This window comes from Polypterus senegalus, chromosome 1 (genome assembly GCF_016835505.1).
Source record: "Polypterus senegalus isolate Bchr_013 chromosome 1, ASM1683550v1, whole genome shotgun sequence".
In the NCBI taxonomy this organism is placed as follows: Eukaryota; Metazoa; Chordata; class Cladistia; order Polypteriformes; family Polypteridae; genus Polypterus; species Polypterus senegalus.
In genome coordinates, this window is record NC_053154.1 from 340233523 (window position 1) to 340356670 (window position 123148).

The following is a 123148-nucleotide window of genomic DNA, read 5'->3' on the forward strand; positions in this document are numbered from 1 at the left end:
ACCTAGGAGCCTATGGACAAAGGAAAACTCTGTAAATACACTTGTGCGTTTAAACGGAGATTTATAAGAATGCACAGGAGGCCGTAGTGAGGTGTGCTGGTTTAACTATAGTCAGAGGATGTAAGTAGCACTTTTTGCCCCTCCGAAGTTCATAGAACTAAAATCATGTTTTTAAATCATCAGCTTTAGCTCATGCTAGTGACCTCATAAATGGGAGCCAACCGCTCAGCACGCTTGTATAGCTCACAAAATAGCAGAGCTAATTACTATTTCTTCTTAAACTGATGATCAGATATTCGGGTAATTCTTAATGAAACACTAAAGCGCTAGTGAACAAAAATACATGTTCAGTAGCCAAGTAAAACGGCCGGTTGCTTTAACATGAAAATAAAGCATCTTTAGAAAATAAAGCGTCTAAAAGCATCTTTGTAAAGGTCCGATTTTAAAACATTATAAGAAAAATCCTTGTTTCCAAAAGAGTTCTGCCCATTTTTCCAACAGTTTTCCTGATTGATCTTTGGAAGCATCAGTGCCTTTCTGATCACATCCACCCCAAACAAAGCATAGAACTTAATTTCTGTACTCATTTTAAATGAGAATAGCCAGTATAAAGTCCCTAAAGGAACTGGAGACATCTGATATCTTCTGTCATATATGTTTACTTGCCAGCCCAAGTCATTCAGATTCTGCTTACAACACAAATGTACAATTATTTTTTCTCAAATGGCCAGTTCTTTGGCCTGCTAATCATGAAACAATCAGATTTTATTCTCATGACACTTTATTTGCATATTTTATTATACCTACTTGTATCGACATTTATCTATCTCTATATTTATTTTTCTGTATCAGAAGGTAGTTTAAGTCAATTTGTTTTGGGTTCAATAGATGTATTTTTCATATTTTCGACTCTTGTTTTCTTTTTTTCACATCTTCGAGTCCCATTTTTGTTACTTCGCACCCCCTAGCGGGGTCCGCCCCAGTTTGAGAGCCACTGTGTAGGGTTTTATTTTGTAAAACACTCTGCGGCATTTCAAGCTAAGTTAGATTCCCTTGTTTATTCAGCCATCCACCGGTGTTTCATTTTTGTTATAAATTGTATTTAGTCTCTCTTTATTTACTAAGCATTTTATATGATGATTAGAAAACAGTTATCTTGTTCAGGCTTTAATTTAAAACAGCATTTTCATCAACAGGTTATAAACACTTTGGTAGTCAGGGGGCTTTGTATAATACAAAGTTTTAGAAATTCTGTGAATGCTTGGTAATAGCCTTCCATTTTACATCACATAATGTTAGGTAGATTGCCCAGAGGGGACTGGTCAGGTGGTCTCATGGTCTGGAACCCCTACAGATTTTACTTTTTTTCTCCAGCCTTTGGAGTTTTTTTTTTGTTTTTTCTGTCCACCCTGGCCATCAGACCTTACTCTTATTCTATGTTAATTAATGTTGACTTATTTTTATTTTTTATTGTGTCTTCTATTTCTCTATTCATTTTGTAAAGCACTTTGAGCTACATTTTTTTGTATGAATATGTGCTATATAAATAAATGTTGATTGATTGATTGATCAGTTATGAGCCCTGAAAATAAGAACGGTTATAGTAGGTTATAGGAACCTGTACACTACAGGGCTGAGGATTAGGTTTTCGGCACGTTAAGCCAATCAGGATGGAAAACGTTTTTAGTGAATAGTTAACATCATATCTATTATATGTATTAGCACAAGGATTAAAATTTTACTAAAACTGTGAGGTTTATTCTTTCTTTTAGGTAGTCCAGGTAACATAGGACGGCTGTCATTGAAAACTGCTTTTCCCCTCTGTTTGTGAAAAAGCGCCCTTGGTTTTAGTAGCATTCAGGGTGAAGGGGATGTAAGTTTAAACTGGGATTCCAAGAGTCAACAAGTGTCTGCAAACGAGTCAAAGGACCAGGGTTTGTGCAGGGATCATAGTCAGGGGCAGAGTTACACTAGACATTATTATTCCAAAATGAAACATTGACTCGCTCATATCACAAAGATAAGACAGTAAAACTAAAATGTACAAATACTAAGTGACAGAGGAGATTAAAAAACATCTTAAGACCGGATCAACAAGGGATCACCCCAAGCTCACCGCACACTACAACAGAACCTACGTGTTCTGCGGTATTTTATCAACTAAATGGTCATCTATGTAGGCAGTTCCACCGGATGGCAAAGAGTTGGAGAAAACATTATTGAACATCGGCTAGTGTGAGGCTGATTAACGTGAGTCGGTTATTGTTAGAATCTTATCTGGCACTAAAAGTCAGGCTTGTGTTCCTCCTGATTCAGGAAGAACGTTAAATATTGGAGTTTAGAATATGAACTAGACTGATAAGGACATTTGTGCCAAAATTAATAAATAAAGTAAATAACCACATGAAAAAGTGGAGTGATTACAATTTGAAAACTGCCATGATACATTTGAAATAAATAATAAGCTTTTTATTTTTGACATGCGCAGTCTGGAATAGTCTGAATGTGTCCTAAAGAGTTCATTTTTAAAATAAAGCTTAAAAAGGCAAATTAAAAATATTAAATCTGAATAAAACACAGAAATATCATTTAATGATATCAATTAGGATTAAGTATTATCAAGCACCGGGATATATTTATCAGGTTTATTTAATTTAGTTATAAACAAAATGATTGTTGGCATTTTGCTTTGAAATGAACAATAGTCTGATAGAGCTTTAAGAATTAGAATGCAAGGGCTGACAAAGAGTATCTTGGATGTCTGTTTTATTTTAACCTTTGACAGGAAGACCCTGGTCAGGAAATATACCACCTATATTGAAAATGAACAGCGCCGACATGCTAACTAAATAGATATAATCTAAGATATTTTAGAATATGACCCTAGGCGCTAACCCTTATTGATTCTAACCAACTAAAGGGTCTTCACTTCATCGTCCAACTTCCTGCGGGTGTTATGGATCTTGTAATGGAGACTGCAAAAGATTCTCTAATCTTTACTCTGTAATGGTCCATATGACGGAGATCCAGCGCCTGGGTCCGCAGTGTTAACCGGTCATAGGACATGATGTTCAAAATTCAATTCGGGTTTTTCAAATGAGATAGGACGAGTGTGGTGTGTGTTCTGTATTCACTATTCATAGCGACCATAACCCCGAGACCTTAGGTTTTTTATGCCGAAGTACCTTTCACTGACCCGAATAAGAGACATCCATCAAAAGGCCCTTGACAGTTTCCTTTACCAATCAGGCCGGTGGGGCAGGAGTCGCTTTTCAAAGAGTATAAAAAACATTTTCAACGACCCACTATCCTCAACGGTGAAAGAAATTAGGGTTTAAAATCAACTGGTCCTTTATTGGTCATTTTCAAAAACAATCTAAAAATTCAGAGAGGTTTTACCAACCACTTCAAAACATTACAACTAAACAGCGTGATTAAAAGCCGACAAAAAACATGTGATCTCACCGGAACATTCAGTTCAGACTCTTCATCTGATTTTCCAGTTCGTATACCTGGTAAAATCTTAAAGTTCCACCAAACCTATCAGGTCCAGAAAATGGCATTTAGAGAATTCCTTGGCTATTTCACGTATTTTTGAAAAAGAGTCGACGTACGTGTGATAAAAGGCTTGGACGATCAACTCCTGAATAGAATGTTAATTTTTTCGATCGTCGACAGCATTTTGTACAAAGGCGATGAAAAGGCAGAAAGATGGGGAAGCAGCCCAGTGTCTTGATAACCGGGCTCCTGAGCCACGGTTTATGGAAAACAGACAGTCACTGCTGCTGCTGAGCCGATCAGTCTCAAACAGACTAGTAGGCTGTGTCTGGCTGGGTCGGTCCGTACAACATCCCTGCCGGTACTTTATAGGTGCTGATCCGTTATTCTATCCAACACTTGCCCAGCTTCAGATCCTTTCGAAATGTTTCCCCCAGGGTCCGTCCGTTTGTTCAAGGGCCACGCCCGCATAATCCCATCCTTGGGTGATACAGTGGGAGCCACGTCAAACAGCCGCCTGGAGCATGACAGGTCCATGACAGGACCATGACAGGACCATGCACGCATCCGCACGGAATGTGATCCTCGCGATGACGCAGTTAACGATGCCCCGCCCCATAAACGCCCCCATGCGCTTTCTAAAAAGATGGTTGCAATGCTGTATAATCCCGCCAGATGGAGCATTGAATGCTTCAGTTAACTGCAGTGTCCAGGAAGCCCTATACCGTATCTTTAATATACTGTATAGGCAGTTCTTGTATTGTCAACATAGTTTCATAAATAGATGACGTGGTAAAAAAAACAACAACAAACCGATTAATAAAACAGATTTGTTAAATCACTCAATACACAACCCATGATGATTATGCTATTTATTATTAAATAATGAATTAATAAAACTAGTTAGTAAAATATTTTTATTCTAGACTATAAGTGAAGAAAAATAAAGCAAGTTACAGTAGGCGGTTGATACGACAGCTTGCGTGGTGCAATGCTAAGAACTGCTGATTTCGATCCGTGCTATATAAAATCATCACATTCAAATATTAACAATTCCCACACACCCTTCCTACATTCACCACATGTGTACTTGTTGCAGTGTACACATCTCTCTGTGCTATGGTTGCTATTACACTGAATGAGCACCTGACATTGTACTTTCTTCCCTATATAAATAACATTCGAGTATAGCGTCTCCAAATAAATCACATTCGAGCTATAGCGTCTCCAAATAAATCACATTTGAGTTATAGCGCTTTTATGTGAAAACAGCATTGTCAGATTTGGGGGGGTGGGTCGTGAACGCGACTGAGAGAATGGAACTGAATTTAAAAAAAAAAGCTAACCTTTACAATTATCATGCATTTACATATTCGTTTTCAAACAATATTGCATTATTATATAGGAGCTTCCCTGTCTGCCTATCATATAGTGCCTTTCCTTCCTACCTATCTATATATCTATCCCCTTAGCTGTTTTTTATATATCTATTATACAGTGCCTTCCCTGTTTATTTATATATCTAGTGCCTTCTCTGCCTGTCTGTCTTTCTGCCTGATTGCATATAGCGCTAAACTCACTGCTCTGTACTATTCTGTCCCCTGCATGTCCTGGAGTATAAAAGAAACAGCACCATACAGCAACATGTGCGAACTGGCAAGATCGGGGAAAAACACGCGTCACTGATTACAAACCGCAAGATGAATGAAAGAGACAATATATGTAAAAACATCATCGCACTAATGCAATATTATTTGAAAACGAATAGCGCCAGATCGGGTTTGAATATGCCCGATCTGACGCTGTTCGCTTTCAAATAATATTGCATGTACTGCGTTGAAAGTGCTGCACTGAATAAGCTGACTCCTTCTGTAACAGCGTGTATTCAAACCCGATCTGACGCTAATATTGCATGTACTGAACTATTTTAGAATAAAAACATACATTTGATTTCAGTCAGTCTGTAAGAGCCAGTGTACATTACGGAAGCGTATTAGGGCCACGGTGAAAAAAAAAATACGGACACAGTGAAGAAAAAAAAAATCTAAATGTCGAGATTAAAGTCGACATGTTGACTTTATTCTCGACATTTCCACTTTATTGTCGCCAATTATGTCGAGATTAAAGTCGACATTTTCCACTTTATTCTAATAGTTTATTTTGTCAGTAGAATGTCGCAAACTAAACTAAATCTTAAAATGAATGTTTAATTTACTAGATTTTCTCAAACCCGTCATTAATTAATGTAGCACATTAAATGCTTTATATTAAGTGTTCCCGACCCAGTTAAGTTGTGTTTACACGGATTACTGTAGAAACGGAACACACGTGAAATGCGTGTATTCCAAATAATGATCTATTCTTTCCACTCTAAAACTCCACTTCACTCCCAGATAATCAATCAAGGCATGAGCTGGGAGAAGTTTGTGCACGTTTTAAGTCGTTGGGGGGATGGAATAGCCGACTCGGAACCAGTGGTGCGCTGTCAGATCCGGAAATCTCTGCATGACAGTCTCGTGCACATTCTCTTTTAAATTCTTGGACAATTTGGCTTTGCCGTTTGTCCCACTCCAGTTCAATGTAACCCATGGGTCTCAATCACAAAATCAGCCAACACTGTAAACAGATGACACAACAAATTATATACTCTGAAACGTTCATTTGAACATTTAAAAATACAGTATATACAAAAACATAAATATAAAACAATCAACTATTATTGTTAAAGTCAGTCTGCTGTTCAGGATCAAGTTTACGGGCTTCGTTTAACGTTGAAGCACTAACTGCCAAAGTGCCACCGTGTGTGTGTGTGTGCGCTCCGCATTCGTCAGGTTTGTCTGAGCTGGCTTTAACACAAACACATTTGCGCGCCAGCAGGACGAAAAAAAACATTTTAGCACCATCTAACAGTCAGTAATAAGGAGAAGTCAGTACATTCTCCGTTGAGATTTCTCACATTCCACTCCTCCTAAGTTTGTCTTTTAATGAAGTTCTAAGAAAACTAAGAAAAATATTTTGGGTCACTTAAGCACGAAATAGCACGGACGCAAATGATCAAGATTTTAATTGTTGTTGTCATTTTCTCAAACATGATTTTCCAACTTGGCGTTTATAAAGATTTAGACAGACTGAATTTAAGAATGCACCCCTAGTAACCTAAAAAACACACACACACGAAGAGCAAAGCGGAGCTGCGATTCACACCTCAGACCGTCTTTTGTCTTGTAAATGAGGTATCCTAATTCACCTTCCAATCCCCACCAGCACACACACTCTTTGTCTGTACTGTACACTGTTGCTGTTTGTTAGGGCACTTGGTTATACAGAGTACTTTAATGTATAAAACACTTACTTCCTGGTTTGTTTTATTTTAAATATAGCTTATTACCTTATTCAGCAAAATAAACAATGTTATCTTTGTGTTAATTATTAACGTATTGATGTCTTTTAATTAAGGACAAAAATAGACCATGCGCTTGTGTTTAGGACTGCTGAACAGCTGTGTTCATAGGTTTAATCAACGATAACAGTTAAAGCATTTGTGGATGAGTGGTGTGTGTGTGTGTGTGTGTGTGTGCTCCTGCATTTCTCCGTTGGCTTTAACACAAACACATTTGCCAGACAGGTCTAAAGAACCCCCCCCGCCAAAAAAACACACACAGAGCAATTAGCGCCACGTCATAGTCAGGATTCTCCACTGAGGTTTCTCACCTAAGTTTGTGTTTGCTCTTTTGATGGAGTTCTTAAAACCCAAAAAATTATTTATACTGAGAAAAAATTATTATGGGTCACATAATCACAAACACAAACTAGCACAGATACATATGATCAAGTGTTTAACTATTGTTTTCATTTGTTTCTATGACCAGTAATAATATTAATAATAATTATTATTGTTAGCCCAACTCTTTGACTATTTAAAACAAAAGCGTCTCCCATTTTTGCCCATTTACTGTAAGTAGTTGGTTCAAGTAAATGTTTTTTTTAAATACCCAAACAATCCCCCAACAATTAAAACACGCACACACGACTTTAGAAATAAAATGTATTCTTCCAAAACTAGTCAATCGCTTCTTAAAACCGTTCTCACCTCTCCGCCAGTGTCTTTTGTTAATCTAAATGTGCTGATAAAAGAAAAGCTGCAAGTAGCCGGCTATTCCATCCCCGCACGACTTAGAACGTGCACAAACTTCTCCCAGCTCATGCCTTGTTGGATTATCTGGGAGTGAAGTGGAGTTTTAGAGAAATAATAGATCATTATTTGGAATACACGCTTTTCACGTGTGTTCCGTTTCTACAGTAATCCGTGTAAACACATTTTAAAACAGAAACGTTTTCATATTGTAGTAGTAAATGACAAAATGTAAGCATAAACTATATAATGTATGAAGCCTGAAGTCCAAATATCAAACACTTTCACAAAAGGAACAAATATAACAGAACAAGTATGCTTTTATTCAAAAAAATATAACTGCAGAAAAAACCGCCTTAACATGCGACATTGACACTTGTTTATCGCGACTGCCTCCGTAGCGCAATTGAATCAGCTCCCGACTGCGAGTCAGAAGACCGTGAGTTCGATCCTGCACCACTTTGTTTTGAGAAGTAAACTGCTCTTATTCTTACTATTTTAGAATAAAAACATGCATTTGATTTCAGTGTGTAACAGTGTAATTTATGATACTTGTAAAGGTTAGTTTTTTTTATTCACTTTTCATTTCTCTCAGCCGTGTTCAGGATCCTTCCCTACCCCCCCATCTGAGAATGCTGTTTTCACATAAAGATGCGCTGTAGCTCTGCAGTGTACTTGTGACTGCATTCTCGTACCAATGCTTGAACTGAAGTGCCTGCATGCAGTTTTCGTGGCATTACACGTCTATTTTTGAGCATGCCCGTGTCGCTCAAACACAGGAACATATGTTGGTGTACAAGAATAAAAAACAAGTGCACTTTTATTCTAGACTATAAGTGAAGAAAAAAATAAAGCAAGTTACAGTAGGCGGTTGATACGACAGCTTGCGTGGTGCAATGCTAAGAACTGCTGATTTCCGATCCGTGCTATATAAAATCATCACATTCAAATATTAACAATTCCACACACCCTTCCTACATTCACGACATGTGTACTTGTTGCAGTGTACACATCTCTCTGTGCTATGGTTCCTATTACACTGAATGAGCACCTGACATTGTACTTTCTTCCCTGTTTAAATAACATTCGAGTATAGCGCTCCAAATAAATCACATTTGAGTTATAGCGCGCTCTTTATGTGAAAACAGCATTGTCAGATTGGGGGAATCGTGAACGCGACTGAGAGAATGGAACTGAATTTAAAAAAAGCTAACCGTTACAATTATCATGCATTTACACTGGCTTTTACAGACTGACTGAAATCAAATGTATGTTTTTATTCTAAAATAGTTAAGTACATGCAATATTAGCGCCAGATCGGGTTTGAATACACGCTGTTACAGAAGGAGTCAGCTTATTCAGTGCAGCACTTTCAACGCAGTACATGTAATATTATTTGAACGCAACAGCGCCAGATCGGGCGATATTCAAACCCGATCTGACGCTGTTCGCTTTCAAATAATATTGCATTAGTGCGATGATGTTTTTACATATATTGTCGCTTTCATTCATCTTGGCGGTTTGTAATCAGTGACCGCTGTTTTTCCTCGATCTTGCCAGTTCACACATGTTGCTATATGGTGCTGTTTCTTTTATACTCCAGGACATGCAGGGGACAGAATAGTACAGAGCAGTACGTTCAGCGCTATATGCAATCAGACAGACAGAGAAGGCACTAGATATATAAATAAACAGGGAAGGCACTGTATAATAGATATATAAAAACAGCTAAGGGATAGATATATAGATAGGTAGGTAGGAAGGAAAGGCACTATATGATAGGCAGACAGGAAAGCTCCTATATAATAATATAATATAATATTATAATTATAATAATAAAATATAATGTTAAAATCACGTGATTGCAACTCAGCGCAGCTAAATTGCTGGCGTGTGTTAACGTGTTCTTGAGAACAAAGTGCCATCTAGTGGTGGAACCAGGTAAATGAATAAATAGGGCATGAATGGGCGTGTTTACTGTGAAATCTTGACACGCCTTCTATCAGTAGAGGGAGGGGGGATCACGGCGCGTATAGGCAGCCAGACGCCATTCGCACGCCATTCACACGGCCGCGGCTATTTGACGTGGCTCCATCTGTAGGTTCCAATTGGCTTGAGCCTCTGCCTGGTCGTCCACGGCCTCTTCTTGTTGCACGGCCTGAATGGCTCCTCAGACCCTGCTAGGAACCCCGGAACATCATGAGCAGGTACAAAAATGTCAGGTACTGCGCGGTTCTCCAGGAAACTATCCAACCAATATAGATCACCAGGGGCAGATACCTGAGGCTCAGGACCCTAGATCTGGGCAGCTGAAGGCATAAGATGGTCCGGCCGAGAAGGCTGGTCTGCAGGCTAGCTGTTAGGCGCAGAGTACTCGAAGTCGAGCATGATAGCCTCATGTCAAAACAGGCCGTCGTAGGGGGCCGTCTGGTCCATAGACCGTCGTGGCTGATCAGGAACATAGCTGGAAAGATGCTGATTGTTAACCGTTCAAAACACGTCGTTGAAAAGTTTTTTATACTCTTTGAAAAGCGACTCCTGCCCCACCGGCCTGATTGGTAAAGGAAACTGTCAAGGGCCTTTTGATGGATGTCTCTTATTCGGGTCAGTGAAAGGTACTTCGGCATAAAAAACCTAAGGTCTCGGGGTTATGGTCGCTATGAATAGTGAATACAGAACACACACCACACTCGTCCTATCTCATTTGAAAAACCCGAATTGAATTTTGAACATCATGTCCTATGACCGGTTAACACTGCGGACCCAGGCGCTGGATCTCCGTCATATGGACCATTACAGAGTAAAGATTAGAGAATCTTTTGCAGTCTCCATTACAAGATCCATAACACCCGCAGGAAGTTGGACGATGAAGTGAAGACCCTTTAGTTGGTTAGAATCAATAAGGGTTAGCGCCTAGGGTCATATTCTAAAATATCTTAGATTATATCTATTTAGTTAGCATGTCGGCGCTGTTCATTTTCAATATAGGTGGTATATTTCCCTGACCAGGGGCTTCCTGTCAAAAGGTTAAAATAAAACAGACATCCAAGATACTCTTTGTCAGCCCTTGCATTCTAATTCTTAAAGCTCTATCAGACTATTGTTCATTTCAAAGCAAAATGCCAACAATCATTTTGTTTATAACTAAATTAAATAAACCTGATAAATATATCCCGGTGCTTGATAATACTTAATCCTAATTGATATCATTAAATGATATTTCTGTGTTTTATTCAGATTTAATATTTTTAATTTGCCTTTTTAAGCTTTATTTTAAAAATGAACTCTTTAGGACACATTCAGACTATTCCAGACTGCGCATGTCAAAAATAAAAAGCTTATTATTTATTTCAAATGTATCATGGCAGTTTTTCAAATTGTAATCACTCCACTTTTTCATGTGGTTATTTACTTTATTTATTAATTTTGGCACAAATGTCCTTATCAGTCTAGTTCATATTCTAAACTCCAATATTTAACGTTCTTCCTGAATCAGGAGGAACACAAGCCTGACTTTTAGTGCCAGATAAGATTCTAACAATAACCGACTCACGTTAATCAGCCTCACACTAGCCGATGTTCAATAATGTTTTCTCCAACTCTTTGCCATCCGGTGGAACTGCCTACATAGATGACCATTTAGTTGATAAAATACCGCAGAACACGTAGGTTCTGTTGTAGTGTGCGGTGAGCTTGGGTGATCCCTTGTTGATCCGGTCTTAAGATGTTTTTTAATCTCCTCTGTCACTTAGTATTTGTACATTTTAGTTTTTACTGTCTTATCTTTGTGATATGAGCGAGTCAATGTTTCATTTTGGAATAATAATGTCTAGCGTAACTCTGCCCCTGACTATGATCCCTGCACAAACCCTGGTCCTTTGACTCGTTTGCAGACACTTGTTGACTCTTGGAATCCCAGTTTAAACTTACATCCCCTTCACCCTGAATGCTACTAAAACCAAGGGCGCTTTTTCACAAACAGAGGGGAAAAGCAGTTTTCAATGACAGCCGTCCTATGTTACCTGGACTACCTAAAAGAAAGAATAAACCTCACAGTTTTAGTAAAATTTTAATCCTTGTGCTAATACATATAATAGATATGATGTTAACTATTCACTAAAAACGTTTTCCATCCTGATTGGCTTAACGTGCCGAAAACCTAATCCTCAGCCCTGTAGTGTACAGGTTCCTATAACCTACTATAACCGTTCTTATTTTCAGGGGCTCATAACTGATCAATCAATCAATCAACATTTATTTATATAGCACATATTCATACAAAAAAAATGTAGCTCAAAGTGCTTTACAAAATGAATAGAGAAATAGAAGACACAATAAAAATAAAAATAAGTCAACATTAATTAACATAGAATAAGAGTAAGGTCTGATGGCCAGGGTGGACAGAAAAAACAAAAAAAAAACTCCAAAGGCTGGAGAAAAAAAGTAAAATCTGTAGGGGTTCCAGACCATGAGACCACCTGACCAGTCCCCTCTGGGCACCTACCTAACATTATGTGATGTAAAATGGAAGGCTATTACCAAGCATTCACAGAATTTCTAAAACTTTGTATTATACAAAGCCCCCTGACTACCAAAGTGTTTATAACCTGTTGATGAAAATGCTGTTTTAAATTAAAGCCTGAACAAGATAACTGTTTTCTAATCATCATATAAAATGCTTAGTAAATAAAGAGAGACTAAATACAATTTATAACAAAAATGAAACACCGGTGGATGGCTGAATAAACAAGGGAATCTAACTTAGCTTGAAATGCCGCAGAGTGTTTTACAAAATAAAACCCTACACAGTGGCTCTCAAACTGGGGGCTGACCACGCTAGGGGGCGCGAAGTAACAAAAAGGGGACTCGAAGATGTGAAAAAAAGAAAACAAGAGTCGAAAATATGAAAAATACATCTATTGAACCCAAAACAAATTGACTTAAACTACCTTCTGATACAGAAAAATAAATATAGAGATAGATAAATGTCGATACAAGTAGGTATAATAAAATATGCAAATAAAGTGTCATGAGAATAAAATCTGATTGTTTCATGATTAGCAGGCCAAAGAACTGGCCATTTGAGAAAAAATAATTGTACATTTGTGTTGTAAGCAGAATCTGAATGACTTGGGCTGGCAAGTAAACATATATGACAGAAGATATCAGATGTCTCCAGTTCCTTTAGGGACTTTATACTGGCTATTCTCATTTAAAATGAGTACAGAAATTAAGTTCTATGCTTTGTTTGGGGTGGATGTGATCAGAAAGGCACTGATGCTTCCAAAGATCAATCAGGAAAACTGTTGGAAAAATGGGCAGAACTCTTTTGGAAACAAGGATTTTTCTTATAATGTTTTAAAATCGGACCTTTACAAAGATGCTTTTAGACGCTTTATTTTCTAAAGATGCTTTATTTTCATGTTAAAGCAACCGGCCGTTTTACTTGGCTACTGAACATGTATTTTTGTTCACTAGCGCTTTAGTGTTTCATTAAGAATTACCCGAATATCTGATCATCAGTTTAAGAAGAAATAGTAATTAGCTCTGCTATTTTGTGAGCTATACAAGCGTGCTGAGCGGTTGGCTCCCATTTATGAGGTCACTAGCATGAGCTAAAGCTGCTGATTTAAAAAAAACATGATTTTAGTTCTATGAACTTCGGAGGGGCAAAAAGTGCTACTTACATCCCCTGACTATAGTTAAACCAGCACACCTCACTACGGCCTCCTGTGCATTCTTATAAATCTCCGTTTAAACGCACAAGTGTATTTACAGAGTTTTCCTTTGTCCATAGGCTCCTAGGTGATAGAAATGAGCTAACCCTAACCCTAACCCTAATCACTGATCGCAGCAAATCCTAAAGCACACGTGGAATCTGTCTCTTGTGCGGTGTGGGGTTACTTTTAAAAATAACTTCATTATATTATACATACAAAATGAATAACCAAACATGTTATATAGTGTAAGGGATGGCAGGCATGGGCCGGCATCTCGACATGTACAGGACCTTGTTCATTAGCCTGGGTACAAGCCCCTATTAAACCTGAGGCCACGGAAGGAATAGAGAGCTTTTACAGGCAGAAATGTTAAAAAGAGACACAAGGCGTTGGTAGCACGAGACTGCTCCATGTCTTTAAAGGTGATAAATCAAAGTTTAGGTTTGTACATGACCTAATCCTAACAAATTCCTGAGACTACCAGCCGGTGAGTTTCTGAGGGTCACCCAGCGGGGTGGGTGCTCAAACGGGCGGGGCTCAGTTGTTTGCAAGCGAACTCGCAGAGTCCTCCCCCCGATTGGGGTGCTTGCAGAGCCTGACTTTACTTTCTGTGTGTAGAGAGAGAGAGAGCAGGGGGGTCGGCTAAAAGCTGACAGGGTCTGCCGCTTGGTCTTTCTCTCTGGGAAATCAGCTTCATTGTTAAAACTGTTTTTTACCGCAGAGTCCGTCACTGGGAAACCTGATTTAGCTGAAGTGTGAATTCGGCCCCTGCTGGAACCATCAGCCCCTCCCTGAGCCATGCGGGCCGCTTGCTTCCACAAGATGTTTCCTTTGGTCAGCTGAAGATACCTGTATTTAAAATGTGGGGTGAGTTTGAGTAGAAAAAGGGCTTGTTTTAGATCGATTTTTATACAAATTATATTAATTAATAAAATTACAAATTATACAGCCCAGGCTAGATTTTTTAGACGTCTCAAACGTGATTTAAAAGGGAACTACTGCATATTATTTAACTATGTGTGATTTTTAAAGGCCTGAACTAGCAGTTATCTAAAACTTTACAAGCTAATCTTTTAAAATCCCTTAACTTTAAAAGATCCAACCACAGAGGGTCTGCACAGTCTCGATCCCGCTGAAATTATGGGGGGGTAGGGGAGTTTACAGACAGCTGCTGACAAGCGGGCGATCTCGCAGGGGCTCACCCCGTGGGAATGGGTGCTTGAAGCACTCAACTATGCGAAGGCCATCGCGCTCCACGCTGCAGCAGGGTCTGTCTCAATCCGTGTCTGCGCTCTGAGAGAGAGAGAGAGAGAGTGACAGAGCACACAGGCCTGCTTGCAAGGGGGGTCTGCTAAAAGCGGGGCTGCTTCATTGCTAAGAATGTTTTACTGCAGAGTCTGTCACTGGGAACCTGATTCAATGTTGGTTGAGGAATTTCTGTGAGATGGAAAAGGATGGACCTGTAAGTTATAAAGCAAAGATGAGATAGATATTTTAATGGCGTGTTCATATTAAAATCATAGATAGAACCGAAGAAAATGCTTTGCTTTTTTATACAGCACTTTCAGAAGTGGCTGGGAAGTGGTGGGGAGCCCCGGGGGGCCCAGAAATAGGGTGCGATCACGCTGACTGACTCAGACCGTGTCTTTGATCTCACAGTTTGTTATCTGTGTGTGAGATGGAAAAAAAAAGCAGCTTGACTTAGTTTGAAGCAAAGATGAGATGTTTTTAATATCTTAAAATCGTAGATAGAACAAAATGCTTAGCTTTTTAGGCTTTCGGCAGGGAAGTGTGGGGGACTGGGAGGTGTGGGGGACAGGGAAGTGTGGGGAGGACGACCGTCAGGTGCTCCGGCCTGACTTAGACTGTGTCTTTGATCTGACAGTTTGTTATCTGTGTGTGTGTGTGAACTGGAAAAATGCAGGTTTTTGAAGCCAAGATGAGAATGTGGACGAAACTCAGACCTGACAGCAGGTGCGGTTATAAAGAAGCTTTATTTTCAGAGTCACGGTGAGAAGAGTTTCAGAAAGCAGACAATCAAATATACATGACAGCGTCAGGGCTCTTCTGAACCCCGCCTGTTGGGTGGGGTCCAGTTTTATACCCCTAGAATGCGTGATTTAATATCATTATAAAATGTAACAGTCAACACATTTATTATACACAAACCTTTAGCCCTTTTAACGCCCCTTGTACAATTTGATTTCTTGGCCCCTTTTGTTATGTCGTTCAAATGTAAGCTAAGGGAAAACGTGATAAGGCAGACTCATGTGTGGAATGCTCAGACCTTGAGTCCTTTGCACAAACATTTTTCTGTTTGCTAAAACAAAGCAGGCTTCTACAAGCTGACTGCTTAGACATGAATTAGTACAAGGGAACGAAGAGAACATTCGTCTTCCACATTCCCCCCTTTTTTAGCAAACAAAAATATTTAATCAGGGGAGAGTTGAGTAGGAAAGGGTAGGAGAGGAGGATGGAGTGGAGTGGGCGGAGGAGTGTGGGGTGGCTGTGCTGATCTGAAGCATTTTTTCTTTGTGTAAAAAGTAAGTCTTTGCCATAGAGGCAGTAAAATACTTGGATAAAATGTATCTTATCAAAGGAACAATATAGCAAGCTACAAGCAGGAGAACGATTAAAGCAACTGTAAGAGAGATGAAAACTGATTTAAGCCATTGGCCCCAGGACCCAAAAGTGGACATAAACCATTTGTCCCAAGGATTAGAAATGCCAGAATTAGTAGCTAGTTCATGTCAAATCAGCTAAAGCACGGGTGATTGATCCATCAGGAGCTGTATTATTAGGGATATAAGTACAGCATGCATCACCAAACAGCACAAACGCCTCCTTTCTCAGCCAAGAGCATATCTAAAGCCAATCGATTTTGCCAGGTCATGAGGGATGTTTGCTCAAGTTGCTCATGGATACCTTCAACAGCTTCTTAGTAAAATTTAAGAATCTTTGTTGATTGTAATAGAGATAATTAATCCAATCTACATTTTTGTTTATAGTAACCTGAGGAAAAATAGACTCAAATTCGGCAACAACTTGATCCCTTGCCTTGAACTTATCAGGGACTCCACGAGGGACTCGAATGGAATCAAAATACACCCCAGGGCCATGTAGGGAAAAACTGGGAAGGGTCCACAGAATGGTTGACGATGTCGGCCAAACATGGTCGACACATGGAAGGCAGTTAAAGGGAAAAGTCGGAAAGGCATAACAAATTGTATTAAAGCAGAAGTGCCAGTCCAGTCAGGTGGAAGGACAAATATTAGTATTCTGAGTAATCAGAAAAATTGATAATTTGGAAGCTAAAGAGGAAGAATTAATCGGATAAGTTTGGAAACAAAAAGAGGATGGGATATTACCAACATTTGTGCCACGAGAGGAAGTGAGGTTTCTAAAAAAACAGGTATAAATACCTTCATCAGGCTGGAACATCGGGGGAGTCATGGGAAGAGTAGGGGGAAAAAGAAGGGAAAGTGTAATGTAATTAGAGTCGATTGGAATAGAGGAAGAGATAAAAAGGGCAAGTAGGCAAGGAAGGCCAGTAGGATCAGATATGTTAGAAAGAGGAAAAGGGACAGTGGCCAAATGTGGCCTAGCTATAGCACATGCATAGCAATCAGATTGATTCACTTGTCTCAATATAATACCCATTGCAGCCACCCACGGTTCTGATCCCCATACCCAATTTCAATAGAAAAAGTGGAAGAAGAGGTGGAAATATTCATGACCTTGACAGGGGGCGGGTTTGGACCAGGGGTAGGAGAGAGAGGTGTGTGTGTGGGGAAATGGGAGGTGTTAGTAACAGGGTTCTCAACCTTAATTTGAAATCTCCCTAGAGGATCTATTCCAGATACACATGCCCCTAAAATATAGGTTCCTGAATCATGTAAAGAAGGGTTCTTCAGAGTAATGATCAAAGTGTTACAATGGTATTCGGCACATTCATGAGGGGCATGTCCTTTTATAATAGAAAAACGATATTTCAGACCATACTTCTGGGCCTTATAGGTTGATAAACCCCAGTCATCAGTTCCAGTATTAGCCAAAACCCAGTCCCACATGTCACAGTTACTTCCGAATCCAGAGTTTGTAACAGTTACACACACATATTTGTCAGACCAGTTCCACTGGATTTGTCGATCAGTCCCACAGTCAATAATAGAACAGAAATCCACCTGAACTGATGTGGTGATTCCGAAAGGAAAAGTCAAGGTGACCAGAGCAGTCGACAAGGGGATGGAAAGACATAGTAGGACCACAATCAAGGGTGCCATCTTTTGCAATGTGAGATGTGAATCCAAGCAGGCAGTCCCTCAACTTTAACAGCTGTGTGATGTCTACAGCAGAACTTGAACGGTCCTTCCACCGAGGGTGATGCCAATGTTTCCTTCGAGTATCTCTAGCCAGAATCCAGGTTCCTAATGGAATCGGGGAGTCCTTTGATGGAGGACTAGTTCTCCAGGCCTGATTCACCTGCTCGTGGACTTCCTTCAGAGAAGCTCGGAGACCTGTAAGACTGGAAAGAAGATCATTGTCCACAGTATGCAGTGTAACATTACCTATGACCATGCCGACTGGCATGGGTCGTCCGTCAGAATTTCGAATGGCGACAGCCCTAACTGCCAATGTGTTCTTCCCTTAAATCATCAAGGCCAGAGGCAGAGCATCAGGCCAAGTTAAATTTGTTTGCTCACAGATTTTAGCCAATTTAGATTGCAGGTACCATTGCATCATTCCACAATACCTCCACTCTGGGGGTGGTATTTGCAATAATGATGCACATTTATCTGGAGCCAGGTGGTTAATTCATTTATAATGGAATTTAGTGGGTGCCATTATCAGTTTGTAATTTCTGTGGTATTCCCCATCTAGGAATGATTTCCTTTATCAAAGCTTTTGCCACAGGTTTGGCATCTGCATGTTTGGAAGGGAAAGCTTCCACCCATCGGGAGAACACATCAACAATTACTAAACAGTATCGGTACCCCTTTGATGGTGTTAATTCAATGAAGTCCATTTGAAGGTGTTCTAATGGACCCATTAGGTTAGGTGTAACGGCGGGACTTACCTGGGTGCCCTTTCCTACATTAAACTTTTGACATAATACACAGCACCTGCAGAACTGCTCTGCATATGTAGAGAAACCTACAGCTTCCCAATGTTTTTCAACATCTTGAACCATGGCGTCTTTTCCAGCATGGTCTAGGCCATGGGTGATTTTTTCCATACCTGGGAAAGAAGCTTTAGGAAGGAAAGGTTTGTTAGTTTGCTTATGGGTCCAGACTCCATCAGAGAGGGACCCTTCTTTGGACCATTTTCTCTTCTCTGTGTCCGTGGCTGCACTCTGTAAAGAAATAATTTGATTATCAGTGTCCTGGTCATTTCTCTGTTGGAATAAAGAGATTGGTGTGTTATTATACGCAGCCCATTTAGCAAGATGATCAGCTAATTCGTTTCCTTTGCTGACAGAATCCTGTTTTCCTGTGAGAGCTTGACATTTTAACGATCGCTAGCTTTGATGGTTTCATTATGGCCTCTAAGAGGGATTCTTTTAGTTTTTTGATGCTGAATGGGCTTGCCAGTACTGGTCTTGAATCCCTGAGTTTCCATAATGCCCCATGATCATGGCAGACTCCAAAAGCATATCTAGAATCAGTATAGATAGTTACAATTTTTCCCTCTGACAACTGACAAGCTCAGGTGAGAGCTATCAACTCAGCTGCCTGCGCGCTTAAACTTGAAGAAATTCGGTTTGCTTCCAGCAGGTGGTCACCTTTCGATGGTAACGTTTGACAATGTACAGAGTACATTTTGATAGTGTATTGCCCTAGCAGTAATGAGATGTGATGTTTTAGCCTGTACTAAAATGGAGTGTACGGCGTGAGGCACTTTTACCACTAGGGGGCTCATGAGCACTATATCTGTACTGGCTAGCACGGCCTCTGTTGTGGCTGCTACAGCTCTGAGACAGGTTGGAAGTCCCCCAGCCACTGGATCCAATTTTTTCAAAAATAGGCTAAGCCTTTGTTTTTTCTCCATGGAGTTGTGTAAAAATGCATTCATATATCCCCCCTTTTCGTCCACAAACAGAGTGAATGGACGAGATAGTCAACAGTCCCAACGCATGCAAACAGTAGGGCACTTTTTTTTTTTAAGTCACATAGAGCCTTCCCAGCTTGATCATTTCATGCCACCTGACCAGAAAGGGGGAGATCAGGGTGACCGCTAAAGTTTGCAAAAGCTGTGCTCTTTCATTGAAGTTTAAAATCCATTGCCGGCAGTATCCTATAATGCCTAATACAGACACAACCTGTTGCTTTGTAACAGGTCTTGGTCTAGGAAGATTTTGAATGGTGTTTATACGGTCGCTAGAGAGAGAGAGAGCTCTCGTTCCACAAAAAATGTCATGACCTGAATATTTCACAGTTGTTTGAATTAACTGCAGTTTTGTTTTAGAAACTTTGTGGCCATTTTCTGCTAAATAATAACAATTGCTGAGTATCCCGTGCACAATCTGCTTCTGTAGTACTACACAACATTCCACATACTGTATCAATACACTGTCTTTTTCCGGCCAAAAGCCTTTTAAATTTTGAGCAAGAGCTTATCCAATACACAAGGGCTACAATATATCCCTGAGGCATAACGGTCCATGTCCAACGGCGGTTTTGGAAAGTAAAGGCAAACCAGAATTGAGAGTCGGGTGCAAAGGAATACAACAATAAGCATTAGCAAGTCAATAACAGAGAAATAACAGGCGGAGGGTATCGTAGAAAGAATAGTGGAAGGATTAGTAACAATAGGTGCCCTAGGAAAACTGCAGAATTAACGTGTCGAAGATCTTGAACAAAAACGCCATGAACCGTCAGCCTTTTAAACAGGTAAAACGGGGAGTTGACTGGAGAGTATTTAACTTGAATGACTGCTCCACGCTTCACGAGATAGGAATGTACGGAGATGCCAGCCTCTGCTGCTGGAGACAGAGGATACTGGGGCGCGGCGGAAGGAGGATTTTGGGTAAATCACCAGTGGCTCACAGTGTGCTATCCTTCCATAATCATTTTTCCCCTGGGACCAAAGTGCATCGGGAAGTGAGGAAAGCCAAGAGGGAGAGGTGGTTTGCAATGAAAAAGGGAAAGACGGCACAATGCACGATGTACTAAAAAATCATTTTGAAGCACAAACTTTAGTTATCAAATGATCTGAGGTATCAAAGATACCGAAGCAACATGCAGCCAGTCCGTCCTATTGAAACATTGTTCCACCCAATCCCCAATTTCAACTCAGTGAACGGTGCTAGAATTGGCTAAAGAAAACATGGGGAACCGAACCTCCTAAATAGAAAACGCTTTGGGAATATGTGAAGTGCACTGACAGCAGCAGCTGTGTTTGCATGAGAAAAAAATGCAAGGGATATGAAGGGTCTCTGGGCTAATACCTGAAAAGAGAAAAGATTCTAACCAAGGTGTGTCCACTTCAGCAGGGAAGTACTGGGCAGTGCAGTGGAGGGTGTTGGGGACTTGCAAGTGGGGAAAAGACATGAAGGAAAAGAGTGTAGGGCTTTAAGGAGAATGGTGTGTGAGGAGATGTTCAGGGTCCAGGCTGCAAAAGAGGGCTTAGTGTGGGGGGAGGTTTGGCACAGGAATTTAGGAATAGAATAGTGAAACCCTCGTTTGGTTAGAGAAATAGAGAGGGAGAGCTTAGTCATCAGATCCCTTCCTAACAGATTAACAGGGCAGAGCTGATTTAACAAAAAACGGTGCATCAAAGTGGAACCACTGAAATGAAGCTGAACCCGAAGAGGTTTAGACACCAGCAAAACATGTGGTTGTCCAGAAGCAGTAAGTACAGTCAGTGTATCGTTCGAGGCAGACTAGAAAAGCAGTTTCAGTGCCATTCAGCAAAGTCAATAAAGGATCTGTGTCCGCATGGCGAGTGAGCAAAGGCAACTGAAGAGAGTGGCTGGGGGTCCCTGTGAAAGGAATATCCTCAGGTTCAGGTAAGGAAGGCGGGGGAGGAAGCTGATGTGGGCAATTGCGGCAGAAGTGTCCCATCGTAACAGGCAAGATGTGTAGGTGCTTGATCTGAGGGGAGAGGCGGCTGAGCAGACGAAGAATTCGGATTAGGAAGTAAAAATCCACGACCTCTCCCCCGGCCTCGCCCCTGTTCTCGGAAAATCCACGCCTTCACGTCCTCCCCTGCCTGAGGCAGCTCCACCTGCATAATAATTCATTTGTGCCGCGATTAACTTGGTCTGAGTGTCTGACTCTTTTTGTTTAGTCTGTCGTTCAGCATGCTCCGCGTGTCTTTAAACTTCATCAAAAGTGGCACTTTCCCATCCAAATACAGGACATGCGTACTTTATTTTGAATATCACTTCTGAGTCCTGACACAAAAGGAGGAACTGCTGCCTTGTTACGGTCATCTGGGCTGTCTAAGCCAGAATGGTTTGTCAACAAGTCCTGAATGCGGTGTGCCCATTCATCTACCGTCTCATCTTTCTTTTGTTTGGCAGCTGAAATAAGGGATCAGTCGGTGCCCTTTTTATATTTTGCAGCTATTGCAGTTTTCACGGGTTCCCATTGGGCAAGGAAAGGACCCTCATTATTTTGTCCACGAGGCAATGCCTCATTCCACTGCCACTGTACTCCATTATGCTGCCCATGATTGACAGTAGCCCAAGTAGTGCCCATCTTTCTGCGTAGCACTTGGGTCCACTCGGCTGCACTGGGTTTGTACATGTTGTCTAGTTGCTGCACCTGTTCCACAAACTTCAACCCCCCGATTACCTTACGATCAGGCAATTCGGACACTACGTCTTTCAGCTTTTGAATATCCCAGTTACGGTGCATCATTACAGTAGTGGGGTTAGCATTTCCTGGGGGTTGTGTGGGATCGTGTCGGGGTTAGGAACCTCAATTAAAGGGCATGAAAATGTGGGTGCTAAAGGTTTGGGGACTTAAACGGGGCAAGGTTTTCAGGGGACTTATCTCTAAGGGTTTGCTTCTAGTACGTTGTGAAATGGAGGGCTTTTTATGTAAGTTAGAAGAGCCTCCCATAGCCCCTAACAAGTGGCCGTCAGTCTCATCATCAGGATCTGTAAGTGAGAAGGGGTCGCATTGATATTGTTCATCAAAGAAATCATCAGTAACTGGGGCATCGGTAACCACAGGAGCCGTTGGGGCAATGAGTGAATGTGACCGTGGCACGGGTTGTGAGTAAAGTGTTGTGGATATAAAAGTTTTTTTTTTTATCACTCCTCTTCCTCCTTCCTTCAGACTGGGGTCCCGTATCAGCCTACACTTTCTGTAAAGCTATAAGCAGCTCTTCTTTTCCTTTCTATTCTTAAGTTCAGCAACTTAAAGCTCATTCCGTTTCTGTGCCGCTTCCAACGTACGGTCTTTTCCCATCTGTCATACATATCCATCCGATAAGGACCTCCATTACAACAACCCTGTGTATTTCTGCACAGTATTTTTCTAATTTCTTGTATCTCATTCATATCTCCAGTTCCTTCCACTGGCCATCTACCTCCACTGTCCTTATTCCACTCCTACATGCCTTTTTTAATCTAATCCTGTCTTCTTTTCAATGAGCTTTCTAGGGACCCGCCTTCGATCCCGACAGCGCACTAGGAGCCTGGCGATCCCCCGAAAATAATCCTTCTAACATTAGGTTTTTTAGGACTCTTGGGGGACTGTTTGACTGGCTACTGATTGTTTTTCCCATAGTGAGTGGCAGGATCTCAGCAGAAAGTGACTCAGCCCTCGATAAACCCCGCTCCACCCGCCGTCCGCTCCTATTCCCGGATTACAGCTTCAGGTGACTTCGTGTCCGTTTATTCGCATCAGCAGAATCCTACATCAATACGCCCCGTGGAGTCCAGGATATGGAGGTTTTTACCCCGATCCCTTCATCAGACGGTTTGTATGCGTCAATCTGCCAGGGTATTGTCTCCGTCACCTTAGCAACCCGTTGAAACAAGAGTATGACCAGACAGCGGATGAAAACTCGACCTCCCGTTTATTTAGACACACATTCTCTAAATACGCCCTTTCACCCCCGTTCCTCAAATTATTATAGGAGCGCCACTCCCTTTTCTAATCCTTTCCACAGGGTGACTAGCTAACATTCACACTGTGCCGTTTTCCGTAGGGTCCCAAAGTCACTTTCCGTGAGCCCTAGAACCTCCTATGTATTTTCCATACAGTATGCTTTCTTATTCTTTATTTTGCATATGCTTTTTATTCCTTTTCCTTCTATATTCATATTACTTCCAGCACACCAGTCAAACTAACAGGAATCCCCCGATCTACTCACCGTGACTCCATCCACCTGCATGGAAATGCCCCAAGTCGTGCCTCGATCGGCTAGGAGGAGGTCAGGGACTCCCCACGCAGGAAACGCCCAAGGCAGGCCAATCCTACATTTACGAAGCTGGACCCGATCCGGCCGGAATCGGCTCCACCACGGTCCTCTGGACGATCCTGCACGAGGAGCCGCCTGCGCCTCCTGCCCCACGCTTGGGCCAAAACTGTGGACGAAATCTCAGACCCGACAGCAGGTGCGGTTATAAAGCAGCTTTATTTTCAGAGTCACGGTGAGAAGAGTTTCAGAAAAGCAGACAATCAAATATACATGACAGCGTCAGGGCTCTTCTGAACCCGTCTGTTGGGTGGGGTCCAGTTTTATACCCCTAGAATGCGTGATTTAATATCATTATAAAATGTAACAGTCAACACATTTATTATACACAACCTTGAGCCCCTTCAATGTCCCTTATGCAACTTGATTTCTTGGCCCTTTTGTTATATGCTCAGATGTAAGCTAAGGGAAAACGTGATAAGGCAGACTCATGTGTGGAATGCTCAGACCTTGAGTCCTTTGCACAAACATTTTTCTGTTTGCTAAAACAAAGCAGGCTTCTACAAGCTGACTGCTTAGACATGAATTAGTACAAGGGAACGAAGAGAACATTCGTCTTCCACAAGAACAAAATGCTTGGCTTTTTATATGGCCTTTCAGAACTGGCAGGAAAGTATGGGGGACTGGGAAGGCTGGGGACCGGGCAGTGTGGGGAGGCCGTCCGCCTGGTGCCTGCTCGGACCCAGAGGCCGAGGCAGTCCCTTTAGGCCGAAGCGGCAAGGAATATCTCGGATCGGTGCTGGGGCGACTTTGGGCTGGTCTGAGCCGGTCAGGACAGGCCCCGGTCCTGTCTGGGCTTGTGCCAGAGAAAGGGCGGGGGCCAAGGCAGCCCCTGGGCATGTCTGAGCTGTTCACAACATGCCCTGGGCATGTCCGAGCTTGTCGAGGTAAAGGCTGTAACACGCCCGGGCTTGTCTTTCAGGAGAGGGGGGCTAAGCGGGTTCAAACAGCGGGCAGACATCCATCACACGGCCCTTGACAGTTTATAGAACCAATCAGGGGCCAGGGGAGGGTTCAAAGAGGAGTCGGGGTGGGGATGGGAAGCCCTGGATCAATCCAACGCTGGGGGGCGGCACCAACGGGGCGGAGAGAGGTCACGTGGAAGGGCGGGAATTCCGACGTGACTTCATCAGGAGGCAACGGGGCGGGACTTCCGGTCTTGCGTCAACGGGGCGGCACTTCAGGTGTGACGTCAGAGGGGGCTGGGCTTAAAAGTCATTAATCATTATGATTGACAGCTCTAATTGCGATTTTGACGGAAGCCGCATGCCTATAACTACTCAGGCTGTCTCCAGACTTGAGAACATTAGAGGAGAACATAACTGAAGAATGAGCGTGGGGTCAGAAGAGGAATTCTATGAGGAGGCAACAAAAGGATACGATCAAAGTGGAGCTTATGATATTATTTATCTGGACTTTCAGAAAGCATTTGATAAGGTGCCACATGAGAGGTTGGGCATCAAGTTAAAAGAAGTGGCAGTTCAGGGTGATGTTTTTAGATGGGTGCAGAATTGGCTCAGACACAGGAAGCAGAGGGTGATGGTGCGAGGAACCTCATCAGAACTGGCCGATGTTAAGAGTGGTGACCAGCAGGGGGCAGTGCTAGGGGCCGTTGCTATTTTTAATAAATATAAATGATTTAGATAGGAATATAAGTAACAAGCTGGTTAAGTTTGCAGATGATACCAAGATAGGTGGACTAGCAGATAATTTGGAATCCGTTACATCATCACAGAAGGACTTGGATAGCATACAGACTTGGGCAGATTTGTGACAGATGAAATTTAATGTCAGTAAATGTAAAGTATTACACATAGGAAGATTAAAAAAGGACAAAAGTGCTGGGAAAAGTCCAGAGAAGAGCAACCAGGCAGATTCAGGGCTTCAGGGGACGAGTGATGAGGAAAAATTAAAAGAGCTGAGCCTTTACAGTTTAAGAAACAGAAGATTAAGATGTGACATGATTGAAGTGTTTAAAATGATGAAGGGAATTAGTCCAGTGGATCAAGACTTGAATTTTAAAATGAGATCATCAAGAACACGGGGACACAGTTGGAAACATGTTAAGGGGAAATTTCACACAAACACAAAGAACAATAGACACTTAGAATAAGAGACTAAGTAGTGTGGTGGACAGTAAGACGTTCAGGACTTTCAAAACTCAACTTGATGTTCTTGTATAAGAATTAAGTGGATAGGACTGGCGAGCTTTGTTGGGCTGAATGGCCTTTTGTCGTCCAGATTGTTTAAATATTCTAACATGATAACATGACCGTTACTGTAACAACTCTGTCTTTGACATCTGAGAATTAAACCAGTGAGGAAACCCAGAGAGACACGATGGACACTTACCACCGCTTTACACTTCATGACGATTTTCAAATACTCAGACATTAACTAAGGACGTCTACAGATTGAAAATGACCACAGATAATACTAAGAAAATGAAACAATGACATTTCTTTCTGTAGCTCATATCCTTACAAACGACGTAAGTCAAGGGGCTTTATAAAATGTCAAAGAAATGAACAGGCCTGACTGTAATAAAACCTTAAAACAGGCCATTGTGCACTTCTTGAAAGCTGCAACTCTCACGCTGATTTTAATTTGAAAATCACTTCTTCATCTTTTAAATCATTTCCAGGTAACATTTCTTTGTTATTATAGTCAGAGGTTGCTTTTAAATAAGACAATGGTGACGTCCACTTTCAAGTCTGACTTCTTAGTCCTGATTCTGAGTAAAAGCAAACAAGTCCTAAAATCACAAATCCAGAAGGCAAAGTCAAAAACAGAATGTAAATGTCAAAAATGGTAAAATCACAAAAGTGCAGTAATAATCACAAGAGAACTCACCAACACCACCAAGCACATTTAATGAACTGCCAAGGAGTGCGTATTCCCGTAGACTTAATAAGGGTGAGGGCGGTGCCCTGAAGGTGACAGACAGGTGGCACTGCCTCTTAGGGACCCACTCACAAAACACAAGGACCATAACAGAACAAGGACAGACAAATACAAATGAAATGATATGACTGAGCCAACCCAACAGCAGAGGAGCTGTGGCCTCATGGGAGTCTTAAATTGACCTCTCAGGTAACTGCTGATTCAATCAGGACAACACCTGAGTGTCTAAATGACCAAAATTGGGGAAAGGGACAAGGGACAAAGAGACAGGACATGAAAAAATGTCAACCAAGAGCAGACAAGACAGCTGGGAGAAATGACAAAAACAACGAGGAATGAAAATATAAAACGGTGAAACGCAATCGGCACAGCCACCTTGTAATTTACAGCCAAACACAGAAGATGAGATTGACCGTATGACTCGTAGTCCTAAATATGGCTGATTTTTATAGACAGGTGAGTGTTGTTTAACGTCTCTATACTTTATATCTGTTATATTTCACATTTTATTTGATTCTTACAGAGAAAGCTAACATGAAAACACTCCAGTAAGGTCGTCACAAATGCTGAACAAAATGCCAACGTGCATCTCCTCGCTCGGCCTTTTCGTCACCCAGTTATGGTGTCACGTTGATCGATGTCAGCATGTCCCGTTTTAAAGTTTGCTTCTTCTTCTTGACTGGTCTAAAGCTTCATATCGGACATTCTCTCGTGCCTGAAACAGGATATTAAAACACAAAGCTTATCTTTCTGCTGCAGTTTTCGTCATTTTTATAAATCATTTATTATTTTTTTATGTTTCAGAGCTCTTAGAGTTGTGAGTTCAATCCCAGCCCAGTCACCACGTGTACTGGTTTTGCGTGTTCTCCCACATGTGTGTAGGCGTGTGCCCTGTCTAAGGCTGGTCCTTTCTGGTGCCCACTGACCCTGGCATATATGTGAGCTTACCAAATGGATGGCCATATGGATAACATTTGAACAGAAATCAAGATGAAAGGCATGTTGAGTAGTAGAAACAAGCAAACCACTTTAAAACAAAGCGCCTTTAGAGGAGATTATTTCAGCTGCTCAGGTCGCCATGTCACGTTCAGGGTCACTTGGACAGGAGACACTCAGCTCAGTCCCCTCATTCAGTCAGCATCGTTACATGAAAGCTGAGGCCACATCTTAAAAGTTTACTTTTGACTGACGCCATCTTACATCAAACTGGGGGAGACAAGTCACAGATAAAGTAGAAGGGAGACAATTTAAAGTTCATTTACCTTCTGGTCTGTTAGGTGAGGGGAGAAGATGAAATCTGCAAAGAAATAATCAAAAATAAAGTTAAAGGCAATTAGTTTTTACTTCTGCTTTGTTTGAACACAAATCACACCATCTGGCTATTCACAGTGACGTCCTTATGGAGTCTCAGTAACTGACAAACTCTTCATTATTACTGAAGGTGAGACCACTTGAAATGAAGTGCAAATAGCAGAAGACCTTCTCATGGTGAGTGACGGCAAAATCATACTGACTGAGATGTTGGGAGCCATGAAAATGTCATCGAATAATTCATCAGATTGGTGTGCATTGCTGAGGTTTTCACTAAAATTCTTATTCTTTTACTTCAATCTTCTCCCAACTGCTTCAGGTCGGCGTCCCTCTTCTGTAGACTCCTCTGCCCACAGACCTCAAATCTCTTGTCATCCAGCTTCTCCTCCTAAGCCACGGTATGCCATCTCTGCGGTCGTCTCTTTTTATCTGGCTGGGTTGTCCACTATGCTGTGTCCAATGGGCCCAAACACTTCATTCTGCTTTGTATGACTTTCTCTACGGACAGCAGGCCCCTGCTGTTTTCTAGACTCCCTCATTTCCTTTTCTTTCTCTTATGAGACCCCCAGCAGCGATCTCAGCATAAGAATCTCTGCTCTAATCCACAACTCCTCTTTCTGAATTCTGATAGCCCAAAGTTCACAACCAAACTGGTGGAATTTAGGGGTTAATGGTCAACAAATCGGCACACAGTGACACCTCATGTTAAGGAGTCTGGGGGTCACACCTCAGGGGCTCCCTCTGTGAAGTTTACACTTGGGTTTGCTCCTCTCACAGTCCTAAACATGCAGGGTGGCTGAATTGGTGATACGTGTATGAGTGTGTGTGTTGACCCTGTGAAGGAATGCTGCCCTGTCTGTGGCCTGAACCCGCTGCTCACCAGGAGAGCTTCCTGCTGCCTTGTGACTCACCCAGCTAAACAAACAGATGGATCAACAGGAGAGTAAGTCACCTGTGCTTAAAGCAGGCAGTCGTTACTCGTGTCAAGACCCTCAATCTTCATACTCTGCCAATGCAGCACCAGACTGACCACGTCCACCCAAGGATCACTTGTATGGTGAAATGGCTGCTGCCACCTGGGCACAATGTCACCCCACATCTTACTTAAAGGGTATCTGGAAACATGACATTGATGTCAACAGCTGGGAGGAATGTGTCAGTCACCACTTTGACAGGAGATTCAGAGAGACCACCATACATGAAGCTGCAGCAGAGAGGAGAGCAGAGTTCAATGTAATCCAGGGATTGAACTTGGGCAGCAGCAGCCATTGCCAGAGAGATGGCCACTCGCAAATCAGACTCTACAGCCACACTAAGCGCTCACAGTCATTTACTTATTTATGATGCTTATTATAACACATTACCAGAGTCACATGGAGACTCAAATGTTAAATGTGAGCAACAGGCAGAAAAACATTTTCACTTTTCACTTCATTGAATAATCACAAAATAAGGGCTGTTGAATTTCATGTGAATGAATGTATAGATAAGGGAACCGAACCTCTTAAAAATAATCCAGTTACCATTAAACATGCTGAAAATACACAGATGACATCAATTAAAGCTGGCATTGACTGGCACCCACTTCATGTGTTGGTCTCTGAGCCAACGTCACCTCACATTAGAAAGGTCTGAGAATGCTGTGATATGTGAAATGACTCTAATGTGTAAATTAAAACAGACATTGGGTCAGTAATTGAGGAAAGTCACAGAAATATGTGTGAATTTCCCCTTGGGATTAATAAAGTATCTATCTATCTATCTATCTATCTATCTATCTATCTATCTATCTATCTATCTATCTATCTATCTATCTATCTATCTATCTATCTATCTATCTATCTATCTAAATAAGGGCTGTGGTCACATAATTAACATGCGGCCTTGTGAGGACAGACTGGAGTCATGAAACACGACAACTGGGCACAATGGAGAAGGTGAATGGTGTCATGGCGGGAAGAAACACTCAGTAAAAGACTCTTATTCGTATAGGACTGGAGCTGATGAATGACGCAGTCTCATTAATGTCACGGTTTGTAGTCCTTGTGTGTGTGTGTGTGTGTGTGTGTGTTGGGGGCTTGCACACATGGCTCTAGCCAGTCCTTCCTTTTCCTAGTCTTACGGCACTTGCTCTTATTGTTCAGACACATTTCATAAGATATTTATATTTATATTTACAACACCAACAGAAACATAATGTGTACGTTCAGTTAAGATACGATAGCTAGCTTATTAACTCATAGAATAAACTCTAATGGCGGCAACATCATTTTCTGGAAAGGCTTCTGTCTGAAAACCTGTTCCCAAAATATTCAAGTCCATGTTCTGTAAATGCTTGGCGTGAATCAACATCTTGTTGAATTTGTGAAGGCCACGTTGATGGTGATGTTTTAAAAGTGATGTCTTAAGAATGAGATTTGATTCAGATTTAATCGTGCTCTTCCTACATGATCTGGTATGGTGTATTTAGTCCTTTTGTTATTCATGAAGACGTGTAGTCTGAAGGTGGGCCGCCTCGTCTGAGGTCTTTGGTTCTGCTGGTTGGTACATTTACTGTTTTGTGTGTCTTACTGTTGAGCACTGGTGCAGCACTTTGATCAGCACAGATCTTGAAGACACGTCCTGGAATGCCATCTGGACCTGCTGCCTTCCTGGTGTTCAGTTTCTTAAAGGCTCTCCTTGTGTTGTGTTCTGACATCATGAGCGTCTGTTTCCTCACTGAGCTGTTCTCCTTCCACAGATGTTTAGGATCTCTGGCTGCCAAGAGCATCATTTCCATTGAAGCACACATAGAAGTTCTGAAGATCATCTGCAAGGGAGGTGTCAACACTCACTGTTCTGGCAGAAATTGCTTCATAGTCAGATTTTGTCTTCAGACTTCACCACATGTGCCTGCTGTTCAAATGGCTCTTTAACTTTGTCCCAATATCGTCCTTTAGTGGTTTCCACAGCTCCTTTGATCATATGAGGTGGCTTTTTAATTGTCACATTCCCAGACACAAACACTCAGTTGTGCGCAGCAGTGTGAGCATTTTGGGCATCACCACTGGTTTTATCCACCCAAGGTTTCTGGCTTTGGTGAGTCCTGATGATGACTTTTCTTACAGTTTCATTTACGAGGAATCCAATCAAAGAGCTTCTTTGAACACTTTGATGTCTTCATCAGAGAGGCGTGTGAACGTATCCCAGTCAGCAACGCTCAGCGCATCCTGGAGAATGACGTCTGATTGGTGACTACAATGCATGACTGGAGCTTCCGGCTTTAACTTTTGCTTATGTCTGGGCATAGAAAAGATAGAATATAAATGGAGAATAGCAGCGGTCAAGTGTCACATCCCCTGTGGTAGAACACGTAATGTGTTGACAAAAAGTTCAGCATTAGGTTTTGAGAAATCGCAAGCATGAAGGGGGCAGCATGCAGGTTGTCATTCTGCTGAGGACTGAGTTCTGTCGGCGCAGTGTTGGTGTCTGCTTGAGGTGGAAGGAGAGAACTGCCAGTGACAGGCCTGCTCTCAGAGACACAGCCGGTCTTCTCTTAGCCAAGAAGGCTGATTATTTTGTTACCATTTTTGTGCCCCTCAGCCCTGAATTTTGATTTGCTTATTAAATAATTAAAGGGGCGACCCTGTTGACACTCCAATAGTTTTTGAACTCTACCTGAAATTATTCACTTTCATTTTGAAGTAGTAGTTGTGACGTGCATTTTAAGGAGGACATGTTACATTTGGACTCTTTAACTCATCCAGCAGGAACTCAGTTAGTTTCTGTTCACATTAAAGGATTGTGTCCTGCTGTTTTAAATCACTCAGGCCTACAGATCAGCTCTGTTAACATGGAGCTGGTAATTTGGTATATAAATTGATTGACATTTGTGACATCAAGTCTCCTGCCTGACGATGTTTCTCTTTCACAGTTTGAGAAAGTCCATCCAGCCTCAGCTCTTTTGTTGTTTTCTGACGGCTCCACTTACCTTTGATTTTCAAATACAAAGCAACCAGCACCACGAGGCCCAAAGTCCCAGCTAGTGCAATGGTGGAGTATTTATACAACGTCACATCTGAAAAAGAAGAGACACAGAGTTTAAAACGTTATGTCAAGAGAGGCTGACGCTGACAATTTAAATGAACTTCACCTAACAGCTCTAAACTGATGACGTCTTCAGGGTGATGTTAAAAATCTACAGTATTTTGTTTCATTTGACAATTCAAGTTCAGGCAGGTCAAGTGTCACCTGCTCACAGATTCCTCTAACAAACGCCTCTTTATCTGCCCTCAGAGCCATCACAGCCCTCACAGCCGTTCTTCTCATTTCCCAGTACAGACCAGAGTTGCCACTGAACCGTGCGCTGCGACTCCTCCTCGATGATAACCAGGGTGCCCTATGAGATGAAACACCTCCTTCTAGGAACACCGGTGACACCAACACAACCCTCAGCAACCTTCAGGGTCTCATCACAGAGGGTCTCCCACATCACATTAGGATCGGCAGTCGTACCCAAATTTGAAAGCTCCTCACACAACTGCATGCAAACTCGTTAGAAACAGCCTGGTCTTGGGGTCTGGTAAAGTCCAGCTTCATTTTCCTAGTATTTAGTAGTCCAATGGATCTACACTGGATTTTCAGAGTAGCAACAACAAGTCTGTGGTTTGAATTCACAAACTGGACACTTCTTCACTGCACCACCAGTATTGGAGTACCAAGTCCAACAATGTGGCTCAGGGCGCTGAAACCAGGATTGAGCGATCCACAGCCCCTGACCTATAAAGTTAAGGAACATGGAGCCACTTTCACCACAGTCACCAGACCCATAGGGACTGAGACAATCCGCATAGCGAGCCCTGTCAGTGGTGTCACTGAAGTCACCCATGACCAGAGGAGTGTCACCTCACAGGCACCTACAGTATCACCCACCAAGTGAAGTTGTGTATTTACTGTAATTTCTCCCACACCAGACATCACTCACCACGGTCATAGCCAACACTGAGACAACAGACAAGGCACCCAGAGAGTGCTGTGACCTGACCCTCATAATACGCTCGTTGACAGGAGTGACATCGGACACCATTGGAAGAAGCCAATCTGCTACAGCAACAGCTACTTGCTAAGTATGACAGCCATCAGAGCGACCAGACCAGTAAAAGGAGCACCCACCTTAAATTGTGCCTTTGAAAGAAATGTCAGTAATTATACATCAGAGGTGCTAAGTCACTTTGTGATGAAGATGTCAGCCATGTAATAATCCTGCTGAGTGTGTCTTCATGTGTCTGGTATACAAATACACTTTGCTGCATCTTTCTCTCTTAAATATTTTAGCGACCCCATTTTGTTCTTTCAAAATGTAGTGAGAGCACCAGGTAACCCTGCGAGTTTGTCTACCTGTGTCTCCTTTTCAGTCCTCACACGTGTCTAATTTTACTCACATTGAGACAAACTGAATGAAGAAACTGGCTAACAAAAATAAAACTGTAAGGTTAAATTAAAATGGAGGCATTCATAGAAATACTGGACAGTAAGGAATAATTGTGTGTCTGCACGTGACAAGGTGACAAGTTTACGTGGCTCCAGTGACTTACCTTCGTGCCAGCTGGCACAGGCGACATTCTCAGAGGAAGAGGAATTTGATGTTTGATTTTCTGTTGAAGAAAGCAGAGAATTTCATTTAGAAAGACAGAGGAAGACAAAGAAAAGTCTTACAAGAAATTGTTTTCAAAGGAATTAAATATGGCAGAGTAATTAATCGACTTCAGGCTTTTTTGCGTGTTTGCTGTAAGAACTAAACTGGTCAAACTGGCGCTTGGAATGCTTTTATCTGACAATATTTTACCAGCTGTTTTCAAAGACATACCGTATATGTATATATATATATATATATATGTTCTGAGGTCTGGGTCACAATCTGATTCTGATCAGAACTCTTTCACTAGGATAGATTTATCTGATTTACAAAAAATAACATCTCAATTAAAACCCTCCACCTGCGTCCTTGACCCAATACCAACAAATTATTTCAAAGAAGTATCAGGCGTGCTAATTGATAATGTTCTTGACATAGTAAATTCTTCATTATATACTGGGGTCTTCCCAGACTGTCCTAAGACTGATGTAGTTAAACCCCTACTTAAGAAACATAATCTTGACCCCTCGGCTCTTGAAAATTTCAGACCCATCTCTAACCTGCCTTTCTTAAGTAAAGTTCTGGAGAAGGCAGTCATTATGCAGTTAAATGTCCACCTCAATAAAAATGCTATTCTTGATAAATTTCAGTCGGGTTTTATGCAGACAGAGGCCATTGATCTGTTCTCATCCTCCTCGATCTGAGTGCTGCATTTAACACGATTTATCATAATATTCTTAGAAATCGCCTTAGTCAATGGGTGGGCCTCTCTGGCACGGTCCTAAATTGGTTTGAATCCTACCTGGCAGGGAGAAAATTCTTTGTTAGTTGTGGGAATTACAACTCGAAGACACATGATATCCGATATGGTGTTCCACAAGGCTCTATCCTGGGTCCGCTGCTCTTCTTAATCTACATGCTTCCGTTAGGTTAGATTATCTCAGGACACAACGTGAGCTACCACAGCTATGCTGATGACACACAGCTGTACTTATCAATAGCACCTGATGACCCCGATTCTCTTGATTCACTAACACAATGTCTGACTTGTATCTCAGAATGGATGAATAGTAACTTTCTCAAGTTTAATAAAGAGAAAAGTGAAATCTTAGTGATTAGCAATAATGGATACAATGAGGCTATTAGAAATAAACTGGATACATTAGGATTAAAAGTCAAGACGGAGGTAAAAAGCTTAGGAGTGATTGTTGACTGTAATCTGAATTTTAAATCACATATTAATCAGATCACTAGGACAGCATTTTTTCACTTAAGAAACATAAGTAAAGTTAAACCTCTTATATCACTGAAAGATGCTGAGAAATTAGTTCACGCGTTTGTTTTCAGTCGACTAGATTACTGTAACGCACTCCTCTCAGGACTACCCAAAAAAGACATAAATCGTTTGCAACGAGTGCAGAATGGAGCTGCTAAAATACTAACTAGGAAAAGAAAATCCGAACACATCACACCAGTCTGAGCGTCACTACACTGGTTACCTGTGTCATTCAGGATTGACTTTAAAATTCTGCTTATGGTTTATAAAGCCTTAAATAATCTGCTCCATCTTATATATCGGAGTGTCTGACACCTTATATTCCAAATCGTAACCTTAGATCTTCAAATGAGTGTCTCCTTATAATTCCAAAAGCTAAACTTAAAGAAGTGGTGAGGCGGGCAGGCGGCCTTCTGCTGTTATGCACCTAAAATCTGGAATAGCCTGCCAATAGGAATTCACCAGACTGATACAGTAGAGCACTTTAAAACACTGCTGAGAACACATTACTTTAACATGGCCTTCTTATAACTTCACTTTAACTTAATCCTGATACTCTGTATGTTCAATTCATCCTAATAACTATTCACAGTGGCTCCAAAATCTGTACTGACCCCTACTCTCTCTTCTGTTCTGCGCCACCTCCACCTACTCAAAGCTTCATGATGCTCCAACAATGATGGATGGATTAAAACGCAGAAGTCTACATGATCATCATCATCAAGTCCTTCTGTGAGAACCCTAAATCCAAAGAGGACTGTTTCATTTATCTTAGGTAGAATGCCCAGAGGGGACTGGTCAGGTGGTCTCATGGTCTGGAATCCCTACAGATTTTATTTTTTTTCTCCAGCCGTCTGGAGCTTTTTTTGTTTTTTCTGTCCACCCTGGCCATTGAACCTTACTCTTATTCGATGTTAATTCATGTTAACTTATTTTAATTTCTTACTGTGTCTTTTATTTTTCTATTCTTCATTATGTAAAGCACTTTGAGCTACTTTTTGTATGAAAATGTGTTATATAAATAAATGTTGTTGTTGTTGTTGTTGATCAGTTGTGTGAAGCACACCATAGATATGTTATACAGTATCTGTCAAATCATACAAAGACTACACGACACGTGTTTTGTCCTTATTACTGACTGGCCGACCGACCACAAGCGTTACCTGGTAGGTAACCACGCAGATAATCAGATTGTGATTCAGACCTATGGATATAAAACTCCATTCTATACTTTGTCAAGTTAGCAAACCAGCCATTGCAGAGCAGCGTCAGGGGATTCACCTCAGATGCTGAAGTCCAAAGTTCGATCCTCGCCAGGGAAACCAAAGATGTGCACATCTGATGAGCCCCAATAAGAGCAAAACACGTGTCGTGTACTCTTTGTATTATTTCACAGATACTGTATAACATATTACGCCCCGTGTTGGCTGGGATTGGCTCCAGCAGACCCCCGTGACCCTGTAGTTAGGATATAGCCGGTTGGATAATGGATGGCTAGATGTGTAACATATATATGTATCCAAATACATCAGTATCTCTGTCCCTGATCTGTCTGTCCTTTCCATTTGACTGTTATGGGAAGCTCATGTCTGCACTGGCAGCACTGGGTGCAAAGTCAACCCCGTCGGGCCCAGCCCTTTAGAAATTTCACTTTTCTAAGACAATGGAAAAGAAAACAAAATCTTCCCAAACATTGAAAATGGACATCGTTTGTGTCTCACGAGTACGGAGGCAGTTTGAGTGCACACTTTATACAAGTTGTAAAACTTTAATAAACCTTCTGTAATTTTAAACACGTGCCAAGTGTACGAGCTGCGTCTGTCCTGTGAAGAGCTGAGACACGAGACCCCCTCATTACTAGGACAGGACATTTTACTGTACGCCATTGTCTCTGACTTGAATACCATTACTTTAAACACATGTCTATAGTACAAAGAACATATTCCACAAATAAAAATAAAATAATACTCAGAGACATGGTGAGTGCCTACGTTAAAGACTAAGAACCACAAGACGTCATTCTACTGTTAAAATGCTGGACGGCGCTGTGTGTGAAATGGAAGGCCTGCAGCTCTGTGGCTCTTCGGCCGTCGCTCCTTCCTCTTCTTCCTTTCAGCACTCAGCGAATGCTCTTATGTGTGTTTAGCTGATCTTACTGATGGATTAAAAACTCTTAACAGACTTAACAAAAGGCTAAATGTCTCCCCTCTTTATAAACTTTTTATTTTTTTATTTTTAACTTATCGCCTGGACTGTGTAAATGATAAAGCACTTTGCTAATTCTGAGTAGATGAAGATAACACCGAGTGAACGTCCTCATTAGACGCAAGTGTTAGAATTCAGAAATAAAAAGAATTGTGGCAGACAAGAAGCAACTTTTACTTTTATCACAATGATTTCATTCATTAAACGTAACTTAACAAATTCATTGAGCTCCTTTATTTCTGTTGCACTCTCACACTTTTCACACTTTCTCTAATATTTTATTCAAACAGTTTCCATATTTGACAGTGGAGTAAAGCTGCTGCCTTACTGTATAAGAATGTCATTTTAATGTCATTTTAAATGACGATGTGCTGTTGTATCTGTCATAACACATTTCAGCACATCAATAACTCTATAAATATAACCCTATCAATGGCGCCTGTTCATTTAATGGAGTTACCCAGAGGACTAATCCTAATTGACGTCTTTGTGTTTCGATGCCCCCCTGCCATCATTCAAGACCCCGGCTCTCGTAATCCCACCTCATGTTAACAAGTATCAGAGACGGCGTGTCATGAAGCAGCACTTACTGTACGTCTCCTCATAAGTCAGAGTGACTCCATTCCCAAACACGGACCTCTGACTCTCCATCTTCACACAATAATAAGTTGCAGCGTCACTTTTGGTGACATTTTTAAATGTTAAAGTCGCAGTCTCTTTGGAATAAGAAAAGACTCCATTAAAATAGTCAATGAACATCGTTGGTGGAAGAGGTGACTTGTTGTCATAGAACCCTAAAGCCACCGGGGGCTGCCCAGGGTACTGCCGGTACCAGATGACCACACTGGCATTTCTCAGGTCACATTCAATCACTTCTGGGGACCCTGGAGAGATGAGCCTGGGGACAACACCTGTGAAAAAAGAACAAATGTGCCAGTTTAAGGGACAAGTTACTTGTGGTGAGCTGATAAAAAAGAAAGAGACTCCTAAATTAAATGTAGGATCTCCATAAATAAATACTTACATGTTATAAAGATGGAGAGAATCACAACAAGTCTGACGTCCATTGTGACTGAGAGATGAGCCTTTGTGAGTTAGAAATGGCTGACATGCTGGAGATGTGATGACTGAGCAGGAAGTGGACGGCATTGGCCACCAAGTGTCAACGTGAAAACATCTAGAAATGTCTACAGAGCAGAAGAGCAGAGCGGAGCGAGCAGGTGGGCTTGAGAGACGTCAGAATACAAGACCTCCTGGAGTGAAGCTTTACACCAAAAGCCGATTGATGTCTTCTCACTTAACACAAAAACATCTTAGATTTAAATTAATGAAGAAACAACATGAGCCGATTCAGTCTTGATGTAAAACAGAAGATGTGACCTTCCTGTTGACTGTCATTGGAGTGAATGCCTTCTGAGAGGTGGATGAGACTGCAGATCAAGAACTGATTTTGTCACTTGTCACCAGTAAGATCATGTGGCTCTGACGAGCTGCCCTTCTGTGTCCTGATGTTTGAAGCTAATATCATCACTGAACTGTTAAATTCCGTTGTTATTGTGACTTTGGTGACAAATATAACAGCAGAAACACAGACACATTCTTATTCTGTCCTTATTCTCGTTCTCAAGTATTCAGCACTTGTCCTTTACCCAAATCACCTGACCAGAATAAGACATTCTACATGAAATTCCTCAGTTATTACAACATTTCAAAGTCTAGTCAGTGATCATCTAAAAGACATTTTAAGCACCAGCTATGTTCTTATTCATTTTCAGGCTGGTGTTGACAAAGAACCACAGTGTGATGTCTGCTCTGAAGGTCACCAATGATAAAACTGAAACTCTGGAACTCCGAGCAGCACATGAAGGACTAAAGTCCATGGACATGTCAGAGGTGTTTGATGATGGGCCTCACTTCATGATATTCCAGAATTCGCTGCTCACAGGCTCCTCAAGTGCAGCTCCACAGTCACAAACAAAAGGCAGAGAGACCACAGACTATTTTTGGGCCTCAACTCTTCAAATATCTGCATGAAAATATTTTAACACAACAGCACACATGTGTGTATGTGGGTGACACCTGCGACATCGACAGCACATCTAAAGTCACTTCATGTGGCACATCTGAAGCTATAAGAGGCCATCCTAGAGTCCGGCACCGAACCTTTCTGTTATTTGGCTTTAGTTACAAACTGAGTTGGTTTCTTTCTTGTACAAGTCACTTTATTTCAGTCTGAGTTCTTTCCTCGTCCCTATTTGTGATATTCATCAGCAGATCATCTGACTCTGACAGGATGTTCTAACAGAGGCCACCACAGGTCAAGTGTAAATTGCCACAAACACTTCGCTCAGCTAACGCACTCAACAGTTTATGATTAAAGATCTTTACAATTCCAACTTTGTCAGTTTAGCTCTTACGTGTGAAACTCAAAATGGAAGACTCTTGTTGTCCCATCATCACAGGACTCCTTACCAAATCTCCTTTTAAAATGTTTCCTTTTCTTTTTCATTACTTCTTTAACACTCTACTTCTCCACTGCAAAGAGTGGTTATTTTGCCAAAAAAAAAAAAAAATATATATATATATACGCATATATAGTTTTACTATAAAATAATGCAAAGAGTACGCGACACGTGTTTTGCCAGCGGAGAAGTAGTGTGTTAAAGAAGTTATGAAAAAGAAAAGGAAACATTTCAAAAATAATGTAACCTGATTGTCAATGTAATTGTTTTGTCACTGTTATGAGTGTTGCTGTCATATATATATATATATTGTCACGCACTCGCGAATAGGAGACTGCGGACGGACCTTAAAACGCTTTGGAAGACGTTCCCCGGCAGGGAGTGGCGGGGTACTAAACTTTCTCCTTTGCTTTCTTCCAGGAAAAAGCGCCCGCCACCATAAGCCTTCCTGCAGTACGCGTTACTTCCGCCCTTCCTCCGCCATCTTTCCTGACGCCAGCAGTCCCATCCTCCCTCATGGTTCCTTCCCAGCATTCCTCCACTTCCGGCTCCTCCCTTATAAAATGGCCTCCGACGCCTAGTATGGCGTCGCGCATATGAACCTATTTGCGTTTGTATTTTGACCTGAGTTTTTCTTTAATTGTGGATTGTCTACAATATACGGGGCCGGATAACCCCATATATATATATATATATATATACTGTCGTGGATGCCAGGGGCAATGACCCGGCCGGGATGCCTTGGAAGACCGGAAGTGGGAGTGCGCCCATCTGGGACCACGGGGGGCTGCCTTCCTGGTTGCTTTGGGGGCCACGGGTACAGTGCATGGAAGCTCCACCCTGTAGGGGCCTGTGGTCACTGCCAGGAGGCGCCCCAATGCCTTGGGGACCTGTTGGAAGACTTTGAGGACAGCCGGCACTTCCGCCACGCTGGGGCGTGGCCAAGGGAGGAATGCCGGGAACACCTGGTGCTCATCCGGGAACCATATAAAAGGGGCCGTCTCCATTCATTCAGGGCTCGAGTCGGGACGAGGAAGGACGAAGCACAGAGGAGGTGTGGAGGCGTGGAGGCGGCCCGAAGAAAGGCATTTGTGGCCAGGACTTTGTATTGGGGTGAAGGTGTGCACTACTGGGTCTTAGTGACCATTATTTGGGTCTTAGTGACCATTATTTGGGTCTGTGTGACCAGATAAATTATTGTAAATATTGTAAATAAAAACGTGTGGTGGTATTGAACAACATGCCCGCCTGTCTGTGTCTGGGTTGGCTCCACAATACACATACATCCACATATATATACATATATATGCTCTTTGGAGCTCTTTCTTGTTCTCTACATACTACATTCACAGTCAGTACATGCATCGAAGGTTCTCAGCTGTGCTTGTGCTATCTCGTGCGATGTCCACAGCTTTATTTAATGTTAGCTAAGACTCGGCACTTAAAAGTTTCTCTTGCAGTTTCGCTGAGTTTGTGCCAAACACCACCCTGACCATTTCATCTTCGTTTACATAGTCACAGTCCTTCACACGCGAATATTTATCACCAGAGTGTTTCTATTGGATTGCCGCTGACGGACGGCCTTATATGGGTAAGCAGTCAATTACGTGGGCAACCAAGCTGCAGGCTATGGCTGGTATATAAGTACATAAGTAGGTTCCAGTTATGACCATTACATGTAGAATTTCGAAATGAAACCTGCCCATCTTTTGTAAGTAAGCTGTAAGGAATGAGCCTGCCAAATTTCAGCCTTCTACCTACACGGGAAGTTGGAGAATTAGTGATGAGTCAGTGAGTCAGTCAGTGAGTGAGGGCTTTACCTTTTATTAGTATAGATAGCAGGTTTATTGAGGTGGTCATTTAACTGCATAATGACTGCCTTCTCTAGAATTTTACTTAAGAAGGGCAGGTTAGAGATGGGACTAAAATGTTCAAAAGCAGAGGGGTCAAGATTATGTTTCTTAAGAAGGGGTTTAACTACAGCAGTCTTCAGACAGTCTAGGAAGACCCCCGTATCTAAGGATGAGTTTACTATGTCAAGCATACTGTCAATTAGCACACTTGATACTTCTTTTTCTTGCTAAGTGTAAGATGCTGTTCGTGGTGGTCCTCACACCTCTTGGTCTCACCAGAGCTCCTTACCTGACTGCTTTACCTTGATTGTCTGTTTGTTTCTTTCTTCCCGTATTTGATGACATCTTAATGAGGATTGTGTTCTTTGTTCATCTTAGTGACTTTTCTTGTTTACTGCATTTCAATGCAGAGGTTGTGGGAGTCGCCAACACTGAGTCTGTGGTGACCACCCTTGGTCTGAGGGTCCTCAGCTCATTGCTGACATGTCAGTGATTTTTCCTTTCTGTTCTTTGGCTACTTTTGGACTCATGAGTTTCTGTCGGTGCTCATTTTTGGATTTCTCTTGTTTTTGAGATTTGGATTGTGGACTTGATTTGTTAGCTTTTGGATTGTCCTCTTGTAGGTGAGACGTTTTGATCCTCTTGCTCTTGTTTTGATGTTTTTATTGTTTTTTTATTGTTTTGTAGACTTGGCCAGGTTGAAGGCAGACTGTAAGCTTGACTCTTAAATTTGGAGTCAGGCTGCCAGAGGTTTCTACGCTGAGTACTTAACATCTCACTTAAGTCCCCAATGTGCTGTCTTAGTGATGGTGAGAAGATAAAGATATCATCGATGTGGACGATACGATTCTTCACAATGAACTCCTCCAGCACCTGTCCTGTCAAGTGTTCAGGAGATGCTCCGGTGTTCTTCACTCTGTATGACTTGACTCAGAACTAAAACAAGTCACCAGGTCGTTGTCTTCTCCCATGCAAACCTGCCAGTATCCAGACAGTAAATGCTGAGCTCCTTTTAAGGACTCTAAAATTTCATGCAGTGGACATAAGGAGAGGCATCACCAGGGTATTTGGCCCTTAGTCCGTGACTGTCCACATAAAACCAAGAAGTTCTATTTGACTTACACACCAACACCACTGGGGATGTCCGGGTAGAGGTAATGGGCTCCAGATCACTGTCCAGTAACATGCAGACATCACACTCCTTGATGGGCTAACTCTTCATTGATAAAACCTTGTACGCTGTCATCAATGGAGTGTATTTGATGGTAAATAACAGCCACATGGCCACGTTTGTCCAGACGTACCTTAAGCCATCTCCTCAGAACAGGTTGTATCTCACTGGGCTGAGAATGAGTACTCTTCTCCACTGGACCAACATCTTCTACAGGTACTGCTAAACAGTACAACCTGAACACCCCAACCCTGGGCATCACAGACATGAGTCCTGGGGTGCAACGTGATGTCAGGTGCCATGATGAAATCCAGTGCTAGGAGCAGAGAAATACACCCTCCAAGATGAAGGCCTCAACTTCACAAGGGGTATCCTTGCCACAATCACCAAACACTCACTTATCTGCCAAAACAAACTCTACAGTTCCACCTCTCATCAGCAGCTCACCAGGTAATTTTATTTTAGCCCTCAACTTGTGATTAATTCAGGAAAAGGGACTTCCAGTGACAACAACATCATCCCCAGTGATGCCCAGAACACTCACTGACACAACCAGCTGTGGCAGACGGCCGGAGCCTGTACCCAGCTGGGATGCCTTCATAAAGGAAAGACCACGGGAGAGAGCATGAACAGGGCATCATCTCCCCCAAATCTCCTTCAGGTGAGGGGATGACTGCCGAGATCCTGCCACTAATATGGTTGAGTCAGGGCTAGTGAACCACCACCCTGATCTCGTGACACCCAAATGAGAGTGCGCAGGAGAGCTGCATGTTCAATGGCTCACAGTAGATGGACGTCGTTTAATTGTATGGGAGCTGAATCCTGACCTAATGAAGAAGGCAATCGAGGGTTTGGAGAGGACGACCGAGGCGGCCCTGAACACGGTGCAGGACTATCTGATGAAGCTCTGCTCAGGACTCTTCACCCATGATGATGCGGTGGTACAGGCGAGTGACACCAGTACTGTACAGAACAAGGGGACCCTGAATGAATTGCCCCAGATGGTTTTGAAGGGCGATGAGTAGCTGGGATTCTGAAATGGAGAGACAAGCTGACCTTGGCTGACCATGAGTAGGGGCAAGATTTCCCATCTTGCTTCAAGTTTCACAGGTCACAAGCACCATGAGGGGGGTGGGGGTGACAATGTTATGAGTGTCGTTGGCCTGAACATGGCTGGAGACACTGACCATATATGGCAGAGGTAGACACTGTGAGACGCATTGACGCAGTCTGACGGTCACAGGATTGTTTCTATATTTCAGTGTGGAGCCATGGACTGACCAATATCGACAACCCCTCCTGGAGGAAGACAGCCCTCACAGGATTGGCCACCTTGTCCCACATGGCTCAGCTGAGGGAGGGGACATGTGCTGAATGGCCAAAGCCTTTACCCGGCCAGGATGCCTTCAAAAAGGAAGAATCACTTAATGGCAGTGCCTATGGATTACAGTGGTGCTCCAGATTCACACAAGGCATCATGGGACTTGGAGTTTGCTGATTCAGCCCTGTTAAGGTCCGTTGGTACCACCAGGGGGTGCTGCAGGGACTGCTGAGCCCTATTTTGTTGGGCTCCCATCACACCCAGAAGTGCTTCTGGACTACGCCAACAAGCCACCAGAATTACTCCTGGGAGTAACATAAAAGGAGCCAGCTGCCACTGCTCCAGGAGCCAGAGATGGGAGGGAGAGACAAAGCTTACTGGAGGAAGGAGGTGGAGAGAGAGAAAGAAGAGGAAAAGAAAAAAAGACAAGGGGCCGTGTGCTTTATTCCTGGTGCTTTGTACTGTGTGCTGGTGGGAAAAGATTTGGGAAACATTTCCCACAGAATAAAAACTGGTGGGCTGTGTCCTGGGTGTTGGGGAGCTGGAGTGCCCCCTTCAGGCCAAACAGCACACATGGTGAGCTCATCTCCCACTGAGTGATTGTCTTTCTGAGGCTTAGCCCTGGTGCTTCTTTCCCAGGAGCCCCGTTGTTTGTTTTTTTCCCTCATAACTGTCCAGTCCTTCTCTATCAATGTCCCTTACCAGTGATGGCACAGAATCACCAGGCCCTAAAGGACTACCCTTCACCATGAGTTACATGCACTTAGGATTCGACTAACAACGTGTTCTTCTGACGTGTCTGAGTTAGTTATTCATGAACAAAGTCTCTGATTGGTTGCAAGCGATCCTGCCAGCAGCTGTTCTTCAACATCAGTCTGGTAATCGGTGGGTAGAAAAGCTTCCAGGAGAGACACATGAAATAAGGTCCAGTCTTTCATATTATTCTTCTCCACCTGCCTGCTCAATAAAGTGAAGAACCACTGCAGAAGTTCAAGAGGCTTGCTGCTTTGGAAACTCCACCGTGCTGCAGCTGCAGTGAAGTGGGAGACGGCCACATTTTAGCCAATGTCAGGCAATGTAGTGCTCACCACCATGCAGCAATACTCCTCCTTGTGGCATCCACTAATTTCATCTTCCACTGCTGATTGCACATCTGCAAACAACTTCTGTTCCAAACGTCTTAGACAGACGCATACCCACTCACTCGCTCACATCGGCCATGTTTGAGTATAATGATACCACACCGCCTGCCATTTTCTGCTGGTCGGACTTGATGTTTATCCGAGTGCACCTGAACATCTGCCCACGCTGGTGGCACAGTGATTGGAGTATCAATAGGTCTCTGTTTCTGGCTGATTTGCATGGGCAGCTAAGGACCCTGTGATCAGTTTTGAAACAAACTTTTTACAAAATTATGAGAAAGAAGCAAGAGGACACTGAAAAACAGGATGAAAGAAGAGAATGTATGTCGCACCAGAGGGTGTTAGTCAGAACCTACAGGGGAAGGTGGGTGCAAATTGGGTAACATGTAGAATTAGAACAAAAATGAGGTAATGACACATACTTGGTACTTGTAAATGGAAAGCTGATGAGGAAGAGAAAACATTATTATTTAACTCACAGATATCAAGGACTGTGTTTTGAGTTGATCATGCTACAGAGAGCTATATGATTTGTTCCTGATTTATGCAGAAATGGAGTTGGGCTGTGTGCACAGCATTAAGGGACTAACTTTTATCATTTATAGGAAAGGCTGACCTCTGATACTATCAGAAGACCCTGTGAAGAATGTAAGATCTTTATGGACTATAAGAATATTTAAATTGATTCTAAGTGTGTATAATTAGAAGGGTGTATTCCTTAGGAATGCAAATGGCTGTTTGTTTCATGTTTTAGGACATTCCAGTATGTCATAAATTAAGATTTAACCTTAAGCTATGTATAACCTCAGAATGAACTGCTAGGGGGTTTTTTCCTTTTCTAGGATATAAAAGAGAGAACAGGTTTACTTTAGATATTCTGCCAAAATCCAAATCAGTTGACTGAGTTGGAAAGAGGCAGTCTCACATTCTCTACTCACCAAGAATTAAGAATAAAGAAATTATTTTTACTTTAATTGGGTTTAAGTTCTTCCGTTGTTTCCGACTTCAGCGCTCACAGTTTTGGCGCCCAACGTGGGGCAGAGACGGCCAAGTGACTCCTTGAGCAGGATCGTCCAGAGGACCGGTAAAAGGACCGACACCGGCCGGGTCGGGAGGACCAGATCCGGAAAAAGTTAGGACTGGCCTGCCTCGGCGACTCCTGCATGGGGAATCCTTGACCTCCTCTGATTCTTCCTGAAAGTCGAGTAAACTGGGAACTTCCAGGCGGGAGGAAAAAATTCTTGGTGAGTAGACCGAGGGAGTCCGACCGGGGAAAGAAACCAGGCAGTGAGTGGACCGGAATGTATAGATAAGCTCGGAAATAAAACAGTGTAAAGATTATGAATGTTAAGGACATGAGTTAGTACACTCCCTAGGAAATGAAGAAGAAGTCTCTTAGAGGCTTAAAAGTAAAATAAAGGAAGGGAGTGGGAAGAATAGATAAATAACTGAACATTTCGTGATCGGGAAAAAGCACTGTTGCGGGAGGGCGAGACTCTTTGCTCTAACGGTCTGGTTATATTCTGAACTCAACGGGTCACTCAGGGAAATGATCACCTAAACAGCGGTAACCAGCGGCCTTCGGGTGAGACTGTCAGTCCGCTAATCAGGTTGATCGTCCCGGTGGACCGGGGTACAGGAGGGACCAGGAGTGAAGTGACAATTGAGGCTGGTTTAGCAAAAAGAGTGCGGAAAACTCACTGACCATGGGGAAAACTAATAGCAAACCGGTTATAACTCCTTTGGGAAACAGAAAGCATGAATCAACGTACTCATCTGTGACTGAATAAAGACTAATTGATTGAACTATTCCTGTCTTCCTCGGGTGTTACTTCCACTGTTTATTTGGCACCTGAACAGTTTCCTCCTGTCGGAGAACCCGAGTGAAGGTGCAAATTGCAGACAGGAATAAGATCGGTGACCGCTGAGTACAATTGCTTTACCGTCCGGGAGAGGTACTGGGACGTAACGATTAGAGCACCTCTTGGAATGAGACGGAGTCTTAAGTAGACTTATAATTAGAAGGGAGAGGTGGAAATTTAATAAAAAGGGAAAGTACCTCCTGGTCGGGAATTCGCTAAAGAAAGAGATTGAAAAAACAGGGTGTGAATGAGGAGCCTCTGTTCGGATTATTGTTTTCGGAAAACATACCAAGGAAAAAAAAAGCGGCTCTCCAAGACTACATAGAACAGAAAACAGGGTTAGATTTAAAAAAAAATGTAAACGGTGGAATAAACAGAGCAGGGGCAGGTGACTAGTAGAAGGCTCTGGTGATATGAGTGAACTACAGGAAGTTAGGTAGATTGTATATAGAAAAGCACGAGGGTGCTCTAGTCGAGAAAATGGAAATGTTTTAATAGATGGGAATTGATAATTAAAGATAGAGCCCTGAAAGCGATGCAGAAGTGCAATGAGGGACTGCAAAGCCAAATTAAACTTATTGCAGAAAAGAAAAAGTTGTCTTGATAATGCAAGAACTGTCCCAAAAGTCCGGATGAAAGAAGGAAGAATAAGTAAATATAATATAAATAAAAAGAAGAAGAGATTATACCTTGATTTAGCGTCAGCATGCGTGTCCACTCCCTTTGAGGACAATAGTCCATCACCACCCCTTGGGCAGCTTGAGGAATTAATGAGGGAGAGGAAGAAGATGGTCCCGATGATTTTTAAAAAATGAACAGTTTCAGCCAGAGAGGATGAAGACGCGGGGAAAGGGATGCCTCATAAGCCCGATTCTGACCCTCAGGGTCAAAAACATGAATATGAAAGGATGGAATTTCAAGCACCATTAATACAAGTGCCCTTTCGCAATATAATGTACAACAGCCTGACTCAGATTAAAACTGTCCCACCTTCATGGTGCAAAGAAACTGGGACCTGCAAGAATTAAAAGAGGTGGTGCAGGAATTGCTGAACCAGTTCATGACAATGAAGAAACAATTAGATGACATATATAAGCCAAATACTGCAGAATGGATTCAGGTCCTTAGAAGGAAAGCTCATTTCAGGCTGAAATGATGTGAGAGTGCAATGGACAGAGACTCTGGGACGACAGCGGGTTGATAGTGGCCAGTTCAGTGTTCAGTGGACAGTTACGAGCACAAATAAAAGCAAAATATATCAGCCCTCTAATGCCCAGTGAACTTTGACAAGACTTGATGGTCCGCCTGTGCCTTTGCATTTCAGTTACAAATAAGAGAGTGAAGGTTGCATCAGAACAGCACACCGCCCTTGCACTGACCACCACCATTACATGCTTGTATGCTGCCTTGATTGTTCATGTTTGACTCAAAACAGCAAAAATCTCTGCTGTCCTGGGTTCCTCTTGGATTACAGTATTCAAAATCATTTTACTGTATTGCATGATTTTTGGACTGTATTATGATGAAGTTTGACTTGGACTTTTCAGCTGCTGTTTTCAGAAAAAAAAGACTATTTGCCTAACGAACTGTTATATCTCAGCAAAACTGGCTGGAGCAGTATTTCTCTTTTTACAACAATTGCTTTTCTTCTGGAGTGGTTTTACCACATATCCTCATTGCTAAATCCTCTCGTTTTCAGTGGCATAATGTGAGACAATTGGTAATAGCATGTCCAGAAGGGGAGGATTGGGAGTATGTGGGACCTAACATTTAGTTCACCCAGATAGATCTGTTAAGAAAATAGCAGTAGAACTAGTTGTACCTGTAACCCGATCCGTTCTGTCATTTATCTTTCACTTCTCCACCTAAACCCATGCTGTTTACCCTTAAAATTTTTTAGTTAGATTTGCTCCACTCATCTCTCTGGGTACAAGGGAAATAATATTTTGTCTGAATAGCTCATGCTGAACCCTTGGTCATTTTCCCAAAGTCATCCTTCCGTTTACATTTTGCACAATTTCTTATTTCGTTTGAGGCTGAGACCGTATTACAATTGTTTATGCTGATTTAGTTAAGCGGGTGCATTATTCTGATCCAATACTTTCCTATTCTTCCAGTTAGAAAGCATATGATTCATGACGATTCATTCAGGACCTCCGTGGAGTCAATGCTGCTATACACCCTAGGACTCCTATAGTCTCAAACCTTCCACTATTCTCTGTACTGTCCCGCCACTGCTATGTGGTTTTCTGTTACTGATCTTGTGAATGCTTTCTTTTCAATTACTGTACACCCTGAGTCTCAGTTCTGGTTCATTCACTTTTAAAGGGAAGCATTGGACCTGAACTGTGATGCCGAGGGATATACAGAGGCTCTGTGTGCTGCATGTGAGTGTGTGTGCTGTGGTGTGTGTATGGACAAGAACTAGAAAAGATAAAAAGTTGAAAGGTTATTGGCCAAAGGGGGTGGTGTCCTGGTGTAATATGTAGATGAGTTGCTTTTATGTTCTGAGGCTCAGGAATAATGCTAAGAAGACACAAAGGCTTTGTTGGTCTTCTAGCGGAAATCGGGCACAAAGTGTTCGGAAAAAGTTGCAACGGGTTGAAAGAAAATGAAATACCTGAGTCATGATTTGACTCCAGGGGAATGTGCACAGTCTGCAAGACGGCAAGTTATGTCTGTTCTTGGAATGTTATGATATTGATATTGCCGGCAATGGGTTAAAAAGATTTTTTTTGCTGAAAAGCACAGCCACTCCAAGAATTAGCGACCTCTTCTAATTTGGTTTTGACTGATAAAATTTCATGGACGGAGCAGGCTGAGAAGGCTTTAACTGATATAAACTAAATTTTTATGTCTGCGCCTGCGTTAAGAGTTCCGGACTACGGTAGTCTCGTCTTTCACTCTGTTTGTGGACGAGAAAGGGGGGTGTACGACTGCAGTATTAACTCAACAACAAGGAAATAGACAATGACCGGTCACATACTATTCTAAAAAAAAATAAAAAATTAACAAATAAAACTGGATCCAGTGGCCGCTACAATCCCGCCTGTTTGAAAGCAGCTGCTGCAATAACAGAGGCCATATTAGCATGCTCAGATGTTGTTCTCATGAGTTTATTAACTGTTAAGGTACCACATGCTGTACATTCCATCTTAGTACAGACAAAAACATCTCATTTGACAGGTGCGCTATGTAGTGAAGTGTCAAGCTCACACAGGGAAGACGAATCCAGTAAGTGAGGGAAATGCAAGCAGACGTGGGCAAAGAAAGCCACCCAGGATCCTACTTCACCACTAACTTCTTTATTTCTATTACAGAAGGAGGAACAAGAGTCACACAAGGATGCAGTATTATCTCTACGAACTGTAGCAACGGAAAAGGAGATAAAGACGTTGCAGAAAGAGGGATCAGATAAAGCTCTGAAAGGAATTTAGATCCATCCATTAACTAAACATCCTTTTTCCCAAAAGCTTTCTTTCTAGGAATTGCAAAGGCTGCGCATGGTTTGGCCCACCCTTCCAGAAGATGCAATGATGGCACAGGTGCAACAATACTGTCACGCCCGGGGTTTTTCTAACTTTGCTGATCAGTTCTGTAAGAGGTCTACATTATGGCGAAGATTTAATGTAGGAAAAGGCTTGCAGGTTTGCGTAGTGCCTTACAGAGAGTGCATGAACAAGTGAGGGAAACATGGTGAACTACCTCACTACTGTAAGGGCAATACACTATTAAAATGTGCTCTGTACCCTGTCAAATGTCACTATTGCAAGATGCTCAACTCTAAATCCAGCTACCTTACTTCCCACTGAGGGAGAGGGGGAACCAAATAACTGCCAGGATGAGATAACAAAGGTCCTAAACCTAGTCCGGACCTCCAGGAAACTCTACTAGAAACAGGAGAAATTCTTTATGAGGATGGCTGTTCCTTGGGATTGGACGACAGAACACTCTCCACCAGTTATGCAGTGGTCAAGGAAGACCACTTACTTGAAGCAAACTGAATTTCTTCTAGTTTAAGTGCACAAGCAGCTGAGCTAATAGCTCTCACTCGAGCTTGCCAGTTGTCTGAAAGAAAAGTCATAACCATTTACACAGATTCCAGATCTGCCTTTGGAGTCTTCCATGATCATGGGGCATTATGGAAATTAAGGGGATTCAAAACCAGTACTGGTAAGCCCATACAACACCAGAAATTAGTGGAATCCCTTCTCAAAGCTATAACAGAACCATCAAAACTGGCAATACTTAAATGCAAGCCCATTACTGGGAAACAAAACCCAGTCAGCCAAGGAAATGAACTGGCTGACCATTTGCTAAACAGGCCGCCTGTAATAACACACCAGTCTTTATTCCAACAGAAGGATGACAAAGACCTGATAATCAAATTATTTCTTTACAGAGCGCTACCACTGACCGAGAAAGGATAAAGTGGTCCCAAGAAGGATCCCTCTCTGCTGGGGTCTGGACCCATAAGCAAACTAACAAACCTTTCCTCCCAAAGGCTTCTTTTCCAGGAATGGCAAATTCTCACACGGCCTGGATCATGCAGGAAAAGACACTATGACTCAGGATGTCGAGCAGCATTGGGAAACCACAGGGTTCTCTACATATGCTGAAAAATTCTGCTGACGATGCGCACTATGCCAAAGGTTTAATGTAGGTAAAGGTACTCAGGTAAGCCCCGCCGTCACTCCTAACCCAATGGGTCCCTTTGAACACCTCCAAATGGATTTCATTGAGTTAACACCGTCTAAAGGCTACCGTTATTGCTTGGTAATTGTCGATGTGTTCTCCCGATGGGTGGAAGTTTTCTCTAAACATGCAGATGCAAAAACTGTGGCTAAAGCTTTAATAAAAGAAATCATTCCAAGATGGGGAATATCACAGAAACTGCATACCGATAATGGAACCCACTTTGTGAATTCTGTAATAAATGAGCTGACTACTTGGCTCTAGATAAATGTCCATCATTACTGCAAATACCATCCTCAAACTGGAGGTATTGTAGAAAGGTGCAATGGTACCCTAAAAAAAAAAAAAAAAAATCTGTGAGCAGACAAACTTAACCTGGCCAGATGCTCTATCCCTGGCCTTGATGGGGTTGAGAGGAAGGACACATCGGCAGTTGGGACTGTCACCATTTAAAATTGTAACTGGATGCCCCATGCCTGTTGGCATGGTTATCGGAAATGTTACTCTGCATACTGTGGACAATGATCTTCTCTCTAGTCTTGCAGGTCTCCGAGCTTCCCTGAAGGAAGTCCACAAACAAGTTAACAAGGCTTGGCAGACCAGTCCCCTACTGATGAAGTTCCAGATTCCCCTTGGAACCTAGATACTGGTCAGAGACACCGAAGGAAACATTGGCATCAACCTAGCTGGAGGGGAACCATTCCAGGTGCTGCTATCTGCACCCCACATGCCGTGATGGACGAAGGACTCTTTTCTTGAATGCACATCTCTCACTGTAAAAAGTGGACTGAATCATTAAGCTGTTGCTATTTTTGGACTTTCTATGTTGAGACTCTGTCAAGGGATTATTCCCTTTGTCTTAGGGGATAATCTGTGATATAAGTGGTTGAAGGTTACTGTTACACAATTAAGAACAGATTCTTGTTATGCATGTGCCACTGCTAAACCCAATCTCCTAGTTGTATCCCTTCCCAATAATCTACCCGTGCTTTAGCTGGCCTTACCTCCCTATCTATCTAATTAGCAGAACACTCAGGAACACCTGACTCTTTTTTTAACTCTTCCAAAGATTGGTTCAGTTCTTTAAAATTATTCTCATAACTATCCTTATTTCTCTGGCAGTTTTCATGTTCTTGGGTTGCTGTCTAATCCTGTGCATCTGAGCCCTTCTACAAAGGTTTATTAACGCTTCCATTACTAAGGTTTATCTCCTCAGTGCTGACCCTGACTCCCAGTACAAACCTTTTCTTCCATTTGCCAACCCTTTCCTGAACTCTGATGATGCAGAAGTCTTATTATTAATGTGCACATTTTATGTGCAAAGGGGAACTGAGGAAGAGAAAACATTATTATTTAACTCACAGATATCAAGGACTATGTTTTGAGTTGATCATGCTGCAGAGAGCTATATGATTTGTTCCTCATTTATGCAGAAAAGGAGTTGGGCTGTGTGCACAGCATTAAGGGACTAACTTTTATCATTTATAGGAAAGGCTGACCTCTGATACTATCAGAAGACCCTGTGAAGAATGTAAGATCTTTATGGACTATAAGAATATTTAAATTGATTCTAAGTGTGTATAATTAGAAGGGTGTATTCCTTAGGAATGCAAATGGCTGTTTGTTTCATGTTTTAGGACATTCCAGTATGTCATAAATTAAGATTTAACCTTAAGCTATGTATAACCTCAGAATGAACTGCTAGGGGGTTTTTTCCTTTTCTAGGATATAAAAGAGAGAACAGGTTTACTTTAGATATTCTGCCAAAATCCAAATCAGTTGACTGAGTTGGAAAGAGGCAGTCTCACATTTCTCTACTCACCAAGAATTAAGAATAAAGAAATTATTTTTACTTTAATTGGGTTTAAGTTCTTCCGTTGTTTCCGACTTCAGCGCTCACACTGACCAGTTATTAGCAACTGGTATGGGAGGAGAACTGGAGATGGAAACTTAAACTGGGCAAGCCGAGTGGTAAAACTGGGCAAGCCGAGTGGTAAACGTCCACACAAGCTTCTGCAAAAGTTCTAGAAACAGAAGGTAATGCTAGGAAGGCAAGAAATCCCCGCAAACTTACCTCAAAGTAAAGCCACTCAGTTTGGACCTCACTTGCTGGCCTGCAGCTTATCTTCTAAGTGCTGCACTGTGCAGATTTCTCTTTGTTACTTTGTGTGTTTCAACCTGAAACTGTGAGTGGAGGTCTCAAACACAGTAAAAAGGTATTGAGGCCTCCAGAATGACCATAAAGCTGACCAGTACCTTCACTGGCCAGCCCAGAAGAGGCTCACGTCATGCCCGACTGGCCCTGACAACAATCTGCCAACTTCTTGGCTAGCATGCCTCAAAAAGGGAAGCTGGCTTTGACAGTTCAAAAAGACTATAAAGTTTCAGAATATACAAATATAAGTTATAAGTGATATAAACCTGTTAAGACTCAGCTTTGAAAGACAGCCTCAAACTGTAATCTTTATACATTGAGCGATTTATTATCAAAAATAGAAAAATAGGAAAAACTGCTCAGCAGAGCAAAACAAAAGTCAAAAGGTGTGGCTGAAAAAGGGAGTTGACAGCAAACAAGTCCGAATGCACAATCTGTAGGCAAAAACCAAGAAAACAAAGCAGAAAAACACAAGAAAACACGAAGAAGAAGAACACGACTGTCAACTCCAGCAGCACAATCTCAATGGTCCACCGCTGGGTTTCACTTTCATGAATATTACGCCAGAAGGAGGAGCCAACAGTAGTGATGTCAGGGAGGCCCCGCCTCATGTGGCTCCTCCCACAAAGTACAGAACATGGTGGCACATTTGAAGTTACAGGACACAGTTACAGTACTCTCATAGGCAAACATAACAGAAATGACATTAAAACATGACAGATAACCTTTAAAAATGACAATAAAGCATCAAATCAACACAATCCTCGAAGAAAACCCCAGATTGATGTCCGTCTCACTTTACAGGACTTCTCTTTGACTGTGTGGAGCTCCTCAGAGTTTTTCTCGGTTTCCTCACCCACTGTAAGGATGCTTGTGTTTGTATGCATGAAGGTGACTGACTGACTGAATGGCACCTCATCCAGTGACAAATGCTGTGGACTCTGTGGCCCTGAACTGATTTGAGAGGTTTGAGTCATTATCATTAACGTAGAGCTGCATACGTATGAGACACAGCTTGGCAGAACCATGACGAGTGTGTGTTTGTGTACATACAGCACTGGCACATACAGCATACACACATCATTAATGGAGATAAACGTGAGAGCAGTCCTCAAATAGAAAATATAGAAGAGACAACTTTAACGAGCACGGCGACATCTTTAAAAACAAGGCTGGCATTGGTGTGCCCATGAAGTCCTGGACTGGACAGCCCAGCACTCGTTTAAGGCTTTGCAATGGCTCATTAAACATGAAGCAGAGGTTTGTGTGGCTTATCGAGTTATTCTGAGCAGATGAAGCCAACTTCCTGTAGGACCCCAATGGCTTCAGACCTCAGGAGGAAACAAGAAACAGCTGCAGCGTCAGGTCTACTTCAGTAAATTCTGACATTTAAACTTTATTAAAGACTTGCATTGTACAGGGACAGCATGCTCTCTGACTTATACGATTTACATTCTCCATTTCTTGGAGGGACCATCACTGATGAACTGCAGTGGGCCCAACATATTTCAGCTCTTGTGAAGAAGGCTCACCAGTGCCACGTCTTCATCAGGGAGCTTCTCACATTTCTACTCCTTTCCCCTCAAGCATCCAGGGGTAGAAGAGAGCTCATGTTCCCTGGCTTCCTGATATTCTGATATGACTCCTGCTCAGCCCAGGGCCACAGGGCACTATAGAGGATGGTGAAGGCGGCACAGAATATGATGGGCACCCAGCCACCTTCTCTTCTGGACATTCACAAGAATTGCTGTATTGAAAATGCAAGAGCTCGGCCATCCTGCACAGTTGCGTTTCCCAGTCCTCCTCATGGGCACTGACACCAGTGAATTCAGGGACAGTTTCTACCCACGTGAAGTTGTAAAGTTGTACTCTTCATGTATGGCTTTTTGTCAGCTGTTCTGAGGAGACATGCAAGTAGGAACTTCATTACACTGAGCAGACCTGACCAGAAACTTGACTGGACTTCAGTAGTTTAATCTGATGAGATATCTCAACCACATTTGACAAAAAAAAAGTGTAAAAAAACAGGAAACCAAGCGATGGTCACAAATATGATAAAAACAAGAACTGAAACCTCAGAAACAAGCAGCTGGCAGAGCAGGAGCTCAGCACTGGAGATTCTTGCTCTCTTTTTGCTGCTCTGCCATTTTCACTTTGCCACCCTTTCGTCTTGAATGCATCTTTGTGCTTTACTCATGAGATGTAAAAATTTAAATTTTATTAATCTGTTTACTGTGCAAGCGGGTCAGCTCAGTTCAGGGGACAGACAGCCCTGGGTAGGGTGCCAGGTCATCACAGGGCACACTCACACATGCAAGGAGCTGGCAGTTTTAACATGAGAGAGTAAAAGCAGTGAGTGTACCACCCAGACATGAGGTAAAGAGAGACCACTGTGCCACCACTTCATGATTCATTTGGGGGCTTCATAATAAGGGGGTGTGCAGTCAGGGTGAAAATAAAAACAGATAACAATAAGATATCATTAGTGAAATAAAATGAACCTCAGAAAAGGCCAAGGTCTCCTCATAACATACCCAGGAGATGTTGCCGCTCTCACAGTTGTCCTTTGATTTTGATTTTGCTAATCACTTCTTCATCTCTTTAAATCTTTACTAAATAAAAAAAAAATAATGTGTGTCCCTCAGCATACTGGGTGGCAATATCCCTCTAGTGGAGCTCCCATTCGGTGGACTGCAGGGCTGCGTGGGTCTTGTAATTCGTACAGGTAGCCATGTTGAGGTCCTTGAGTGCCTCTGAGTCTTTAAAACGGCCATAGGGAATATTTCTCGGTTTCTTTGTTAGAATGTTAGATCATTAGAAACATCTGGACAAGAGCTGGACCTTCAGCCAAACAAAGCTCACCAGTCCTATACACTTAATTCTTCTAAAAAACATCAAGTTTAGATTTAAAAGTCCCTAAAGTCTTATTGTCTACCACAATACTTAGTAGCTTATTCCATTGGTGTCTATGGTTCTCTGTGTAAAGTAAAACTCCTAATTTTTGTGCGAAATATAAAAGTTTCCAACTGATTTTTAAACACTTCACTCAGGTCACCTCTTCATCTTCTTTTCCTTAAACTGTAAAGGCTCAGCTCTTTTAATCTTTCCTCATCACTCATCCCCTGTAGCCCTGAATCAGCCTCGTTGCTCTTCTCTGGACCTTCACTAGTGCTGCTATGTCTTTATGGAGACCCAAACTGCACACAGGACTCCAGTTTTTCTGACCCTCCATTGTGTATTCAAACCTCACATTTTTACTTCTTATGTGTAATTCTTTACATTTACTGACATTAAATTTCATCGTCCACAAATCTGCCCAAGCCTGTCTGCTATCCAAGTCCTTCTGTAATGATATAACGGATTCCAAATTATCTGCTAATCCACTTATCTTGGTATCATCTGCCCAGCTTGTTACTTCTATTCCTATCTTAATAATTTATATTTATATTATAATTAGCAGGGCCCTAGCACTGAACCCTGATGGACACCACTCTCAATATAAACCAATTCTGAGAATTTTCCTCAAACCATCACCTGTTTCCTGTGTCTGAGCCAATTTTGTACCCATCTACACACAACAATTTGTCCCAGTATCTCCTTCAGATTCACCTAAAGGTTGTCCAGGTTTCTCCTTCAACTCCATGTCTCAGTAGTTTGTTCCAGAGTCCCATAAGTCTTTGTGTAAAGAAGTGCTTCCTGGCTTCAGTTTTCAATGCACTTCCTCTTAATGTCCAATGATGTCCTCAAGTGCGAGATTCTTAATCTTAAAGAATGTCACTCGATCTCCATTATCGATGTCTTTGAGGATTTTGAAATTCTGGATGAGGTCCCCACACAGCCTCCTCTGCTCAGACTAGATAGGTCTAATTCTCTGAGTCTGTCCAGGTATGAGATACCCTTCAGTCCCATGATGGAGTTGGTTTCTCACCTCTGCACAGATTTAAAAACAGCAATAAATTCTTCTTTGTTGCTTATTTCTTTATATATTTATTCAATTAAGTTTTCATTTGTTTATTTCAGTGAAACCGCACACAACATTAAATAAAATGTGAAATAAGATCTGCCACTTTCACTTGTCAAAGCTGAGAGGGCACCATCTAGCAAGTATCGTGTTTTGATTAGTGAATCGTCAGTGTGGTAGGCCTTTGGCCATCATGGGCCACGTTTAGAGAAGAGGAGGATGAATTCAGATCCACTGCTTTACACAGGCCTATGGCCACCAGATTCTGAATCAAGTGAACCGCCTGGTCAAAGCTGACTGTGCCCGTCCATGGCAGACATGAGTCCAGCAAAAGGTTCATGACTATGTGAAGCGAATTCTAGAAGCTCTAAATTCACCATCACAGATCTACAGGGTCAGAAGCTAACAGGTTCTTCCATGAAGACGTCAGAGCAGGCTATCTGTGTGACTTTGTTCTCATCTGCTGGGGCCTCATGTATAAACACTCAAATCGCGATGTATAAAACCTAAACTTAGTGTAAAGCCACGCACATTTTCACGATAGCTCCAACCCTGGTGTACGCAAGTTCTCTGCTCGCTTTTGTAAACTGGTGGCACCCAGCGTCAAAGCAGTGCTGCTATTCCCAGGTGGTTTCCCTTTCTTTTTTACATCCACAACGCCGGCTTTATCAAATACACTGAAATTAACCACATATCGTTAATAAATTTATGGCACCTGATTGTAATCAACCTGTAACAATATAATGGTGCACAGAATGGCCAAACTATTCCACTGCCATGGCTGCTTTACGTTGTTAGAGGACATCACAAATGGAAGGATTACAAGAGAACACGTATTCTGAGATCACACTGAGATCTTGGCACATGATGATGACTGGCTTCTAAGTCGACCCTGTTGGAGCTGAATGCTGAACTGGCGCCGGCTTTACAAAGGCAGACTTTGAGGAATTGTGCTCTACAGGTGAAAAATGATTTCATTTAGAATTCCAAGCTGACAAAATTCAAATCTTCAGAGAAATGACAATTACAATTTAAGAAATCATTTATTAAAGAAGCATCTCCTTTATCTGCCTGAAGACAAGAAGAGGACCAACGTGATGAAACCTGAGGTTTAACAAATCATAACACAACTTAATCCTAAACTGACAAACCAAATATCCAAAGCTAACAGTCAGAACTCTGACATAAATCAAAAAATCAAACTGGTCAGAAGAGCACTTAGAGAACCTTAGAGGAAGGAAAGTATAAAGTGAAGCTGAAAGTCCTCACTGTGTAAGGAGCTGTGGCCTCATGGGAGTCTTTAACAGACCTCTCAGGTAACTGCTGACTCAGTTAGGACAACACCTGAGAGCCTAAATGATCAAAATGGGGGAAAGGACAAAGACAAAGAGACACGACTGACAAAACGTAAGCTGAGAGCAGGTGAGGCAGCTGAGATCAACGACTAAAACAAGAAAAGAGTAAAACACAATCCACACAGCCATCTTGTAATTCAGGGCTAAATAAAAAGAGCCAATCGACACGCTCACACTCTGCCCTCAGTACGGCGTATTCTTGTATTATACATACTGTTTATACACTTTATATTCCATTTTATTTCATATTAAATTTTAATATTACAGAGATAACACAAATGAGAAAACTTGACAAATTCCTCACAAACTCTGAACAAAATGCCAACGCCTCGCCTGACAGTCTCTTCACACAGCTCTGGTGCCCCGTTGAACGATGTCCGCATATTCTGTTTCAAAGTTTGTTGCTGTCATTATTTTATTCTTTCTTTTTTTATTCTTTTGCTTTGTTTTAAAATCTAAAGCTGCATATTGTGTGTCATTCTCTTGAGTCTGAAAAAAAAGACATGAAATATTAAAATGTCTGCTGCTGCACAATCTTCGTTTCATTGTAAATCATTTATTATTACTCTTCTGTTACTCTAGACAGTCGTTGTAAATTACAGTGAGTTCCGTCAGTGTGAAGTGAGAAGCGTGATAGCACAGGGTCCTGGGTTTAACCCCCAGTTACTGCCAGTGTGTCCTCCAGTATCATTAACTGGGGTCTCCAAATCGTGTGATGGAGTCGCGTCTCCTTCAGGGTCTGCTAGGATGGAATTGAGCAACTCTGTGACTGTAAAATGAATAAAGTGGTACGAGACGCATCACGCTGGCACTGGCACCCCAGCCAGAGTCGTACCCGGCTGGTACTCCAGTATAATGAAATGATGGGGGTTGGGGCAGTTTATTCTGGACGTTGTCTTACCCAGCACAATAGATGGTAGCCCCTTGGGTTACGGCACCACTATGGATTCCTGCAGGGCACTTTGGAAACTGTAATTCTATTGCACATCCCTGTTGGGCTCTGTGGGTGCTGCCAGGGGGCATTGAGGGACTAGCAAGCCTTAGTCGGCTTCAACTCCACTCAGAAATGCGTCCAAGACACCAGAAGTGCTCCCAGGTATTTCATTAAAGGAGCTGCCCACCTCAACACAAGAAGCCAGAGCTGGGAGGAGGAAGATGAAGCTTGCTGGAGGATCAGAGGAGGGTGACAAAGACACCAAGAGAGGATGTGGTTGTGGTATGGGAAACACTTACTTGTGAAATGATTACACACGATTAAAGCCAGTGTACATAGTGAACTTGTGCCCGAGCCTTTGTGTCGGGAGTTTGGGCAGCTGCAGCACCCTAAGGGGAATCACAGCAGGCAGAAAAATGTAAAGCAGGGGTCAGAGCGGGTATTGTGGGTGCCTCCCAACTCTGAGAGTCAGGGGTTCAAATCTCAGTTCAGTCACCACGTGTCTCTGTTTTGTGTGTGGTGTGTAGTGGTCTGCCCTCCAATAGACAGGCATTATGTCTCAGGCTGGTCCTGTCCGGTGCCCACTGACCCTGGCATATATGTGAGCTTACAAAATGGATGGACATAAGTATGAAATTTGAACAGACAACAAAATGAAGGACACGCTGATTAGCAGAAACAAGCAAACCACTTTAAAAATGGAGAGTCTTTAGAGGAGATTACTTCAGTGTTCAGGTTGTCATGTCACGTTCAGGGTAAACTAGACAGGAGACCCTCGGCTCATTCACCTCCATCAGTCACCATCTTTACAGTACATGAAACTGAGGCCACATGTTTAAAGGGCCAAGTGTTACGTTTGACTGACGCCATCTTATATCAGGCTGGCATGCATGTGGTGAGACAAGTCACAGCTAAAGTAGGGAGGGAGACAATTTAAAGTCCATTTACCTGCTGGTCCTGTGGGACTGGAGAGAAAATGAGATCTGCAAAGAAATAATAAAAGATAAAGTTAAGGAATGACGTGAAGGACAAGTAGCTTTTACTTCTGCTTCCTTTGCCTTCTGCTTTGTTTGAACACGAATCACACCGTCTGTCTGTCTGTCTGTCTGTCCGTAAAGATGAGCTGACGTTCCCAGTTATTTCTTTATGGAATCTCAGTACGTTATTATTAAGGTTGAAACCTCTTGAAATGACAAAAACAGCAGAAGCTTAAGCTGGAGCTTATGATATTATTTATCTGGACTTTCAGAAAGCATTTGATAAGGTGCCACATGAGAGGTTGGGTATCAAGTTAAAAGAAGTGGGAGTTCAGGGTGATGTTTTTAGATGGGTGCAGAATTGGCTCAGACACAGGAAGCAGAGGGTGATGGTGCGAGGAACCTCATCAGAACTGGCCGATGTTAAGAGTGGTGTTCCACAGGGGTCAGTGCTAGGGCCGCTGCTATTTTTAATATATATAAATGATTTAGATAGGAATATAAGTAACAAGCTGGTTAAGTTTGCAGATGATACCAAGATAGGTGGATTAGCAGATAATTTGGAATCCGTTATATCATCACAGAAGGACTTGGATAGCAGACAGGCTTGGGCAGATTTGTGGCAGATGAAATTTAATGTCAGTAAATATAAAGTATTACACATAGGAAGTAAAAATATTAGGTTTGAATACACAATGGGCGGTCGGAAAATCGAGAGTACACCTTATGAGAAGGATTTAGGAGTCATAGTGGACTAAGCTATCAACTTCCAAACAGTGTTCAGAAGCCATTATGAAGGCTAACAGACTGTTAGGTTATATAGCGCCTTGATGTGTGGAGTACAAGTCACAGGAGGTTCTGCTCAACCTTTATAACACACTGGTGAGGCCTCATCTTGAGTCCTGTGTGCAGTTTTGGCCTCCAGGCTACAAAAAGGACATAGCAGCACTAGAGAAGGTCCAGAGAAGAGCGACTAGGCTGATTCCAGGTCTACAGGGGTTGAATTATGAGGAAAGATTAAAAGAGCTGAGCCTTTACAGTTTAAGCAAAAGAAGATTAAGAGGTGACATGATTGAAGTGTTTAAAATTATGAAGGGAATTAGTATAGTGGATCGAGACTTGTATTTTAAAATGAGCTCATCAAGAAAACGGGGACACAGTTGGAAACTTGTTAAGGTAAATTTCACAAACATTATGAAGTTTTTCTTTACACAAAGAACGATAGACACTTGGAATAAGCAACCAAGTAGTGTGGTAGATAGTAAGACGTTAGGGACTTTCAAAACTCGACTTGATGTTTTCTTGGAGGAAACAAGTGGATAGGACTGGCGAGCTTTGTTGGGCTGAATGGCCTGTTCTCGTCTAGATTGTTCTAATTCTAATTCTAAGACCTTCTCATGGTGGGTGACGATGACAATATTGTACTGACTGGGATGCTGGCAGCCATGAAAATGTCATCGAGCCATCGATCAAATTGGTGTACGTTTCTGAGGTGTCCGCTTTTATTTGAATCTTCTCAGGTCGGGGTCCCCACTCATTCATTCCTGTCTGCAGACTCCTCTGCCCACAGACCTCAAATCTCATGTCACCAAGCTTCTGAACCGAAGCCTCTGCTTTCCTAGTGGTTGTCATTTAATCCAGTTGAGCTGTCCACCCTGCTGTGCCCAATGTGCCCAAACACTTCATTCTACTTTGCTTGACTTTTTGATGAACGTCAGACCCTTGCCATTTTGTCAACTCCCTTATTTTCTTATGGTGACCCCCAGCATCTATCTCAGCATAAGGATTTCGGTTCTGATCCACAACTCCTCTTTCTGCATTCTGAAGGCCCAAAGTTTACAAACCATACAACAAAACTGCTTGGCACGGGTGGAGTTTAAGGGTTTACCTGACTGAGTGACACCTCATGGTAAGGAGTCTGGGGGTCACACCTCAGGTACCCCCTCCATGAAGTTTGCAGGTGGGTCTGCGAGGGTTTGCTCCGCTTTCCTCCCACAGTCCAAAGACATGCAGGTGAGGTGAACTGGTGATTTGAAATTGATGAGTGTGTGTGCCCACCCTCTGATGAAATGGTGCCATGTCTCTGGGATGTTCCTGCCTGCTCTCATTGCTTGCTGGGAGAGGTTCCAGCTGCCTCATGACCTGACCTGGTAAACACATGGAGGATCAATAAGAAGTATAATCTGTCCTTCACAAAGCAACCCGTACTTAAAGCAGACAGTCCTTATAAGTGACAAGACCCTCTGTCTTCACACCCTGCTAATGCAGCACCAGCTTCACTAGATTGGAAATGTCCACCCAAGGATATCTTATATGGTGGGCTGTCTGTTGGCATCAGGACACAAGGTCACCCCCACCTCCTCTTAAAGGGCATCTGGAAGCATGACATGAAGTTTATGGCACATTGATGTCAACAGCAGGGAGGAACGTGACAGTCACCTCTTTCACTGGAGACAGGAGTCTCAGAAAGAACATCCTACATGAAAGGTGCAGCAGAGAAGACAGCGTGGCATAAAACAATCCAGGGGCGAACCCGGGCATCAGCAGCAGCCACCTTTTATGTAGCCATTGTCAGCGGGATGGCCACTCATAAATCAGACACTACAGCCACGCCAAGTGCTGCACCGTCAACACCTCATGATTCTCTGTCCAGGAGTGAATGTGTCACGGCCATTTACTTATTTATGGTGCTTATTATAACATGTTAGCAGAATCAAATGGAGACTCAAATGTAAAACAAGAGCAACGGGCAGAAAAACATTTTCAGTTTTCACTTCATTGAATAATCAAATAATAAGAGCTGTTGTGTTTCATGTGAATGAATGTATAGATAAAGAGAACAAAACCTCCTAAAAATAATCTAGTTACCATTAAACAGGCTGAAAATACACAGGTGACATCATTTAAAGCTGGCATTGACTGGCACCCGCTTCACGTGTTGGTCTCTGAGCCAACGTCACCTCACATTAGAAAGGTCTGAGAATGCTGTGATATGTAAAATGACTCTAATGTGCAAATTAAAACAGACATTGGGTCAGTAATTGAGGAAAGTCACAGAAATAAGGGCTGTGGTCACATAATTAACATGCGGCCTTGTGAGGACAGACTGGAGTCAAGAAACACGACAACTGGGCACAATGGAGAAGGTGAATGGAGTCATGGCGGGAAGAAACACTCAGTAAAAGGCTCTTTATTTGTATAGCACTGGAGCTGGTGAATGACGCGTTAATGTCACAGTTTGTAGTCCTCGTGTGTGTGTGAGTGTGTGTGTGTCTGTGTGTGTGTGTGTGTGTGTGTCTGTGTGTGTGTGTGTGTGTGTGTCTGTGTGTGTGTGTGTAAGTGTGTGTGTGTGTGTGTGTGTGTGTGTGTGTGTGTGTGTGTGTGTGTGTGTGTGTGTGTGTGTGTGGGCACACATGGCTCTAGCTAGTCCTTCCTTTTCCCAGAGCGGTCAGTTTTTATCTTCACACCCAGACCGCTGGCTTCATCACACGTTCAGCTCACACAGGACTTGTCTACAGCACTCCCTCTTATTGTTCAGACACATTTCATATGATATTTATATTAATATTTACAACACCAACAGAAACATAATGTGTACGTTCAGTTAAGATACGATAGCTCGCTTATTAGCTCAAAATAAACTCTAATGGCGGCAAAATCATTTTCTGAAAAGCTTCTATTCTCTAAATATTCAGGCCCACATTCTGTAAATGTTTGGCGTTTTATCCCCCAAGGTTTCTGACTTTGGTGACTCCTGATGATGATTTTTGGTGCAGTTTCAGTTACGAGGAATCCAATCAAAGAGCTTCTTCAAACACATTGATGTCTTCATCATAGAGGCGTGTGAATGAATCCCAGTCAGAAACGCTCAGCACATCCTGGAGAATGGCGTCTGATTAACCTCTTAACATGCCCACGTACCGGTCCCGGTACATAACAACGATTGGACGACGTCACAGCCATGTGTGCATGCCCCTCTGTCATGCACCTCGACATACTACACATCAAATGAAACCTCAGAGTCTCGTCTTTCCGGTGATATAAACCATTTTGACACACAACAACCACAGCACTGACACTAAATCCTTTTTTACAGAGAAGTAAATACTTTTAAGAGCTGACTTTTCCTACCTTTCCCTACCTTTGAAGGCTCTCTACAAGTCAAACATCAATATTTCCGAGCAGTATTGATCCCATTCTGTCCGTAAGGCTCCAGCAAATATAATCCAGTAAAATGATTAGGTCCAAAACACACAATAGATCCTCAAAGGGACAAAAACTCCAGAAAACGTTTCTTAACTTGAGACTAGCTCCGACATTTTTTTTCATTTCTATTGGTCATATCAGATGTAATTTGTTTCTGTCGGCAATAACCATGCTAAAGCATGTTACACGGAAGTGTTAGCTTCTGATTGACACCTAAGTTGGCCACCACGAGGGTCTGGGGTGACTGCACCACCGTATAGCCAACGAGTGTCACAGACAGCTGAACGATGACGCCCAACTCCAAACCCTGGTAGAATCTACCAGTTTGATTGGACGCTGTGAGTGACACTTCAGACTTACAGCCAATGAGCAGCTGAGCACACCGATATGTAACTTGCCATGCTAACTTGTAAACAAACCGATCGGAGCTGCGCGAAGCTGACATTTGTGCCAGTCTGCAGACTTGGTGCGTGGTTGTTTATTGTGATTTCACCAAGTTTTTTCGCATTTTAAATATGGATAAAAGTACAGATAAACGTAAATACACTCTCGATTAAATAATAGATGCATGTACGCGGCGTGACAGTGATCAATCGGACCAGGTGACGTCTAATGGCAGAGAGCGACATGTGCCACGCCCTTGTGCTTTCTGCCTGCTAGTGATTGCTGCCATCAGTGGCACATGGAAAAACGCTGAGCTGTGTTGTAACAGTTTGTAAAAGAAATGCATATAGTTTGTGTGCATTTTATTAAAAAATAAAAAATAAAATATATATATATATTTTTGTCCCATAAGACTTGTATTGACTATTTTTACATAGAAATGTGTATTTTTTATTGTTTTTATTATTTCTATAACTAATAGAGTGACACTGTGTGTAGATATAGATTCCTTTAGGTGTAAGCTTTCAGTAGAGCCCTCATTGATATCTGTGGGTTGAAGCATTCAAAAGTTATTACACTTTTAACATACGGTCCAAAATGTGGGTAATGGTCCCTCTAAAAAGCCCCTGGGCATGCCCACATAAAAACTGGTGTCAAAATGTCATTTTTACAGGTATTCTTTTCAAATTTGAAATGTGAGTAGTCAACAAGTTATTCTGTTGGTACATAGTGTGTTTCTGTCCCCACCTACCTACTGCAGCTTTATGTTCCTTCATTTTCATAAAAAAACTTAGGCGAGAACAAAACAATTCATTTTTTCTGTGAGTTCTAATGTGCATAACTTTTGATCAGTCACACCTACAGTGATTCTGACTACTAAGGATGAAACTAGAGAATGTGACCTTTACAAAGAGACCAAACATGTGTTTATACTCCAGATAGTCCAATAACAGCAATGATTCTAATTTGGAGAGGTCAAATTACAAGCGATTTAGCAAAAATGACCCCGCAAGGATTGTGTCCTGATGTTTTAAATCACTCAGACCTACAGATCAGCTCTGTTAACATGGAGCTGGTAATTTGATATATAAATTGATTGACATTTGTGACATCAAGTCTCCTGCCTGATGATGTTTCCCTTACACAGTTTTTGAAAGTCCATCCAGCCTCAGCTCTTTTGCTGTTTTCTGACAGCTCCACTTACCTTTGATTTTCAAATAGAAAGCAACCAGCACCACGAGGCCCAAAGTCCCAGCTAGTGCAATGGTGGAGTATTTATACAACGTCACATCTGAAAAAGAGGAGACACAGAGTTTAAAACGTTATGTCAAGAGAGGCTGACGCTGACATTAAAAATGAACTTCACCTAACAGCTCTAAACTGTGTGTATTGGGCAGATGACTTGTTTAGGGCGATGTGAAAAATCAGGTCAATTCAAGTTCAGGCAGGTCAGGTGACACACTCTTGGTCACAAGATAGGATGGACACGTCAACTGAAATGGTCATTTGGCCAGTTGGGCTCCCAGGTATTTACAGGACTCCTTTATAATGGTGACTGATTTCAGGGGTCCAGGCCCACCATCATCTCTGACTGTTATTCAGTTTCAGAGGCTTCTTTCTGCACTAAGTAGTAACAAGCTGGTTAAGTTTGCAGATGATACCAAGATAGGTGGATTAGCAGATAATTTGGAATCCGTTATATCATCACAGAAGGACTTGGATAGCAGACAGGCTTGGGCAGATTTGTGGCAGATGAAATTTAATGTCAGTAAATATAAAGTATTACACATAGGAAGTAAAAATATTAGGTTTGAATACACAATGGGCGGTCGGAAAATCGAGTACACCTTATGAGAAGGATTTAGGAGTCATAGTGGACTCCAAGCTATCAACTCCAAACAGTGTTCAGAAGCCATTATGAAGGCTAACAGACTGTTAGGTTATATAGCGCCTTGATGTGTGGAGTACAAGTCACAGGAGGTTCTGCTCAACCTTTATAACACACTGGTGAGGCCTCATCTTGAGTCCTGTGTGCAGTTTGGCCTCCAGGCTACAAAAGGACATAGCAGCACTAAGAAGGTCCAGAGAAGAGCATTAGGCTGATTCCAGGTCTAGGGGTTGAATTATGAGGAAAGATTAAAAGAGCTGAGCCTTTACAGTTTAAGCAAAAGAAGATTAAGAGGTGACATGATTGAAGTGTTTAAAATTATGAAGGGGGAATTAGTATAGTGGATCGAGACTTGTATTTTAAAATGAGCTCATCAAGAACACGGGGACACAGTTGGAAACTTGTTAAGGTAAATTTCGCACAAACATTATGAAGTTTTTCTTTACACAAAGAACGATAGACACTTGGAATAAGCAACCAAGTAGTGTGGTAGATAGTAAGACGTTAGGGACTTTCAAAACTCGACTTGATGTTTTCTTGGAGGAAACAAGTGGATAGGACTGGCGAGCTTTGTTGGGCTGAATGGCCTGTTCTCGCCTAGATTGTTCTAATTCTAATTCTAAGACCTTCTCATGGTGGGTGGCGATGACAATATTGTAACTGACTGGGATGCTGGCAGCCATGAAAATGTCATCAGCCATCGATCAAATTGGTGTACGTTTCTGAGGTGTCCGCTTTTATTTGAATCTTCTCAGGTCGGGGTCCCCACTCATTCATTCCTGTCTGCAGACTCCTCTGCCCACAGACCTCAAATCTCATGTCACCAAGCTTCTGAACCGAAGCCTCTGCTTTCCTAGTGGTTGTCATTTAATCCAGTTGAGCTGTCCACCCTGCTGTGCCCAATGTGCCCAAACACTTCATTCTACTTTGCTTGACTTTTGATGAACGTCAGACCCTTTCCATTTTGTCAACTCCTTATTTTCTTATGGTGACCCCAGCATCTATCTCAGCATAAGGATTTCGGTTCTGATCCACAACTCCTCTTTCTGCATTCTGAAGGCCCAAAGTTTACAAACCATACAACAAAACTGCTTGGCACGGGTGGAGTTTAAGGGTTTACCTGACTGAGTGACACCTCATGGTAAGGAGTCTGGGGTCACACCTCAGGTACCCCTCCATGAAGTTTGCAGGTGGTTCTGCAGGGTTTGTCGCTTCCTCCCACAGTCCAAAGACATGCAGGTGAGGTGAACTGGTGATTTGAAATTGATGAGTGTGTGTGCCCACCCTCTGATGAAATGGTGCCATGTCTCTGGGATGTTCCTGCCTGCTCTCATTGCTTGCTGGAGAGGTTCCAGCTGCCTCATGACCTGACCTGTAAACACATGGAGGATCAATAAAGTATAATCTGTCCTTCACAAGCAACCCGACTTAAAGCAGACAGTCCTTATAAGTGACAAGACCCTCTGTCTTCACACCCTGCTAATGCAGCACCAGCTTCACTAGATTGGAAATGTCCACCAAGGATATCTTATATGGTGGGCTGTCTGTTGGCATCAGGACACAAGGTCACCCCACCTCCTCTTAAAGGGCATCTGGAAGCATGACATGAAGTTTGGCACATTGATGTCAACAGCAGGAGACGTGACAGTCACCTCTTTCACTGGAGACAGGTCTCAAAGAATCCACATGAAAGGGCAGCAGAGAAGATCAGCGGCATAAACAATCCAGGGGGAACCGGCATTTCAGCAGCAGCCACCTTTATGTAGCCTTGTCAGGATGGCCATTTTCAGACACTTCAGCCACAATGCTATAACAGCTGTTCTTTTGTCAGGATGAATGTGTCAGGCCATTTACATATTTATGGTGTTAAATTAAACATGTTGCAGAATCACATGGAGACTCAAATGTAAAACGGCAACGGCAGAAACTTTCCAGTTTCACTATTGAATAATCAAATAATAAAGTGTGATGTTTCATGTGAATGAAATGATAGATAAAGAGAACAAAACCTCCTAAAAATAATCTAGGTTACTATTAAAACAGGCTGAAAATACAGGTGACATAATTTAAGGCATTGACTGGCCCTCGCTCACGTGTTGGTCTCTGGCCACGTCACCTCACTAGAAAGTCTGAGAATGCTGTGAATGTAAAATGACTCTAATGTGCAAATTGAAAACAGACATGGGTCAGTAATGGGAGGAAAGTCACAGAAATAAGGGCTGTGGTCACATAATTAACATGGGCCCTTGTGAGGACAGACGGGAGTCAAGAAACACGCTAACTGGGCAATGGAGTAGGTGAATGGAGTCATGGTGGAAGAAACACTCAGTAAAAGTTTAAGTGCTCATGTATGTTGTGCTAGTGTTGATGTGTGTCTGTGTGTGTGTGTGTGTGTTGTGTGTGTGTGTGTGTGTCTGTGTGTGTGTGTGTGTGTGTGTCTGTGTGTGTAAGTGTGTGTGTGTCTGTGTGTGTGTGTGTGTGTGTGTGCGTGTGTGTGCGTGTGTGTGTGTGTGTGTGTGTGTGTGTGGGCACACATGGCTCTAGCTAGTCCTTCCTTTCCCAGAGCGGTCAGTTTTATCTTCACACCCAGACCGCTGGCTTCATCACACGTTCAGCTCACACAGAACTTGTCTACAGCACCCCTCTTTTTGTTCAGACACATTTCATATGATATTTATATTAATATTTACAACACCAACAGAAACATAATGTACGTTCAGTTAAGATACAATAGCTCGCATTAGCTCTAAAATAAACTCTAATGGCGGCAAAATCATTTTCTGAAAAGCTTCTATTCTCTAAATATTCAGGCCCACATTCTGTAAATGTTTGGCGTTTTATCCCCAAGTTTCTGACTTTGGTGACTCCTGATGATGATTTTGGTGCAGTTTCAGTCTACGAGGAATCAATCAAAGAGCTTCTTCAAACACATTGATGTTTTTCATCATAGAGGCGGTGAATGAATCCCAGTCAGAAAGCCAGCACATCCTGGAGAATGGCGTCTGATTAACCTCTTAACATGCCCACGTACGGTCCCGTACATAATAATGATTGACGACGTCACAGCCATTTTGCATGCCCTCTGTCATGCACCTCGACATACTACACATCAAATGAAACCTCAGAGTCTCGTCTTTCCGGTGATATAAACCATTTTGACACACAACAACCACAGCACTGACACTAAATCCTTTTACAGAGAAGTAAATACTTTTAGGCTGACTTTTCCTACCTTTCCCTACCTTTGAATTGTGGCTCAGCATCAGAGGATTCACCTCAGATGCTGCTGTTCGAGGTTTCCATCCCCACAAGAGAAAGCAAAGGTGCGCACATCTGATGAGCCCTGATAAGAGCAAAACGCGTGCCGTGTCCTCTTTGATTTACTTGACAGATACCGTATAACAGGGGTCTCAAACCAGTCCTGGAGGGCCACAGTGGCTGCAGGTTTTCATTCTAACCATTTTCTTAATTAGAGACTTGTTTTAGCGGCTAATTAACTTCTTTTTAATTAATTTTATTTGACTTTCTCTTGAAGGCTTAGAGCCCTTAATTGTTTCTTTGTCCTTAATTAGCAGCCAAACAATAAAAAGATAAAAAAATGAGACAAAACAGGACCACCAAACTGTGACCATCATACAAAATATCTGAAAATAAAGAAAGATGAAGGTCTCAGGAATGCTGATATGCTCAGGTCCTCAAAACATTTGAACAGAAAAAAGAAAATCAACAATTTCAGAAATGTCTGCTACTGCACAATGAAAACAGCAACAAGCCATGCAGTTAAAGAACGAGTTTAAATAATGACAAGAATCGGCTCCTAATTAAGAAACTGGTTGGAATGAAATTGGTGTGAGTTTGAGGCCCTGACTTAGTTGGTCTTTTGTTGGCTCACTCACTTCACTCACTTCACATTTCATTTCTGTTTGAGGAAAGAAATAAAGCAATTCAGAAGAATGAAGAAGAAATTCAGGGGAACAAATCTTAAAAAACAATTAAAATGAAAGGAAAAGGAGTTCATGAGCCACAAAAACTGATCACCAATTAAGAAAAGGGTTAAAATGAAAACCTGCAGTCACTTGGGTCCTCTGGGACTGGAGACCACTGTTGTATAACACACACACACACATATATATATAAATATACACTCACCTAAGGGTTATTAGGAACACCTGTTCAATTTCACATTAATGCAATTATCTAATCAACCAATCACATGGCAGTTGCTTCAATGCATTTAGGGGTGTGGTCCTGGTCAAGACAATCTCCTGAACTCCAAACTGAATGTCAGAATGGCAAAGAAAGGTGATTTAAGCAATTTGGAGCGTGGCATGGTTGTTGGTGCCAGACGGGCTGGTCTGAGTATTTCACAATCTGCTCAGTTACTGGGATTTTCACGCACAACCATTTCTAGGGTTTACAAAGAATGGTGTGAAAAGGGAAAAACATCCAGTATGCGGCAGTCCTGTGGGCAAAAATGCCTTGTTGATGCTAGAAGTCAGAGGAGAATGGGCCGACTGATTCAAGCTAATAGAAGAGCAACTTTGACTGAAATAACCACTCGTTACAACTGAGGTATGCAGGAAAGCATTTGTGAAGCCACAACACGCACAACCTTGAGGCGGATGGGCTACAACAGCAGAAGACCCCACCGGGTACCAGTCATCTCCACTACAAATAGGAAAAAGAGGCTACAATTTGCACGAGCTCACCAAAATTGGACAGTTGAAGACTGGAAAAATGTTGCCTGGTCTGATGAGTCTCGATTTCTGTTGAGATATTCAAATGGTAGAGTCAGAATTTGGCGTAAACAGAATGAGAACATGGATCCATCATGCCTTGTTACCACTGTGCAGGCTGGTGGTGGTGGTGTAATGGTGTGGGGGATGTTTTCTTGGCACACTTTAGGCCCCTTAGTGCCAATTGGGCATCGTTTAAATGCCACGGGCTGCCTGAGTATTGTTTCTGACCATGTCCATCCCTTCATGACCACCATGTACCCATCCTCTGATGGCTACTTCCAGCAGGATAATGCACCATGTCACAAAGCTCGAATCATTTCAAATTGGTTTCTTGAACATGACAATGAGTTCTCTGTACTAAAATGGCCCCCACAGTCACCAGATCTCAACCCAATAGAGCATCTTTGGGATGTGATGGAACGGGAGCTTCTTGCCCTGGATGTGCATCCCACAAATCTCCATCAACTGCAAGATGCTATCCTATGAATATGGGCCAACATTTCTAAAGAATGCTTTCAGTACCTTGTTGAATCAATGCCACGTAGAATTAAGGCAGTTCTGAAGGCGAAAGGGGGTCAAACACCGTATTAGTATGGTGGTCCTAATAATCCTTTAAGTGAGTGTACATACATACATACATACATACATACACACACACACATATACATATACATACATACATACAGATAAATATACATATATATACACACACACACACATATACTGTATATATATATCAATCCATCCCTCTATTATCCAACCCAATATATCCTAACTACAGGGTCACGGGGGTCTGCTGTTGCCAAACCCAGCTAACACAGGGCGCAAGGCAGGAAACAAACCCCGGGCAGGGCGCCAGCCCACCGCAGAACATATATAGATATAGAAATATATATATATACAGTATATATACAGCATATATATATATTTATATATGTAGATATAGATATATATATAGATATAGAGATATATCAGTATGTCTCTAAATAATCTATTGATCCTTCCCAGTTAACTGTTAGTGGGAACCTTGTGTCGGCACTGGCAGCATTGGGTGCAAACTCAAACCTACCCCATTAGGATGCCAGCCGTTCACAAATTTAACTTTTTTATGACAAATGAAAATGGACATCGTTTGTGTCTCACGAGTACGGAGGCAGTTTGAGTGCACAATTTGTATGAGTTGATAAATTTAAATAAACCTTCTGTAATTTTAAACACGTGCCAAGTGTAATGCGAGCTGCGTCTGTCCTGTGAAGAGCTGAGACACGAGACCCCCGCATTACTAGGACAGGACATTTTACTGTACGCCATTGTCTCTGACTTGAATACCATTACTTTAAACACATGTCTATAGTACAAAGAACATATTCCACAAATAAAAATAAAATAATACTCAGAGACATGGTGGGTGCCTACGTTAAAGACTAAGAACCACAAGACGTCATTCTGCTGTTAAAATGCTGGACGGCGCTGTGTGTGAAATGGAAGGCCTGCAGCTCTGTGGCTCGTCGGCCGTCGCTCCTTCCTCTTCTTCCTTTCAGCACTCAGCGAATGCTCTTATGTGTGTTTAGCTGATCTTACTGATGGATTAAAAACTCTTAACAGACTTAACAAAAGGCTAAATGTCTCCCCTCTTTTTAAACTTTGTATTTTTTATTTTTAACTTATCGCCTGGACTGTGTAAATGATAAAGCACTTTGCTAATTCTGAGTAGATGAAGATAACACCGAGTGAACGTCCTCATTAGACGCGAGTGTTAGAATTCAGAAATAAAAAGAATTGTGGCAGACAAGAAGCAACTTTTACTTTTATCACAATGATTTCATTCATTAAACGTAACTTAACAAATTCATTGAACTCCTTTATTTCTGTTGCACTCTCACACTTTTCACACTTTCTCTAATATTTTATTCAAACAGTTTCCATATTTGACAGTGCAGTAAAGCTGCTGCCTTGCTGTATAAGAATGTCATTTTAATGTCATTTTAAATGACGATGTGCTGTTGTATCTGTCATAACACATTTCAGCACATCAATAACTCTATAAATATAACCCTATCAATGGCACCTGTTCATTTAATGGAGTTACCCAGAGGACTAATCCTAATTGACGTCTTTGTGTTTCGATGCCCCTGCCATCATTCAAGACCCCGGCTCTCGTAATCCCACCTCATGTTAACAAGTATCAGAGACGGCGTGTCATGAAGCAGCACTTACTGTACGTCTCCTCGTAAGTCAGCGTGACTCCATTCCCAAACACGGACCTCTGACTCTCCTTCTTCACACAATAATAAGTTGCAGCGTCACTTTTGGTGACATTTTTAAATGTTAAAGTCACACTCTCATTGGAATAAGAAAAGACTCCATTAAAATAGTCAATAAACATTATTGGTGAAAGAACTGAGTTGTTGTCATAGAACCCTAAAGCCACCGGGGGCTGCCCAGGGTACTGCCGGTACCAGATGACCACACTGGCGTTTCTCAGGTCACATTCAATCACTTCTGGGGACCCTGGAGAGATGAGCCTGGGGACAACACCTGTGGGAAAAGGAGACGTGCAAATTAAGAGACGAGTTACTTTTGCTGAGCTAACAAAGAGAAAGACTCCTAAATTAAATGTCGGATCTCCATAAATAAATACTTACATGTTATAAAGATGGGGAGAATCACAACAAGTCTGACGTCCATTGTGACCGAGAGATTAGTCTTTGTGAGTTAGAAATGGCTGACGTGCTGGAGATGTGATGACTGAGCAGGAAGTGGACGGCATTGGCCACCAAGTGGACATTAAAACATCTAGAAATGTCTACAGAGTAGAAGAGCAGAGCGGAAGAGCAGGTGGGCTTGAGGGACGTCAGAATAGAAGACCTCCTGGAGTGAAGCTTTACACCAAAAGACGATTGATGTCTTCTCACTTAACACAAACACATCTTAGATTTAAATTAATGAACAAACAACATGAGCCGATTCAGTCGTGATGTAAAACAGAAGATGTGACCTTCCTGTAGACTGTCATTGTAGTGAATGCCATCTGAGAGGCATCAAGAACTGAAGTCGTCACTTGTCACCAGTAAGGTCATGTGGCTCTGATGAGCTGCCCTCCTGTGTCCTGATGCTCATATCATCATTGAAGTGTTAAATTTGCAGACAAGTATTAGTGCAGAAACACACACGTATCTTCTAATTCTGTTGTATTTAGCGCATATCATTTATCTATAACAGCTGAGCAAAATATGGCACTACATATAAAAGTCCACAGTTATTATAACATTTCTACTAAGCGATCATTTGAAAGTCACCTCACGTACTACTAATGTTCAAATTCAGTATCCGGCTGGAGTTGTCAAAGTGCCACACTGTCACGCCTGCTCTGAAGGTCACCAATGATAAAACTGAAGCTCTGGATCTCCAAGCAGCACATGAAGGTGAAGTCCATGGACGTGTCTGAGGTGTTGGATGCTGGGATTCACTTCATGATATTCCACAATTCGCTCCTCACAGGCTCCTCAAGTGCAGCTCCACAGTCACAAACAAAAGGCAGGGAGACCTCAGAGAAGCCAACCATTTTAGGGCCTCAGCTCTTCAAAGATCTGTGTGAAAATTTTATAGCACAACAGCTCACGTGTATGCATGTGGGTGACACCTGCGTCATTGACAGCACACCTAAAGTCACTTCATGTGGCACTTCTGAAGCTACCCGTTGCTCTGCATCATTCCAGCATTTGACTTTTAGTAGCTGAAGATTATTTGGTTTTAGGAACAAACTGGGTCAGCCGTTCTTTCTTTCTTTCTTTCTTTCTTTCTTTCTTTCTTTCTTTCTTTCTTTCTTTCTTTCTTTCAGTCCCATTCCTGCCTTAGTATCAGTATCATGCACTTCAATGCCCTTTTATACACTCCACACTTTTTGTCCCACAATTTTACTATTTTTGACTAATTAAATGTCCTTTACTTGTCCCTGTTCATGACATTCATCAGCAGGCCAGCTGACCCTGACAGGATGTTCTAATGGAGGTCATCACAGGTCTGCTGCCAACTGCCATAAACACCTCACTCAGTCCACCAGCTGACGATCAGGGACCTTTCCCGACCAGGATGCCTGGAGAAGGGAAGGACTGAGAGAGAGGCAAAAGGGCAGCCCCCCTGGGTTGCATCGGGGCCACAGACTTGGAGCTTGGAAGCTCAAACCCTGTTGCAGATCATGGCCATCACCAGGGGGCGCCTGGACAATCCCCGAGCCCTGGACTGCAGCACTTCCACCACACCACGAAGTGCTGCAGGAAAATCATCAGGATGCACATAAAAGGGACCACCTCACTCCATTTGGGGAGCAGGAGTCGGGGGGAAGAGGACAGAGCCTGTGAGTGGAGGAGTGAGGGCAGCAGAAGAGAAGAAGTAAATTAAAAAGGAACTGAGTTATTGATTTGTTTGTGATTGTGCACAGTGTGCTGTAAAGGAAAAGAAGAGCAAAATGAAAGTGTGTGCTTTAAGGACTTGGGCGTCCTGTGTCTGTCTGTGTCGAGGCTGATCCTCCACAACATATATATATATATATATATATATATATATATACTGTATATACAGAGCACCTTCACAAAGTCTTCAGACCCTGCACTTTTAGTTTCTTAAATAGCAGCCTTGTGATAAAATCATTTCAATTCATTTTTTCCCTCATTTATCAATACTCAAAGTCCCAGAATGATAAAACAAAAACAGGATTTGCAAATGTATTAAAAATAAAGTATTCAGACCTTTGTTTGCTATGACACTTGAGATTTGTCTCAGGCTCAGCCCATCCTATTGGTCATCACTGAGATGTTCCTACTCCTCATGTGGAGGCCATTTGTGGTCATTTCAGTCGTTTGAGTCATTTCAGTTGACTGGCCTGATCAAGAAAGGCACACAGGATTGTGTTGCGGCTCAGATCTAGGAAAGGCTACAGCATGGACAATTCAGAAGTGTAAACTGTTAACCATAATTCTAATATGGAGGACATTCAGAACAACCAAGACTCTTCCTAGAGGTGGCTGCCTGGCCGAACTGAGCAAGTGGGGAGAAGGGACTTTGTAAGAGTGGTGACCATTAGTGATGAGAGCTCACTTCATCACAAGTTTGGCCACATCATGGAAATGTTTGGGAACGCCACTGAAAATGCATTGAAGTCAACATGGAGAAAAGAAACACAACTGGTTATGAGGGTGTTATAATGGTGCAAGGGTCTATTAAGTGACCTGAGGGCTTGAGAAACGCCCTGTAATCTCTGTCAGACTGATTACCGCAAACTGAACACCATAAAGGTCCACCAATTAGCAACGAGTTAAAAACACAAACCAACCAAAAATCATTGCGCTTATGGAGTTCCAGTCTTCCGGGCACTGATTGGTGGTGTCATGCAGTGCTGGCTGGGGATTGGCTCGCTCCATTTTTTGACATTGTGCAGCTGGCACATCTTTTTTATGTCTGATCTACCTGTGCCACGGCCAGATTAAGAACCCACAGGCTGCTGGGTAACTTAGCTCCTTACCTGAGCATCGATCATAATTTTAACAATCCAGCACACGGACACTGGGACCTTTAATGGATGGCAGCCTTTCTCGCTCTTGATTTTTAAGTGCAAGACTCAATATAAAGAAATGAATAAATATTTATTTTATATATATACTAGCTGATTACCCAGTGGCAAAAAATAAAATGTAGTATATCAATTATTAAACAGTAAAACATTAACATGTAAGAAGTAAAGACACACTGAGCAGTACTGGAGTGCTTTCGGGTAAAGTACATTTTAAAGGCGCTATAACACAACAGGTAAGTAGCACAAACAGCAGCTTGAATGTATTTGGATCATCTCTCGTAGCAGATCCCTTGTGAAAGGCGCTACACGACCGCTGTGGTATAGAAATTACATTTTCTATGCGATCCTGCAAATTTCTGCCTGACAACGTTGCACTACGTGCCTGTGATTTAAGAGAAAAATTATTCTGAGAAATGTGGACGCTGCCCTTCCGTGCTTAACGGGCAGAAGGTCCAAACAATTCCCAAGTCCAATACTTCACATGAAGAGGTCGGTACATCTTTTTAGATGTAAACCCTCCATCTTCTTAAAAGAATTCATCACAAAAGCACCCTTGAATGTTGCAGGGTTTTAGTGACCTGAACTCACCTTAAGGGCAGTAAGTAGTCGTGAAGTTCAATTTACAAAGAGAATTTTGCTCCGATGGCGCCGATCACACTCATTCGCAATGATTTCCACTCTCCCAGGAGCCGACGGGGCACTCCAAGTGTCACAAACAGTGCAAGAAGAGAAGACGCCGCATGAAACTGTGAAGTTCTCGATCTGGCGGAGCAGCCCGACATACCGTGCCTCCAAGCGTCCATTTTGTTCTCACGACCACTCACTGCTGAAGGCGGTGTCGTCTTCACATTGTTTACAGCTCGCGCAGTTAAAAAGTAGAAAGACATAAAGATGTTTTCCTCATCTCTACTACTATCAAGTACTGCCAATTAAAAAAAAGTTAGAATGTGGCAGTTTCTGCGACAGTCACACGGACGAATAAATAAAACTTCTCTGTCAGAACGCGCCTGGCGGCGGACGGCTCAGCGCTGGAGTCCAGAGAGGACGGTTGGGAGAGGGCAACGCGGGGCGCACTTCTATGGGATAGATCGGTGTGTTTGTGTTTACTTCTTTTCAATATCAGTAAAGTAACTCTCACACAAATAATAACAATTCATAAAGACGATATAAAAATGGCGTCCACAAACAAAGTGATTAGTTCCTGTATTATAATATGTTCTGTGGTCATATGCGATTTCGGTTTTGCGTGGTTATATGTAATTTCCGTTTCAAAGGTGAACAGAATTTTATTTATATAGATTTATTTATATATATTGTATATTATATTTTGTTTATATATATTGTGGCGGATGGCTGGGGGTGGTGACACCCAGAAGGACCAGAAGAGGGCTTACGCCTCCTCCAGACCACGAGGGTGTGACCGTCCTGGTGGCTTTGGGGACGATGGGACCCAAGCTTAGAAGCTCAACCCTATAGGGGCCCATGGTCACCACCAGGGGGCACCTGGATGCCTCAGGAGCCCTGGCCCTCAGCACTTCTGCCACACCCAGAAGTGCTGGGGGGAAGAAGGCCAGGGACACCCAGAGGGCTTTCGGGTGCACTTCCGCCACACCTGGGAGGGCCAGAGGAAGGTTATCGGGAAGCACCTGGAGCGCGTCCGGGTGAGAATAAAAGGGGTCGAGGGTGAGAGTCGGATGGAAGAGGATGGACCTCGGAGGAGAGAAGAGGAGAGGAGAGGAGAGGAGAGGAGAGGAGTGGAGGCAGACCTGAAGAGAGGCATTGAGGAAAGGGCCTGGACTGAGGGTGATTGGTGCTGCGGCACTGGGGTGAGAGTTTCACTGTGTAAATGTTACCATAAATAAACGTGTGTGGATTGAAACCAACGATTTCTACTTATCTGTGTCCAGGCTGTTCCCCACAATATATTATTTATATGTTGTATGTTTATTGATATTTATTTAAATTATATTATATTGCTGAACAGGCTGCTTGGTGTCATGGGCCCCTTGAGTGCTCACTCAGAACGCCCTGATGGTGGATCTGTGCAGATGGTTTGCACTTTTTTCTGTCATCATGAAGACACAAACACCTTGTGATCAGTAGTACTTTTTAAATATTATTATTACTTCTCAGGGTCTTTTGTTTTCTTTTTAGGTTGGTTTTGACTCAGGAGGCACCACATGGCTAACTGGCCAGGCAGTATGGCGCCGACAGAGTCTGCGTTACGTACTACTGATCCTTGTGCGCTCACAGAGTTCCAGTCTTTAGGCCATCAGCTGTCACTCCTCAGCACTTCATAGCAAACGCCATAACACACTCAATCCAACTTAGTGTACAATGAAGGCCACAGAATAACAAAGTACTCACTAAAGTTAGCTAATGGACCCCTAAAGTGAAAATGCAGCAAGTGGAGTGCCAATTCAGCTGCAGTACCACTCGGGTAGTGACGTGACACGTGTGAAGCAGATCTGGCAGCACAGTAAAGTGGGCACACTTACAGTACACATGTGTGAAAGTTCTGTGCATGTGTGGCATCTCCTAATGACACGACTGCTTCAGCTCTGTGATGTCACGCTGCTCGTGTAAAGCTTCACGGGGCATAGAGATGTCCAAATGGAAAATATTCAGCAAATGAGGCCACCAGCAAAGTCAGTACATTCACTGGAAAAAAACACTTTGGTGAATTTCACCAATAAACACGAGCTGATGAGGGAAAAAATGAAATGATTTTATCAAAAGACTGCAACACAACAAAATGTGAAGATGTTAGAAGGTCTGAAGACTTTCTGAATGTGCTGTGTATATTCAAAGTAAAAGAGAATCACAAAAGAAATAGAAAGAGCTGAGACAGCAGAGGTGGACCCCTTTAAATTGGCAGGACTTTCACAAATGAAAAAGAAATGAAAGAAGGTGTTGACACAGAGAGATGGGGACAATTCAGACGTTACTCTAAATCTGAGTGCTCAAGTGCTTGAAGAAGTTAGTGAGTACATACAGTATGGAAACCCTTCAGACATACTTGTGACTTTATATAAGAAGGGTGACCGGGCAGATCCAAGCAACTATAGGCCAGTATGTTTAATGTACACCGCAATAAAATTAATGGAAGGAATTGTTAAAGATAAGACTGAGCAACACATGGCAAGGACAGGAGTTATTAGGAACAGTCAGTGTGGGCTCAGAAGAGGGAGGTCGTGTTTTACTAACATGCTGGAATTCTATGAGGAGGCAACAAAAGCATACGATCAAAGTGGAGCTTATGAGATTATTTATCTGGACTTTCACAAAGCATTTGATAAGGTGGCAGGGGGCAGTGCTGGGCTGCTGCTATTTTTAATATATATAAATGATTTAGATAGGAATATAAATAACAAGCTGGTAAAGTTTGCAGATGATACCAAGATAGGTGGATTAGCAGATAATCTGGAATCTGTTATATTATCACAGAAGGACTTGGATAGCAGACAGGCTTGGGCAGATTTGTGGACGATGAAATTTAATGTCAGTAAATGTAAAGAATTACACATAGGAAGTAAAAATGTGAGGTTTGAATACAGAAGGGGTGGTCAGAAAATCGAGAGTCCACCTTATGAGAAGAATTTAGGAGTCGTAGTGGACTCTAAGCTATCGACTTCCCGTCAGTGTTCAGAAGCCTTTAAGAAGGCTAACAGAATGTCAGGTTATATAGCACCTTGATGTGTGGAGTGCAAGTCCAAGGAGGTTCTGCTCAACCTTTATAACACACTGGTGAGGCCTCATCTAGAGTACTTTGTGCAGTTTTGGTCTCCAGGCTACAAAAGGACATAACAGCACAATAAAACATCCAGAGAAGAGCGACTAGGCTGATTCCAGGTCTACAGGGGTTGAATTAGTAGGGAAGATTAAAAGAGCTGAGCCTTTACAGTTTAAGAAAAAGGAGATTAAGAGGTGACATGAGTGAAGTGTTTAAAATGATGAAGGGAATTAGTTCAGTGGATCGAGACTGTGACTTTAAAATGAACACGGGGGACGCCGTTTGAAGTTAGGAGGTTTTTTCTTCACACAGAGAACTATAGACACCAGGACTTAGTTACCAAGTAGTGTAGCGTTTCATCATAAAGAAGAAAATACGTAAGCAGTGCTTCAGAAACACAGCAGCAAACAATTGTCATGAGTCATCGGCAAACTACCAAAGAACATCAGGGATTAAATCACCAGGGAGAGAGCAGGTGAGATGTGATGTCATCAACGGAGAAGATAGCGTCAGGTGAAGAGCTGGGCAGTGAGCTCCACAGGAATGGCTTCTTCTCTGTGTCCTCCCTGTACTGCTCTTCGTTTTGCAGACATTACAAGCCTATTAATAAAGATGTGCTCAGCGAAATGACTGCCCCAATAATAATAATAATAATAATAATAATAATTATAATACATTTTATTTATATAGCACCTATGTAGAAATGATGACATGCAGTGTTTGATCAGAAATAAGTCATAAGGTAGAGTGGAGTCTCAGAATGTTTTATTTTACTACTTTAATCAACATGGAGGACACCATCACACTACGTAGCAGTTGAGGTCAATGACGGGCACATCTGTTAAACAATGACAAACTGCCCACCATTCCTTGTGACACTTAACACATCTAGCTGTACTTTCTCTCAGTTACAGGCCATGAGAAACGCCTTATAAAATAAGAAGCATGCACTTGACACACATGACTTCCCTCATGCCGGTCCTCCATCGCCTACCACAGCCAGGATGGCCGATTGTCTTCCCCAGCACTGCTCTCTCTGTCATGAGGCCCAGTCTGCTGCATGCTCTGCTATTCAGTCTCTCTTTACATTCATGAATCATGGTGGCCTTGGGTTTAATGACACTTGGTAGCCTATAATCTCTTTAGTGTATCTGAATAGTCTGTGACTTCAGCAGAGAGGGAGGCCAGTTTGAAATAAATGCTCTGGTGACTTCAGGGACACTTCAGATGACACTGTGATAAAGTTACAAAGCAAACTCTGACTAGGTGAGCCATACCAACAGAAAAGCTGCCCTGATCTGCTCCTTATCTGAGGCCTCAGGTGGTGAGTTTGGGCGGACGCTCGTCTCAGTCACCCGCTGTGTGGTGAATGTTGGTTTCCTTTTCATTTTCCTCTGATGGTCTGAAGTGAGGAGCTGTAGAGGAGCAGGGCTCAAGTTCAGCTCTTCACTGACCACATCTTTCCTGTTTGCCTCTCTTTTTGTGTGTGTCATTGTGTTTGCCGTTAGTAATCTCTTAGTACAGGACATTGCAGTACCTACTGTCATCTACTAGAGCTGGAGAAAAGTCAAATGAAGGACCACCAGTTATTCCCCCTTTCCTTTTCTTCAGTTCAAACAGAGAGATAAAGTGTGGGGTTTATTAGCACAGGAGAGAAGAATGTTGTGCCAACTGGTCTCCTGCTCCTCACCCAACGTCACATAATGGTGGAGGTGACCTACACGTCACGGTTCAGTGGTTGAGACCAGCGGCCATCTGGGCACTAAGTCACCAAGACCAGCACAGTGTAAAGTTCTGAGATTTGTAAGAGATATTGTGACTAACAGCTTTAAAAGATCCTAGACATTAAGAAAACCTCACAAAATGACATAATCAGTATCTGTACAATGTGATACACATGGGCGCCGACTTTGGAGAGAATAAGGAGAGTTTTTTGAGTGTAATTTTTATAATCAAGGAGGAGTTTTGGATTAACAAGACAAACTAAAAGAACTTGACCTGGAGGGGTCCATCCAGCACTTCCATGTAAATAAGACTTTAGAGATAGCACAGGATTTCACTCAATGAAAGATTTTACATTACAATAGAACCAATTGTGCTGTAGAATAACTTCCAATCAAGTACAATAACTTATGTAATATTATTATGTGCACAGATACAGGTCGAGTAAAACAAACAAGGAACTGAATCAAGTGAACAACTTTAATAATATTTCATTTGAAACTAAACACATTGGGCCATATGACCTGTAAAAGCTGCACAGACAGACGGACTGGTCCAGTGGTACCTTAACGCCTGTGTGCACGTCGGCCTGCACAGGTCTATTGTCGTGTGTTTGTATGTTTGTTTCTTTCTTTTTATCATCCAGCACATGTGCTTGTAGGGCAGGCAAATGCCAGCTGACTTTACTAATAAATTTCTTTTGAGTTTAAGTGTGTGTGTGTGTGTGTGTGTAATTTCATGTATTCACACCTGTATATTTTACGATTGCATTGATTTTGAGGAAAACAAACCTCTGTTTGAACCCAGACAGTGGAGCAAATGAGCAGAGAGACATAGTGTAGGTCCAGTAGTATGTAAAGATGTAAAAGAGAGTCTTGTCAGAGTGAATAGGAGGAGTGATAGGGAGAGGAGTGTCAAGCTGGGCCTCAGTGAGACTGAAGTTCATATCATTTGTGCATGAAGTCCTCAAGTGGGCTCTGAGGAACATGAGAGGGATGTGATGAAGAGCTTAGGGTGGTACAAGAGGGAGAAAAAGGTGATTGTTAGAAGGATCTAAATGGGCCTGTGGGAAAGATTAGAGAGATGATACGGGGGACATGGAGCGAGGGGAGTAGGGGAGAGAAATGAGGAAGGGGAGAGGAGAGGAGAGTTTACTATGGCATCTGAGTTGGTGATAGTTAACACATTTTTTGAAAAGAAAGCAAATCACCTTGTGACTTACAGTAGTGGAGGAAGGGAAATCCAAATGGACTTTTTAATGTGTACGAGATCTCATCTGAAAGAGTTAAAGAACTGTGAGGTTATAAATGAAGAAAGTGTGACAGTGCAGCTTAAAGTGGTGGTGATGGACTAGGAGATCAGAATCAGCAGGAGAATCAAACCAGAGCCAGCAACACCAAAGGTAAAGTGGTGGAGATTAAAAGAGGAAGAGCCTTTAGGTTTAGGGAGAACATCTGAATGAAGTGCACTCATTTGACAGTGTGGAGGTGTGGTGGGAGAAGAATACCAAAGTTGAATTAAGAAAGGTTATATAGAGAAGGCTTAGGATAGAGACAACCATAGGGGAAGTGCAGTTTAGTTTTATGCCAGGGATAGGAACACCTGATGCAGTCTTTGCACTGAAACAGCTTATGGAGAAGCATTGAGAAAAAACAGAAAGGTTTGCATATGGCATTTATTAATTTACAGAAGGCTATAATGGAGATGCCACATCAAGAGGTGTGGAGGTGTATAAGAAAGCCAGTGGAGGACCAGAGAAGTGTGTGAGGATTGTCCAGGAAATGTATGAGGGAGTTAAAAACTAGCAGGTTAAAAGCAGCATTGGAGTAACAGACAAGACCCCAGTTAAATGTGGTCTGCACCAGGGATCTTCTTTAAGTCTTTACCTCTTTGATTCAGATATGGATTGAGGTAGGCTTAGGGTTAGGGTTAAAAGAGATAAGGGATTAAAGACCAGTCCCCATGGTGCAGGGTTTGTGGTGATAACATTGTGTTGTGCAGCACCAGAAAGGAGGAAGTGAAGAGGAAATTGAAAGAGTGGAGAAGAGCTTTGGAAGACAGAGGGTTGAAGATTAACAGAAAGAAGAAGAAGACAGAATATCTGAGGTTAAATGATGAAGCAGATTCAGAGTTTATCCTGCAAGGAGGCCCTATGGAACAAGTGGATAAATTTAAATATCTAGGATCAGCGGTAGCCCAAGATGGAGAATTAGATCTAAAGATATCCCACAGAGTGCAGTCTGGAAGGAACAATCAGAAGAAGATATTGGGAGTATTGTGTGAAGGTGAACATTAAAGATCATGTTTTAAGAAGGTGGCAAGACCAGCAATGATATATGGAGCTGAGACTTGGCTAGTAAAGAGAGCACAGGAGAAGAAGTTGGATGTGGTGGAAATGAGAATGTGGAGATGGACATATGGAGTTACAAAAAATGACAGAATGAGACCATCAGAGGTAATACAAAAGTGAGAGAGAAATCTAAGAAAGTACAGGAAAACAGACTAAAGTGGTATGGACACATGATGAGTAGAGATAAGGAATATGTGGGCAAAAGAGTGATGGGAATGGAAGAGCAAGTGAGGAAGTTTAAAGTGGAGGTGAATGGATAAAGTGAAAGAAGATCTGAAGGAAAAGGTGTGACCGGAGAGGAAGTGCAGGACCATGCTGTTTGGAGAAGGTTGATCAAACAAATGGACCAGAAGAAGAAGAAGAAGAATCTCACTTTATTTGCCAAATATACATAATGAATCACCTCGGGTTCCCAAATTAGGACCCGAGTGCAGCTGTGAAATGGCTGACACCTCAGCACCACACTAGTTCAGATGGAATGGAACAGTGTGAGTTTTTTTACAGTGGTTGAAGCAGCACTAGACATTAGGCATATGATGAAATGTTGGTCGGATCATAATAGTTTTTTTAATTTCAAAATTTCTTCTTCTTCTATCGGCTGCTCCCGTTAGGAGTCACCACAATGGATCATCTTCTTCCATATCTTCCTGTCCTCTGCATCTTGTTCTGTCACACCATCACCTGCATGTCCTCTCTCACCACATCCATACACCTTCTCTTAGGCCTTCCTCTTCCCTGGCAGCTCTATCCTTAGCACCTTTCTCCCATTATACCCAGCATCTCTCCTCTGCTCATGTCCAAACCAACACAATCTCACCTCTCTGACTTTGTCTCTCAACTGTCCAACTTGAGCTGAGCCTCTGATGTCCTCATTTCTAATCCTGTCCATCCTCGTCACACCCAATGCACATCTTAACATCTTTAACTCTGCTCTCTCCAGCTGTGTCTCCTGCTTTCTGATCAGTGTCTCCGTCTCTACCCATATAACATAGCTGGTCTCACTACCATCTGTGATATCCCGTGTAGTGGGAAGCGGCCCCAGCCTACACTCTGGACATCTGATAGTTCATGATCCGAATAGGATCAGTGGAGAGATGAGACACAGACAAAAATTGAAGAGTGAATGGTGCAAGTTTATTTACAAGAGTGCTGTACAACCAAGATGCAGTAGTGTCAGGTGGGCTTTGAGACACAGTCCTTCAACACTGACACTTCTTCAGAAATAAATAAAAACAAACAAAAGGAAAAATATGGCGTATTTACAAAAACAGTGCACTCCTACAAAAACTACACACACACTCCAATTATGAAGGTTGTCTTCTTTTATCCGTGGCTCAAGACGCTCCTCCAGCAGGAAAGAAAAATGCACAAAAACAAGTGTGTGTATACATGAAAACAAGTGCACCAAAATCGAAAACTATCCCAGCACCAAATAAGTATATATACCTCCACCAAAAATGATCACTAGGAGATATATCACTCTGTATACAAAAGAATAAATGCAAAAGCCGCCAAAATCACAACTGCTCCTCCAAATAGCTCAGCAGTGCTTACTCATACCTCGCTTTTAGGTCCACTGACAACCCCTGTTGGCCGGTGACTCCTTAAATATAACCAGCAAGATTGTCCAGCCAATCTGCCAACATGTCTACCTCACGCACCTATCCAGGTAGACGCTAGCGCGTTCACGCCACGCCCCGGGTAACTGTGTATTTAAAACCGAACACCTGCGGGTCACGTGTGTATAAACCCTCTGGGACGGCCAACGGCTATGCTGAGCTCAAGCACACCCGTTGCCGACTCACCAGTAAGTAAAATCATTTCTTTAACGTTATTGGATCCCCATCTCAGACTCAAACAAATAACAGCTTTCTCTTTTAGGCGCGCCGCACCTCAAACCGCCTTAGCTGGGCAGGCTGCGAGGACACCGGCGTGTAAAAATGAACATGTGCAGAGGAGCCCATAGTGGCCATTATACCGGCTCCATGTGTGTCCAGACACACTGCGCCTCACAGCGCCCACCCGCTAGACGACCCCGCGTTCCCACGACAGCGCCCTCAACCCACAAACGTTAAGCGCTCTTCCTTACAACATATAAATGCCGCTGCTTTGATTTCAAGGCTGCTTCAACTTAAATTTGGTAATGATCGGGACCGCGCATTACCACACCGTCATGTACACAATGGGGAGTGTTACGTTAAGAAGGGCATCCGTCTAAAATTACACCAGATCAATATGCAGACAAAAATACAGTAGAAATAAGGAAGGATGGATAATATGTATAACATAATTAACATAAGTTATAACATCATTTTTAAAAATCTAAGTAATAAGGTAATTAATTGAATTCTTTTCTTTGCTTTCTTTTCTGGTTCTTCTGTGGTGGTGTACTCCATGACCGAAGGCCTGTGTTGCCCCCTGTTGCTGGAATGAAGGTGGGCACCCCAGCTGTCCACGAGACCAACTGCATCGAGTCATCTCAGACGAAACCTGGAAACAATGAGGAATGACTTAAGCACATTTATCTTGGGTAGGGTGGTCTTCTGGCTGGCCCCCTTGGACCCCTGCAGATATTTTCTTTCTCCAACTTAACTCAAGTTTTTTCGTCTTTTCTGTCCTCCCAGCCATCTCAGCTTATCATTGGACTGTCATTTACAGACTTGTTATATGATTTTGTATATAAGGACTGTACTGTTCTACTAATTCTATATCTGTGCTTGGATTTATTGACGTATTCATTAATAACAGTCTCATTTAATTGTTCACTTCTTGTAACTTTCTCTTTGACATCATGTAAAGCACTTTATGACAATGCGCCATGCTGTTGTTGTTGTTGTCATTAAATTTGTTTCGTATGATCTGATAAAGAGTCACTTACCAAAGATATACAAAAAATCAGGAAACCAGGAACAGACCCACATTCACCAAATTCACTCTGGCCTGGAGCAGTTACATCTCATTTTAGTCAACCGAAGGAAAGGGTGATTGATAGAAGGATGTACTTTTAATTTGTAAGACAAAGCCACTGATGGCAGTTTTATAAAGTGGATTTAGAAGAAACACAAGTGCAGCTGATCATATTGTAAGACTGCAATCTGAAATAAAGAAGACTTTACTTCATTCACCGGGACACAGCTGTTCCTGTAGCTTTACGTTACTGAAAAGACAAATGACATGTGGTGTCCGGTCAGGTCAGGTCGGGGAGCATGTACTGGTACAGCACGTTGACGCACCCACCACATGACGAAACAGCTCAGGATCAAAGTGGGCAACCCCCCCAAGCAGACACGTGGTCCAGTCCCACCCTCTATCACCATCTATCTGTCGTGGCCAGGTGTTACATGGGCGTCCCATTGGCCTGGTCCAGTCACTCGGGTTCTCAGCAATGAGGGTCCTGTGAACCGGATATGTCTCTGGGAATCACGTCACATGACCGTAGTGCCATAACTGATGCTCCCTCACAATGCAGGTCATGTGCCTCATTTGGGACTCCTTGAGCAACACAAAGTCAGACCAGCAGTACCCAAGGATTCTCCGCAGAGACACAATACCAAAGGAGTCCAGTCTTCATCTCAAGTCACCGGATAACGTCCATGTCTCGCAAACAGGAAGCACCAGGGCTCTAAAGACTTGGACCTTCGTCCTTTTGCTGATATCAGGAGCGCCACACACCCCTTTAAAGTGACCTCATGACCCCCCATGCTGTCCCAGTCTGTCTACTGACTTCACAGTAAGAGTCACCAGAGCCATGAATGTCACTGCCAAGGTAAGTAAACCTCTCAATGACGAGGTCGACACTCTCCGCAGACAGACACACTGTTGACTTCTGTACCTAAGAGGTCATTATTATTAATTCAATTATTATTATTATTATTATTACAATTATTAATTAAAATACACAAATTAGGTTTGAGTTTGATCAGGGATTTTTAATCTGAAAGAAGCCTTAAAGTAATAATAGATAATGAAATATTAACAAATGAAATAATAAATGAAATTCAAAAATATCACAGATCAAGCTTGTGTAGCGGCTTTAGAATGGCTGCTGGTGATTTGGAAGAAGACAGACACAGCAATACCCGAATTCTTGCGTTTATTCTACAAAAGCGTCATCCAGCTTTTTTCTACAAGACAAGCAGTAAAGGGCACAGTCAGCACATGTAACGTCAGGCGCTCTCTGTCTCCTGCAAAAGCGTCATCCAGCTTTTTTTTCTCTTTTAATTAAACATGTATACACAAATACAATAAATACAAAATGTAACAATTGAATATAAACAACAATAATGAAGGACAATAATTAACGTTGCAACATACCTACAAGACAAGCAGTAAAGGGCACAGTCAGCACATGCAACGTCAGGCGCTCTCGGTCTCCTGTAGCAAGCCAAACAATATATATATATATATATATATATATTCAATGAGGTTGAATCTCCGCTAAACCAAACACTTTTAAAACCCATTTCTGCCGACCAAAAGTGACAACAGAACCTTAAAGCACATCGACAACCACATGGCGTGATGTTTCCATTCAGTTTCATACAGAAAACACTTATTTAAGACTTGTCAACTTATACAAGAGACGGATAGCGTTGAGAAGCGCCTTACCTGCAAAAGTGTCATCCAGCTTTTGCCAGGAGTCTGCTGTACGTCACATGCGCGTCCTGTGGGTGTTGCATCAATTAAAGCGACCCCCCCCCGCTACAACAGACAAATAGGAACTATATACAACAGATACAATGATTACATTCAAAAAAATTTACAATATATATAAAACAAAAGAAGTTCAGTATATATAAAAAAAAGTTTTGAGAATGTTCACAATAAAACAAACTAACTCAGCCACACTTGCATTATATTAATATTATATTAAAGATAAACAATGTACTCAGTATAGTGTCCGAGGCTGATGGTGGGCCTATTTGGAGCCCCCCTTGGCTCAGCCATCTCAAATGTTGAAGTCTGCATGTGGCAGCTGTCAGCATTTTAAATTGTCGACATCAAACACGGTGGCCATTTTCTGTTCATTAAGACTCAAAAGCAAAAAATGTAAGTCCTTGTTTTAGTATAATTTTGCAAAACAATGGAAGAACAATGTTTTTAGGAATGATTTCTGATTCTAAATTAAAGTGGAACTTACACATTCAGATGATTATATGGACATGTAAAACTTCTGAGAGGTGTGTGTAGACTAATAGAAGAGAACTATTTCAGATATCGACTGCTTTGCTTAGACCTGCCGTGGATTATGGATGTCGAGCATTTGTCTCAGCACAACTTGATAAAACTGTGTACTCCGCAATCAGTAGATACTTTGGTGCGTTTCCATCAACTCCTGCCAATGCAATGCTAGTAGGAGGAGGAGACATGCCATGTTGTTTTAGAAGAAGGTTGATTTCAACTACTGGGCGTATTTAAAACAAGACGGCATTCATCCACCTGCTGAGAATATCAATATGGGAGGATGACACACAAGTCCTATGGGCAAAGAGTGATAACAATGGTGCGGTCAAATGAATTACATGACACGTTAGAACTAAATACAGCATGGAAAGAGTAGAAATGATTAAGAAAACAATGGGAAATACAAAAGGTCATGGAGCGAGAGAAATGTTAGCAGTTATAAAAGGATCAAATCAGCAGCACGATGCGTCAATTACATTAACAGTCCAAACAGATCGCTGAACCGGCCAGCGCCATTTCTCACGGCAGAACAGCAGGTGGCGCTGATGGGAGGCAAACCACCAGAAACGCAAAGAGGAAGAGTGCGGAGCGGTTTGTGGGTTGGAGAACAGGAAGCTCTAAGGTTTGTGAAATCTTTCAAGATTTGCCCTTAAATGCGGTGAGCTGTGAGGGTCTTAATGGCTGATAATAACTTCGTGTGTTTATTGGTCGAGCCCCGGGGACCCCGAGATAGGCGAAGCGGAATTCGGTGTGTCGTAAACTGTCGCTGTACTGTATATGAAGTCAGCGATGGTTTTATTTGTTTAATGTGAAGAATATATGGCGTATAGAGAGCAATTCGCTGATGCTGCGTATTCTTAAATACACAATAATGACATGTATTTAGACAGATGCGCTTTATTCTTTATTATATTATTCCGGTGGATGTTATAATTGGTTGTTTTCTTTATCAGCTTCAGCATAATTCTTTGAATTGTGTTTATTTTTATTTCTATTTATTATCTATCTTATTTTATGTTCATATATTGTATTACTATTTATGTTTTATTGTTTTTGTTTTCTCTTTTATTCTATTATTGTAAAGCACTTTGGCCGCAGCATTACTATGTTGTTTTAAATGTGCTATATAAATAAATTGACATTGACATTATTTTATTGCTTCTTTGTACAGCACTTTAGCGCAACCTCTGTTGTTTTAAATGTGCTTTTATAAATAAATAATCGAATCTAACCGGGCGTGTGCCGATACCTCCGTTTGTCCGGCCTGGAGGAGTTCTGCTCCATTACGGTGGGCCGGCGTGTCCCCTCAACGTGTTGTTGTTGGAGGTTTGGGTGTTGGCGGTTTAACTTTCAGTTTCGCTTCGAGTCACATTGGTACGTAATGTGGAGTCCACCGTTTAACTCTGCACGGGCCGATCACACGCACGTAACACACCCGCACAGCCCGTTTAGACGTCGTGCTTTGTAATTTGTGATCTAACACTTAAAAAGAAACACAACGCCCTCCAGCCCGGCCTGTGCTGACAGCGGTGCGGGGACCGAGAAGACGCCATGTGCGGCGCAGTGGTTACGACATTCGACTGGCAAGCGGAGGGCTGACGGTTCTAATGCTGCGCCCATCGTGGGTTCGAATAAATGATTTGTAAAAGTGTTTGTAGTCGTACGGACTCCGATTTCTGAAATCGATGCTGATAAAAGTATCTAAAGGTGGCCGTAGTTCCAATACTGAGTATTAAGAGGTTAGGACTTTGTTTTCAAATGACGGTAGTGTTTTATAGTGGCTAATATTAATGGGTCAGTTTGTATTTAAATAACAACTAATATCACGACACAGCATCAAGGTCACCATAACAGATTTATTACAAAATGTATATCTTAATAGAAGGAACATGCCGTGTCGTTTTGTAACCCTCTTAATCCAGACCTGTGCAGTGCCTGTGCCAGAGCCTATCTGACCTAAAGATGGGCACAAGGCAGGAGGAAACCCTGGACTTGTGCCCATCCACAGCAGGGTGAACACACCACTGGCACACTCCTGTCGACTGGCAGGCCACCTAACCAGCATATCTTTGGACTGTCAGAGGAAACACGGCGAGAACGTGCAGACTCCACCAGGGAGGACCGGGGTCACAAACCTCAGACTCCTTACGGCGATGCAGCAGCACTACCACTGCTCCACCATGCTGACGAGAATGAACATACAAACATACTACAGATAACATGAACTTTTACATTTTCATAAAGATTTGGTTCTTCATTTAACATACTGTATGTAAAACAGGTAAGCACTTCATGAAGTACTTAAAGGGATCCCCTTAGAACTTAGGGGTGTAACGGTACAGAAAGGTCACGATTCGGTTCACACTACGGTTTGGACGTCACACTTTGCTACGAGTTCAGTGCAATGAGGTTTAAGCAACAACAATTCAAAAGCATAAGGCTAAGTTTGTTTTAATTTATTTTTGAACAGACTGCAGTAAAAGTTCCACACCAACCTCGTCTAGTTGATCGGCTACAGCCTGCAGTAACACACACTCTTGTATGAATATATTTATTTTATGTATGACTGATTTAAAAACAAAAGGTAGTAAGTTACAAAGTGTTATTAAAAGAAAAGCCCCTTACTATCAGAGAGTGATTGAGATAGCTGGTACACTCGGGCATCATTTTGCCAACTGGCAACTTTAGTTACTTCTTTATAAAAACAAGGAACTAAAACGTTATCATGTGTTACAAAGTGTAAACCGCAATCAAACTCACACTGAACCTACACATACAGGGAAAAGCATTTCTTAGCTATGAAAATATTACAAAATAAATAGCACTACAGAGCTGAATAACAGAATTAGAGCAATGAATCTCGTTGGTGATTTACTGTGTGACTGATTACTGAAGCAAATGAAATCCGTTGTGCACCTCGTGAGCGCTGGTCAAGTGCAGAGACCACTCACTGGCTTATGTGCACACAGGATGGAGTGTTGTAACGAGACTCGAGCACTTTAATGAATACTTCATAGCTGATGATATGTATCGCATTGGAATTGGCATTTACACGTTATCTTTGTATAGCCCATAATCACTCAACCTCTTCTGTAAGTTTTTGGCTCTGTCTGTTGTCTCATCTTGGGGGGTCCTTAAAAGCAGTGGGGGTCAGCAGTTGGACTCCTAGCTTCAGTGATCGGAGCCCCTGGGTGATGCTGTCTGTTGAATATGCGTTGGCACAATGCTGAACAACACCGGCATACTGTCCTCATGCGATCTTCTGCTCGCTCTCCATTTCTACTGTAATTCACTGGGAGCCCCAAAATATTCTCACGCAGCTGATTTAAAAGAAGCAGACGGGTCCTCCAGCTCATCTGTGGTGTTTACTTTTGTGAAAAGCTAATCAGCTTGTGGCTCAACTTGCTGAAGGCTTGTAGTTTAAGGTTTCCATGTGGAAGTCACACTTGTAAATTTGATTCTGCATTACGTTAATCAATCTTCACACATTCATCACATATTCTCTGTACGGCTGCATGTACCGAACCGTAACGCCTGTATGATGGTGGTTCAGTGTGAATATACGATCCGTTACAGCCTTACTTACTTTTTTTTTTCAAACATTAGTATTGTAATATTCCCATATTTGCATTTTCTATTCTATTCTGTTATTTCTATTATATTCTCCCCTTCTGTTTTATCAAGAAAGATTTTGTCATATTAGATTTACATTTATGGAACCTTGCTACCATATCTTGCAGAAGAAATTAGTAATCAATATTTTTTAATGGTACTTGATACTAAATGTTTGAGCATCGAAGTAACTGTGCTATCGATCTGCCTACCCCTAATTCCTTTTGTAAATCCTCATCACCTTGTAAATGTGCGTTTGTGAACACACCTCACTGCTAATCAGCCTCCTACACGTGCATTCACGCTGCTGCTGACGTTCATTGGCTGTGATTTGTTGACTTAGGTATTTGCTAAGAGAAGACATTTCGAGATATCAATATTTAGGGGTAACTCCATATAAAACTAAACCTCAAGTCATGAGAAGGGTCCGTGGTGTTAGCTATTTTAAAAATCAACCAATAACTAAAGGTGTGAGAGGTGTGTGTGTGTGCAGGTCTGCATGGTAGTGTAGTAGAGCCTCTCTGATGAGGCAATTGACTGATCGTGAATTCATGTGGAGACGCGTGCGTTTTCGGCTAATCAGGACAACACCCAACCTCTCGCTGCATCCAAACAGTGCCATCTTTCACCTTTACGCCTGGTGCAGCTGCGTTGTTCTTATATTTAAGTGGATGTCTCTTGCGGGGAAGGCTTCTGTTCTTTCTCCAATGTGACTTCACCTCTGTTATAGCTCGTCTTTATTTGAAAACTAACAGTGTCAGATTGGGGCGAGTGTGAACACAACTGAGAGAATAACACTGAATAAAAAAAAAAAACGCTAACCTTTACAAGCACCACACACTTACGCCGCCTGTTAGAGACTCAAATCGAATGTATGTTTTTATTGTACATGTGTAATAGCAACACTAAGAGCAGCTCACTACTCAAAACTCTTATTTTGAGATGTGGGGAGGCTCAAACCAGCGACCCTTTGAGTAGGAGGCAGCTGTTCTTACCGCTGTACTACCAAAGAAATCACTACAGCGAACCACACTAACCCAATTTCTTTTTCTTCAGTTATAGTCTTGCATAAAAGCACACTTGTTCTGTTATACAGTGGAACCTCGGTTCACGACCATAATTCGTTCCAAAACTCTGGTCGTGAACCGAAGCAATTTCCCCCATAGGATTGTATGTAAATGCAATTAATCCATTGCAGAACGTACGAACTGTATGTAAATATATATTTTTTAAAGATTAAGCAGAAATATAGTTAATTACACCATAGAATGCACAGTGTAATAGTAAACTAATGTAAAAACATTAAATAACACTGACACAAAACACCCAGGCTCCCTGCTCAGCTGCACGAGCAGACTCTCTCTCGCTCTCTCTCTCACTCTCTCTCTCTCTCTCTCTCTCTCTCTCTCTCGCAGAACAGAGAAACATTTGAACAAATTCAAACTTTAATTTAAAAACAGGAGTTCACGCTAATAGCCTTACAGCCCTATCGCTGTACTGTACAGTAAACACTTTTTTTAAAATGAGTTTTAAGCACAGGGGAAAAAAGGAACATTTGAAAAAAGAGAAAAGTAACATTGCAACAATTCATGCTACGAACTGAAAAATTTACTTTTAAAAAATCCATAATACAAAAACTATAAACCACCAAGAAAACTAACCTTGCATGAGTTGAGTTCTGTCATGAAGTGAGGAGGAACTGGGTGGAAAGGAGGTTACAGTTTTGAGGGAGAGTCCGGCTCCGCGATGGAGGGGTGTTTTCTCTGTTGTGATTTCTTGGGTTTCTTTTGCAGGCAGGCAGGCATGTCTGACCGAGAACACTGCAATACGTGCGGAAATCAACGGCACGCACAAACCAAAAAGGAAGCTGGCTTGTTCGTATACCGAGTGTGTGGTCGTGAACCGAGGCAAAAGTTTGGTGAACTTTTTGGTCGTGAACCGAGTTGTACGCGTACCGAGACGTTCGTGAACCGAGATTTCACTGTACTTTATTTTTTGTGAAAGTGCTTATTTGACATTTGGACTTCAGTCTTCACACATTATACACTTCAAGTCAAAATTTTGTCGTTAATACTAAAACATGGAAAAAGTGTGTCTTTCAGGTACGTGTTCAACATTTCTATCATGCTACACTTACATAGACAGTAGATCTCAGTAGACACAGAGCACACATGAAATGCATATGTTCCAAATAACGATATATTATTTTAGCCTATACAGCTCTAGGTACCTGAATCCCTGATAAACCAGACTTGAGGTTTTTGCACATTTTTGCGGTGGTGGGAGGATGGTATAGTAGGCTGCTTGCTGCTTGGGCTTATCAACACAATATTTACAACACAAAAGACGCTGACAGAGAGGTGTGAGCAGATTTAACACTAGAATTACCAGAGCCTACGAAAAAACTCGTAATTCCGTCCCACCTTAAACTGCTTCTTAAATCACTTCACACCTCTCCAGCAGCCTTTGTCTACTAAATGTGCTGATAAAGAGAAGCTAGGAGCAGCCGCTATTCCATCCCCCCACCAATTTAGAACGTGCACGAACTTCTCTCAGCTCATGCCTTGATTGAGTATCTGGGAGTGAAGTGGAGTTTTAGAGTGAAATAATAGATCGTTGTTTGGAACACACGCATTTCATGTCTGTTCCGTTTCTACAGTAATCTGTGTCAACACATTGTTAAAACAGAAACTTTTTTATATTCTAGTAGTAGATGACAAAATGTAGGCATAAACTATATAATGTATGAAGCCTGAAGTCCAAATAGCAAAGAAACATTTTCAAAAGAATAACACAATTGCACTTTTATTCAAAAAGATAACTGCAGAAACAAAAAGCCGCCTTAACATGCGACATTGACACCAGTTTACTGTGATTGCCTCTGTAGTTCAATAGACTCAGCCCCCGCTTGGGAATCAAGGGGTCACGGGTTCGATCCTGCGCCCTTCCATTTTGAGAAGTAAACTGCTCTTATTCTTACTGTTTTAGAATAAAAGCATACATTTGATTTCAGTCTCTAACAGCCGGTGCAATTTATGATCCTTATAAAGTTTAGCTTTTTTTTATTCACTTTTCATTCTCTCAGTCGCGTTCAGAATCAATCCATACAACCCCATCTGACACGGCTGTTTTCACTAAAGCGCTATAGCTCTGCAGTGTACCACGATGCATACTAACGCAAACGCCCCACCCCCGGTTCGACACACAAACGCGGGCGAGGCTGCCTTCTTCGTATCTCACCGTCACTTGATTTTCTTTTTATTCAGTTTTATTGAGTGTCCCTGCCAGTCCCCGCATGTTGCTGTATGCTGTTTCTTTTGTACTCCAGGACATGCAGAGGAAAGAATGGTAAAGACCAGTAACCGGCGCTATATGCAATCATCAGACACTCCCCATCTACCCGTCGCTCAAACACAGGAACATATATTGGTGTAAAAGTATAACAAAAGTGCACTTTTATTCAAGTGCACTTTTTCCATCGCCTTTTCCTGTAAGAAGCAATGTACACACTTCTCTCTATGCTGTGGTTTCTATTACACACCTGAAAGAAAGAGACAATACATGTGAACATATCCAGCATACAGCAACATGCGGGACTGGCAGGAACACTCAATAAAACTGAATAAAAAGAAAATCAAGTGACGGTGAGATACGAAGAAGGCAGCTTCGCCAGCGTCTGTGTGTCAGAACCGGGTGGAGGGGCGTTAGTATGCATCGTGGTACAACGCAGAGCTACAGCGCGTCTGTATTCTGTTTCTTTTGTACTCCAGGGCACGCAGAGGAGAGAATAGTAAAGAGCTGTAAGTTCGGCGCTATATGCAATCATCAGACACTCCCCATCTGCCCGTGTCGTTCAAACACAGGAACATATATTGGTGTAAAAGTATAACAAAAGTGCACTTTTATTCAAGTGCACTTTTTCCATCGCCTTTTCCTGTAAGAAGCAATGTCTCTCTATGCTGTGGTTTCTATTACACACCTGAAAGAAAGAGACAATACATGTGAACACTTCTTAGCATTGCACCATGCAAGCTGTCGTATCAATCGCCTACTGTAACTTGCTTTCTTTTTTCTTCGGTTATACAGGTAGTCTTGAATAAAAGTGCACTTGTTTTGTTTGCGAAATGAAGTGTCTGCGTGCACTTTTCGTGGCATTACACGTGTATTTTTGAGCATGCTCAAACACAGGAAAATAAGTTGGTGTAAAAGTATAACAAAACAACGGGCAGGTGGGGAGTGTCTGATGATTGCATATAGCGCCGAACTTACTGCTCTTTACTATTCTCTCCTCTGCGTGCCCTGGAGTACAAAGAAACAGAATACAGACGCGCTATAGCTCTGCGTTGTACCACGATGCATACTAACGCCCCCCCACCCGTTCTGACACACAGACGCTGGCGAAGCTGCCTTCTTCGTATCTCACCGTCACTTGATTTTCTTTTTATTCAGTTTTATTGAGTGTTCCTGCCAGTCCCCGCATGTTGCTGTATGCTGGATATGTTCACATGTATTGTCTCTTTCTTTCAGGTGTGTAATAGAAACCACAGCATAGAGAGAAGTGTGTACATTGCTTCTTACAGGAAAAGGCGATGGAAAAAGTGCACTTGAATAAAAGTGCACTTTTGTTATACTTTTACACCAATATATGTTCCTGTGTTTGAACGACACGGGCAGATGGGGAGTGTCTGATGATTGCATATAGTGCCGAAGTTACTGGTCTTTACCATTCTTTCCTCTGCATGTCCTGGAGTACAAAAGAAAAGCATACAGCAACATGCGGGACTGGCAGGAACACTCAATAAAACTGAATAAAAAGAAAATCAAGTGACGGTGAGATACGAAGAAGGCAGCCTCGCCAGCGTTTGTGTGTCAGAACCGGGGTGGGCGAATTGCCGTTAGTATGCATCGTGGGACACTGCAGAGCTATAGCGTCTTTAGTGAAAACAGCCGTGTCAGATGGGGTTGTATGGATTGATTCTGAACGCGACTGAGAGAATGAAAAGTGAATAAAAAAAAGCTAAACTTTATAAGGATCATAAATTGCACCGGCTGTTACAGACTGAAATCAAATGTATGCTTTTATTCTAAAACAGTAAGAATAAGAGCAGTTTACTTCTCAAAATGGAAGGGCGCAGGATCGAACCCGTGACCCTTGATTCCCAAGCGGGGCTGAGTCTATTGAACTACAGAGGCAATCACAGTAAACTGGTGTCAATGTCGCATGTTAAGGCGGCTTTTTGTTTCTGCAGTTATATTTTGAATAAAAGCAATTGTGTTATTCTTGTGAAAATGTTTCTTTGCTATTTGGACTTCAGGCTTCATACATTATATAGTTTATGCCTACATTTTGTCATCTACTACTAGAATATAAAAAACGTTTCTGTTTTAACAATGTGTTGACACAGATTACTGTAGAAACGGAACAGACATGAAATGCGTGTGTTCCAAACAACGATCTATTATTTCACTCTAAAACTCCACTTCACTCCCAGATACTCAATCAAGGCATGAGCTGAGAGAAGTTCGTGCACGTTCTAAATTGGTGGGGGGATGGAATAGCCGGCTTCTCCTTATCAGCACATTTAGAAGACAAAGGGCGCTGGCGGAGAGGTGTGAAGGGATTTAAGAAGCAGTTTAAGGTGGGACGGAATTACGAGTTTTTTCGTAGGCTCTGGTAATTCTAGTGTTAAGGGGGGGCCGATTTACAAGTTTTTTCACAAGCTTTGGTAATTCTAGTGCTAAGCCAGTAGTATCAGCTTAGTCTGAGCCAGAGTAGTCTTTCATTGTCCACTCTCTAATGGTGACAGGAATTTCAGGTGTTTACTGCTCTGTGATTCAAAGTGTCTTTGGAGTTACACTCAATGTCTTTCCTAAATCAGCGATTCTCCGACTCAGTCCAGGTGACTCAGTATGGCTGACCGATTCTTTTCTGTTGGCAACACTGAATGCTGAACGGCTGCCCCACAAACACGCTCATTAATGAATAGTGGACAACGAGATGCCAGGTACATTCTAATAAAAATGTTTTATTATTTCTACTCGTATAATAACTCCTAAACACAAAAACTGGGAAATATGAGCCTGCTTCGTTAGGTGAGGAGTCCAATTACAAAAGGGAACTTGGTGGGAGCAAACAGCTGCAGCCACAGGGGGTCCCCAGGACTGAGAACGAGTAAAGAAAGCCACGCATTGCATTTGAACTCTAAAGTGACGTCGTCAGGTCACTGTGTCCTTCTGTCAGGCCTGTTCAAATCTTTTTTTTTTTTTTGTAAAATAACGGGGTCCTAATAAAGTCTGTGCATAGAGCCCCTTGTCCTCTGAATGTGCCACTGATTCCAGCCGGCTTTGGATATATAAACTGTTACTTTTTGCCCAAAATAAAATAGTTTGACATCTGTGCTGTATGAATTGGAAAACTTTATTAAAAATAACCTACCCAGTTTTTCATACCTGTCAGCCATATGTGCTGGTTAGTCTGGATGAAGATTCAAACGGAATCTTTACAGGATATAAAAACTTACCTTTTCAAGTCATGAGAATGGACTGTTTCAATTAAAATTTCAGAAAAAAGCAGCGGTAGTCGTTCATTCAGAAAATACATTCCAGTTCAATATGCACCCATCATGCCCTGAGCTCTGTGCTCTAGTGTATAGACCTCCCAAAATTAACAGGACATTTATTCAGGAATTCTCTGATTTTTTAAATCAGTGAATTTACCTACTACAGATAAGTTTATAATTCTTGGTGATTTTAAATTTCATGTTTGCTGTCCTACCAAACTTTTGGTTGGTGATTTTTTACTTCTTCTCCATTCATTTAATTTGACTCAGTCTGCTGTGGGCCCAACTCATGAGCATTGACTTAGTGTAGACCGCGTTTTGTCATTTGGGTTTCAGTGAGCAATATGGACGTGGTAGATGCATGCCTGTCTGATAACAAACGCATACCGCTTGACATCGCTCTTCCAAGTTCACGTCCCAAGCACAGTCGGTCTCTGTACTACTCACACTTTATAACACCTCGGACAGCCAGTCAGCTCTCAGCTGCACATCGTACCTCTCCTCTAGTTCTCACCATTGAGGACCCCTCTCAGTACAGTAGCCCTGATGAACTACTTACACTTCAGTGCTACACTTTACATTTACAATTCAACATGTGTTGATATTATTGATTATTGATTCAGTTGCTACACTGAAAATCACAATGTCAAAGTAAAAAATCAATCATGGCTAAATAGTGCTCTCATACAGGAAGGCAGAAAGAAAATGGAAGAAAGATAAGGTTCATGTCTCCTACCAGATTTTAAGAGAATGTTTGACTGACTACCAGTCCTCCGTCAAAGTGCCAAGCGAAAAATTCTTTGCCAACATTATTCTAAAAAACTGGCAGAGCCCCAAAGTTCTGTTTAATACAATTAATAACAGCACAACACCCCATTGCCACAGCCATCTCTGGGCCTACCACAGAAGCTTGTGAAGATTTTCTATTCGGAAAATGAACAGTATCGGAGGACAAATTCCACTTCTGTCCCATGATCCTTTTGATCCACCTGTGTGTTCTGTTTTCCTCAGTCAGTTTGAACCTGTGTCAGTGTCTTACTTAACTGACTTAATAATGCATGTGAGGCCTACCACGAGCACCCTGGATGGGATTCCCCACAACACTTCTCCGAGATGTGCGGCAGGCAGATGGTCCTAGAATTCTTTCTGTAATAAACAGCAGTTTAATAAATGGCATTGTTCGATCAAGTCTTAAACAATTTGTGTCCAGTCTCTCTTACAACAGCCTGGCCTGGATCCATCAGTTCTTAACAGTTTTTAACTCCATAGTAGAGTCTGCCCTTTTCAGGGTTTCTAATGATCTCTTTCTAGCAGATGACTCTAGAAAGTGTGCCACCTTAATTCTTTTGGACTGGGAGCGCAGCATTTCACCCTGTTGATCTCACTGTTTTGTTGGATCAGCTGAAAAATAATATTGGCACTCAGGCTACTCACTAAAATGGTTTGCCCCTTATTTGGAAAACAGAACATTTTCGATTAAGTTGGGAAATTATTACACCTCCTCTGCAACAATTACATGTGGAATACCTCAAGGCTCCATCTTAGGCCCTGTCCTGTTCTCCTTGTTCATGTTCCCCCTTGCGTCCATTTTTCAGAAATACAACAAAAATACATCACTGTTACACAGATGACACGTAGTTCTACCTTCGACTTAAGCCTGGTCAAGATGGTGCTGTGCAGTTCATTTCAAAAGGGACGTTAAGTGTGAGATGTCACAGAATTTTCTTAAACCAAACCAAGACAAAGCAGATTTGATCATATTTGGGAATCCTGACTTGGTCAGAGTTATAGCAAATGATTTGGGTCCATTGTCAGCTAATGTGCACAGCAATGTCAAAAATCTTGGTACTAAATTCAACAAACAAGTAAACTCAGTTGTTTGTGTTGACTTCTTTCAACTTCGGAATATATCAAATCTCAAACATACTAGAAATTGTAAATTGTCATTCATGCTTTTATTTCCTCATATTTTGACTGGTGTAACCCTCTGTACCTGCGTTTGTGTCAGTCGAGCTTGTCACGCTTACAGGTCTTCCAGCTGCAAGGCTTCTAACAGGTACAGAGAAAGGCGAGAGTATCACTCCTGTGCTCACGTCCTTGCACTGGCTGCCTGTTAAATACAGAGTCGAATTTAAGGTTTTATTATTTGTTATCAAAGCTCTCCATCAACCTCTATCTCTGACCTTGTCAGTCTCTGTTCTACCTCTTGAACCCTTCAGTCCTCTGATCAGATGATTTTAACTGTGCCACGCTCATGGTGGAGGTTTAAAGGTGCCCAGGCCTTCTCTGTAGCTGCCCCGTGACTCTGGAATAATCTTCAGTCTTTTATTAAGTCATCCCCCACATTAGATATTTTAAGTCAAATTTTAAAAAGATTTATTTTCTCAGGCTTTTGAGTTATTTTAAGGACTTTGTTATTCATCTGTCTGTGGTGTATTGCAGTCAGTTGATTGTGATTCTCTCCTTCTAATTCTTCCTTAATCTGTTAGTCATTTTATTCTTTTTAAAATGTGTCTTTTTACTCTTCTCTTTTATTTTCTTTAAATGTTTGTTTTAGTTGATTTTCTTGTGCAGCTCTTTGTTTGACACTTGTTGTCTTTTAAATGTGTTATATGTGCAGACATTCCTCACTTAATGACTGAGGTCCGTTTTTACAAATTGGTCGATAAGTGAAGAGTCGCCCCTCACCGATATTTCAAGCATTCTGTGTGCTGCCGTTTGTGTCGGCCATCTGATATGGGATCTAGTTCAGCGTATAATACCGACTGGTCAGAGAGCTGGTCTTAAACTGGCAGGTTGTTAAGCGAGGAGTGTCTGTATGAATACTGTAGATATGAAATGATCTTTTTATTTTTTTTTTTTAGTATCTACAGCCATCCATCCATTGTCCAACCCGCTATATCCTAACTACACGGTCACAGGGGTGTGCTGGAGCCAATCCCAGCCAACACTGGGTGCAAGGCAGGAAACAAACCCCGGGCAGGGTGCGCGTGTGTGCACAGACACACACACACACACGGGCCAATTTAGAATCACCAATGCACCTAACCTGCATGTCTTTGGACTGTGGGAGGAAACCCACGCAGACACGGGGAGAACATGCAAACTCGACGCAGGGAGGACCCAGGAAGTGAACCCAAGTCTCCTAACTGCGAGGCAGCAGCGCTACTCACTGCGCCACCGTGCTTCACACCTGTATCTACATGTCTCTTACTATTTGTATTTTTTTCTTTTGATTTTTAGGTGAAATGTCGCCCTTTTGTAGAGAACTCTGTCTTCTTCTGTTATTACTGGCTCATGCCCAGGGTGAGTACTGAATTTGATTTTATCAGGACGTATCTGGTGGTGGGGGTAAGCGTATTGAAGCACATAAGAAGCCCCCTTTTGTTTCTTACTCAGTGCAAACATTGCAGGAGTCTCACCAGTAGCCTCGCACAGCAGAGTGTTAATGAAGAACTACAATGGAGGAAGCTGTTGATTAAATTCGCACATGTCAGGGTGTGAACATTATCTTCTGGTTTTGATTTTCTCTTACGCTGAGATTTGTCTCTCCTTTTATGGAGGGCTTAACTATTTCTTTTAAGTTTATCAGCTGCCAATACTCTGAATGTTTATCTAAGTTTGAAAGAAATGTGACACAATGGAGATGTTCTAAATTCATGTTGTGTGCCAAGGAGCAGGCATGTGTATCAGAATGATTTATAAAATTGAAGTTTAAATCTGCACATTTAGGAATGAACACCACTAGAAACAACCATAGCAAGAGTCAAAACCAGCCAGGAAGTTCTGGACTAAAATGATGCCCTGCCACTGAGAAATAGCAAATCGGCATAAAGCTCTGTGTTCATGAAAAATAAGTAACACTGCAATGAGAGATGAACTTGGAGCAAATAAGATAAAGAAATATATGCAGAAGTCTGAAGATGATTATTTCTCTGTTACATTTAAGAAAAATGCAAACTGAGTGTGTCAGTGTCAGCGTACCTTTGATTGTCCCATCCTAGCAGCAGATCAAGACCAGACTAGGTAGTCCTGTTCTAACAAGAGACGATACTTGGGTTGAAGTACTGTCTCAGTTTGATTAATACACAGCTCTTCTTGTTGTTGTTTCATGCGTCTCCTCGCTTTGCTTAGCTGGTTGTCTGATGGACTCTTAATGTTAGCACACCGGCAGTTAATCTCTTGCCTTTCTCAATTAACAATATGCCACTACATAGGCATCTTGATTTAAAGGAACAGAGCAAAGGGAAAAAGTACATCCTCATGTAAACATTTAAAAAAATAATTGCAGTCGTTAAGCTACATAAGATCGGCTATCACTACTATAAACGTTATTTGCTTGTAGTGTATGAAAAGATCCAGAAATCCCCATACTGAAAGTAATGACGACGAGAGGTACATGTTAATGGAATTGTATCTGAAGCACAATTGTCTCTCTGTAATTCATGGGCTGATTTAGTGTGTGTTGGGTGCAAGGTTATTATAGTTAACAAAATCACAAAGTCTCGTCTCGCAGGACATGAAAGTATCTTTCTGAAAAACTCACGTCTCGTCCCAGGCTAAAAAGTCTCGTTTCATCCCAGGATTTTTTATTACAATAGTGAGATATAGATATATACTGTGTGTGTGTATGTATATGTATGTATATTCAGTATGTCTGTATACAGTCATATGAAAAAGTTTGGGCTCCCCTTTTAATTCTTTGGATTTTTGTTTCTCATTGGCTGAGCTTTCAAAGTAGCAACTTCCTTTTAACAGATGACATGCTTTATGGACACAGTAGGATTTTTAGCAGTGACATTAAGTTTATTGGATTAACAGAAAATATGAAATATGCATCATAACTAAATTAGACAGTTGCATAAATGTGGGCATATGACATCAATACTTAGTTGAGCCTCCTTTTGCTCCTCTGATCCTCTAGACGCTGTCCTCCTATAGCCTCTGATGAGTGTCTGGATTCTGCATGGAGGTATTTCTGGTTCAGTTCAATTTGATGGACAGCCGGCTTCAAATCATCCCATAAATTTTCAATTAAATTCAAGTCAGGGGACTGTGACGGCCATTCCAGAACTTTGTACTTCTCCCTCTGCATGAATGCCTTTGTAGATTTCCAACTGTGTTTTGGGTCATTGTCTTGTTGGAATATCCAACCCCTGCGTAACATCAACTTTGTGACTGATGCTTGAACATTATCCTGAAGAATTTGTTGATATTGGATTGAAATCATCCAACCCTCCACTTTAACAAGGGCCCCAGTCCCTGAACCAGCCACACAGCCCACCCCACAGCATGATGGAACCTCCACCACATTTGAAAGTAGTTAGCAGGTGTTTTTCTTGGAATGCGGTGTTCTTCCTTTGCCATGCAAAGCGCTTTTTGTTCTGACCAAATAACTCCATGTTTGTCTCATCAGTCCAAAGCACTCACAATGAGCATTGGCATACAACAAGCGACTCTGTTTGTGGCATGTGTGCAGAAAAGGGCTTCTTTTTCATCACCCTGCCATACAGATGTTCTTTGTGCAAATTACACTGAATTGTAGAATGATGTACAGATACACCATCTGCAGCGAGATGTTCTTGCAGGTCTTTGGAGGTGATCTGTGTGTTGTCTGTAACCATTCTCACAATCCTGCCCATATGCCGCTCCTGTATTTTTCTTGCCCTGCCAGAGCTGCTGGCTTGGTTTAACAGCAACTGTGCCTGTGGCCTTCCTTTTCCTGATTCCATTCCTTACAGTTGAAACTGACAGTTTCCCATGCTGTCTGTCACTCTTCAGAGGAGAGTCAAAGGGAAGGAAGCACAACTTGCAGTTGACCACCTTAAATACCTTTTACCACTCATGATTGGACACACCTGTCTATGAAGTTCAAGGCTTAACGAGCTCAACCAACCAATTTGGTGTTGCAAGTAATCAGCACTGAGCAGTGACAGGCATTCAAATCAGCAAAATTACAAGGGGACCCAAATTTTTGCACAGCCAGTTTTTCACATTTGATTTAATTTCATACAACTAAATACTGCTTCACTAAAAATCTTTGTTCAGAAAAGACCCCAGTACTCTGTCGTTCCTAGGAAATGAAAGACATACCACTGTTATCTTTTTTTGCTGAAAGTAGAGTCAATTATTATGCAGGCTGAGAGGGGTTCCCAAACTTTTTCATATGACTGTACATGTGTATGCATGCATATACAAAATACAATACAATTTCTTTTTGTATAGCCAAAAATCACACAAGAAGTTCCGCAATGAGCTTTAACAGGCCCTGCCTCTTGACAGCCCCCCAGCCTTGACCCTCTAAGTAGACAAGAAAAAAACTCCCAAAAAAAAAAACCTTGTAAGGAAAAAATGGAAGAATCCTCAGGAGAGACAGTTCAGAGAGAGACCCCTTTACAGGTAGGTTGGGTGTGCAGTGGGTGTCAAAAGAAGGAGGTCAATACAATATAATACAATACAATACACAAAACAAAAAAAATCCTCAATACAGTATAAAAATAAAAATGTAGATGATATCCCATAATATGATTTGGATTTGTTCAGAGTCCTGGAGAACTCAGACTTCAAGCTGTCTCCCCCATTTGGCCATTCCACAGCTAAAACAGCGCTGGGCCAGCCAATCCGATGAAAGGAACCCTCTACTCCCGGATTCCTGCAATCCTCCATCAGGGAAGACTTTACCTTAGGCAGGCAAAACAACTTGACAGTTGGGCTGTGGCACCAAGTGGCACATTTGAGTACCGAGAAGAGAAACAGAGTAGGTGAGGGTTAGTATCAAATTATAACTATCATGTTTCTTATGTTTGAGTGCTAATGACTAACAACAGAGATGCAGTCTGTACAGTTAATCAGCAGCTCTAGTCAGGGTGTGCTAAACTGAAGTAGTGAGTCTTCAGTCAGGATCTGAAAGCAGAGACTGAAGCATATGTGTGTGTGTATATTGTTCGTGTTAATAAACCATGTTCAACATAACGATTTGAAGTTCAGATTATGACTCCTAGCTTCCTCCCTGTCACCTGCACTTCTCCATTACCTTCGCTTCCCTTTCTGTCTTTCTCAGTGGGGCTGTGAGCTTCACGGTTGTTCCAAATAAAGCTGTGTGCTGCCAGGCACCGCATGTCTCTTTATGAACTCTGAGTAAACTCCGCTTATGAAAAGAAGTTGACATACAATTTGATGGCTAACATTTGACTTATGAACACAAATTTGTACCTTTGGCTCACCTCATTAGCAGGCACAAACGCATACAAGCTTGTGTCTTATATTAATGCAAGGCTTGTAAGAATCTTACATAAAGATGTACTCTAAGATAGTGTTTCTCGACCACTGGGTCTTTGTGGGTTGCCACTAGTGGGTTGTGTGGGGCTGTCCTTGGGTTTCAAACACTCCTGGAAGGAAGTCGGGTCCTGCTGCTTCAGGTACTAAATTGCTGTGACGCACCACGAGTCTTCCAAAGCGATCAACAGCAGTGCACAGTGTTTTTCCCCATTTCAAACTGCATGTTTCATCAAGGGGACCTTCTTCCTTTCCCCCACTTTTCTAATTGTGCTTGATTTATGAAGAGTGAAACCTACCTGCTCTTTAAATGCTTTCTGTGGTTTGTTAAGGAACGTAAGGCGGTCAAGTGGGTCTCAATGCAAAGAAGGTTGAGAAACGCAGCTCTGAGGTAAATGTGATCCAACATCGAAATCGTTATCCCTAAGTGGTTGTTACTTTTGATTATGTGATGCTTTTATTGATGCACAGAGTAAAGGGAAGAGGCCATTGTGGGGATGCCTGGTATCTCTGATCCTTATCTTTGCCCTGGTGTGACATCGCTTGTTGTAAATGTCCTCATAATTCATCATCATCATCAACATTTATTTATATAGCACATTTTCATACAAACAGTAGCTCAAAGTGCTTTACATATTAAAGAATAGAAAAATGAGAGACATAATTATAAAACAAAATAAATCAACATTAATTAACATCGAATAAGAGTAAGGTTCAATGGCCAGGGGGGACAGAAAAAACAAAAACTCCAGACGGCTGGAGAAAAATAAAATCTGTAGGGATTCCAGACCATGAGACCGCCCAGTCCCCTCTGGGCATTCTACCTAACATAAATGAAACAGTCCTCTTTGGATTTAGGGTTCTCACGGAATTAGTGAGTTCACACCCAGTGATGCATTCAGCTAAGCCTTATGGTCCTGCTGCATGCTGTTCTCAAACCAGACTGTAGTACTTCCTATCAGGCTGCTTTCGATGATGGATTTATCAAAGTTCTTTAGTATCGGAGGGCTGCATGAAATCTGTGAGACATTTTTGGAGCTTATTTATCTTGGTGTCAATATGCTTGGATGTGTGGATGAGACCCAAGGTTAAGGTCTTAATCATCTCACTGACTGGGGAGAGAAGAGTCAGGTGGAGAGTTGGACAAGTGGTCAGCTGGCAGGACGTGAAAAGAGATGGACAAGAAATGGGAAGAGGAGAACTTCATTGGTGTACAGTGATCAACATGAGAGTGAGCCATCCCACCTGGTAAGTGGTGCTGGAGGCCCAGGTTGTATTGTTTGATCTTCATTTGTTCTTTACTTCTTGTTCAGCGTTCCTGAATGTTTCTCTTTAATGAAGTTGTTCATTTTAGTTTACTTGTGTGTTTTAGAGTTCAGGGATTGAGAGTGTGTCTGTCATTTACACCCCTGAAAGCCTCTCCTCAGTGAATATATTTGGTGTGTTATGAATCTGAGCCACAAGAAGTCCATTTTAATTTCTCTGTAAATGTGCTGTGGTACTCGTAACGTTGTATGTGTATGAAGGTTAAAGTCCGTCGGTTTGAATCTTAAACAGTTGTTTTCTGACTTGTTTAATTTCTCAAATGTCAGCTGACAACTGTCTTACTGCCATCGTTGGAGAGACGGTGCAAATCCCCTGCTCTCTGAACACTGAAGAGTCTTTAAAGACGGAGGACATTTCTGTTGAATGGAAAACATCTGAAGATCTCATTGTTCATTCATTTGTCAAAGGACAGGATTATCTGACAAATCAGGCCCCCCAGTTTAAAGGCAGAACGCAGCTCTTTAGGTCTGAGCTTTCACGTGGCAATCTGTCCCTGAGGCTGTCCAGTGTGTCCCTAACTGACGATGGGGGCTATGCCTGCAACTACCACCGTGCTGGGGAGTCCAACTCCAGACAGCTGTCTCAGGATGTGCCTTCAAATTGCAGGCGAGTAAACCTCACTTCTAAACTTCTCCTCTGTATAAGAAGCTTTGTGATCTCTAATGGAGGTTGAAATAGTAAACTGGTCCTCAGACAGACGGACAAACGCACATGAGACACACACACACACAGAGGTGCACGTGAGGCAGGCAGACACACACACACAGAGGCATACGCCAGACAGACAGACACACACACGAGAGACGGACGGACGGACACACACACACACACACACGAGACGGAGACAGACAGACAGGCGCACATGAGACACACACACAGACAGACAGAGAGACAGAGACACACGCGTCAGACAGACACACACACACAGAGGGAGAGGTGCGCGTGAGACAGACACACACACAGGCGCGTGCCAGACAGAAAAACAGGTGAGAGAAGCGCGCTTAAGAGAGACATAAACACACACACACACACGCGCGCGCATTGTTGGTTGTTTATTAAGTCGTAAGGCTATAGCGTGAACTCTTGCAGTGTTAGTTTTCTCTGTTGTTCAAGGTTTTCTCAGTGTTATTCAGTGTTTTTACATTTAGTTTCCTATTACGCTGTGCATTCAGTGGTATAATTAACTATATTTCTGCTTAAAAACTTAAAAAAATATATATTTACATACAGTTTATAGGGTCTGGAATGGATTAATTGTATTTACATACAATCCTATGGGGGAAATTACTTCAGTTCACGACCAAATCGGGTTACAGCCAGAGTTTTGGAACGAATTATGGTCGTGACCCGAGGTTCCACTGTATTACTGTCAGACAAAATTACAGGCATTTCACGGAAATACAAACCAGTATTACTGCAACTGGGGAATTGAACAAATTGAAGTTTTCATTTGTAAACATTTTAGTAGTAAGTTAAATGATTGATGGAAGTGAACTTCTCATTTTTTTGCCACAGCACCATCTGGTGTTTGGAGGTTCAGTAATTTTAAGAGCTCATTCACATAAAGCCTAATGGTGGTGTAGTGAGGAGCAGCGGAGTGGTTTATGAAACTCTCTAATATTTGACCCCGCGTTTTTAATGCTGCCACACATTATTTTCTGCTGTTTACACACCACCCTGTTGTCGTTCTTGTTTTTGATGCCACTAACCTCAGCTTTTGAGATATTCAGACATTACAGTAGCAGTGCCACTCACTCCACTGAAGTGGTCCACATACAGAATGGCCATGTTGAGCTCAGCACTGTTTTGTGTAGGATGTTATCTTCTAGGGCAGCACGGTGGCACAGTGGTAGCGCAGCTGCCTCGCATTTAGGAGACCTGGGTTCACTTCTCAGGTCCTCCCTGCGTGGAGCTTTCATGTTCTCCCCGTGTCTGCGTGGGTTTCCTCCCACAGTCCAAAGACATGCAGGTTAGGTGGATTGCCGATTCTAAATTGTCACTAGAGTGTGCTTGGTGTGTGAGTGTGTGTGTTGTGCGGTGGGTTGGGGCCCTGCCTGGGGTTTGTTTCCTGCGTTGCGCCCTGTGTTGGCTGGGATTGGCTCCAGCAGACCCCCCATGACCCTGTGTTCAGATTCAACAGGTTGGAAAATGGATGGATGTTATCTTATATCTGACACATTTTTCTTTTTTCTGTTGATTTTAATTCATCCTTTTGTTTTTATTATTTGCTCTTTTCAACATTTATCTGATGCCCCTGCATTCTGTCTAGTGCTGCCAGGATAGACCATGGCTCCCCAAACCCTGAACTGGATTGTACCGGTTTGGCTGCCATTGTCATTCCTTTTGCTGCTTGTTGTTTTTAAATAGTTGGTCCTCAGATTTGTTGCTCATTCTGTTTCATTTATTCCTGAAATGTACTGGTTGGTTATTTTACCATTTGTTTGATTCTGTTTTAAGACATACTGGTGTGCCTTACTGGGAGAAGAAGAGAAGTGGGGTGCAGTGTGAGGTGCCCAGGTGAACCTCAATTAAATAATAAAAAATGAAGAGTCTGAAAGACGAGTGCTTAGCTTGTCGTCTGCCTCACAGTCGGTGGGTTTGGGCAGCACTACAACATTTCATAACTTTTCCTGGCCTGACAAAGCTGTGGAGGGCGAGCTGCCCAACTTATTGTGTTTAATTGTATGAGCATCTGCTCAATGAAATGCTGTCTTGAATGCAGGTTCATAATTGAAAAGGTAAATGAAATGTTCTTATGTGAGCTCTCAGATACTTCAGTACAGTGAAGGCCTTTGAAATCTAATGGTCAGTGTGTGTCCTAAGAGGAATTGGGGACGTCAGCGAGCCGCTGTCCAGTCCAGTGTGTCTGATGAGGTCAGCTGTGCCACCGGACTGTAGGAGATGAAGCAGCAGGTCACACACACGTCTCACTGCAGGTTCAGTCCTTTTAATGTGTTTGTGTCTCTTCAGGTCGTTACTCTGTCCCAGTTGTCCAAGGACCAGCATCACCAGTGTTTAAAGACAGTGAGGTCAGTTTCACCTGCAAGTCTACTGGGGGATTCCCTGAGCCAAAGGTCCAGTGGTCTGTGAATAAGGAGCTGCTTCAGAACTCAGGACAAGTAAGCACAACACTGAGCAAAGACAGCAGAGGTCTGTACAGTGTGACCAGCGTCCTGACTGTGAATGTGACAGGAGACGTGTCTGTGACCTGCACTGTCGAGAATGACAGACTGAGGGAGAAGAGGACATCAGCTGAAATTCAGTGTGAGTTCATCTTGTGTGTGAGCACAGAAGCAGGCACTAGGAAATGTGCATCGTAAAGAAAGACCACTTATTGTGACACCCACCTGCAGATTGTCCTTCCTTTACTTATCACAAGTTATGTCCACTATTGTCACCAGCAGCTGACATTTACCAGTACAAGTGACATGAGCACAACTGAAGGAAAGAATGCACTTTGGGCAACTCACATGAACACACTGAACACACTCACATGCCATGTTATTGTTGTTATTCTTTGTCACATCCCACAATACAGTTATTAATTTATTAGTTTGTTTAGTTATTTAACTTTATAGACATAGAGTGGGGTGGTGGCACAGTTGTAGTGCTGTTGGCATGCGGTAAGCAGAACTCAAACAAATGCAAGTGTAGATTGTACTCGTCACTAAATTCAAACTTACACGTGTAAAAGTATGGCTTTGTTAAAACATGAAGAAAACAAAGTAGAACCTGATGAACATAAAACCCTTCTGAGCTCAGTCTGTGGAGCAAGCAGTCAAATTAAAACACAAGTCCAATGAGACAAAGGCAAACATAAAGAACTGGACTACCATAAACACGTGTGGCCACCATTACAGTCATCTACAGACTGAGTCGGGTAGCCGGGCTCTGGACACCTGCCTTCAAGAATGAAAGATAATTAATAACTCGTCACATTATAAGCAGCTGTTTGAATTAATGTTTCAAATGGTCGAGTATTTCATCTTTGTCTTTGATTTACAGATCTGATTAAAGCAGAGAAAGAGTCAAACGGAGTGAGTGGAGGCACCAAGGTGATACTGGTGTTAGTGGCAGTGCTGGTTGTGCTGGTGGGGCTGCTGATTGTAGCGATTGTGGTGTTAAAGAGGAGGAAGAGGAAACTCATAGAATACCAGGTATGTCAAACTTAAACACTGAGCTGATAGGCTGCCATGTCATCACTTGATGTTCATCATTTGTGTGTCCAAGATGTCCTCATTCTTTTAAAGTTGCTCTTTTGTGAGGTGAAGTCCGCACACGTCTGCAGTGTCTCTCTGTCTGTATGTCTGTCTGCTTACTGTTGGCACAGCTTACAAGATGGTAAAGGATTCACCACTAGCCACTGGAGGACATCACAGGACACACAAATGTTAGGAGCTCCACGAGGTCACAAGGCTGACAACATCAAATTTCTTTCTTTTCTTCACTCTGTGTTCTGTCCACTGTTGCTGTTATGGTTTGAATTTCTCATCTCCAGCCTTCACTCTTTACACGTCTTCATCTCAGAATGTCACTGTTCTGACTATCCAGCCATCTGAACACATTTTCATGAATTTTCTTTCAGTATCAAACAAAGACCAGGAATCTGAAACTCCACTGCAGCAAACACCAAAAAAGGACAACCCTGAAGCTTAGCAGCTCTGAGAATGTGAAAGAAGGTAACTTTAAATATCAACCTCCAATTTATTAAAGACAAACTGAGTCTGTGTCTGCATAGACAGCTTTGGAGTTTTCATCTTCAGTCCGTCGATTGTGTTTTTTATGTTTTATTGTATTGCAGTTTTGGTACTCTGCATGTGAACTTAAGATAGACTTTCCAAACCACTAACACGGTGTAATCGTAAAACCTGAGACTAGGAAGTAAAGCTACTAAAGTCTTTATAGCAGGATAATCATTTTCCACTTAGCTCCACTTCTCATTGTCCACTTTTCTCTAATAGGACATGTTATGTAATGCTGTGTGAAACAAACATGTCCTCCTAGCGTCATTCTAACCCTGTGTTAATACCACGACTCAGGTCTCTCAAAGAAGGGCACATTTGTTATCCTAAATTAAATAAAGTACAAGAGAAGTCGCCAGCACAGGCCTTGACCCATCTGCCTGATGGGCTCAAATCTTCACCCCTCTCATTCTCTGCTTTTGTGACCCTGAGCTCTCATCCTCCTGCCAGTGAGTTGTTGTCCCAGCTGTCCTCCTAATCACAGTTTCATTGTAGCTCTGGTACTTTAAATGTCTTGGCAAAACGCTCCTTGTACCCCAGCTGTCCCTGCATTCCTGACCCGCATTAGTCCTCAAAGTACCAGGCCTTTTCAGCACCACAGTGCCAGTCTTTCTGTGTGCTGCCATCCAATGTGCCACAGAGAAAATACCAACCTCCTACCTCTAAGGGCAGCACCGTCCTAGGTTTCCTGCTTAGAGAACATAAGGTGCTTTCTCTTGGCCAGCAGAACTTCTGACATCTTGACACACTTTCCTTATTCTCTCCTGAGATGAACTGTTTCTTGGTTATTCAGTAATAAGAACCTTTAACAAAGTAGAGGTGACCATTCACACCTCACTTGTTTGTTTAGCTAAAACTTCAGCTGTCTCAGTATCTCATCCAGATCCTTCCTAAAGGTTTTCAAGGTTTTTGCTTCATCTCCATGTCTTAATAGTTTTTTTATTCAGATTACCACAAGTGTTTGCACAAAGATGTGCTTCCTGTCTCCAGTCCTAAATGCACTTCCACTGAGGTCTTTGAGTACGAGATTCACCATTAACACTAGAATTACCAGAGCCTACGAAAAAACTCGTAATTCCGTCCCACCTTAAACTGCTTCTTAAATCCCTTCACACCTCTTCGCCAGCGTCCTTTGTCTTCTAAATGTGCTGATAAAGAGAAGCTTGGAGCAGCTGGCTATTCCATCCCCCCACCAATTTAGAACGTGCACAAACTTCTCTCAGCTCATGCCTTGATTGAGTATCTGGGAGTGAAGTGGAGTTTTAGAGTGGAAATAATAGATCGTTGTTTGGAACACGCATTTCATGTCTGTTCCGTTTCTACAGTAATCTGCGCTTTTATTCAAAAATATAACTGCAGAAACAAAAAGCTGCCTTAACATGCGACATTGACAGCAGTTTATTGTAACTGTCTCTATGGTTCAATAGACTCTGCCCCCGCTTGGGAATCAAGAGGTCATGAGTTCGATCCTGCGCAACTCTGTTTTGAGAGTAAACTGCTCTTAGTCTTACTGTTTTAGAATAAAAGCATACATTTGATTTCGGTCTGTGACAGCCGGTGCAATTTATGATCCTTGTAAAGGTTAGCTTTTTTTTTTAATTCACTTTTCATTCTCTCAGTCGTTCAGAATCAATCCATACAACCCCATCTGACACGGCTGTTTTCACTAAAGACGCGCTATAGCTCTGCAGTGTACCACGATGCATACTAACGCCCCAGGGTGTTCTGACACACAAACGCTGGCGAAGCTGCCTTCTTCGTATCTCACCGTCACTTGCTTTTCTTTTTATTCAGTTTTATTGAGTGTTCCTGCCAGTCCCCGCATGTTGCTGTATGCTGTTTCTTTTGTACTCCAGGACATGCAGAGGAAAGAATGGTAAAGAGCAGTAACTTCAGCGCTATATGCAATCATCAGACACTCCCCATCTGCCCGTCGCTCAAACACAGGAACATATATTGGTGTAAAAGTATAACAAAAGTGCACTTTTATTCAAGTGCACTTTTTCCATCGCCTTTTCCTGTAAGAAGCAATGTACACACTTCTCTCTATGCTGTGGTTTCTATTACACACCTGAAAGAAAGAGACAATACATATGAACATATCCAGCATACAGCAACATGCGGGGACTGGCAGGAACACTCAATAAAACTGAATAAAAAGAAAATCAAGTGACGGTGAGATACGAAGAAGGCAGCTTCGCCAGCGCCTGTGTGTCAGAACCGGTGCGTTAGTATGCATCGTGGTACAACGCAGAGCTATAGCGTCTGTATTCTGTTTCTTTTGTACTCCAGGGCATGCAGAGGAGAGAATAGTAAAGAGCAGTAAGTTCGGCGCTATATGCAATCATCAGACACTCCCCATCTGCCCGTTGTTTTGTTATACTTTTCAATACTTTTATACTGCTCAAACGGGCATGCTCAAAAATACGTGTAATGCCACGAAAAGTGCACGCAGACACTTCATTTCGCAAACAAAACAAGTGCACTTTTATTCAAAACTACCTGTATAACCAAGAAAAAGAAAGCAAGTTACAGTAGGCGATTGATACGACAGCTTGCATGGTGCAATGCTAAGAAGTGCAGATTTTCATTCCGTGCTATATAAAATCATCACATTCAAATATTAACAGTTCCCACACACCCAAGGACCGTCCTTCCTACATTTACGACCGTGTACTTGTTGCCGTGTACACACCTCTCTGTGCTATGGTTTCTATTACACTGAATGAGCACCTGACACTGTACTTTCTTCCCTGGGGGAAGGTCCCGCATCAGAGAATTTCCAGTTCCTGCATAAATTCACACCCGATCTGACGCTGTTCGCTTTCAAATAATATTGCATTAGTGCGATTATATTTTCACATATATTGTCTCTTTCTTTCAGGTGTGTAATAGAAACCACAGCATAGAGAGAAGTGTGTACATTGCTTCTTACAGGAAAAGGCGATGGAAAAAGTGCACTTGAATAAAAGTGCACTTTTGTTATACTTTTACACCAATATATGTTCCTGTGTTTGAACGACACGGGCAGATGGGGAGTGTCTGATGATTGCATATAGCGCCGAAGTTACTGGTCTTTACCATTCTTTCCTCTGCATGTCCTGGAGTACAAAAGAAACAGCATACAGCAACATGCGGGACTGGCAGGAACACTCAATAAAACTGAAAAAAAGAAAAGCAAGTGACGGTGAGATCGAAGAAGGCAGCTTCGCCAGCGTTTGTGTGTCAGAACCGGGGGCGTTAGTATGCATCGTGGTACACTGCAGAGCTATAGCGTCTTTAGTGAAAACAGCCGTGTCAGATGGGGTTGTATGGATTGATTCTGAACGCGACTGAGAGAATGAAAAGTGAATAAAAAAAAGCTAACCTTTACAAGGATCATAAATTGCACCGGCTGTTACAGACTGAAATCAAATGTATGCTTTTATTCTAAAACAGTAAGACTAAGAGCAGTTTACTTCTCAAAAAGGAGAGCGCAGGATCGAACTCTGACCTCTTGATTCCCAAGCGGGGCTGAGTCTATTGAACCACGGAGGCAGTTACAATAAACTGGTGTCAATGTCGCATGTTAAGGCGGCTTTTTGTTTCTGCAGTTATATTTTGAATAAAAGTGCAATTGTGTTATTCTTGTGAAAATGTTTCTTTGCTATTTGGACTTCAGGCTTCATACATTATATAGTTTATGCCTACATTTTGTCATCTACTACTAGAATATAAAAAACGTTTCTGTTTTAGCAATGTGTTGACACAGATTACTGTAGAAACGGAACAGACATGAAATGCGTGTGTTCCAAACAACGATCTATTATTTCCACTCTAAAACTCCACTTCACTCCCAGATACTCAATCAAGGCATGAGCTGAGAGAAGTTCGTGCACGTTCTAAATTGGTGGGGGGATGGAATAGCCGGCTGCTCCTAGCTTCTCTTTATCAGCACATTTAGAGGACAAAGGACGCTAGGAGAGGTGTGAAGGGATTTAAGAAGCAATTTAAGGTGGGACGGAATTACGAGTTTTTTCGTAGGCTCTGGTAATTCTAGTGTTAAGCTGTAAGATTTCTGTTGGATCAGCTTCATCAGTGCCTTTGAAGACCTGGAATAGACCACCACACAGTGCTCTCTGCTCAGACTGAACAGGTTTAATTCTCTGACTCTGTCACAGTAGGACACGTCCTTAAGTTTACATTTAGAATGACGTCTTCATCTAACGTGACTTACAACATTTATGATACAATTGATTACGTTTCTTTTGGGTTTTTTCCCACTTTGAGCATAGGCAGGTGAAGTGACTTGCTAATGGTCTCACAGTGTCAGTAGCAGGATTTGAACCTGCAGCCTCAGGATTTAAAGTCCAAAGCCTTAACCACTACACCTGCCAAGATGTGGGAAGGCAGTGCAGGATGAAGAACACAGCTGTGATGCTGATGAGGGGTAGAATAGCTTTACCATACCTGGAGTCAAACCGGGCCGCCTGGGTGAAAACCAGGAATTCTAACCGCCCAACCATATGGGACACGTCCTTCTTGGCCCTTTGGCTAGTGTATCAAGTGTAGTATCTATTCTTAAGTCCCATGATGCACCTGGTTGTTTTTTTCTTTTCACAGCTTCAAGTGTTGTTGTGTCTTTCTTGTAGTGTGGTGACCAGAACTGCACACAGTGCTCCAGATGTGGTCTCACTGGTGTGTTATGGAGTTTGAGCACAATGTCCCTTGACTTATATTCCACAGATTTTGTGATATAACCTAACGTTTTATTTGCCTTTTTAATCTCTTCTTCACTTTGCTTAGATGATGAAGATGTTGTGTCAGCATAAACCCTAAACCCTTTTCAGAGGTCTCTTGCTGTAGCTCGGTGTCTCCCATCTTGTATTTATAATTTATGTTCCCTCTGCCCATGTGTTGCACTTTACACTTTTTTATATTAAACTCCATTTTCTAAGTTCACTTGTAGACTTGGCATCTCGTGAAAGTTTGTATATTTCTGAGCAATCCTGGAAATAAAAGGGAGTGCATTTAGGATGGAAGATTTATGGGAATTGGAAGCAAACGTTTGTGTCATGGAGTTAACCTCACCGAAGTGTGTTTGAGTGGAGTCACAAAATGGCGCTCTCTGTGGACAGCCACTTCCATTTAGATGGAACTTTATGAAAGGCACATTTGCTGTTTTCTGAAGATGATTTATTTTGATTGTTAACTAACTTTTTAAATTTATGTTCTTGCTTTGTGTAGATTAACTTGTGCTGAGACTACAGTGTTGGCATTGAGGAGTTTCAAGTGAGCGCCTGAGGAACACACAAGTGAATCTGAAGCACTTTGTCTTCATTTGGACAAATTTGAATTTGCACTGAGCAAGTTGACTGGAAGGTGAATGAGTTGACAGTTTTTAATGAATGAACTTCAATGTCAAGAATGTTCTTCACTGTTCTCCATTCCAGGTGGCTATGAGTGTTAAAAGATGGAGCACTGAAGCCCCTAACTGATCCCAGCACCTAAACGACACACAGACTGATGTGACGCCACTACTAAGACATGAGGAAGAAGCTTTGTGTCCTTGAAAAATGGAACTAAAAATGAGAACATTTGCCCGTATTTCCATTGATCCTTTATTCGATTCGCAAATGCTTTTATCCAAAGAGACTTACTGTATCAGTGAGGTTCACACATCACTTAGGGTCTGTTTTTAAACTAGTGGTACAAGCCTAGGATAGAGAAATTGACCAAAACAAGTGAAAAGTCCTCCAGAGCAGTGATCTTCAAAGTGTGGTCAGCAAGATGACAGTCATCAGGGCCAAGTGACTTTTAAATTATTCAGATGCGTCAGTCTGTTATATACTTAAGTAGACATTTATTTATAACAATCAAGGCTGCTATCTGACATCAGTAGACTTGCATACATCAGAAATGGCTCCAAAACTACCACCATGGAGTGCAGCGTCTCGCTTTCTTGTAGATGGTAACGAGTTTTGCTTCATTTTGTGGCCTTCCTGCTCCAGGCTTGTTTGTGTGTTGTGGTTGCCCCTTTCACTCTCATGGTCTCTTACACCCTCAGTGTCTCTCCAGGCCAGACATCTTGGTCACTGCACTGGTCCTTCTAAACTCACTGTGATGTCTGCCAGATCAAGGTAGGCCTTTAATTCCATGCACTGTGAGGACAAGCGGCCTTCTGTTGATCGATCTTCATGACTAAATGGCCATTATGGTCACTGGATGAAAGGTGGGAAGTTTGAATCTTAAATTCTGCAGTGTTGGATTTGAATGTTAGTGCAATTCTGTCTCATATTTCTGTCAAAAACTAACTGGCGACTGTCAGACTTGAAGGGTCCAATTTTAGCAAAGTGGTCCAAAACGCGTCAAGTGCCACTGCACTGGGCCTTATATGTAAGTAAAGAGTAAACCGATTAAATCATACGACTAGTTAGCTTTAACTACAAAAAGAGCTGAGCATGAAACCTTTGCCACTGATAACTTTCTCTTAGCTTCTCTACTTCTGCTGAGGACACCATGCTGATAAGAGGGTGATGGACCTGATTACTCTAAAGAGGTGCTTGGACTTCATCAACATGTAATGGATGGAGTTTGCTGTCCATACATCTTAATCTGCTGGTACAGAATACAAGTGAGATGATCAAGGAAGAAAGAAACTACTCAAAAGTGACAAAGGGCTAACTCATCACGAACGTGTAGCGCCACATTTTACACTAGCAAGGGAAGAAGAGCTTGTGAAACCTCAAAAGGCTTTGGCTATCAAGTGATGGAAGATGAAAGATGAAGGCTGATCTGCCTTTGGTCTGTCTGATGGGCCTCAGTACATCAACACAACGTCTTCAGCATGACAGGAAATGGACAAAAGCAAAGTGTCCGTGCTGCTGTATTTAGTAAAGGGTGTCATCTGTTCTGCCATGTTGTCACTTGGTGAGGAGCTCAGTGCAGGAACAAAGCTGTTTTTACTGTTGTGTTGAATTTGTGAGGTGGCCATGATGGATTGTGAAGAGGGCCACTTGTGTTCTGTTTTGTGGGTCGTATTTACTCCTTATTGACACCCATTGCACATTCAAATTACCTAGAAGGGAGTCTCCCTCAGAAGTGCCTTTGCCAAGAATTGTTCCTTTTTTTTTTTTTTTTCTTTTTCTTTTGGAAGATTTTCTTGTCTTTTTCGGTGGTTAAGGTTAGGGGCTGTCAAAGGTCTTTTGAGGCATTGCTTGTGTGATTTTTGGACTCTACAAGAAGTAAATAAAAATAGTTTCTGTTGTATTCAGCGTCTTTTTCATCAGGTCTCTGCCATCACAGGACTTGCTTCACTATTATTAGTGCTGCACAGGAACAGAGAAAGGAGAGCCTGATGTGAAGCCCCTTGAAGTAAGTATGAAGAACGATAAACCAAAGATGAAGGTTCACCTGTCATACCACTGACCTGACTAGGAGTCCTGCAGTGGTGGTGAATAGGCTGGTCAGGAACAAGATTTACAAATAAGAAAACTGTGACGTCAACGAGAAGGACACTCCTGCTTACGCATGGTCAGTAGCAACGATCATGACTGAGTATTTATTAAAGACTACTGTAGCAAAATACCCGCGCTTCGCAGCGGCGAAGTACTGACTTAAAATTTTTATTAAGAAGAAAAGAGAACCTTTTTAAACTGAGGGAAAATATACCAATAATTATTTGTTAAGGATCTCTTTGTATTCCACATTGTGAGTTCGGCCCTCCGGTTGTAACATGACCAAGCTGTGCGCTGAGCTTACTCTTGAGCATGTAACTTACAGTTGGCCATGTGAACAGTAATCTTGTTTCAAATCTCACAGCTTGGATTGCTGCTGTCATAATCGGTTTGAGTTTCATGCTTTCTTTCAATTACGACGGTATTTGTAGAACTTGTGTTGAAGAGACATTCGGCATCTGTCAAGCGTTGTAAGCACACAACCGGTTTCATCGATAAAATCACATCCAGCTTTTGAGAGTTTAAACATTCATAAACATCAAAGTGTCCACTACTGAAATCGTCACCTGTCAATCTAAGATGTTTAAGAGGCATTGGCGGTTGTCGAAAGGTGTAAAATATTTGGCCATTTCGGTACACTTGAAAGCGACAACCGAACAATTCAGCGGCAGCCATCAACTCACATGCAGAACCATAGGTGAAGGGCTTAAGCATTTCACTCTTCTAGTGCTCCTGTGTAGTCTAATTATCTCCTGTACCGTCATCAGTCCACACCTTGAACCTGTCCCAGTCATTCAATACATAAGAGACAATGGATATCAAGAGTGAGCCTGATATGGCCGTGCAATATGTAACACAGAGAATGGAAAAGGTAGGTGGTATCTCCGGGCATGGAAACCACTCGGTAAGTGACAGTTCTTTGATCGATAGTGATCACCTCAATAGACATGTTAATGGGGGTATGGTTAGAATGATAAAGGAAATGAGTACCTGAGCAATGTAAAGTAAGTCTAAAATACCTACACAATAACTATAATCGTAATAAATGAACAATAAAACAGCGGAGAAGCCGTGGATTAAATAAAAAGGCTGTAGTTATCAGCAGGGAGACGTGGATGCCATGGCAAAGCAAGGAAGGGAATGAAGAGACTGGAGCGACGGACGGCCTTATATAGGCAGGTAGCCAACAACGTGGGAGGCGTTGGGATGGGGGACCCAACACGGTGACTGAGCTGCAGGCTATGGACGTATATATGTACATAAGTAGGATTCAGTTAGCGTTGGGAACCCGTGTACCAAATTTCTTGAAGATAGGCCCATAAGTAACAAAGACTGTTGAAAAGTTCAATATGGCAGCCGACAGTGGCATCATACCACCGAAATAAGTACGTACATTGGTTTCGGTTAGTGCAGGGAAGCCGCCTACCAAATTTTCGA

General features: G+C 42.2%; 2 protein-coding genes, 1 long non-coding RNA gene and 1 gene segment (V, D, J or C); 1 reads left to right on the top strand and 3 right to left on the bottom strand.

The window, feature by feature from the left end:
- Positions 1 to 27358: 27358 nt before the first annotated feature.
- LOC120517291 lies at positions 27359 to 33627 on the bottom strand. The gene is made up of 4 exons (XR_005631015.1): positions 33573 to 33627; positions 31970 to 32056; positions 27951 to 27985; positions 27359 to 27403 (listed from the first exon to the last, which is right to left on the bottom strand). It is a non-coding gene; the product is annotated as an uncharacterized LOC120517291 (long non-coding RNA).
- Positions 33628 to 37652: 4025 nt separating this feature from the next.
- Positions 37653 to 38475, bottom strand: LOC120519289. The segment is given in 2 exon segments: positions 37653 to 38005; positions 38119 to 38475. Coding segments are annotated over 2 exon segments (396 nt in total).
- A 20562-nt stretch (positions 38476 to 59037) lies between these two features.
- LOC120519412 lies at positions 59038 to 75750 on the bottom strand. Its single transcript, XM_039742470.1, has 5 exons — positions 74845 to 75750; positions 74417 to 74737; positions 66777 to 66863; positions 60954 to 60988; positions 59038 to 59560 (listed from the first exon to the last, which is right to left on the bottom strand). Exons 1-5 carry the CDS (start codon positions 74885 to 74887, stop codon positions 59417 to 59419), a joined length of 630 nt encoding a protein of 209 aa, XP_039598404.1. The 5' UTR covers positions 74888 to 75750; the 3' UTR covers positions 59038 to 59416.
- Positions 75751 to 91296: 15546 nt separating this feature from the next.
- LOC120517218 (ICOS ligand-like) lies at positions 91297 to 121523 on the top strand. 3 transcript variants are annotated; one of them, XM_039739406.1, is made up of 7 exons: positions 91297 to 91382; positions 104176 to 104238; positions 109800 to 110139; positions 112504 to 112797; positions 113539 to 113690; positions 114119 to 114212; positions 119502 to 121523. In XM_039739406.1, exons 3-7 carry the CDS (start codon positions 110058 to 110060, stop codon positions 119504 to 119506), a joined length of 627 nt encoding a protein of 208 aa, XP_039595340.1. In that variant the 5' UTR covers positions 91297 to 91382; positions 104176 to 104238; positions 109800 to 110057; the 3' UTR covers positions 119507 to 121523. The 3 variants fall into 3 exon arrangements, with proteins under 3 accessions (XP_039595340.1, XP_039595323.1, XP_039595332.1); XM_039739389.1 differs by lacking the exon at positions 119502 to 121523 and having other exon boundaries at positions 114119 to 114378; XM_039739398.1 differs by lacking the exons at positions 91297 to 91382; positions 119502 to 121523 and adding an exon at positions 91400 to 91418 and having other exon boundaries at positions 114119 to 114378.
- Positions 121524 to 123148: the final 1625 nt, after the last annotated feature.

Excerpts from the sequence above, each read along its gene's own strand:
- LOC120519412 (XM_039742470.1), bottom strand. The coding sequence starts at position 74,887 with ATGGACGTCAGACTTGTTGTGATTCTCCCCATCTTTATAACAT. Across the intron at positions 74,738-74,844 it reads TCTCCCCATCTTTATAACAT|GTGTTGTCCCCAGGCTCATC; the intron begins GTAAGTATTTAT and ends CTTTTCCCACAG. Across the intron at positions 66,864-74,416 it reads GACTTACGAGGAGACGTACA|ATGTGACGTTGTATAAATAC; the intron begins GTAAGTGCTGCT and ends CCTCTTTTTCAG.
- LOC120517218 (XM_039739389.1), top strand. The coding sequence starts at position 110,058 with ATGGGGGCTATGCCTGCAACTACCACCGTGCTGGGGAGTCCAACTCCA. Across the intron at positions 110,140-112,503 it reads GATGTGCCTTCAAATTGCAG|GTCGTTACTCTGTCCCAGTT; the intron begins GCGAGTAAACCT and ends GTGTCTCTTCAG. Across the intron at positions 112,798-113,538 it reads GACATCAGCTGAAATTCAGT|ATCTGATTAAAGCAGAGAAA; the intron begins GTGAGTTCATCT and ends TTTGATTTACAG.